This window comes from Sinohyriopsis cumingii, unplaced genomic scaffold (assembly GCF_028554795.1).
Source record: "Sinohyriopsis cumingii isolate HCF-2022 unplaced genomic scaffold, ASM2855479v2 utg000957l, whole genome shotgun sequence".
In the NCBI taxonomy this organism is placed as follows: Eukaryota; Metazoa; Mollusca; class Bivalvia; order Unionida; family Unionidae; genus Sinohyriopsis; species Sinohyriopsis cumingii.
Window position 1 is genome coordinate 1,832,691 of NW_028315947.1, and position 144,179 is coordinate 1,976,869.

The window sequence follows — 144,179 nt, forward strand, 5'->3', positions numbered from 1 at the left end:
ACTTGCAGGATTTATTGAACTAAGGTGGGTTAATGTGAAGCGAAAAGCAATAGAGGTCTGTCATGTGTGATAATAGTCGTGGAATGTTGATTGCCTATACATATATTAGAAGGAAAATCATTGTGGTCTGTAGCCTGTACGGATGTTTCAGTTGGGGACGTTCAATGGCTCTATCGTATCGTACTAAACGTACAAAATAGGGGGCTATCAAGAAATATGGGATAGCAATTTTGTACCAGGAGCTAATTTGCACTATTTAACACGAACAAAAGTCAAGTGGTTATGGTGTCATAAAGTGCAAGTCAGCATTATCTTCCAACTAGCGTACATTAAATGATCGCATACTCTGTTATATAGTTTTGAATCAGAAGATGGAGACAGAAAACCAGGGAATGAGTCATCTGTCTCACAAATGTCTTTGCATCACCGGTCGACTGAGTCACATGGAAAGAAATAATACTCTCCGTACCTACTTCATTCAAATGTAGACAAAAACACAGAGTTCATACTTAATCAATAACATTAAAAAATATCTCAAATCTTTACAAATCATATTTCCCTGCTGAGTAAGTTTCCTTTTCAGAATATCTGGTTTTCTTTGAGATTCAGCTTCCCCATTTAATTGATATACTGCATGCACCCTAATCAGTTGATGTGGGACATCAAAATTTAACAACATAATCCTACCATTTTGTAATAGCTGATGTTCCATGGTTGTTATTCAATTTGCGAATGGTCTCAAATATGTTTGGCAGCATTCCGTTTGGGTACCACGTTGGCATACGCGACAATTATGTTATTAAAGGATCATATATATAATTACCTTTGTAATATTTATCACTACTTTGTGTCAATTATAACCGTTTTGTAAAAACAAAGATTTTGAACTATTTGGTCACGAATAATGAAAACGCGTTGTTAATATCATTAAGTCGTAACAATATTTCTCGGAAATTTCCATACGTTCCTTACCGGCGGAAACTACCATGTATAGTGTAAAATAATGTGGTACATACCACCCGAAAAAAATACCGAGGTAAACCGTTATTCTGATAATACCTCTATGGTGAACAGTCTTCACCATATCATAGCAGAGTGGATTTAAGAACCTTTGGTAAGTGTTTACTAAGATGTTTCATTAGCTCTTTTAGAATCTTATTACATCTAAGTTTTATATCCTAGCTGATTCCCATATGTGCCGCCATTTTACTACAGGCATTGTTTCAGAGGACATGTCAGAGTTGCAATTTCCTATGTTAAAGAGTCAAAATCAAGCTTACCTCAAATGAACAGGGTGAGCTTGCCGTTTTACTCATCACACGTGATCAAGAGTTTGAAGGGGATAGTCGAATCCTTAAGTTGATCTAGGATCTTCGTCTGAGGTGACATATTTTATAAGTGCACATCGTAGAGCAAGCAGACAACTAACTTACTTTCTTATATATTATGACAGCGTAGCAAAGGCTGCTGTACCTGTGGTTGAAAACCTGGGCATTGCACATTCATGTATAGTCATTTCAATCAAGCTCCAGTCTGGATGGCTCTAAGCACCTACGATATACTGTTGGATAGTCATAGTTTCACATGAGTTGCCTTTAGCTAGTGAAACATTCTGGCCGAGCCTTTGCAACTTACTAAGTGTCATCGATTGCAATGTGTACTGTAATGAGTTCATTTCCACTTTTACATTAATGATTTCTATAATTCTCCCTTTTCAGCCACATGGTTCTTTAAACGCTGACCACATTGTTGACTACACTTTTAAATGTTCTCTTCATGCTGTTTCTGGCTATTAGTTGTATATTCATGTTAGATATAATAAGTTGTGCTTTTGTATTAACTATAGGCAGAACTGAACACTGACTGCAAGTCCAACAATGCGGTGTGGCATTCTTGTTTGTGTGCACGTGCTTACACAGCTTTTACAGGTGCTTCATTTACAAATTACACATTGAAGTATTATTTTCTAGCAGACTCCTATTTTTATCTCCAAAGCTATCTGCATTTAAGGGTATGCCTGTTGATGATGAGTTCGAGATGTGTTGAATGCATCTGCCATTTTTTCCATCATCTACACGTTTTAGTCCCATCTTAAATCCCGATTATCTGTTTTATTTTTTCAGGTATGATTTTGCACGGGGCACAGATCGCATCAGTAGAATTAGCTTTGACGCACGGTCACACTCTGATGTTGATACAGATGATCCATCAACAGTTCACTTGACTACTAGGTATAACTCAGCTTCACATACTCTGGCAACCGTCATGGTGTCCTGGACTGTGGCGAAATAGAGACAGCGGGTGAGGCTTTGCTGGGAGTACGGCACTTATTTTATATATATATATATATATATATATATATATATATATATATATATATATATATATATATATATATATATATATATATATATATATATATATATATATATATATATATATATATATATATATATTGATCACTCCCTGCATCCACAATTGAACTTCTTAAAGTTGACCGATAGCTCGACTCTGGTGGTTCATTTATATGTTTTGCATGTTGCTTAGGGTAATACCATCTCTGTGCTTTTTTATTTAAGGCAGAGATCACCTAACTTACAATGTTGATAGAAATGTTCAAGGGAGACGTTATGCAAATCCCAGTATAGAAATGGTGTGTTTGCCTCTGCATGTGTTTAAAATTACAAATAAAGCATATTTAAAACTTTTAAAAAAATGTATAATGATAAGCCTTCAAGATTTTTATACGCGCGAGTAAGTTACACCATTGTTCAAAAATAGTTCAAAAATAGTTTATGTGAATATAGACCATTTCTCCCCTCCATGGCTATTTCAGGCACACTTGGTAAGTTTATTATAGCTTTCAATCCTTAAAAAGTCGTTAGCAATACTATGTTTTACTTGTGTCTCTATGTTTTCAAATTTATCTGACCTGCTGGATTGTATTTAAATTATTATCCTGAAACCTTCGTCCGTTGTTATCAATGACCTAGATTACGTTTAATGTTCCGTTCTCATGCTGATCCCTTTGTCAAATGTTATCAACGGCCTAGAATACCACCGATGCATATAACATTTTATTCCTATACAGAAAGGTTGGAGTTCGAGCGAACTGTTTGATCATTGTGATGCCGAAAAGTGATACGTGTGTGAATTTCACATATATACATGGATTTCAAGTTTGAAACATTACAGGTGGTATCTTTGATTTATTTGGGGTCCACATCATTTCTTTGTGAAACTGGTATCGTATAGATCAATGAACGTTCTTCAGTACTTGTGAATAGTGGGTTCGCAAGTGTGTATGTACATGACCATATTGTAAAGGTACTACAAACAACGTTTGGTGCGGATCAATAGTTTCTTTCCCCGACCATGCAACTAAGAACTCAACAATCTACACTCCATTCCCTACGAATGCATCTTGGTCATAACATAACTTTCGTGAAGCGTTATGAAATACAAAAAATTAAAATAAATATATAGATGAATAAAAGAGTGAAATTTTTTGTTGTCTTTTATTTTAGACGACAAAGTCAACAAACGTGTCGGAAATATTCAATTATATATTCAGTCAAGATTCTATAGGTACGTTCAGGGAGATATGGGGTATTATTGATATATATCCGTCTGGCTAATTCCCATCTAGTTTGAACAGAAGTAAGAGTAAAAATCAAGCTCCTTCATGGATCGCATATCTGTTCCTACCTTTTCACAACAAGTATCCGTTATATAATTTTAAGTAGTCTTCTTCGTTCATACCATTATTTGGGAAGGAAAGGAAGGAATCACTAGATTAAATGTTCCATGCATTTGCATAGTCGAATGTGAAAGTATGGCTACGAAAAATCATTTATAGAACAGACGTTTATTTAAATAGTGCCCAAACGTAAGGTTAGTGTCACTAGAAATTAGTTCAGCATTGCAAATTATCTTGGAAAACCAATCTACAACCGTACAAGTCAAAGAGCTCTTTCTTTCGGCACAAAGGATGGTCTGACTAAATCAGTGCAGGACTTTTTAACTGATGTTAAAAATTGGCATGTGCAGAAGATGTCATTATATTATATTTGACTGTATGTTGTTATACTAGTTGGTAATAAAGTCACGCAGACTCTGCAGTCAAAGGACATCGATGCAAACATTAGTGTTCGGACACGTGTTGAGTACTGGTGAGTAATGTCCCTTGAGGAATGTCCCTCGCCTCAGCTCCATGTGTTTGAACTTTGTGGCACAAATAGGCGACACTAGTGTATATTACGTTTTGCCAGTGTAAAACCACCTGGTGCAGTTAGTGTGTGTGTGTGTGTGTTTGAATTTTTAAAGTACCATTACCAAATTTTTAGTCATATCAGTACGATGTCTGCAGTGTCAGGATGTAATGATGTCTAGCAATGGCACATCATGCCACAGTCATGTAGAATGATGTTGCAGACATGTATCATGATGTACCACCCAGTCACGTTATACGGACACCAGGCCGACCAGGTCTAACACTAGCTTCTTAATTCTGAGCGCCTAGGGAGGCAGCTGTTTTAAAAAAAATTTGTATGAATGGTATGACTTGGCCGGGGTTCGAACCTGCAACCTGTGTACTTCGTATATCATAATTATGTTACCCTTGTTTTACCTTGCCATTTCGTATATCACAATTGTTTTACCAATCGATACCTTTGTTGCACCTTGCTATCTTGTGTACCATATTTATGTTACCACTTGATACACTTGTTTCACCTTGCATTCTCGTATCTCATAATTATGTACAACTCGGTACCCTTGTTTCACGTTCCCACCTCGTATATCATATTTATGGTACCCTTGTTTTACCTTGCCAATTCGTATATCATACTTATGTTAACACTTGTCACCTTTGTTTCACCTTGCCTTCTCGCCTATCATAATTATGTTGCCACTTGTTACCCTTGTTTAACCGTGCGGTCTCGTATATTATAATTACGTTACCACTTTTTACCCTTGTTAAACCGTGCCGTCACGTATATCATAATTATGGTACCACTTGTTACCCTTGTTTCACCTTGAATTTCTCGTATATCATAATGATGTTAGCACTCAATATCCTTGTTTTACATGGCTGTCTCGCATGTCATAATTATCTTATTATTTGGTACGGTTGTTACAACTTGTCATCTCGTATATCATAATTATGTTAGCAATCCATACCCTTCCTTTATCTTGCCACAATACTTATGAAGATTATCTTGCTCTCGATACCGCCGCTATCTCCGACCCATTTTAATCAATGTGCCAACATGGTATCAACATGTTATCAACTGATCCCCCCGCATACCCCTGACAAGGTAATACTCGAGTACGTGGTTATCAGTGACTGTTAAAAACACACAATAAATACCGGCATTGGGTGGCAGATCTCGCTTTAAAGTTTGTAGCCTGAGAGATCTTCTGCTAAAGAATATATTCAGGATATTCTGAGTGTGCAAACGAATTAAAGGAAGACAGGTAAATCTAATAGTAACGTTTTGGTATACGTACAAGGAACAGTATATGTTAATATATTAATAATTATCTTAAATAATGATTATAAGTGGTAATCAGGAAGTTTAGTTTAAAATAATGTATAGTGCCCTAGGAAGAAATGTTGAGCTGTTTTTTGACAAATGATGCAATAAGTTTTTGACTTAACTGTTATCTAGCAAACGCAGTATCTGTTGAATATGAATGAGTCTAGATTCGTTTTCGTTTCATGATTGCGGTGAAAAGTGTTTCATCATGTACTGGAGTTATATGTTTCTAATCATATTTATTGTTTGTGTACTGTTTGTTTGATCCCATTTCTTGGAATTTCTATAATGCATGAATTTCTTCTCGTGTATTGCTATGATTCAACTTGCCATTTTTCACACCTGTTCTTCAGAACGTCCCACTCACACACGCACGCACACACACACACACACACACACACACACACACACACACACACACTCAAATATATACCAAGGGTATTACATGTAATTTTAGCCAGGTTCTATTTACAGGTTATATGCCATATTAAGCGACTCGATGCGCTCGTTGAATGGAAGGGTCGAAATATAACATGATTAGTTGGGAAACCTTTGCGTATTATGACAAGTGCAAGCGTATGTGTCAGTACACATTGCCAAAAGTAGGCATTCATGTCAACTCGTATGATAAGATGAAGCATGTATGTCAATATATATGCCAAAAGCCAGCGTTTATATCCGTTCTAATGCAAAGAGAAAGTGGCTATGTTAGAACACATGCCAAGAGCAGGAAGCTATGTCAGTACACTTGTCTAGAGCAGGCGTCTAGGTCAGAACACTTGTCTAGAGCAGGCGTCTAGGTCAGTACACTTGTCTAGACAACGCGTATAGGTCAGTAGACTTATCTAGAGCATGGGTAAAATGGAGGTTATATTTCGATCTAATAATAATAAAATGTATTTTGAAGTCCTATTTATTTAAACTAGAGATTCATCTTAGATGTGAAATAAAATATTTTTACAAAATTAATAAAATTGATAAAATACAGGATTATGTGAATATTTCTTTGTTCAGTTGTTACTATGAAATGGTGTACCTGTTGAAACATGTCAATCTGAGATTATTTATCTGTACAATGTTCATAATGTCTAATATCTATCTATCTATCTATCTATATATATATCTATCTATGTATGTATGTATTTATCTATCTATCTATGTATCTATCTATGTATGTATCTATCTATCTATCTATCTATCTCTATATATATAATACAGATGAATTTACTGGATGCGAAATAACTCTTTTGAAAGCAATAATTACGCCTCATGATTGTATTAAATGGGACAAACTCAGGATCTCACTACTGTAGAATGTGGAAAATTATCAGCGATATTTAGTGACACTAGGTAGGACTTTGCGAGAGAATTAAAGTTGTTTTACATTACTGGGAATGTATCATCTTCTCACACGGAAGAGGCAAAACTTGTATCTACGTGGGTGATAAGTTAATGCTACTTAAAAAAACTGAAGGTTCTTTCCGTTTTAAATACATATTGTAAGAGCTGTTGTATAATATTGCCAACATGTAAGAAAGGCTTTTCCTAATATTATAAGTACATGTCAGGATATCTTTATTAAGGAAGGGCATATTGCTGAAAATATTGTTAACGTATATATCTCCCTATTTTATAACAGATTTTAAAAAGCGCAATTTAATGTAATCCAAAACTGATTGGGGATGTTTATGCTCTAACTGAACCAGATGCATTCAGAAATTACAAGGATGGGGTAATTCACGAGTTCTTAAGAAAGCATGATTTATCGAGTGCTGGTTATTTAACAATATGCAGTGGTCCAACATTGATGTTTACAATATTTCTGAATGGCGTACTAGTCCAGTTTGAGGGTTGTGAATTTGGAACAAATATTGGATCCATATATATATATATATATATATATATATATATATATATATATATATATATATATATATATATATATATATATATATATATATATATATATATATATATATATATATATAACTTGAGTAACACGTGGCAACTTGAGCTTAGTGCCACAGAGTTATATCTTGTTCTTTGCAGTGTGACATGCAAGAATTTGATAATATCATATGATACCTGAGATAGTCCTATTTGCCTGATGCTAATATGGAGCACGGTTTAAAGTACAGCTTACTCTACCTGTCCCATAAAAGGGGCGTCAAAGAAAAAGTCGTTTGTAATGTTCGTTTTGGTATCGGCATAAATGCATCTAGTTTTAAATCTTCCGTTGCTGCAAATGATTCGAATTAGTAGTATGTCCTTCAATGTTTATGGTAGTGAAATGTGGTGTAGTATTTCGTAAAGACATCTCTTCATGGAATAGAGCATGTATGTATTTTGCCAAATATTGACAAGGGTTCCCAACACATATACGATCAGACATTGCACTTTGAGGGCTTGGATGGACATCAGCGCAGTTCGAAATTTATAGACGAAAAGTAAAGTGTTTTTCTTTATACATAATATAATTGATGATAATGATATATCTATAAAACGTGTGTTTAACAATGCGCCATTTCATATCATTTCTAACGGATGCAAGTCAAGCTATCGGTTAATATCAAATACTTATGATAGACTGAAGAAGTTTCATTTGCATCAGTATCTGGCTATTTACAAATGCTTTTAGCAGGTTTTTTCCATCAGTATCTAACTTGTTATTGTCATCATTATCTTACTCGTTATTGGCATCAGTATAGAACTAATTATTTGCATCAGTATCTAATTAGTTATTGGCATCAGTACCGAACTCATCAATGGCATCAGTATCTAACTCCTTATTTGCATCAATACCTAACTGATTATTTTCAACATTATATAACTCCTTATTTGCATCAGTATCTAACTGGTATTTTTGCATCAGTATCTAACTCGTTATTGGAATCACTATCTTACTCGTTATTGGCATAAGTATCTTACTCGTTATTGGCATCAGTATCTTACTCGTTTTTGCATCAGTATGTAATTCGTTATGTGTATCAGTATCTAACTAATTATTGGCATCAGTACCTAACTCACTATCTGCATCCGTATCTAAGTGGTTTTTTGCATCAGTATCTAACTGGTTATTTGTGTCAGTATCTAACTGGTTATTTTCATCAGTATCTACCTCGTTATTTGGATCAGTATTTAACTCGTTATTTTGAATCAGTATCGAACTCATTATTTGCACCATTATCTAACTCGTTATTTGCACCAGTATCTCAATCGTTATTTGCATAAGTATCTCAAGCGTTATTTGCATAAGTATCTCAAGCGTTATTTGCATCAGTATCTCAAGCGTTATTTGCAACGTTTACTTAACAATACGCGATTTTGCATTATTTAGAACGGATGCAAGTAAATATCGGTTAATTTCAAATACTTATGATAGACTGAAGAAGTCTCATTTGCATCAGTATCTGGTTATTTACATCTCTTTAAATAGGTTTTTTTCCATCAGTATCAAACTGGATATTCGCACCAGTATCTAAATGGTTTTTTCTCACTAGTTTCTAACTGGCTATTTGCATCAGTATCTGTTTGGTTATTTGCGCCCGTATCTAAATGGCTTTTGTTCCTATTATCGAAGTGATTGGTACTAGTATCTAACTGGATATTTGCACAAGTATCTAAATGTTCTTTTTTTCTTTTCACTATTATCTAACTGGTTATTTGCATCAGTATCTAACTGCTTATTTGCACCAGTATCCAAATGCTTTTTGTCAGTAGTATCTAACTGGTTATTTGCATCATTACCTAGCTGGTTATTTTCACCAGTATCTAACTCGTTATTAGCATCAACATCTAACGGATTATTTGTTTCAGTACCTGCTCTGTTTTGCATCAATATGTGGTTATTTGTACAAGTACCTAACTTGTTATTTGCATGATTATATATTTGATTATTTGCATCAGTACCTGGATATTTACATCAGTATCTGCTTTAAATGAATAAGATTTTGAAAGATTTCATTCGATACGTGTATCCTTGTGACATTCTTCAGTATGGCAGGCTAAAACATGACTAAGCGGTATGGTATTTACTTTAATAACTTGACTATTGACTGTTTTTCCTAAAACACAACTTTATCGTGTATTTATGTGCCAATGCTTTTGCAGACTTGATACGCCATATTTGTATTGCCAAGCCTTATATGATGTGTTTCAGAATTTGTGTTTGGATTTTGTGACTGATAACATTTCACAATTCCCACATGTTGAGTTATTTAAAGAAAACGATAAGCTGCAACTGAATCAATTTACCTGAAAATGGCTACCAGCGTGTGTAGTTGACAAAGAACATATTTTATTCTTATGTCATTATGCATGCATTGTAACACAATATTCACATTATGTTCCGTAAGTACAAGTACAAGTTTTTTTCCATCAGTATCAAACTGTATATTCGCATCAGTATCTAAATGGTTTTTTTCTCACTAGTTTCAAACTGTTTATTTGCATCAGTATCTAACTGGTTATTTGCGTCATTATCTAGCTGGTTATTTGCACCAGTATCTAACTCGTTATTAGCATCAACATCTAACGGATTATTTGCATCAGACCCTGTTTCTGTTTTGCATCAATATGTGGTTATTTGTACAAGTACCGAACTTGTTATTTGCATGATAATATATTTGATTATTTTCATCAGTAATTGGATATTTACATCAGTATCTGCTTTAAATGATACAGATTTTGAAAGGTTTCATTCGATACGTGTATCCTTGTGACATTATTTAGTACGGCAGGCTAAAACATGACTAAACGGTATGGTATTTACTTAAATAGCTTGAATATTGATTGTTGTCCCTAAACACAGCTTTATCGTGTATTTATGTGCCAACGCTTTTGTAGACTTGATACGCCATATTTGTGTTGCCAAGCCTGATATGACGTATTTCAGAATTTGTGTTTGGATTTTGTGACTGATAACATTTCACAATTTCCACATGTTTAGTTATTGAAAGAAAAAGATAAGCTGCAACTGAATTAATTTATCTGTAAATGGCTCCCAGCGTGTGTAGTTGACAAAGAACATGCTTTATTATTTTGTCATTCTGCATGCATTGTAATGCAATAGGCAGTTGTGTTCTGCGAACAACATATTCTGTATGTTTTAATTTCCGTTAAGTAAAACTTTCAAATTCATACTAAATTTAATGGCGGATATAATTTTAATATTTTGAAATTTAATATTATATTTCATAGTTCACACAACCTGTTTCATGATAATGCTACTGTATGTTTTGATTTACATTTTAATGTGCTAAAGATCATTTATATCACTTCTGCAATCTATTCTTAGTTTCCTCAACAGGATGTCAGGATGTATATAGTTCGGTTATTTCTTTCGTAAATGGCACTTGTTTGACTGTAATGAAGTCTTTCGTTTTGTTTAATAATTATGTCATGTAATTGTGTAGGGAAAGAGATAATGATGATGATGATGATGATGATGATGATGATACTTTATTTCCAACATGGATGCTTTAAACGATTACCGGTTCTAACACAGATGCAAACACGATTTGGACAATACTGTTTGGAAATATAGCAAATTTAAATATCCCATATTACTCAAAATACAATTTCGAAAGGGACTGTTCTGAATTCGTCGTTTTTCGTATTTAAAAAATAAATGTCTATGACGCTATCACGTTACACTATAAACATTAGGGATTAAAACAATAATAACCCTTATTAAGGCATCGTCTAACAATTCTATAAAAGTACCATACGAAGTATCTACATTTTGAAACAATTTCTAACGAGTCGAACTAATATTAATTTGTAAACAAATATAATGTTAAAAAATAAATTCAGCGAATGTGTGTTAATGGTGAACCTGCTTAAAATTGTCTTTGGTTAAAAGGACTTGTGACATTTGATTCAAAACATGGAAAAAATATTTAAGCTTCCAATATATTTATTAATACATTTATGTTGTGGGAGATGAATCTTCATAGAACAATATGTTAACAAACATTATGAATTTTTATAGACATTTCTACGATTATTAAATTATTTTGTTTGAGGTAGTTAAAAAGGACGCATTTTTCCAAAAGAATATATGTACAAATCTTGGTGTATGCATAACAATATTGGTTTCGTATATAACGTTATAATTGAAGATAAATATTAGGTGTATTTAAATGGTCTTTACAATTTTCAAGGTTCAGATTAGATGCTGGCATTTCATTATATATATATATATATATATATATATATATATATATATATATATATATATATATATATATATATATATATATATATATATATATATATATATATATATATATATATATATATATATATGTATAATATCAATCTTTTTTATTTTCTTAGATGTAAATGTAATCAACTTCATTCATTGCTAACTCTCACAACTTAATTACATTTTCAGGTTTGTTTTACTTTCATTCGATCGGACCCACAGAAAGTGAATAACAGATGAATTTGAAACGATTGTGGTGTTTTATAGTTGCCATGGTTGTGTCCATTTTTCTTGTGCAATATGGTGTATACATATATTTATTTTTACCTGCTTCTCATAGCCTTCTTAATCTGAAAGCGGTTGATGAAAGTCAGATCGAAAGAATCATTCCATTTAGCGGGGGTGGTTTTGAAAAGATGAAGCCAGTGAATCTTGTCAGCTGTAGAAAATTATTTGATGGCGATTCCACTGAGATGAACAAGACGTATACACTTATGGAAACCTTTAAGCCAAAACCTATAAGCGACACAGAGTATATCAATATGACCAAACATTGCGACTCTTTTCTAGAAAAAAGAGGATATATCATGAGCTCACTAACGTCAGTTGAAGAAACCTTTCCACTAGCCTTCAGCATCTTGATGTACAAAGACGTTTATCAGGCAGAGAGACTCCTTCGAGCGATATACAGACCTCAAAATATATATTGTATACACGTGGACAGAAAAGCTGCACAGGACGTGAAAGACGCAATGACAAGCATTGCATCCTGTTTTGAAAATGTGTTCATTGCTTCTCAGTTATATGATGTCCAGTGGGGTACACTTTCAGTTCTAGATGCTGACCTGTCCTGCATAAAGGATTTACTGCATAAGCACAAGTCGTGGAAATACTTCATCAACCTTACTGGACAGGAGTTTCCACTCAGGACAAACTACGAATTGGTCAAAATACTTCTTACGTACGATGGTGCCAATGATATAATGGGTGGTAAAGAAAGGTAATTTTTGAAAGAATTTTGACCTCAGTCATCTCTTAGGACTAAAGAAAAATATGAACACTTTCTAACATTTAGTTATTTCATTGGTACTTACATTTGATAATGTTTAATACTAAATAATTTAATCATCTTTTACGTCATTTCCATTATCAAATAAGGCCACAATAGTAATATGCTATCTTAGATTACACTAAGACGTTATGCATAACACGAAACTCTATCATATGGATACTATAGTGTGTGTCAGGTCCTCTAATAATTATTCTCCACCTCGTCTTCCAATGAATTTACTGAATTATAGTCTTGCTGAATATTATTTAACATTTCACATCCTTGAAAATTTCAAACAAAATTTTGTTCTGTCGCTGGAAACGTTTGTAATCTGGAAATATAAAGTCGACAACGGTGAGTGCAATGGTAAAAAATCTTCATCCCCCTATCTCCCAATAACACTTTGCATCCCCTTCTTTCCCAATACCACTTTGCAACCCCGTCTCTCCCAATAACAATTTGCACCCCCCCCCAATAAAACTTTGCAGCCCCCTCTCTCCCAATAACACTTTGCATCCGCCTCTCTACGAATAACACTTTATACCCCATTCTCTCCCATAACACTTCGCATCAACCTCTCCCAATAACACTTTGCATCCCCTTCTCTCCCAATTACACTTAGCATCCCCCTCTCTCCCAATAACACTTTGCATCCTGCACTCTCCCAAGAACACTTTATTTTACGTTGAAACGTTGAATGTTTGGTATTGTATCAGACTATATTTGACAGTGTTTGTTTTTGATTATGTTATTTTGTTGGCAAATTAGTTTAAATTATAGATAAATGAGCGTTGTAATTAATACATAGTCTGGAGGAAAATATATGCACGAGACACTAATCCGTGTAATCGACGTCGTATAATCGTCATGTTATTGAGGTGTAGGCTAAACAATGTTCATGTGTAAAGAAATTTGAGAATGTTGATAAATCCGAGTCTCTCATTTAAATGGTGACTTCGTTTCCTCGTTTGTTTTGAAACATTTAAAATTGCACTCTGTCATTTAAACAATGTTCTGTTTAATTTCATAGCATACATGATTTCCGACACCTGTTCATTCGATTCACACGAGGCATCAAATAAAAATCGCTCCGGTAATACTTCATCATCACGGGACTGAAAAACACCAGTCAAAGAGAACTTGCTGATAAAGCAGAGCTCTTCCAGTCTCGACTTGTTCAATATTTCTGTTTACCTAATTCGCTAATTTCGGACACGAAAGAAAAATTATAATGCACAGTTGACTTATAAGAGTAAATTTGCATTCAATATAAATTCCTGAACATTCCATCCTAATATTTTATATACGAAACTTGTAAGGATAAGCAAGCTAGTGTTGTTGTTGTTGTTCTTCTTCTTCTCACTACTACTATTACTGCTACTGCTGCTACTACTACTGCTACTAATATTACTACTACTACTACTACATCTACTATTGCTACTATTATCAATACTACTACAGCTACTACTACTACAGTTACAACTACTACCACCACTACTGATGCTACTACTACAGATACTACTGCTACTACTACACCTAATACTACTACAACTTCTACTTTTGTTGCTACTACTAGTATTACTACTGCTACCAACTACTAATATTACTACTACATCTTCTAATGATACTACTGCTACAGCTACTGCTGCTATTACTACTACAGCTGCCACTACTATTCCTGCTGCTACTACTGCTAATACTACAGCTACTAATGCATCTACTACAGCTACTAATGCTTCTACTACCATCACTACCACTACTACTGCTGCTACTACTACAGCTGGTACTGCTACTACTATTGCTACTATTACTATTGCAAATACTACCGCTACTACTGCTACAATTACTACTACTTCTACTACTGCCACTACTACTGCTGCTGCTACTACTACTACAGCTGCTGCTACTGCTACTACTACTGATACTATACAATTATCAATGTAAACGAGTGAGAAGCAGCAAGTATTGTACAATTCAACAAATAACTTATTCCCTAGAATAGAAAGAGAAAATTTGAAAAAAGAAATTTACTCTACTGCGAATTAAATCCCAAATAATCATGTAATTACAGAGTCCTAACAACTAATGTTTTGATCAAACGTTAGAAGAAATCCAATTAAATCCAACGCTGAAGGTGTTGATGTGCCCGTAGTGGCCTGTTTAATGTTAATGTACCCACAGTCCTTTGTTGGATCACAAAAGTACATTCCTGGAATACATTGTTATTTGCCATTGCAATATAAATTCAAGTGTCTATTTCCAGGAATGTTAGTTTTGAAGAGCACTTTGTATTTCCAGATACGAATCATTTGAATGAAATAAATTCCAGCCCATTATAATTTAGGACTTTATATAATACAAGTGATTCTGCCAAGATCTTAAAGCCAGATCGGATAATTGTTCCATTAACAAGATTATATTGTCTTCTACATGACCCCAGGTTGCAATTATCATTTTCTAAAACTAACATTACCTAATGGAATAGAACCTTCTTAGTTATAATTAGAAATCTGTTGCTAACATTATAATATACAATGTATAGTAAACAACCCGGCAATTCAAAGTTCATGATTCAGATTGTGATAAACATGTTTACTATAAAGCCAAAATCAATAATTCAGTTCAGATAGAAAATTAAATTGATTTTGGACAAGGTCAAGTGCAACTTACAAAATCACATTATCAATAGCATATAATGAAATTGAAAGAACAAATAAGAAACTAACAAACAGGCAATGGAAATTAAATATGCATAATCCTTTTGAAAACTATTCAGCTGTCTCTGGTTCACACAGTGCATGTTTCAGACTGACACATTCACTTTAGTTGTAAGATGGCGCTAAGTTTTTCAAAAAGTTTTCTCTATATAACACACACACACACACACGGGCACACTCTCATACACACCTCAGTGTGGTGATTTTCAACAATTGGAAACTATAATGAACATCAACACATTATAATATGCCCGAAGGCACTGAGTGTAAATGAAACAAACAAAACAAACACATTCTAACTGTCATAGGTTTACTGACCTGGGAGGTAAAGTGCGTATTCATCAGACTAGGATAGCTAGTCAAGACACCAGATAAGTATCAAACTGATGAATGAAACTTTCAACAAATAACGCGCAGCCAGAAATGTAGCATATTTAAGATCTGAAAACACCAAATATTTCTGCCTGACATGGTTTTCAGAGCCTAAACTGAGTGAAATTGCCTGCATCGATATGTTTTCAAAAATGTCTACCTACTATTATTGTTCCCTTATGCCCAGTATATGTTGACTGTATTTAACACAAGACTCGGGTTTGGGTCTAAACTACTCATACATTTAGAATAGAATCTTGCATGACAAATCAACCGTTGTTGCTTCTGTCGTTTTAATCCAATCCTATCTCCTATGATTGTTTTCTGTAGTGAATGGCATCATCGATGGGAACACGCAGGAACACCGCCACATAATATCCGTCCTTTCAAGGGGGGTGTCCACATTGTGGCGAACAGAGACTTCGTTGATTCCCTCATAAATAATCACGTAGCACAGGATGTCTACAACTGGACCAAAAATACCACAATACCTGATGAGATTTTCTTTAATACCATGAACCATAATCCCCAGCTTGGAATCAGAGGGCAATATAATGGTAAGTTATATAGTTATAATTATTCTATGGAACGGGAGTTTCTTAGTTTGGAGACACAGAATCGCAAAAGGTGACCGTTTTAGTACCATGTGAATTGTTTCCCTTTGTAGGCCACAGAACACGTGTTAATAATACTCGATAAAACGTCATTGAATATAAATAAACAACCTTGCTTGTTCTCTTGTATGTATGCTCGTACATGTATTCCTTTTCTATGAGCGTGTCTTAATCTATAATGTTAACTTTCATCAAGTGTGCAGAAATATATAAATATTTTCTAAATATCACGTGACCTTTGCAACATACGTTCAAAGACGATGTAACATTGTCACGAGTGCTTGTATGGAAAGTTTCATACATATTTTCGATACATGGATTTCACATGGGTAAATACAAGTTAGTTAATATGTATAATCAAATGCATACAATAATATTTAGTGTCATGATAACTACAGATAATTAGGAAGTGATCCTCGTTCGTCACGTTTCGAATGTTGCATGAATATTTAACATAATCGTTGGAAAATTTTAACAATCTACCCAATAGAATGTTTCAAACTTTCAATTCTTTCTAACCTATGATGGCATGAATTGTTTCTTTCTATATTATATCGAATAAACGCAATATTTTGGTCTTGATTTCTTCTTTTGTGCTGCAATTCTTTAATAACAATAAGCATTATTTTCGGCCTTCATTTGTTCCATGATGAGCAACGTTATTTATTATCTCAGATGAATATGGATTTTGTTACTTTTTAATATGTTGAACAGAAGGAAATGTCACTTTAAGTATTCAGTTTGAGTCTAGACTCAAATAGAATTCAAACATAAGGACCCACTTTCCTGAATGAAATTTTGTATTTACCTTTCTGGCTAAACAGAAATACTTTTTAATTAAACATGTATCAGTTCAAATTCAGATACTCACATAAACTTCTTCCCCAGTTGGATCAGAGGAGGGGCGAACGAGCGGAACGACCATTTACTTCAGCAGTGACACAGATCATAAGAAATATTGTGAACAATAAGTTTTAGGAGTTACAATCGTTTCCCAAAATCTTCGACAATAGGCAAACACACAGAATAAACCATGTTCACAGAAAGGTCTATACTATAATACATGCTACAAGGGAGTAGATGTCTCTTCCAGGTATAAGTAAACATGTACCAATGATGTGTACATGCCATTGTAAGCATTGTAAATAAAATGAATAGTATGTGTAATGCGTTTTTGCCCATAGCACTTTACATTCTTTTTTGAAGCATATGATATTATAGTATGTTCATTCATTATATTATTTTAAAGAATATTGGTTTTCAATGTATATATGATGTCATAAATAACTAATAAGAAGTTATCACTGTAATCTAAAAGTATTTTTATATAAACAAACAATAACGACATAGTACAAATGAATACAATTAACAATTTTCTTTGGTTTTCATTAAATCCATAGACTACATAACTTTAGATGTAAAGTGCCTAAATACATTACATTATGAATTATTCATAATGTATTACTTAAATGATTTTTCTTGAGTCTCAAAGGTTGAATAGCTTAAACATTATATTATAGAGGAAAATCTTCAGGTGTATTTATAGTTTTGAGGTATTGGTATGTCGTTTGTATACTCGGCCACAGAGAGAATGTATTCGAAACACCTCATGGCTGTTAGATATATTGACTGCACACACTTTCGCACTATAGTTGACTCATTGCTATAGGGCAAGATAATGCTGCAATCTGTTGAAATTGATTCAAATCGAAAATAATGTGGATATTGGGGAACCGTAATAGCTAAGGGAAAAATCAGTATCTTGCCAATTTAGAAAAATGTTGCTTACGATAGCAAGGAGCACTGTTTCTGAAGACGAGCAGGTTCAGCAAAAACATTAGAGTTTAAGGAGACTAGATATAAGCAAATGTTAATAATCAGAATTTGCTTTTAGTTTTTCTGGAAATCGCTGGGTAGGAGAAATATTTTTGGGTAGAGTGAAAGTCTAGCTACGTTTAACAATTATACTCGTAGGAAAAAAAGGGATATATATTCCGTTCGATATCTTGATATCACAGATCGTCACATCTGAACACAATGCACAACACGGTAACGGAATGTAATGTTTTGATGATGTTTAATATATACTAGAGGCAACAGTTAAGGGGGACGTAAGACATAATATGCATAGGTGTTTAATCAAAAGATATCATCGAACGTTACATATCGACATATATCTACCGAAAAGAGGTCAATGTTACCAGAACTGGCAAATTATAAATAAAGCCGCCTCAGTGTTCTATATAGACCAAATCAATTTGTATGTCATATAATCTGTTATTTTAAGACAGAATTGGTTAGTCGTAGGTCGCTCTCCTAGATCCAGTCATATTGAATTTGCTTTTGTTATCGTCAGTCAGTTTAGTTATTACAGTAAAATCAGTCGATGTTTGCAAATACGATTACGTATCACTATTTAATAAACGTCATTTCCTGTTGTATTACATCACAATTAAAGTTGTAAATTCTCAATCCTGTTGTATGATAAACTGATTCAACTGTTAAAGTGTAACTGCGGGATTCTCGACAAAAAGCTCTTTCAGTTCAATTTTGACTTTCCACTTATACATTGTATTCCTGTTTGCTATCATTTTATGTCACTGCATCTATTATACTCGGTGATTAAATTACTCGAGATTTATTTTAGTATTGCTTTACACACAATAGCATCAACCTACCTATACTAGAGTTTAGAATCTTATTGCGGTTTCTCGGCTTCAAATCTTGATTTTATACTACCTTTTGTTTTACAACACATTATAATAATATTGCAGCAAAACAATAAAACCTAGAAAGGTTATAATTCCTATTGTTATTCTTATAACTACGGACCTAGGAATTGCTTTGTCTATACCACCTGAATAAATGGCCATATTATCTTCTATCGGGTTCAAATGTTTGTACGTTATTTTGAACATTGTCTTACCCATCTCTAACGTCCGATATAATGAGCTGATTCACTTCAATTTCCGTTGCCTCTCAAGAACCTAATTTTATTTTTTTAGTGTTTCTTTGTCCATAAAGAATATTAAATATGATACATCTTTCATTTTGCCTGAAACATATATGTGATAAATATACAGTTTTCTACTATACCTATCTCCTCTATAGAAATAGATATCGTTCTTATCTTTTACATTTATGAGACATTTTTATTTTTGTGTTTTTGCATATATATTAGCTTTCTTTACTAGTGAGTTTAAGATCGAAACATATTTATCCTCATTATGTCGACTGACACTGCATTATATAGATATTGTCATGTAGCATCCCTTGGGACTGGATTTGTGAAGACACCAAAGCAACTGCGTTTATAAGATGTTTATTTATAAACTCAAATTAAATATTAACAAACCTGACACCATTATAAACAAATAAGATATGGAAAATTATGAAGTGCCTAACATGGAACTATCAAGAACAATTGACTCAACGAAAACAAACTCAAACATGAATTTAACAAATGGAATTGCAAACAAACGTGAATTAAGTCCTATCACCGATGGACAATATAAAATTATATGATCTACACCCCAATATAAACAGTCTTGAATGTATCGTTCATATAACGATATTGAAATGCATGTAAATTTGAATGTATCGTTCATATAACGATATTGAAATGCATGTAAATTTGCGCAGATAGCAATAGTGAAAACAACAACATGGAACACATAATATATATATAACTATCGTGGCGCCCATTTGGCGGTTCCAGTCGCTCTAGTCAATGGTCATAGAAGCGCACACGCATGGTCCGCCCCTCTCAGTCTGTTCAAGGTTCCGTCGAGAGCCCTCACATTTAACACAGACCCTATGGTCGCGAAGCCCTGGTCCCTCGCAGTGAGAACACCAGTACACTCTTCCGAACCAACGTCACCAGACACAGAGTACACGTCACAAGAAACCACACAGAGTTATGTGACTCCACATCAAACCATGTATAAGGCAGCTAACATTATAACAACTAAACCGTGTATTACATATGACACGGTTAAGTACTTCTGCATTCATATATGTTGCGCATGCGCGCACATGAATTCGTTACCCATTACATTAATCGTTCAATGCGTGCAGCGTATAATTAAATTCAATTTGTCTGTTCAGTTAAAAAATAGCCAACTAGAACCAGACTATAGCATTTCTAATATGGAGTTGTATAACCTAGGTATTGACTCTCAGTAGAATTTAGAATAAATTCTTAAACATCTAAAGTATGAAAGAATTCTGTCATATAAAGCGAAAAGTAATAAAGAATACTTAAATTGCATTACCTCTACTGCTGGAGATTTGCTCCCGTAAAGTGGTAAGCTTCCTGACAAGACTCGTCGTAATGTAATTCATTATAGAGAATTTGCTCTATATGTATACTAACTGTGACAGATATGCGCAGCTAGGTACTTAGGATTTTCCGCTGCTGGCAATTCGCACATGCAGCAAGGTTTGAGTTTCGCTCAGTATTTCGAAATAACTAGAGCCGAAAAAATATACCACCCTTGGCTGACGCTGTTCGCGGCAACAAAGCCCGAGTACATTTTTGACAACATATACAAATTGATATAACTCATTCAAAATTCCGTGAAAGCTTTCACGTAATCAATCGTAAAATGGCTTTATGTGTTTCAATTCAAACTTCTCATGCCATCTTTCCCTATTATATCAATGCTTGGGTTCTTGCTCTTTCAAAAGGTTTCCGCCTTAGCATTTTACAAAATCTTCAGAATGTTTCCTGGCCCCTCTCTCTCTCTCTCTCTCTCTCTCTCTCTCTCTCTCTCAGTGTGAGGTTACAATGTCTGTAGATTTGTCTACCTTCCAAAATTTCTTCTAGGTCCCATTTCACGAACATGTCGGCTTCTCTCTCCATTTCACGTTTATTTGCAACAAAGTTATCAATTAAGGCTAGTATGCTTCTAAAGCTAGTAGCAAATCATTATTCACCGTCTCTTAACTAATACAGTTGGAGAACAGCCTATTTATTTATCTTTATCTTTAGTGGAGCAATTTGCAAGGTTCTGTTCAGGGTTTTATTGCTTTGTATTTGAACGTTATTTGGGTTATTAGTATTATAATGCTGCAGGAAGGATCTACCCTACACTACTGAGTCGCACTTGTGCAGATATTTTTATTTTCTGTGAATACATATTAATGTGAATGTGTGAAAATATTGTAAAATGTACACTTAATATAGAAATATTCATTGCAAACATAAATAAAGAAAATCCTGGAAATATAGAAATCCATTTCATCTCTTCTCTCAAATGCTTTTACTAAAATTCAAGGAAATTATCAATTTGAGGAAAATTAATTAATATATATGGTAATCCTATTATTGCAATATCTGCAAATGAATTTGGTATTTCGTTGATCTCGGATTTTAAAAAATCTCTTACTTGCTTTAAACGATTTTTGTTCATAAATGTTTCAGACCTTATTGTAGTGAATTTGTTTTCAGTTGTTTTTTTCTGAGCACTTTATATTTCCAGAGAAGAATATAGAAATAAATAAATTGAATAAATAAATGCTAGCCCAAATGAATTATCGGACAGCACACCAATAACACAGCTGATTATATTCATATATTAACGCACGAATACATAATTCTCCAGTAAAAGATTATATAGTCCTCGGTCTGATCTCAGAGATTATCATTTTCTAAACAAAACGGTTACCTAATCGACCATTTCTGGAAGGTCCAAAATGTTTACCTGATAAACTCTTATTTATAATTAGCACGTATGTCACCAAAAAAAAAATATTAATGAAAATGGGAAACACAATATCCTTGACTAGCCCAAGTTAAATGTTTCATTCTATTGATAAGAATTATAATATTATAACCATGCTGACTGAGAACATATTAGCAATGCATTAATTATTCAAACAATAAATGGATATACATCATATGCATCATTCAGGTCAGGAAGAAAATAAACTTCATTTTGGACAAAGACTAGTCCAAAATAAAAATATAGCTATCCGTTGCACATAATGAAACAACAAAACAAAAGAACCGAACTAAAAACAATGGAAATTAAATATACATAACAGTACAGACAATTAACATATATCAAGAAACCAAAAGCTACAAAAGGCAAGAGATAATGGAAAGGACACACGTAGTTGATTAATTAACAGGCATCTCTATATGTATCTAACAAAGTTACCATTTTTCATAAGTATAACATTACAAAAATTACATCACCAACAATAACATAGCTTATTCTAACTTTCAAAACTGAATATTTTGCGAAAATCTTGTCATAATGTTTTCATATCCTTGTTTACTTAAAATAAAGTATTCAAACACGTTTTGCAGTGTGCACATGTGCGAAAATAGACTTTGTAATGGATGTTCTATTAAGCACTATATATGTATATTTCATTCTAACTCCGCCATACTCGGATCAGTTACACGCCAAAGAGGTATTCACTCAAATGTGCCAGTTTAATTGATTTTGCAAATATCTCAAATATAATTTTCTCATTCTATTGTATAATCTTAGTTACATTTTCAAGTGTAATACTTGTTCAAGATGTTGGGATGTTTATGACTGACAAAACTGAATTTAATTTTTTGTTCTTGATTTCAGTTGCTATTTTGCTTCACATAGGCAAGTTAACCAATTTAATGTGTTAATAAGAAATTCAAGAAAACAATAGTGTAATGTTCTATCTACCGATATAATAATAATAATAATAATAATAATAATAATAATAATAATAATAATAATAATAATAATAATATCAGACCGATCATATATTTCTCACAAATTTTGTAGGTCTCGGCAAACGATATTTAAATGACAGTGCATTTGAATGGGAAAATGTGAACGATTTGTACGGATGGAAATACTGCACGACCTTGGGGTGAAGTAGATCCATTCAACAAAACGAGTTCCTATTTTCTCATACAAATGCAGTAATCTTTTTATTATATGATCATTTTCTTAATCTACCGAAGGCTTAATTATGTAAACAAAGATACACTACACGAAACAAAGTATTTGAATGTATACCGTATTGCAAACTAATACACAAGTGCAGATTCATCATTACACAACAACAACATTATTAATGCGCATATAACTTCACCGAGATAAACATTAAACTTTGTTGCGCGCTAGACATAACTTTCGAAAGTTTACTTAAATTGAAATTTCGAGTCATATCTTTAATTAATGCGTCTTGCAACAACTTTTTCATGTGATCTAGAATGAATAGATTTTTGTATTTTAGTGGACACTACAAATGTTCGTGACTATGGACTGGATTTATCTACGAATTCTACTTGAAATACATCAGATTGAAGCAGAAAGGGAAAAGCGTGTTGACATTTGCAAGTGTGTTTCTTTTCTCTCCTTGCATTTGTCAAAAAATAATGTGAGAAAATATAAAACGTTTCAATTGGAATTAGCAAAAGGACGCTATGAAATGGAATAGTTATTGTATTTTGAATGTAATAAGGAGGATGTAATTGCATTTGGAATATAATCGAAATTAGAGTACAATTTCGAAATGTGTAATCAATTTTGAGACCCATGACAAGGCTCGTTTAATTCGGATTTGCAGAAATAAGAAAGTGCTTTTTGAGTAAATTCAGGATGTAAAACTGTAAGTATATTTTTGTCATTATTATTATCAGCAAAATACAGTTTATGCCTTGTCTCTTGCATTTTACCAGCAAAATACAGTTATGCCTTGTGACTTGCATGTTATCTGTAAGGACCCATTCAGGCGTCCATAACTAGCCTAAACCCAAAACACTGAATCACAAAGTTCACTCGGAATTCGGCAAAGCAGCTCGTATGTCGCAGTCTACGAAATATCTGCTTTAGTTCATTCAGTTGGTTTACTTCATCAACAGACAAATAAAGTAAATGAAAAGTCCTGACGGCTGTGTCCATTGTTTGCTTACAATCGAAAGTAGTTTCTGTATTCACGTGACATTAATATGAATTGAAAACGAATTCAGTATCGTAAAATGCTGCACAATCCTGACAATGTAAAGTTAACGCAAAAAACAATGAGGATATAATTATAACTTTAACATTTACTGCTGATCGTATTTCTTACGGTTGCAGTAGTGCCGTCGCTCAAATGTTTGCAGTATTTAGTCATTGTTAAATATCTTTATGAAAAGGAGTTGTATAATTTATATATTATATTTTATTGTTTCATTTTTGTTTTCTAAATTTATTTTTAATTCATTTTTTAAAGTTTATGCAGACAAATTAAATCGAAATAACATTTTTCAGAAGAATAGAAGTGACGCTAGAAAACATAAAAAATATATCAAATCTAGAATTAATGTACTGACTCGAAAGAAAATAAAGCAGCCTTTAATAATATAGATCATTGTGCCTTGAATTTTTTCAAAACGATTTATTATGTTAATAGTTGTACAGTAACACAGGACTCATCATTTATACACTAATCTACCAAATGTATATATACGTGATTATATCCGTTTTTCATTGAGGGCTGTTGTCGTTTTCAATCTTTTCGTACGGCGCTAACCTCCGCATTATACCGAGTGTGATGCCCTTCACATAAAATATATACAAAACTTCATTTTAAACGAGGTCTCTATGTTTGTTTGATATTGTTAGGATTCCACTTTTAAAATCGTATAGAAGGAATGATCATTTTTATTAATTGTTATGTTTTCTTTTGCATTTTACAGGATCAATAGCACCTTATGAAATCAGGTACTTCAGCCGTATCAAAATTTGGACAGCTAGTGTCGGCGCTGATTGTCATGGAAAGGTTGTTCGTGATATATGCATATTTGGCATCGGAGATCTTCCGCTTCTAATGACAAAAGAGGAATTCATCTTCAACAAATTCCATTGGGACTTCCAGAGTTTTACCCTAGACTGTATTGAAGAGCTCTATTTTAACACAACTAGAGACGAATACTTAGGTATTAAGGACTTTAACACGTCTGTGTATGAAACAGCAGATATTGTGAAATGTAAAGTCAAATAAAGGTTTGGACATTTGGGGATTCGTTGTCTTGGAATCTGGCTTCAAAGCCAGATCATTACGAGTGACTGTATCAACTTATTTTCAAATAATGTTTTATCTAGAAACTAAACAGCTATGAGATATACAAATGAAATTAACATACTTACATATTTTGACTTTACAATCTTCACCATAACATATGTTGTTACATGATCCGTTTTTATTTTGTCGTCTATTGATCTTTCTGATAAAGCGTACCAAATACGATGTGTATTAAAAATGTTCCGAATATTTCGTTTTACATATTTTGTCTTTTCCCATGCCATAAATTTCAACCCTAACGCATATTGCCAGTTGACTAAATAACGCTGCATAAACTGTAAAATGATACGTCATGTGAATGTGACGAAAGAAAACTTATCAAGGATGAGAATGGGTCCCCTGAATATTTTCTCGTTACTTCTAAGACGCAACGTATCGTGTTTTGCGAGGTAGTGGTTTACACCTAAGGTATTATGATTAGATAATACATCTGATCAAGAAAGACGATACATGTCAAACTAACTTTGAGTATCAATGATATATTGTGTGTTTTCAAAATTTGAGACAAATCAGTAAAATAAGTAAGGACAGTGCATGTCAGGTTAATCCTCATAAAATAGTTGTCATTCTTGCAATGTGATTTAGAAAATAGAAAATCGGTCTTATGCATTGAGTAGTATCAGAAAGTAATGCAATAATATAAATTTTGTATTTTGTATGTTTATATTAAGACATACTTATCAATAATATGTATCTATATATGGAGTAATTGTGCATATTATGTGACTTTGTTAACACAAATCATAATATATATATATGGACAGGAAATTGCACAACCACACAAATAAAGACACATGGTAAATTAAATCTATGATAAATGAAAGGGTATGGAACAAAAGTGAGAGGTAAGATAAAACCAGTGAAACAAAACAAACGAATCAGCAAAACTAGAAGAGAGGAGTTACGACATAGAATAGATTAGGAGGAATTGAATGGAAGTAATAATGGTTACTGTTAGTGCAGAATGACAGGGAAGAAAATAAGAAAATGCTTTTAAATCTACACAACAGAAACTTCGTTAGTAAAATGATGGACGCCCTTGACAAATAATCGAGGTAATTGAAAAAGAAGATGAACTTTGATGTATCGATCTACACCAAAAGGAATACATAAAGAAAACAAACGAATATCCTCCGAAATCAAGCCTGTTGGTGTCGAGACGGTTCGTAATTAAATTACATTCACATAGATTTAATGAATGGTCCCATATCCTATCTAGACGACATTAATAGACTCTGCAAATGACAAATGAGAAAAGCCCAGGCTTTGATGGTGTCACAGTATTACTCATGATGGATGTGAAAGGTACTTGAATATTTATATCGTATTTATGTCCATATTCTAAAACTTTAATATGGATTTGAAACAAACAAACAAACAGCAAAACTGAAATTATGTCCTGAATACATACTTAATAGAGAATATAACTAATTACTTTCATTGGACCTTAACTCCTGAATTATTTTATGGCATAATTCAATTCCTACTTGTTCCTTCGAAAGTAGTGTAATCACAAATTTATTTAACCATTAGGCAAGCGTGCTCTATGGCAAATCTAGAAATATGGCAGTAATAACATGTCAGATGATCTCAGCAGCCAAATCCTTCAGAATTCTGATGGTTGAACAGAATGGAGAGAAAACCAAAATACAACAACAAATTGAAATAAAATGTAACTATTGCGGAAGTTGAAAGATGGTAAATGTTTCTTCATTAATCGATGGTTTAAAACGTGTAATTATATTTGGGAAATATAAATGAGAAAGTCTATGACAAATTACGTTAAATACTTTTTTTCAGTTATTCTTTTCTAGAAAAAGTTTTGCTCATTCCATAATAGTTAATCTCAATCATTATGGGATAGCTATTTTGTTTTGACAATTATATTAATCAATTCATGTTAATTCACAGGAATGTTTTTCAATATTTTATGTTGTCTAACCGCAGCGTAAAGTAGATGATGCAAGCGCATCTAACAAAATGGGATTTGAGAAGGGTGTCATTTATACTATTGATATGATTGCTAAAAATAGTTATGATATTGTTAGGTGTTTTGGCTCTTTCAAACAGTACCAAGAAAAGGTGAAGACAACAAACTTTGTATAGTTTAACAAATACTTTATTGTCCTAGAACATCAAGGTCAAAATGAGAAAAGAACTTCCTATTTCACAAATCAAATCCAAAATTAATCCAAGCATTAAAATATAGCAAAAATAGTAATAAAAATTCCTAATGAAACTGAGTTCGAATCCCGATGAAATAAAGAATGGAAGGTGATGCCGTATGTTGTGGTTAGCGTTGCACTGACGTGTCAACAGTTCTAGAAAATAATATTCCAGTGTTTGAATTCTGTCCAAGAATTAAGTTCATTTCAACTCTTGCTGGTTCAGAATCAAAGTCAGAAACTAGGTCAGGATTGCATACAAAGTTTCGATTATTAATTGTGAAAAAGTTACATGTGAAACGGAACCGAACTGAATTTTTAGACAATGTCAAATCCAGTAAATAAAGTTACATTACTATAGAATAATAGAAGAAATTAAAACTAACAAACAAACAATTAAATTAAATAAAATATAAATTCAATAGATATACAAAACAATAGGTTTTGTTTTACATAAAAGTCACACAATACATTCTCCCATAGCTGTAGCATCGTAGCTTTTTAAGGCATGCTAGCATATATCACATTTTACAAATGACTTTTAAATTAAATTGGAGTTATTGTTTATAGCAATAGGTTATAGATATTTTGGCACACCCTACAGACAAACATCAGAGAGGTATTTAACATCATTGTGCAAACGTAATTGCAAATGGTGAAAGCCCAAGCTTCACATCTGAATGTAATGTTCCTTTTAGTAACAGAGCAGTAAGGATAGGTATAACTATTCTAGGGTTGCATAAAAAATGATGAAGTCCCCAATTCTTCCATAGATGCTATATAATATTTCACATAAATACTTGCACATTACTTAAAACAGTCCCGACAAATAATATTTGTTCTCTCTGTATCTGCTGACAATATGCCTCATTATTATTAACATATGACAAGCATTGTTTACTGACATGTTACTATGGATAAAGAGAACGTGCGGTAATACCAAGAACTTAGCGTTCCTAAACAAACGTTTAATGCTCAGAAACAACGATAAAACTAAGTATCATGATGTAATAAATTTACTACAGTTGTATTTAAAGTAAGTATTACTTAATAAACAAAGATGCTAGGAAGGAAGACAGACCTTACTACTATACTTTAGAACAATATTACTTATATTTCGTTATAATGTTGAACCTCACTAAGCATATATAAAATGGCGGAAGGGAATCAAACCATAGCAATAGCTATGAAACAGTCATCTGATCGAATAATTTTATGTTATAATAATGTTTGTGTGGAAGGAAAAAATTGTCAGTTTGCTTTATCTTTATCTTTACTTCATATAACGTATAATATTTTACATGTTTTCTGTCAGCGTGTGACCTTCATCAGGTTCAAACAAAATCTTATTAAATTTGAATAAACATAATGAAGACGTTCGTGTGGTCCCCTTGTACGTATATACATGTACTCATTGGGTTCCCTCTTCTACTTCTGGTTCTTTTTATTTTGTTTCTTTTAATATAATTCGTTCTGTTGTTATTAACATTAGAGCTCATTTATATTTTAAATGGTTTATTTTAAGTAACCTGTATTTAGAATCACAAACAAATCTTTAGATCGACACAATACACTAGGAAATAGTGCAATGTCTTAAAGATGTTATTTTTAACTTGTCTTCATGAAAGTTGATATTTCTAACTGATCATTATGACATATTAAACACCGAACCATATTAAATGTATATGCATTATTTATTTCATATTAGTATATGTACAACCTGATCCCAGGGATACCAATTTTGGTGTTGTTATCTTTATGGGGGTAACACAAAGTTTGACCCAAAGACCCAAACCTTGGATCGTTATATCAATTGGGTAACAAATCTGAACTTTAAAACATGAATTCAAGATATTACAACTGGCAAGAAGTTTCTAAGCACTGATAAATAACGGCAAATACTAAAGCATATATGAGAAATGCTTTGCAAACTGTCTATTCAATGTATATCGAATCTTGATTGCTAATGTTCAGCACCATAATTGTCTTCAAACTTGCTAATGTCAATCCACTTTGGAATGGTTATCATGTACTAAAATGCGCGAATGAAAGAGGACGCCGGGTCTATCATCACAAATAACAGGATATCATACGTTCATTGAAAATGCACTGATTTTATTATGACCCTACAGCCAAGATTTGTAATCAGTTGTTTACAGTATGATACCTTCAGCTTGACCTCATGCAAAACTATCCATATACTTTAAAATTGGTTGCTGCCGAATGTGTTTCTCCGGGCGTGTATGTAATGATCTTCGAAACGAATATAGGTGCATGAAGATTCAATCAAGTGAATACTTGGCATTTAACGATATGTGTAATCTAATTCTAATATTGCTGAAATTGTAGCTATTGAAAGCCCATGTGACCTGTAAACTTGTACTATATCACGCTAATTTTAGCAGTCAAGACAAGTGGGACATGTACAAGCATTTATGTAAATAAATGGGTTAAGAAAAGATAATTAAAAGAGCGATAGCAATGACTATATTATCGATTTATCTGACTCAAACAATGACATTATTATCGATTGATCTAACGACAGCAATTAACATATAATCGATTGATCTGACAACAGCAATTGCTATATTATTGATTGGTCTGACGACATAAATGATTATAGTATCGTTTGATTTGACTAAAGCAATGACTTTATTATCGATTTGAATAAAGCAAATTTGGTATAAAGTACATTTTCCTCTCCACTATTCCGATTAATTCGGGAGCCAGCAGAATAATTTGTGTGGACGAGTGTGGAACACATTAAGATTTGAGTCATCATGCTTTGCATACAGTGTGCGACGTCTACATGCAGTGGCATTGTAACGAAGCGACTAAGGAGCTATATTATATATTTAAATTTGTGTTCTTCTAGAGTGTCATAAAACACAATTGTTCTTGTTATTGTAATGTATATAAGTAATACAAAGATAACGTAGCTCAAGGAGTGTTTTCTTCAGCAATGCAGTAGTGGGCCTCACCCTTTTGAATCATTACGTAGACTGAGCTCTTCCAGATTAAATGATAATATTGTCACTTGCAAGCAACAACAAAAACAAAAAAGAATAGTACGCATCATAGTAGTAGCAATTTGAATAAAGTTCAAATATTTTATTGGTGTGTCAACATATTTATTTCATTTATTAATAAAGAACCTAATTACGGTAACCAATATAATCAGAAAATAGCAGCAGTTGTATTTGTAATATGTTATTAGTAGTAGATAAAAAATATAAGAAATAATAACAGTAGCAGTACTATTTATGAATAATTGTAACTATATTATTGTCATAAATTGTAAATTAAAGAAAGAAACTTACTAAATTTAATTGAGTGATTCGACAAACTTTTATTAGACAGCCATTAAAGACCTTTTTCCTTATTATTGTCATCGTCATAGCTATCACAGACTTCAAAGGTGCCGCTATTTATAAATTCAAATGAGTTACACTATTTCGTAACAATTGTGTATATTGATTGTTATAAGTCGCGTAAGGAGGTAAATAGAACAAAGATAAACAAACAAACTATTAAATGTTTGCAGGGAGACACACATGAATGAACAATATGTGCTTGCGAAGTTGCTATTTGTGGGATAGTTTTTGGTGAGGGCGGTAATAGGAGGGTTGTAGTTTGGCATAAAGTATTGCTCGATGTTGATGTTTGCAAAGTTAGCAAGGATGTACTTGAAGAAATGAACATTTGGTTTGTACAGTATCCTTTGTCGAGATACGAATTTGCGATGCATGAATAGTATGCAAGTATTGACAAATCTTGTTTAATCCTTGTGACATGGTGTTCTTATCAAGTATTTGTTAAATTACTATAATTATGTTGGAAATGTGTATATTGTCATCAAACATTTTGGTGTAACAATAATATCGTTCACTGTCCTAGGTGGTAACATCCAGTTCTAGTTTTTGATATCACAGAAGCCCTTATTCACAGCATCTTGCCCCTTTCTTATCAGGTTTCATGGCAAGCTTTACAGTCTCTAAAATAAGTTTCCAAACCCATATATATCTAACTAAGCAAACCAGATATGCCCACATTAAATGCTAATGCACACAAATGTCAAAGTATAGCGCAAAATAGAATGATGGGGATGTCCGAAAGAGGCCATGATAAATATGATTCAGTGACTTCAAATAATTAGGGCATGATTATTGTTGTTCCTAGAGGGTATAGTTTTATAGGCAATTCACAACTTGTGACAGCAGTTACACTCATCGCTTAGTTGGCTGTGTATTTTAGCATGTCTGTTTTTTCATAAATATAAGTGGTAATGTTTTCAATTTGTTGACAAAGAATTCATCTGTTTTTCGAAGGAACGGAATATCACCAATCCTTAATATGCATATACCGCAGAAAATCTTTCCATGACAACTAGTTCCAATCCAAAAATAGAAACAAAATGGAACAAAACCGAAAAGAATTTTAACGACGTGTAATGTATTATTCTCATATATGTGTTAAGTGAAATTGTTGCATATTTTCTGTGTAAATTGAGCTCGATTAAAAGGAAACATAAATATATGAATTTACACCATTAATAATCTTTTTCTTACAATGTAGCAGGAAGATATTTTTTGAAGGTTGAAATATTTTAACTTTGCAATCTCCTTTAAATTTTGTGCTTAAAACGTTTGGGAAAATGGGTCCTTCTCAACATAACAGGAACGAGAGGTTGGTCTTTCGTTGATCTGTGTAATTGATCAAATATGTGTTCAATAGTATGCATGCGTTCTTCCAGTCACACATATTATGCATTTAATGACCTAGCCATTTAAGAAACTGTCCAAAATTAAATTAGATTGAAAAGGACACCGTTTGTAACTGGTAAATTGTTTCTCCAATAAGACCATACTGGTTGACAAAGATATGTATGAAAATGTATCCGAATTACCATTATATTGTCCTCTAACACCAAGCTGGGAGTTATGGTTCAAGGTGGGGAAAAACGTTTCATCTGGAACTCGGGTCTTTTTTGTCCAGTTGTAGAACTCTTGTGCTGTGCGATTAGTAACGAGGAAATTGACGAAGTCTCTATTTGCTACAATGTGGACACTTGCTTTGAAAGGACGAGTATTTTATGGTGGTATGCCTGCGTCTTTCCATCGTGTATGCCATCTTCTACAGAACCGAACATGTCGAAGCAAGATATAGTTCAAAACAGGATGATTCCAAACGAGGAACGTATATCGAAGATTCAAAATATCATTTCATGCACTATTTTCTATATATATGATTTGTATAGCACCCTAAATTGTTATATTAAACAACCGATTCGGACTTTTAGTAAATAATGGTGTATATTCATGAGTAACAGTATTTCCCATGTCTGAAATAATAAATGCATAAGAAATAAATATAATAATTCCACCTGAATAATTTCAGATTTCAAAGGAAATAATCATACATCTATAAGAAACTCTAGGGAAGTTTTGCATTAAGGTGTTGTGACTGGTCATGAAAGACAGAACATGCATTTAAAGGTTGTATCTGAAAATAAACCATTGATGAAACGGTCCTTACCTGGCCAACGTTGCTTTGGTTATTCAACAAACGTTTAACCGTAAAATGACGAGAGAATGAATAATCTTTAATAAGGAAACTGTATTGCTTAATATGTTAAGGAGTAGGAGAAGAATCATACACAGTATCGAAAATACCATAACAACGCTTTCTCTATCAATTAAACATCGTTTTATTTTTTCATTTCAAAGGTGTCACTTACATCACCACGAAACTGTCATAAAATGTTGGTTTTATAATAAGATCGTATATTTTAAAATCACGGAATGTAATTTCACATTGTAGTAAAAGAAATCCCCGAAAGAAAAATCAATAAGAATTCACGACACACCAATGTAGTCTTCTATTCAGAAGTTGTGTTGAAGGAACTGCTCATGGCTGCATGGATAGGTCGTGAGTGCCTGTCCAGTTTTAAATATTGTCACTGTTATGGCTTTAGTGATCTTCTTCGAACTTTGTTGGAAAAAGATCAACGATCACTTACGACTTGCAGTGGGCATGGAGAAATTTCTGTAGTATCTGAAAAATGAGTTGTCTTAAAATTAGGAAATCAGCGTTTTTGTGTATCCACGCATATATATGCAACGCTCTTTAGTTGAAACTTTAACTAATAGGATGCTTAAGAGCAACGTATTAGGAGGTGGACAATACTTTCCAATATTGTCTTTTGGTAGAGTTTCTGTAAAGAAACTGTAAATCGTGTCAAATGTTTGTCTTGTTGATCCGGTTATCTTGGTAATTGCTAAATTGTGTTCAAATATCTCAATTTTACTTTTCTCTCATGCTCAGTTCGTCGGAATCATGTCAACTCTATTTTACTATATCGTCGTCATAAACTGAATATTGATTAGCGAGACAAAATTTGTGTTTAGTGAAGTTCATACATGAACATAATACGACAAGTTTATGAATGTAATCAGAATTGTTTTCCTGTACTTACACCGAGTTAAGAACAGAAGAACAACAACACTCGAAGTATTTACCTATATGTACTGACCGATATATCGTAGGATCATTCGTACGTAGTAAGTATTTGGACTAATTCGTAGTTTTTCCTGAGTGAAACTTCATGTCCAGTCAGGTTGATGAAGTATTTCCATGATTTGTGCTTTTGTAGCGATTTTGTCATGCAAGACAATTCTGCATCTGCATCAAAAACGGAAACTGTACTCCAACGGACAGAACGAAATTGCGATGCGATGAATAAATTTTCAAAACATGATCCAATACTTTTCATTGCCTCTTTCACGTCACGTGCAGCTTTTATTTCTAAGTGTATGCATATATATTCCGAGGTCCGTATATCGCTCGAAAGAATCTCTCTGCTTGGTAAACATCCCTCATTCATGACTATGCTGAAGTCCAACAGGAACAATGCTTCAATAGAATGTAGTGGACTCCTCATGTATCCCCTTATATTTCGAAAAGAACTACAGTTTTTGGTCACATTGATATAATCCTTGTCATTTATAGCTTTATGACTGAAGTTTTCAAAAGTGTATACGTCTTGTTCATCTCGAGCGGATCTCCATCGAAAAAATTTCTACAGGTGACAAGTCTCACGGTATCTTGTCTAGTAAAACTTCGGCATTTGGATAATTTGATAATAACAAAAATGGAAACCTTCCTCGGATCTGAGTGCAGTAATTCTCTTCATGATATCAAAATTGAGAGAACATGTTGAGAATAAGTAGATATAAACCACCGTATACAAGGAAAGACGTCAAAACTGTAGCAATAAGAATAAAACAAAATCTGTTCAAATTCATATTGAATTAACATGCTTTGTGTCTGGAGAATCATGACAACCTGAAAAGAAATCAAAGGAATAGTGATTAGACATTAATTCATTTTTCTCACATTTACAGTATACAAGGTGCAAAGATTTGATATACTGTATCTGAATGAATTGTGGGATTGCACTTAAAATGAATGTAGATCAGGTTTCAGTTTGCAATGCTTGCATACTGTTTGAGAATATTAACGACTGGCACTCTAAACTATATATATATATATATATATATATATATATATATATATATATATATATATATATATATATATATATATATATATATATATATATATATATATATATATATATATATATATATATATATATATATATATATATATATATATATATATATATATATATATATATATATATATATATATATATATATATATATATATATATATATATATATATATATATATATATATATATGAGTGTATGTGTGTGTGTCTGTGCGTTTGTCAATGGACAGATGCCGATTGTTGTTTGACCATTTATTTCTCTGAATATTTACAAATGATTTAGCTTTTATTCCTTTTGAACAGGGTGTTCAAATTGCATCGGATACAGCGATATGACATTTATAAACATCAAAACATCTAAAGCTAAGGAACAAGATCATGTCAACATGAACGGTTTCCATTCTATAAATAGTATTAGTCAGATACTATTTCAAGAAGGTGTGTCGAGTGATAAACTGGATTGTGTAACGTGACAATATTATTGTCATGTGCTGGAAGACCTCTATCACAACACGTAGTTTATATTGATGAAATCAATACTATGTAGCTGGATTGAAACATTTCCATGCAAAATCCCTTTGTTTACCATAAAATATAAACAAATTTGTTATATGGTTTCCTTTAAATATTTATTGACTTGCTGATTGTTTGCATACTACCAGCAGATGCACGTAGCCCGAGCTCTAACGTAGTATGTACGTGAGAATTCAAGGTACTACCTACAGGTTCTCACAGGGCGTCACCTGACGTAAATGTACATAACAATTCCAGTTACTAACTACAGCTTCTCACAGCCCAACACCTGACGTAGAATGTACATGACAATTCCAGTTCCTACCTACAGGTTATCACAGCCCGACATATGATGTAGAATATTTATGACAATTCCAGTTACTACCTACAGGTTCCAGCAGCCTGACACCTGAGGCAGAATGTACATATCAATTCCAATTACTACATACAGGATCCTGCAGCGCAGCACAACATCTGACGTAGAATGTATAGATCAATTCCAGTTGAAATCAGGTCACAATTAGTACTTACAGTTCAGTACCCAAGAATGTAGTTCTAGTCATGTGTAAGAACATTCTTTCCGCTCTCGTATTTGGTGGTGATAGAATAGTTATATGTATGCATTTATTGATTTAAAGGTATTTGTTTATTATTGAGAATATGATCTCAGAGTGTGGTATTCCGTGTTATTTCGGTGACAGTGAACAGTGAGGAAAAAAGCATTGGTGATGATCCGGAAGTAAAATATGTGTTCTGTTTACATGCAGCTCTTTTGACAGTCCAGAGTCTCGACAAAATGCAAGTTAACCTTTGACAAGAACTTCACCCTGAAGTTATCTTTGAAGGTATTAACATATGATTTGTATTGATTGTCACCCAGTGGAAAGATCAGTATTGAGAAGCAAATGTAGTGTGGGATGGGGTGCTTCCAATATTTATTTAAATTATTATAGAAGTCCCATGCAGGCTCGAATTTGGTTTTAAGTTCTATTAGTGAAAGGTAAATGTAAAGCTCCGAGGCCTCATCAGCAATGCCGACGGTTAAATGATTGAATATACAAAAAAGTGAAATTCAACTAATAACAATTTAATGACGATTCATATTTCCCAAGTGCTCTCCTTCCGCTCGACCCCGTGAAAGCCTATTGCATCGTTTGATTTGTGGTGTGATATAGCTTTCCACCTGTTCTTGTGTTATAATAATCTGTGTATTCGCTCCTATTCCTTCAATCCCTTCTCCTCTTCCTTCCGACCTTTCCAAATTCTTTGTCCTCCTTGACTTCTCTATAGTTCTCCACCGTTTTCTCCTTCTCTTCCTCGACTCTATACCGACTAGACTTATTGACTCCGACTGCTCTCTATCCTTACTTCCGTCTACCCTCTTAAGGACTCGGAACTTACCTGAACGGGAAGTTCAGTTCCCCCCAAAAATGCTTCATGTGAAAACACAAGGGTGGTGCAATATTTTCCTAAGCCCTCTAATCTCACACTTCACCTAGCCTATCATCAGATAACGGCTATTAAAGTTCTTCGGTCACGCATTCAGTCACATCGAAATGCTCATACCTTCTGATATGGTACAACAAAGTCGTATTAAAAGCAAGGTATCAAATAGTTCTCATCCATACATACATCAATAAATTTTGTCACGTCAGTACATATTCCTAATTCCATTATACCAAACAATATCACAACAATCAGTCGCATTTCTGTACACTACAACTCATACAAAGTATACATATATTCAAATATCCATGCTCTGATATATCCATACATCCATATTAACTAATCTTACACGCTTCAACCGTTTTCCAAATTCACAATCAAAGCATGTGTAAAGTCTAATACATGACATGAATAAAGGCATTAGTTTACTACGAAGTAACCTAACAGCGAATTACAAAATTAAATCTGAGTAAAAGCTAACAATCTACATAATGATCTACATAATACTCAAATACGTATGTAAATTAAACACTACAAAACTAATTCTACGTACTTAACGATACCAGTAATTAAGTATACATACTACACATAATTACAATTACAATGTCGTAATATTCTGAAACATTAGAGCCAGTAACATACTGAACTTTAAGCTTTGTCTTTCCTTAGAATCTCCTGTCTAAGTTCAACCGCGAAATTACGAGTGGCTTCCTCGGAATACCTATATTGCTCAGCAATCTTCCTAGGCGAGGGTGATTTTCGCTTGTTTGTTAGAAGTTATTGTTCGTATCGAAATTGTTATTACTCCCTCCGTCTCATTTTCGATTGGATGTCGCCTTGACCCAATTCATTCAAACTTACCAGACAATGTCCTTCTAGCTGTCCGTCCACGTGGGAACGGATTTAGAACAATCGGGTTACTCTTATCTTAGGAGAAAGCTGTAACACATAAGTAGGAATTCTCGCCATCTAACGCTTGTGCCGATTCAAGATGACGGATCTTCTCTCTGCTCACGGTAACCTTGCTTAAGAGATTAACTCTAGCCTGCGGCAATGTTCAGACATGAAACCATGGCTTGTAGTAATACTTTAGTTTATACACGATCTACGAACTGGGACTTAGAAAACGTGAGATCCAGCCAGTCGCATTATCCTGACACCAGGCCGACGTGTCCTAACACTAACCCTTTAGTGCTGAGAGCCTAGCGAGGCAGCTGTTAGTACCATTTTTATAAATATTTGGCATGACTCTGCCAGGGTTCCAACCCACGACCTCCCGCATCCAGGGCCGACGTTCTAACCACCAGACCACTGGAGCTGTCCAAGGAGTGAAGTATTAATGAGATTTCAATCCATAGCTTACTTTTGGTGAATTCAGTTTAGCGCTGCACGAGTGTCCCTGTCGATCAAGAGTCCCTATTCATATTTAATTTTGTAAATTAATTACGTAATCCTAGGTGCGGTATTTATAAATATAGACTGGTAAATTATACAGTGGAATAAACTACAAGAGAATGTCCCGTCGTCGGCAGATGCCGTTGATGTATTAGTGTAAATTATTTATGAATTGGACACGTTGTATCTTGCGTCTAGTGAAACGTATAACTTGCAGAGGGATTCGTGCCAGGGTTTGTGATGACTTGAACAGGAATCGTTTGTAGTAGTTACAACACACACATGTGTACCATGCTTATTCCTGAATATATACCATGGGTTTTGTACCATACCAATGCCTGAATGTATACCATCGTTTTTGTTTCATACATATGCCTGAATATATTCCTTGGATTTCGTACCATGCCTATACTTGAATATATCCTTGAATTCTTTAGCAAACAGACGAAGCAAGCATATACAATATAGTAACCCCACTATAGGTGAGGTGAGTGATGTCATTTTGATTTTTAACGTAGCTTTAACAATGTTTCAGTCATATCGCTATGATGTCTGCAATGTGGCAGTTTATAGCGATGTCTAGCACTGGGGCATCATGCCGCAGACATGTAGCATGATGTCCCACCCAGTCACATTATCCTGACACCAGGCCGACCAGTCCTAAAACTAACCTCTTAATGCTGAACGTCAAGCGAGGCAGCTGTTAGTACCATTTTTTAAGTCTCTGGTATGACTCGGCCGGGGATCGAACCCACAACCTCCCGCATCCGAGGCGGACGCTCTAACCACTAGGCCACCGGAGCGGTATCCACTATAGGTAAGACCTTCTGAACAATATTATCATACATTAATTATGATGATAAAAAAATGCTATTTTGAAATCGCTAATTTCCCTTGCAGAATGTTTCATATAGTATTTATAAAGGCTTGCATATACGCTGTGAATTGTTTTAATTTGATATATATAGTGTATCATGTGTAGATTCTTGAATGAATTTCAGCGATACGAATAGTGATGTTCATCCATTTTATAGTTTGTTTTCCCTTTTGACATGCCAGCAGGTACTGACTACTGTCAGCAAGTAATTGCTATTGTAAACACTTACTGGCTACTGTCAAAGACTATTACCTACTGTTAGCATGTAATTGCTATTCTCAAGACGTATTGACTACTGTCAGGAATTATTCACTATTGTCAACACATATTGACTATTATAAATATTAACTTTTGTCAAGACGTATTGACTTTTGTCAGCAAGTATTTACTATTGTCAACAAGAACTGACTTCCTTCAGCAAGGATTGACTATTGTCAACAAGTCTTGACTATTGTAAATGCTGACGCGGACATAAAAGCATACAGAGACATACTAAAGTTTCTGGAAACCTATTGGTAATTATTTGTGTACACAACTTATGTGAAATCTGTTATTTGCGGCTGAATAATTGATCAGGAAGTAGCAACGTTGTGCAGATTGAATATTTGTACCAATCAAAAGTGATGTAAGAGGTAAATATTAGCATTTACCTCTTATATTGTAGAACTTGTAATAGTACCATATATATATTACTACCAAAATCATCAATGCGAAATAGAAAAGGGTAAACAAGGCGTAAAGGTTAATATGTACATGCCTCGGGCATATTTCTAACTGTAACGTACTTTCTAGCAATAAAGATTATACTCATCATATGAGGCACGAAACATTTGACCCCTTGCCCAATCATCATGTTTCAACAGGTTTATCTTGGTTTGGTGACCTACATTGCTACGAATACGATCAATGATCTATACCTACAATAAAGAATACAGTACTGCGGTACTGAATAAATACGACACCATCTTTGCTCTGCCTATAATGTTATCTGAAAGCAAAGTGATATAAGGTTTCGTGCTTAATGTTGGAAAATTAAATTTGATATTATTCTTGATGGCCGTTGGATTGTATCTCAACACAATATTACCGAGAGAGAAAGAACAAAAGTAAAGAAACTGGTCCTCAAACATTTAAGAACAAATGCTTTAATACTCGCTCCGACACAGAACCCGTTTGGGATACTCATATACTCAAACTTCAACCAGCCGTTGTAGTGCCAGTGATATATATATATATATATATATATATATATATATATATATATATATATATATATATATATATATATATATATATATATATATATATATATATATATATATATATATATATATATATATAGATATATAGATAGATAGATATATGTGTGTGTGTGTGTGTGTAATGCATCTATAAAAGGAAATGCAAATAAAATATATTCGGCATGATTGAGTATGATTGGATATATACTGGTCTTTAAAATTTGCAACCCTAATGGTACAAAGTTGTGTAAACTGTTCTCCACGCGTTGTTGTTAACCACTCTAAAGTAAGACCCATTACTCCACACTTTAAAAAAACTCATCTTAACTTACCTCTGTCCTTATCTCCATCTTGTTTTCACGAAGAGCATTTTTGCCTTTTTCTTTAAACCAATTATATATGTCTTATATAAAGGGGTGAGAACGCCGTCCGATCAATATTTTCATTGATTATTTTCTTTCTTTCCGACGGGGGTGGGGTGGGGGTGTTTATGAGATTAGGATTATGTTGTGTCATTTTATTGTGCACACAAATTTGATTCTCTTTTATGCTTTTTAAATTTTGATTCTCACAATATAAAAATAATCCTTTTCGATCCAATGTATAAGTAGCAACATCGACATTATTAAAATACATAATCAACAGAATACTGCAAATGAAGCGTTTTCTACATTGTAAGCAAATCTTTGATGAACTCAGACAGTAATCAAACATATGCTTGCTATGACTCCAAAGTCTTAAACTAAGGAACAAAAAAAGAGCGAAAACCAACAAGTTTTAAAACATTTAAAATATATTTTATTTACCTAATATGCAAAGCGGAATATAAGCAGTAACTTGGTGAATGGAATCCTAAACAGGCTTAAATGTCCTATCAGAAACCACCCATATATATATATATATATATATATATATATATATATATATATATATATATATATATATATATATATATATATATATATATATATATAATTAAGCATCTAGTTTTAAACTCTTTGGTTGCAGCAAATGTTATAGAATGATTACTATTTCATTCAGTTATTATGGTAGTGAAATGTGGTGTTTTTTGCATCAGTATCTAACTCGTTATTTGCATCAGTGCTTAACTGATTATTTGCAACCGTATATAACCCGCTATTTATATCAGTATCTAACTCGTTTCTTGCATTAGTATGTAACTGGTTATTTGCATCAGTTTCTAACTGGTTATTTGCATCAGTATCTAATTGTTGATCTGCACAATTATCTAAGTGGTTATTTTCAAAAGTTTCTAACTGATTATTTTCACCAATTTCTAACTGGTTATTTTCAACAGTATCTAACTGGTTATATGCATTAATATCTAACTGGTTATTTGCATCAGCATCTAACTGGTTATTTGTATCAGTATCTAACTGGTTATTGTCAACAGTATGTAACTGGTTATTGGCATCGGAACCTAACTCGTTATTTGCACCAGTATCTATCTCGCTATTTGACCAGTATCTAACTTGTTATTTGCATCAGTATGTAACTGGTTATTTAAACCAGTTTCTAACTGGTTATTCACATCATTTTCTAACTGGTTTTTTGGATCAGCATTTAACTCGCTATTTGCATCAGTATGTTACTCGTTATTCGCACAATATCTAACTTGGTCTTTGAATTACAATGTAACTGATTATTTTTACCAGTATATAACTGGTTGTTTGCATCAGTACCTAACTGGCTATTTGCATCAGTATCTAACTGGCTATTTGTATCAGTATGTAACTAGTTATTTTCCCCAGTATCTAACTGGTTATTCGCATCAATATCAAACTGGTTATTTGCATTTGGATCGAGATCGGTATTTGCATCATTATCTAACTGTTTATTTGTTTTAAATTATCTTTCTCAGAGTAAGAATCAGTAAGTTGAGTCAAGATTATACATGGACTACGTGATATAAAGCATGTGTCAATTGATAAACAAACTTCTATTTTCAAAAGGGATGAACTCTTGGCCCCATACAGGAATCGCTTTGCGTTTTAATTAGTCTTATGATAAGAATTATATCAGTCGTGCCTGAACCCTTGAGACGTCAAGTTGTTTTATGCTGTGCCCAGTTTGGGACTGAATATTTATTGTCTTCAAATTATTGAATTTCAAGTGATCGTTTTCCCTGGAAATACTAATGTGCTCTGATAATTCATGGACAAATACATTTGCCGGAATTTTTACGGGATTCAAAAACTGGAATAATATTCTCTGTTGTTGTTGTTGTTGTTGTTGTTGTTGTTGGGTTTATCTCCATTTCTCAGCTCAAGTTAAGCTATACATGGCTTAGTATAAATGGTAGAGGAATACACGGAAAACCGCCAGAATTAACCACTGGAAAGCTTTTCACAAAACCACATTAGCCGAATCCGAGACTCGAACTCACGCAGACAGAGGTGCGATGGCAGTGATCTGTAACGGTGAGCACTTTAGATCACTCGGCACCTCGGGGCCCCAATATTTTATGTGATTCAACAAAAGACTGTTGACACATCAGTATAAGACTGAATATTACATACGTTATTGCATTTTGGATTTACATCGGGATTTGAATTGTGATTCACTTAGAACTTTTCATTCATATGAAATGTGTTTTAGTTCTTGGATTACAATTTGGATTTAATTCGCAATACCGTACGTTTTTTTTTTCTTCTTAATTTTTTACTTTGTAGTCTGGGGGAAATAAATTATTCGTCAATTTTTATAACGTTTGTTGTCTTCACTCTTTTCTGCTACTTATTTTAAGAGTGTACACTCGTAACAATGATGACGAGACTCTATATTCAAGCTTTTCAGTTTTAGTTCTGGATTAGTTAAAGTGAAAACCATTCCAAAAAATGTCCACTCTCATCCTATACTTTTATTTCGTGTGCAGAAACTTTTGTAAAAATCATTTTGTTATCACAGTATGATTGGCTATTGACACTCACTAACTCTTGGTGGCTGTTGAAACTTTACTTACACTTGTTGGCTATTACTCTAGACCTGTCAGACACATCACCAAGATCTGCATTAGATTTTGTTATATTTGGCTTTAATGTTTCCAACATGGATGCTTTTAACATTTTCTGGTCCTAACATGCATACCTTTAACGTTTTCCGATGATAACACGGATGCTAACAAGAATAGAACATTAAGGTTAGGAAATATAACAAGTTTAAATATCCCATATAATCAGAATACGATTTCGACAGCGACTGTTCTGGATTCATCGTTTGTGGTATTAAAAGATAAATTTGGATGACACGATGAAGTTAAGTTATTAACATTTGGGATTAAAACAACAATAACTCATTTTAAGGCATTATCTAATACTTCTATAAAACTACTACACGAAGTAACAACATGTAGTAATAATTTCGTACGAGTCGATGTAATAATACGTTTTTAAACAAAGATACTAATGAAAAATCAATTCATCTTAGGTGCATTAATGGTGAACCTTTATAAAATTGTCTTTGGTTAAAATGACTTGTAACATTTGATTCAAAACTATGTGGACAAACATGTTAGCTTCCTATACATATATTAAAACAATTTCTATTTCGGGAGATGGATTTTCATAAAAAAAATATGTTAAACAATTTCCATGAATTTTGGATAGACGTTTCGACGTCTTTTAAATTATTTTGTTTGAGGTATGGAAAAAGAACGCATTTTAAAAAGAAAAGAGAAGGTATTTAAATAAAATATTAAGGAAGATAAATTTAAGTATGATCTGTAAAAGCCATGGTATATGAATATAAATATTGTTTTCCTGCATAATTGTATATCTGAAGATGAATCGTAAATGTATTTGAATATTCTATCACAATTGTCAAGGTTTATATTAAATGTTGCAATTCTGATGTATACATATTATATCTAACATTTTTATTTTCTAGGATCTAAATGTGATCAACTTCATTCTTTGCTAACTCTCACTACTTAATTATATTTTTAAGTTTGTGTTACTTTCAATCGGACCCACATTTAGTAGAAAAACATATGAATCGGAAACGTTTTGGTGTTTTATAGCTGCCAAGGCTATGTCCCTCTTTCTTGTGCATCTTGGTGTATACATCTATTTGTTTTCAACTGCTTCTCTCAGACTTCATAACCTGAAAGGAGTTGATGAAAGTCAGATGAAGAAAATCTGTCCATTTGCTTGGTTTTCACGTCACACAAGTGCTGGCAATGACATTGGAAAATGTTTAGTACTAAAATATTTAATTACCTTTCCAACAACGGTCAGTTGTCAAAGACCACAATGGTATAATGATATGTATGTTTACTTTGACATTGTATTCTTGAAAAGAAAGACGATCACATGGCTATTATTGACTGTGTCTGGAGCATTATTAGTCATACTCCACCTCTTGAGTTCGAAAGAATAAACTTAATTACAGTCTCGCTGAATATTATTCAATGCCTTCATACTTTACAAAGTTCAAATCAGATCTTGGTCTGACGTTGGAATCTGTTGTAATCTGGAAATAAAAAGTCGCCAACTGCCAATGCAATGATAAAAAAACATTATTTTGAGTAGACGGAGCAATCTAATGTACATACATGCGTACATGGTTGGAACGGACTCACACAGGTAAAATAATCAGTCCTGTATATAACGTGCAAGATACCGTCCGCTATATTCAGTACATACTTAAAAGAAACGGGTCTAAAATAAAGGGACATAACTCTGTGAATCATGAAAATGCAATGTAACAAAAATACAGAATTTATTAATAATATAATTATATGCTACAGATTACAAAATAATTCAGTTTGAATAAAACAAACTTTGTAATATGTTTGTAACATTCATTATTATAAAGCATATAGCATGTCTGTGCATTGATTAAATTTCAATGACCAAAATAAATTAGACATTTTTCTTCTTCTTCTTCTTTTTCTTATTTTTATTATTATTATTATTATTATTATTATTATTATTATTATTATTATTATTATTGAAACAACCATATGAACATGTATACACAAAGAAATTAATATCTAAAATAGTCAGATGAAAATAGATTTTTTTACCAAATCAGTGAATGCAAATAAAGATAGAAACACATTTGAAAACTATGGCTGATAATTTAAAAAAATATTTACAAATCTGGAAATTTAATCAGATTTTGGTATGAAGAAATAAAATTATATCAGATGTTTACACTTATATTTATGGATTATTTGTATTGTATGTGCATTAATATAAAAAATAACAATAATAATAGTAATAATAATAATAATAATAATAATAATAATTTTTATAATAATTATTATTATTATTATTATTATTATTATTATTATTATTATTATTATTATTATGTGTAAATAGCAGATTCTTTTTAGAGGTCAATTAAATTTCTGGTTTTCTAAAAGTCATCCAAAGCATAAATTAAACATATTTCTCGGATTAAGTCACTTCGTTTCAGGAACCATTATTGTGGGCTTTTTAACATATAATCTAAAAATGATAAAATAATATATTATCTCCTTATATCACATACTTATGACTTGACGAATGACCTGTTTACGATTAAAGAATTTTGTTTCTATAGTTTTGTACCCCTTCAGTGTTTCTGTAGTTTTGTACCCTTTCATTGCCTCTTTACCTACCCCTCTCTCCCAATAACACTTATCAGATTATATTCGGCAGTGGTTGTTTCTGATTTATGATAGTTTCTTCTATGTTGGCAAATTAGTTTAACTTATAGGTACATGAACATTGTGATTACTAAAATGCCTGGATAACATTGTAGGCAAGAGTGAATAATTCGGATAATCGACGTCGTATAATTGTCATTTAATTGTAGTAGAGATTAAATAATTGTCATGTAGAAGGAAATCTTCGCCATATCTTTTCATAAAATAAAATATTAGCAACTACTACTTACTGGGTCCTTTTAAACATCATACTCGAAAAACAGGGCTCTTTCTTCCTGTACTTCCAGATTACCAGTTTTGTCCAGTCACCAAAATAATACTCTCTTGGACATTTAGGTCATTTAGTAATCTCACCTGATGACGTCACAAGCATGCGCCATACTTCGTTTATGTGGCAGTGATCTTTTACCATCCAATCACAACACGTGGTTGTGACTGTCAAGAAAGAGTCTCTCATTTAAATGTCGACTTCGCTTCCTCGTTTGTCTCCAATTTTCAGGAGGAGCTTTTGTTAATACATTTTTTGATACTTAGTTCAGTAGCTTTTGCGACCAATAGCGGCACCTTCCTGATGCATGAATGTGCAACAGATTTGTTACCAATAGTACAACAATCATTTTGTAGAAAATATTTTACTGGACGTCTGACCTAAAATGCTAATATATTATGATCTTTAATCTTTAAATAATACTCCTTTGGACATTTAAGTCATTGAAAACAAGATGGCCGCTATCGCTTAACCTGCTTGAAGCAGCTGTTCCGTTTCTTAGTGCCGTTTTCATGGTATTTGTGCTTGTTGCCTGTTTTCATCTTCGTTATTGTGTTCATTATGTACTGGCTGCTAAATTCGTATGTGTTTCTTCATCTTCTTGTTTTGGAAACGAGAACAATTAGACTTTTTATCAGTTGTCTTGCTCCACTGTTTTTGAACATACCGCCATCATGTGATACTCGCCAATCCACCCGTTTATGCTTCAATGGAAACTCATTAATTGCTTTAAATGATCACTCCTTGGATCTCCACTCTACATTGTGCTCTAGACTAAACGAACTGGGACTACATTCATCATTACCTAAATGTAAACAGAAGCGAACAAAGAAATGTTGTTTCAAAGCTGGCCGGCGTAGAACAGAAAGAAGAATCCCAGTTACCTCCCTTATTTCGGCTCAACAATTTCAAAATATTTCGACCGTTAATTTAGATAATCTAATTTAAATCCCTATTAATTCGTCAACCTTTGTGTCAACTATCCAAGAAATACCTCTACGCATTGCATTGTTCAATGACCAGTGAGTAGGACCATCGGAAAAGCGCACAGAAATCGTTAATTTTATCAACGACCAAAATCTTGATATATTTTTCGTGACAGAAACATGGTTAAAACATCAGGCGATGAACCCAAGAGTGCGGATCTAACACCCACTAGTTACTCTATCAAGTCGTTCCCCCGTAATTCTCGCGGAGGTGGAATTGCTGTCATCTCAAAGAACTCCATGATAGAACGTCTTAACTACACCACAACATTTAATTTCGACCACACATCGTTTGAACTAGTCCAAACCACACTCACACTGGAGCAAAGGTCAGTCCATTTTCTCTACCTATACCGCCCTCCTGCTAGTACAAAAATAAGCTTGCTGACTCTCCTTTTGGAGCAGCTTCCGAATCTCCTGGTCTATGGAAACTCGATAGGTGGCAACCTGATTATTCTTGGAGATTTCAACTTTCACTTTGATTGTCCCGGAAACTCAAATCCATCATAAATCATAGATTCCATTAATGTTCTCAATCTCAAACAGTCAGTCAACCAACCTACCCATAAACATGGTCACATTTTAGACTGGATTATTCATAGACCTGATGATAACATTCTACGGTTCTCCCTGGAATCCCATTCTTTGGTCCTCCCTGGTATCTCGATAACTGTCTGCGTTCATTGCTTGACAAACATGCCCCAGCTACCAAGTGCAGTGTATCAATTCAAAAGTGTTCTCCATGGTATAGCAGTGTTAGGGACCAGCTTCGCACTGCTAAAAGAGACCGCCGTAAAGCTGAGAGGCTCTGGCTTTCCACCAGACTCACTATTCATAAGCAAATCTATGAAGTCGCTAAGAAGAATATCACAAATATAGCCCATGCAGCGAAATCAGCCCACTACACTACTAAGAACATGGAAAGTACCAGCTGCAAAGAACTCTTCGAGATTACTAACAAGCTAATGTCAAGGAACAAATCAACACCACTTCCAACTACCTTCTCTCCAGTCGACCTTTCGGACATGTTTGCAAATTTCTTCCGTGACAAAGTAAAGACCATTAGAGATAAGCTTGACACCACAACTTCAATTGACTCGTCCTCACCATACAGTCGGGATACAGAATTTGAGCGGCAACCATTAGCAGCATTTGAACCTGTCTCTATGGAGTTTGAACGTACAATCGTGATGAAGAGTGCACCAAAGTCATGTGAACAATTCCAACATCACTGCTGCTTCAATGCTTGGATCCAGTATTGCCTTCACTAACTGATCCTATTAATACCTCTCTCTCATCCCAGGAATTCCCATCATTTTTCAAAACTGCATTATAAAGCCTCTGCTGAAGAAACCAACACCAGACCATAACGATTTAAAGAACTACCGCCCAGTTTCTAATCTCCCATTCATATAAAAAGTCTTAGAAAAGGTTGTTCTATCCCAGCTTGTATCTCATCTAAATTCAAACATTCTTGTTAGCAATGTACAATCTGCATATCGCCCTTGCCACATTACTGAAACTACTCTTCTAAAAGTAATTAATGACATTCTCTCCCGTTGGAGAGCGGAAAGATTACAGTCCTCACCCTCCTGGATTTCTCTGCAGCATTTGATACAATAGACCATGATATATTACTTCAACGTCTCCAACATGTATTTGGCATTCATGATGCAGCCTTACTGTTGTTCATGTCCTACTTGGTCAACATGACACAAATTGTATCTGCAAATGGAATACACTCCAGCCCAGTTGATCTATGTTGTGGAGTTCCACAGAGGTCTGTTCTTGGACCTGTTCCCTTCATTCTGTACACTCAGCCGCTCGCAGGTGTCATAGATCATCATGCAGTGTCTCACCAATTGTACGCTGATGACACCCAAATATACAAATCTAGCAACCCAACTGAAGTTGAAGCTACCATCCAAGGTGTAGAGAGGTGCATCTCTGATGTGAAATCATGGATAACATGGAACAAGCTGCTGATGAATGATGATAAAACTGAGGCCGTTCTAATCACAACACAAAGGCTTTCTCATTCACATCCTTTACATCAAACTATACATATTAGCAACACCAACATTAAATTCACACACTCAATACGAAACCTAGGTGTTAATATGGACAGTACTCTCACATTGAACCAACATTCATGAACATATGCAAAGCTGCATATCTTGAGCTGAGACGCATCAGCTCAATTCCTAAATATCTTTCAGTTGATGCCACTAAAACACTTGTGTATTCATTAGTACTTTCAAGACTGGACTATTGGAGCTCAATTTTGTCTGGTTCATCTCAATATCTACTCCAGAAACTTCAAACAGTTCAAAACACAGCTGCTCGGATCATACTTAGAGTACCACGATCAGAGTACACCTCCCCGCTGCTTTGTACCCTACACTGGCTATCCATTCGATCCAGAATCAAACACAACATGTGTTCTCTGTGCTACGTTTCACTGTCGGACTCTAGTCCAAGATATCTATCCGATCTCACCCATGTGTATATACCATCAAGATACTTACGCTCCTCTTCTGACAATCGTATACTCATTATTCCAAGTATGAAAACAAAGTCATATGGACAGCGTTCGTTTGCATACCAGGGTCCAGCAACGTGGAATGAATTACCCACTGAACTTAGACACAACGAAACTGTGATCACATTCAAGAGGGCTCTCAATACTCACTTATTCCGACTGCAAGAACAAACTTAAAGACCTAATAATCTTTCCTACCTGAAATATTCTCAGCTTTTTTTAATTGTTTTAAATGTTTTTCTAATTTCAAGGTGTTTGTTTTTGTAATAATATTATTATATGATTTTTTATCTTATAGGTGTTGTCTAATCTTGTAATTCGTTTAGAGCTTCTAAAGATTAGGCGCTATACAAGGGCCTCATTATTATTATTATTATTATTATTATTATTATCATTATTATTATTATTATTATTATTATTATTATTTAGTAATCTCACCATAAGACGTCACAAGCATGCGCAATACTTCAGTGTTGGGGCAGTGGTCTTTTACCATCCAATCACAACACGTGGCTGAGAATGTGAAGAACGATTCTCTCATTTAAATGTCGGCTTCACTTCCTCGTTTGTCTCCAAACATTTAAAAGTGCACGCTGTCATTTAAAATATGTTCCAAATCCAATTGCATGTCTGATTTCGTCCATAACTTCGCTATAATCGACCCGTTCGTCTTGACATTTCGAGCTTTTGTTTTAGTCGGATCAGATTTACAACTAATGTAGAAAATCTCGAAATGTTACAAATGCATGTTACGTAGATTGTGCGATAATTTTTAGAAAGAGCTTTTGTTAATGCACTATATTTGTTACCATTAATACAACAATCATTTTGTACAAAAATATTTTACTGGATGTTTTACCTAAATTACTAATATATTATGATCTTTACTTTTAGGAATATTTTATTTCTAAATTATTACTGATCTTGAAGTTGCTAGCGAACTCGTCTGGACAATAATCAGTTCTATGATTACCAATACATATACAATTTAGCTAAAGTTGAAACAAAGAATTACATACCATATTTAAAAATTCATATGAAATAATAAAATAGAAATAATGTTTAAAGTTTGGAAAGGGACTCGACTCCAATAGTGTCAAACCATTAAAATCTTCTCATTGTTATCCTAAAGGAAATGTTTAAACTATAATAGGTAGTTCTGTACTTACATGTACAGACAAAGTGAACTATTATTATTCATCATGAAGTTCAACGGAAAACTATTTTACGCACTGCTTTACGTGCCTAGTATAATTCTGGAAAGCGTAGAATCACAACTCGCTTCCAAAAAATGTCATGACATCGAGCGATTAATTTAATATACGCTTCATCATTAAAAAAAAAACAAAAAACAAACATTACAAGGTCCGTTTTATCGAGCTTAATGATAATATACGAGCACTAATATAATATCTTTGTTTTGTAAATATACCCGCCTGCCCGTTAACTTTCAGCTACTGTTTAATTTAATAGCTCCTAAGATTTCCAATGTCTGTTCTTTCGATTATCACGAGTCATCACAGAAAAATCGTTCCAGTAGCATTTCATCATGACGTGACTGATGAACTCCAGCCAAGGAGAATTTACTGATAAAGCAGAATTCTTCCTGTCTCGTCTTGTACTATATGTCTGATTACAGAGTTCGCTAACTTAGGACACTGGAAGATACATTGTAATACACATTTGAATTATAAGAGTAACAATTCCATTCAGTACAAAGTCCTAAAAATTATATCGTCACATTGCCTTTGCGAAACTTGTCAGGGTAACCAAGCTGAATAGATTCTGTCATCTTGATTTCGTCCAATGTCATTTCTTTCTTTCCAATGTTGATAACGAAGGCAGCGACTATAATTGAATCTGTCTTTTTAAAAAAGTTTTGTTTTGGCATAGTCTGCAAAAGCTCTGGAAATATAGTTTTTTCTTCTCTGCAAACAATTTATTATAAGTGTGATGGAAAATGCCTTTCGAAATTGTGCAAAATATACGAAACACGTTTATGTCGTTGTAATATTACGCAAATAGCTTTTGATTTATTGCGCTGATTGACGAAGGACATTTACATGATTTACATTAATCATTTCTTAATTTTGCATCGAAGTCAGAAAACAAGTAATGAAGAAAGACGACGAGGAATAAAAACAAACATCAAGATAAATAAACATGATGATTATTATTATTATTATTATTATTATTACTATTATTGTTATTTTTGATAGTATAATTGCTAGTGTATTATTATGAAGGTTCAAAAAGAGCGTTCAATATTAAAATTAAGAAAAATAAAATAATGATAATAACAATACTACTACTACTACTACTACTACTACTAATAATAATAATAATAATAATAATAATAATATTAATAATGATGATGATTTTGATGAAGATAATTTGCATGCTCTTGTTGTTGTTCCTATTCTTTTTCTTCTTACTACTACTGCTGCTATAACTACGACTACAACTAAGACTGACTGTCTGTCTCATAAATCATGAACCCACTTCGGGTTTTAATATTTTATTGATTAAGGGAGCGGAGCTTAGTAAAATATGTTGATTTTGAAATTTATTGACTTTCATTGCGACTCCATGGTCCTAAACTGAGTAATGTCAACGAGCGAGAAGCAGCATGCATGGTAAAATTCAACAAATAATTTATTCCATAGAACAAACAGAGACAATTTAAAAAAGGAATTTACGGTATTGCAAATTAAATAGCAAAAAATATTGGAATTACAGAGTCATAAAATTGATGTATTGAATAAACTTTAGAGGAAATCGAAATTAAGTCTAACGCAGAAGGTGTTGGTTTGCCCGGGGTGGCCCGTGTAATGTTGAACAGTCCTTTGTTTGGCCACAATGATACAATCCAAGAATGTATTCTTATCTGAAATTCCAATCTAAATTCAAGTTTCTGTTTCCAAGAATGTTAATTTTGTGAAGAGCATATTGTATCCCTAGAAAAGAGTTACTTAGATGAAATAATTTGCAGAAACAAATTCCAGTCTATAGGGATTATTGGACACAACGTAATACAAGTGATTCAGTAACAAGATTATATAGTCTTCTAACTGACCCCAGGCTACAATTATCTTATTCTAAAATGAACATTACGTAATAGAATATAACATTGGCTATAATTAGAAATATGTTACTAACATTATAATATAAATTTCGTAGAAAACAACCCGGCAATTCAAAGTTCATGATTCAGATTGTGATAAACATGTTTACTACAAAGCCAAAATAAATAATTCAGTTCAGGTCGAAAATTAACTTGATTTTGGACAAGGTCAGGTACAACATACCAAATCACATGATATATAGCATATACTGAAATTAGCAAAATAAGAAACTAACAAACAGTGTAAATTTAATTATCATAATCCTTTTTAAAATTATTCAGCTGTCTCTGTTTCACTGACGGAAAGGTTCAGAGAGACACATACACTTTAGTGTAAATTGACGCTAACTCTTTGCATATATTCTCTCTTTAATACACATACACACTGTTACGTTTGCATGCCCGCGATTACGTAAGTCAGGAACAAAGGAATGGGTTAGCGCCATGAGTATGTCCACACTGCACTGCCGTGGCGATTCGTGTTTGTACAAGAGTTCGCTTTGTTACGTGTCAAAACTAACATCTATACGTTAGAAACTTTGTGCTAGAACAAAGGACCCTTGTTGCTGTTGTAAATCTCCCCGCGTTGACAGATAGCCTGAGGCTCGTCTGTTAAGCTCAACCGACTGAGGTAGAATTTATATCCAATCAGAACTGAGATAGGGTAGGGCCATCAATTCGAACCAGAATTTAACAGTCATTTGGCCTGGGAACGAATTAGTCATTGTGAAGTATCGTGCTGACAAGTTGTAGCAATAACTCCGGGAGCAACTCGTGATTTGGCGGGAGAAACCTCGGTAAATTCAAGGACAGAAAGCTTCGTAAAGGAAGCCTTTGGGGACAGAACTACCGGGTAGTCAAGTAGTTAAATCCCAAGTCACAGAGAGACAGGATAGAACAAGGCAGTAGGCCGAGAACAAGCCTAGTCGCTGGAGAAAAAAGAAAGAGAAGGAGGAGAAAAGGAGACAAAAGGGGAAGAGGATAGGAAGGATCGGAGTACGGAGAACGCCGGAAGGAGGAAAGGAAATGGCAGAGTAAACACAGATGAGTAGAAACCAAGTACAGGGGAAAGCCATCTCACACTATAATCACGTGATGAAATAGGTTGTTACATTGTTGAGAGGAAGAAGATTGGTTGAGAAATTAATATCGTTTAATTTGTATTAAATTGTTATTTTTTTAAATTTCCCCTTTGTGTTCTTAATAATTTAATTGCCGGTATTGCTGACTGGGGGCTGGAGCTTTACCTCTCTCTATAACTAATTTCACTTCCTACAAAACGAGCCAGGGTTGGAATTCCACAGTAACTCAAATAAATATTGGGAGCATCCCACCCCAACGCAAAACAGTGAGTCACATAGAACTTCACACACACACACACACACACACACACACACACACATGAATTTTTTAATTTTCAACAACTGGATACCAAAATTAGCTTCAGCACATTGTAATTTGCCCCAATGCACTGCGCCTAAATGAAAAAGTAAAACTTTCTAAATGTAACTTTGTAGTGACAATGGTGGAATAATGTATGTATCGGTCGGCGATAGCTAGTGAAAAGACCAGATTAGTATCAAAGACACCAGATTAGTATCAAAGTAATGAATGACACTATGGCCAATAATATGCAACAAGACATTTAGCATATTTAAGATTTGCAAACACTGGATAATTCTGCCTGACATTGTTTTCAGAGCCCAATCCGAGTGAATTTGTCGATTATAGGTTATAAGTCATAATATGTGTTCAAAAGTGTCTGCCTAATGTTACTTCCTTCTTATGCCCAGTAAATGTTAACCGTATTTAACACAAGACTCACATTTGGGTCTCAACTATACTACTCATACAGTTATATCGTTCATAAAGATGCAAATGGAACCTTGCATTACATCAACCGGTGTTTCTTCTATCGTTTTAATCTAATTTTATTTGCTATGTCTTGTTTTCCGTAGTAAATGGCATCATCATTGGGAATACGCAGGAACACCGCCACATAATATCCGTCCTTTCAAACGGGGTGTCCACATTGTGGCTAACAGAGACTTCGTTGATTTCATCATAAATAATCGCGTAGCACAGGTTGTGTACAAATGGACCAACAATACCATAATTCCAGATGAGATTTTCTTTAATACCATGAACCATAATTCCCAGCTTGGAATCAGAGGGCAATATAATATTATGATATTTTGTTAAAATTCTTCTATGTATTATTTATAATTCTTCTATATAACGGAATTGCCTTAGTTTGGAGATAACGAATCGCATAAGTTGACCGTTTTAGTCTTATGTGAATTGTTTTCCTTTCTCGTCCAGGGAACACACATTAATACTGGATAAAACATCATTGAATATAAATATGCTTCATTGCTTGTGCTCTTGTATGTATGCATGTACATGTATATTTTTCGATGAATGTGTCTTAATCGATGATGTTAACTTTCGTTAAGTGTGCAGTAATATAATGTTATTACCTAAATATCATGTGACCAATGCAATATACGTTCAAAGTACGGTGTAACATTATCACGTGTGCTTGTATGGAACTTTTCATATATAATTTCGATGCATGAATTTAATATGGGTAAATACGAGTTAGTTAATATGGATAATCAAATGCAATGATACATTTCAGTGTTCTGATAACTACAGTTTATTAGGAAGTGGTCACTTTTCGAATGTTGTGTTGAACATGTTATCCAAGAATGAGCATGAATTTGAAATATAATCTGAGCGTTGGAATTTTTTCACTATCTACACTACAGAATTTTTCATACTTTAATTCCTTTCTAACGTTGATGGCATGAATAGTTTCAATCTAAAGATTATCGTATAAACGTATGCTATTTTGTCTTCATTTATTTTGTGTGTGCTGCAATTATTTAATAATAATATGTCTTATTTACAGCCTTATTTTGTTCCTTGAATAGCAACATTATGTTAGGAAAGAAATGGAAATCTTAATATGTTGATTTAAATTTTAAGAGCTTGTATGTCTTTTCCTTGCCCTACATTTATTTCCTTAGACAAATATGCATTTTTGTTACTTTTAAATATAGTGAATAGAAGTAAATTTGACTTTAAGCCATTAATTTGAATCAAGCCTTGAATCGAATTTAGAAAAGACCCATTTTCTTCAATGAAAAGTTTTTTTTACTTTTCTGGCCACACTTGCATAATTTTGACTTAAACATATAACAGTTAAAATTCAAACATATTAGAGTTAAAATTTAGATACTCATACATATGAAGACAAATTAAAAACTAAATAATAAAAACTTTCAAACTGAACCCAAAGTTCTTCGAAAGTTGGATCAGAGGAGGGGCGCACCATCGGAACGACCAGATATTTCAGCAGAGTCGGACATGATAAGAAATAATCTGAACATTAAGTTTTAAGGTGTTCATTCATTATATTATTTTAAAGGATATTTTTGTTCAATACATATACAATGTCGTCAATAACTAACAAGAATGTACCACTGTAAACTAAACGTATTTTTACATCAACGAACAACATCCACATAGTACAGATATGTACGAAAATAATTCTTCTATTTGTTTTTGCTAAATCAATAGAAAATTCAAATGCTATAAATGATCATATTATGTATTATTCAGAACGTATTACTTGAATGATTTTCCTTTGGTCCAAAGGGTTAAATAACGTAAACATCATGTTGCAAAGGACAATATTCAAGTGTGTTTATTGTTTTGATTTACCTGGTATATTTTATGTTTACAAGGTCACTGAGGGAATATATTCAAGACATTTTGTATACATTAAAATATAGTTCTCTATTAACTGCACACACTTGTACACTATTAACTGCATACACTTGCACACTATAGTCGACTCGTTCGTAGTTGTTGTTGGGTTTAACGCCATTTTTCAGTACACGAAAGCACACTATACTACATGGCGGCAAGTATTAATGGTGGAAGAAGAACCCGGGAAAACCTCTGAAAGACCCACCGACACAAGAGATGATACTAGTAAGCTTTATCACATACCCACATTGACCGAATCCGAGACTCGAACCCACACAGACAGAGGTGAGATAGCAATGATCTGTAACGGAGAGCGCTTTTGACCACTCTGGGCCTCCGACTCCTTGCTAGTAGGAGAAGGTAATAATGATATGGGATGAAATTGATTCAAATGATATGGATATTTTGGGGCACCGTAAGGAAATATTTTTCGCCATTTGTAAAATATACATAATTTTCACACCGTCATGTACGCGTCACAAAGTTGAAGAACAGCCTACTTATTTAACTTTGTTTTTAATGGAGCAATTTGCAAGGTTTTATTATTACTTTTGTTGCATTGTATTAGGGCATTATTATTTGATATTTCGTTGACTTCCGATTTACTAAAGTAAATGAACCATTCAATTAAACAGTTATCAACAGAATGTCAATATGAACCTATGCTGATAGAGAATTAGAAGAGGCAAGAGAAATGTCAGAATGATTTTAGCCAAGGACAAATTGAAAAAATTGAAATCCAAAGAAAGCTAGACAAAGATATTATCTTCAGCAATGACATTTTAACAAATTATTTTCTTTCAAAGAAAAATTATGTGCACTGCTAACATAGCATCCATTAAATGAGACTCTGAAATTGTACCATATGTGTCCAGATAGTACTCTATTGTTCTATAATAAGTAAAGAAAAGAGTGGGAAGCATCAATCTTTATGAAAGTCAACTAATAATGTATTGCGCTAGAATACAAAGCAAAACCATAAAAAGGACTTACGGTATCACGCAATTAATCACAAAAAGATCATAGAATTATGAACATATGTCCCATATGATTATGGTTCTGAATAAACGTTAGTGATATTCCAAAACAATAATCTCACTCTAGAAGAGTTGATGTGCCGTTCGTGGCCTATGCTATAGACATATGCCGACAGCCTTTTGTTGAATCACAATTTCAGAATGTAAGAATATATCCTTATTTGAAAATTCACTATAAATCTAAGGCTCTATGTTCAGGAATACTAGTTTTGAGGAATATGTATTTCCAGAGAAGAATATATAATCAAATGAATTATCGGACATAGCAACAACACACCTGATTCTGCTTAGATAGCAAATCACGAATACATAATTTTCCAGTAACAAGATTATATAGTTCTCGGCCTGACCACAGGTCAAATTTAGCACTTTCAAAACAAAACTATTACCTAATGGACAATATCTGGAGGGTCCAATTGTTTCTCAGAAAAAAAACTCTAATATATAATTAGAACGTATGTTACTAACATTATAGTAAGAAAATCAGAGACAATATCCTTGACGATCCCAAGATAGATTTTTACTTCTATTAATAAACCTCCTAATATTAAACCCATGATCATGGAGAAAATATGCCTTAGTTGTTTACTGAATAAAAAGAATATCAATGACTCAGTTCAGGTAGAAAATGAACATCATTTTAGACAAAGTCCAAAATAAAAATCTATCGATCAATATCATATAATGAAATAAAAAAGTAAAACAATATAGCTAACAAACAATGTAAATTAATTATACATTACATTACAATTAACATCTATCAAGAAACCAAAAGCTACAAAATGAAAAAGATAATGGAAAGCATACATCCAGTTGGTTATTTAACAAGAATACAAAACAACTATTGATAAAATATTATTAATGTTGGGTTAGATGGTTTAAAAAAACAGTTATCATTAGAACAAAATATATAGACCAAATGTGAGAGGAAAAAGCAACAAACACTGCTACGATATATATATGTTTGTGTGTGTTATCAGCACATCCTAGCTAAAGCATAGAAAAGTTTATACAAGTTGTAAGAGGATGAATCGTATGCACAAACGCCAGTTTCTCGAATTGAACGAAGAATTCGTCAATCGATTCTTACCTTTCTTTAAAAATCTCGGCATGTTTATCTGGGCTATACGGTGGTCAGCAATCGGTCGTCTATTCCCTCCAGGATTGGAATTTGTGTCATCTTACTCAGCTGTTCTAGCCGCTACTCGTTCCATTTAGAGAGCGTGAGCGATTTCTCTTTCCTTTTTGGCCATTCGTCGTTCGTTCAGTTTCGTTTTCAACCGCTCGTCATTCTGCTTCTCATTCTTTCGTAGCAGTTTCTATCATGGCCAGCTCTCTCTGATTTTCTCTTTCTGCTTCACTTGCGTTCTCCTTCCTAGCCGTTTCTATCTTGGCCAGCTCGTTTTGGGTTTCTCTTTCTGCTCCTTTTTCCGCCTGTCATTGTTTAGCCCGCTCTTAACGAACGCTGCGAGTCGGTCCCTCTCGTAACCGAGGTCTTCCATTCTGGTGCGATACACTTCTATCATCTGTCTTTCTATCGCCATTGTAAAGTAAACTATCAAGAAGTGAAACCTTGCTTCAACTTACTACTCAGTTAGAAGATATTTGTCTCACTACTACTGTAAGTACATGAAACGTGCAAAATGTGAACATATAAAATACACAGAATGGAAACTCTCTCTTAAAAACAATAATACATCATAGTAATAATTCTTTGCTCTTAAAGATGATATTTATTTCTATTTTAAATATCGGATTATGCACCCACTTTGTCACATTGTCCCCTAGGGTATTAAGAGGACGTACAATTTCAAATTTTAAATAGATGGACATATAGCTCCTAGAGTCCAGTCGGCAATACCGACGGTCTTGAAGCGGTGGTTGGGTGGATAATATACAAAGAATACAATGTGGCGAATAACAATTTAATAACAGGTCTAAATATTCAAACAAATTTCCACAATTTCTCAAGTCGTTCGAAATATTTAATCTGTCAGTTTCATTATCTGATGTGCAACGTGAGAGTGTTTCAACCTGTCCCTACTACTTGACACATCTGTACTATTTCCTTTTCCTTGACTTGTACTCCAGTACCCCTTCCAGCCATCGATCACGCCCTTCATCCTTTCGTTCTCCAGTCCGCCTTCAAACTTCTGCCTATGTTAATCTGACCGGTCTCGTGACCTCTATAACAACTTCTCCCTACTTCGTCATCTTTGGGTGGCACTCGGTCTAACCCGAACAACTCCAAAACAGCACCGAAAGGTTTCCTGTAAAAAATTAAGGAACGTATGGTCTAGTATCCCTTTCGACTTAGACAATCTCATAATTTCATTCAAACTTTCATCATCATAATGGTGATTAAATATTAGGTCGCGCATACACTCACATCAATATATTATATACGTTCTTCACCGATAAAATAAGGGTAATAATGAAACACATACACACACACACACATTCGTGCATACACAAATCTATCAATATATTCTTTCTAACGTCGTCATGATCGGATCAGTTGCCCGCCAATAAGATATTCACGTCAGTATATTCTAGCTCAAATGGCTCAATTTAATTGATTTTGCAAATATTTCAAATACAATTTTCACTTCTTATTGTATGACCATAGCTAAATTTTCAAGTGTAATAATTGTTCACGATGCTGAGATGTTTCTGTCTGACAAAACCGAATTTAAGTTTTTGTTGTTAATTAAATTGCTAGTTTAGCTTCACAGAGGCTGGTTAACCATTTTAATGTGATAAAATGAATTTCAAGGCAATGACAGTGTGATTTACTAGTTACCTATATAATAATAATAATAATAATAATAATAATAATAATAATAATAATAATAATAATAATAATAATAATAATATAATAATATTTATTGCACATTTTGTATGTTGTTTATCGAACAGGCGTCAACAAACGACATTACTGTTTACACTTACTGCTGATAGTATTAATTATGGTTGCAGTGGCTCCTCTGCTCCGAAGTAACATTTTTTAGACCAGTAGATTTGACGTTAGAAAAATATTGAAAAATATAAAATATAGAATTGACGTACTGCCTCAGAACTTTGTATTATCTATATCACTGTGCCTTGAATTGTTTAAAACGATGTATTGTGTAAATGGTTGTATAGTGACCCAAGACACATCATTTCTACACTACTGAACCAAATGTGTGTGTGTGTGTGTGTGATTATGTCTCTGTTTCATTAAGCACTGTTCTAGCTTTCAACCTCTTGATACAATGGTAGCTTCCCCATCATACAGCTACTAATGCCCTTCGCTGCACCCATAACATATATACAAATCTGCACTTCAAACGAGGTCTCTTCATATCTGTTTGATATTGTTATCAATTGAATTTTAAACTGTAAAAGAACGAATGACCATTTTTTATTGTAATGTTTTCTTTTACTTTTTTCAGTATCAATAGCACTTCATGATATCAGGTACTTCAACCGTATCAAAATTTGGACAGATAGTCTCGGCGCTGATTGTCATGGAAAACTTGTTCGTGGTATATGCATATTTGGCATCTGGGATTTTCTGCTTCTAATGACAAAAGAGGAATTCATCTTCAACAAATTACATTGGGACATCCAGAGTTTTACTTTAGACTGTATTGAAGAGCTATATTTTAATACAACTAGAGACGAATACTTAGGTATTAAGGACTTTAACACGTTTGTGTATGAGACAGCAGATATGGTGAAATACAAAATCAAATACAATTTTGGACATGTGGGGATTCATTGTATTGCAGCTGGTAGACGATGAAATCTATCTTCGAATTAATGTAGAAGCCTACTAGCTATGAGATATACAAATATAAATTACGCATGGAATTCATCGCGAATCCTTACATGTTTTGACTTTATAATCTTAGCCACCATAATACGTTATTGCATGATCCAGGTTTTTTCATCTATTCATCTTCCTGAAACAGCATACTTATCACGATAGGCATTAGAAACGAGTGTGATGAAAGGAAAACTATGCAATGGTGAATTTGAGCCTCCTGAATGTTTTCTCGTTACTTCATAGACGCAACGTATCGCGTTTTGCTAGGTAGTGGTTGTACACCCACGGTTTTATTATCGGGCAATGTGTTCGACCAAGAAAGGCGTGTAGAAATCAAGCGGATACTGCACGATAAATGTCAAACTATCTTCGAGTATCAATAATATATTTTGTGTTTGCAAAGTTTCAGACAAATCATTAAAACAGGGACAGTGGAGTTCAATTCCATCCTCACAAAATAATAGACATTGGTTCAATGTGATTTAAAATATTAGAAAATCGGTCTTATGTCTTAAGTTGTATCAGGAAACAATGCAATAATATACATGTTGCATTTTATATATTTATGTTAGGACCTGCTTATCTACAATATGTCTCTCTCTCTGTCTGTCTGTCTGTCTCTGTCTGTCTGTCTGTCTTCTCTCTCTCTCTCTCTATATATATATACATATGTATGTATATACATATACATATATATATATATATATATATATATATATATATATATATATATATATATATATATATATATATATATATATATATATATATAGTAAGGATAGGCATGAATATTCTTGGGTGCCATTAAAAATCATCAAGTGCTCAGTTTTTCCATGGATGATATGGAAGATTTCACGAATTTTGCTGCTCCCTCTGTACCTGCTGAAACAATGCCTCATTATTTCTGGGATTGTCACATTTGACAGGCGTTGGTAACTGTCATGTTACTATGGATAAGGAGAACTCGCAGTAACACCACAGACGTATAGTTATGAAAGGAAAATTTAATGCATAGAAACGACGATAAAACTTAGTATGATGATATAATACATTTACCACAGTTTTTTAAAAAATTATCGATTAATAAATGCAGATGGTAAACAGGAAGGCAAACGTGATAGGTATATTTTATAAGAAAATTTCTTATATTTCATTGCAATGTTTAACAACCCAAAGCATATAAAAATGGCGGAAGGGAATCGATCCATAGTAATCGATTAATGTTGGAATAATGTTATGTTCATAATCCTATTGGTGTGTCAAGAAAACTATTTTAATTTGCTTTTGATTTACTGCCTGTCACGTATAATATTTCAAAAGTATTCTGTGTGCATGTGACCTTGATCAGATTTAAAAAATCTTAATAAATTTGAAAATACATACTAATGAAGTATGTGCACATATATAAATGTACGCATATGGGTTTCCTCTTATTATTCTGTTTTTTTTTATAAAAATTTTGTTTATTTTAATTTAATTCATTCTAATTTTATTAAACATTATAGTATATTTATACTTCAAATGGTTTATTAAAAGTAACATGTATTTATAGCCACAAACAAAACTATTTAGATCTACACAAGTCATTTGTAAAAGGTGCAGCATTTGAAAGGTGCTATTTTTACTTGATCCACATGAAAGTTGACATTTCTAACTGATCCTAATGACACATCAAACACCAAACCATTTAAACTATAAACAAATTCTTTATTTCGTTTTAGTATATACTTCCTGATCCCAAAGATACCAACATTGGTGTCGCTATCTTCTTTGGAGTAACAAAAATGAGGTCCCAAAGACACAAACATTGGATCGTTATCTTCACTGCGTAACAAACTTGAAACTAAAATAATAACTTCACTATATTACAGCTGGCTTGAAGTTTATAAACATTTAGTCGTGACAAATGAGACACGACATCAAAGGTACTTGATGTGCCGTCTATTACCTTCTAAAGACAGTTGTTAAGCTGTATATAATTCCATGGTGTGAGTGATAGTTCTCTTCATATGCTTATGTGTGTAAGGTTTGGCCATTCCAGTCTTAATCAACAAAGACACCGTTTCTATTGGACCAATGCCATATGCATGATAGCCAGCAAAACCATGACCAAGCATGAGAAACTGCCTTTGATCAACAAAGAAACCTATTCTATTGGACCAATGTCAGATGCATGATAGCCAGCAAAACCATAACCAAGCATGAGAAACTGCTTTTGATGATTAGCGCAAGTTTGTTTAAATATCAATTAAAGTCAACATTTTGTCACATTACCCGATTATCTTGGTAATTGTTAAATTTTGTTTTAATATCAATTAGTATCTCTTTTAATCAATACATCGGAATCATATCAACACTCTTTATCGTTATAAACTAGATATTGATTAGTGAGACAAAATTGGTTTTTCGAGAAGATCATACAATACCATTTTACGACAAGTTTAAGAATGGAGCAAAGATTATTTTTCTGTATCTATCACAGCCGAGTTAAGTATAGAAGAAGAACAACAATGCTCGAAGTATTTACTAATTGTTACTGCCTGATGCAATCTTGGCTCCATCGTACACAGTAAATATTATGACTAACTCGTAGTTTGTCCTGAGTGGAAATTCCTTTGCAGTGAGGTTGATGAAGTATTTCCATGATTTGTGCTTTTATAGCAATTCTGTCATGCAGGACGATTCTGCATCTAACACAGAAATTGTACCCCATCGGACAGAATGTAATTGCGATGCGATGAATACATTTTCAAATCAAGATGCAATGCATTGCTTCTTTCACGTCGCGTGTATCGTTTCTGTCTAAGTGTATGCAGTATATATTATGAGGTGAGTATATAGCTCGAAGGAGTCTTTATACATGACTGATGCTGAAGCCCAACTGGAACAATTCTTCAACAGAATTTAGTGGACTCTTGATGTATCCCCTTATATTTCGAGAAGAGTTGTAGTTTTTGGTTACATTGCTATATTCCTTGTCATTTATATCTTTATGATTGACGTGTTTCCAAACTCTTATACGACTTGTTCATCTCGAGCGGATCTTCATCGAATAATTTTCTACAGTTGACAAGACTCACTGCCGTTATCTTGTCTAGTAAAACTTCGGCATTTGTATAAAGTGACAAAAGCGAAAATGAAAAACCTCTTCGGATATGAATACCAGTCATACTCTTCATGATATCAAAATTGAGAGAACCTGCTGAGACTAAGCAGATGTATAAACCAACGTACACAAGGAAAGACGTAAAAACTGTAGCAATAAGAACAAAACAAAATTTGTTCAAATTCATCTTTAATTAACATGCTCTCTGTCTGCAGAATCATGACCACCAGAAAAGGAATCAAATGAATGGTAATTAGAAATTAAGTCATTTTCTCACATTTACAACATTACAAGTTCAATGATTTTATGTACTGTATCTGAATGAATTGTGGTATTAAAGTTAAAATGAATGTAGATCAGATTGCAGTTTGTACTGCTAGCAGAATATTTCAGAATATTAAAAATCGGCAAGCTAAACTATATTTACTTTAATATTGTAACATTCAATTTAACATTTTCCTCGCTATACCTATCAAACTGTAGCATGATCAGGTAAACAATCAGATCCAATATTCTTAATTGACTCTTAACTTTCAATGTCTCTATCGTATCGTAATAACCGTAAAAAATCGGGGGCTTTTTCAAGAAATATTGGGAAGCAGTTTTCTACCAGGAGCTAATTTGCACTATTTGACATGAACTAAAGTCAAGTGGCTATGGTGTCATAAGTGTAAGTCAGCATTATCTTCCTATATTAAATGAACAACATACTCAGTTGCATCATTTTAAATCAGAAGATGGAGCGAAAGCCTGTAAATGAGTCATCTCTCTCACTAATCTCTTTGCATCACCTGTCGACTGAGTCACATGTAAAGAACTAATACTCTCCGTACCTACTTCATTAGAATGCATACAAAAAAAAAAAAACACAGACATCATACTTAATCAATAACATTTATAAATAATGATATTACATTTCACCCATCAGTACATAATTCATAAATCACTCACTTATCATCACACTGAATCACATAAATTAATCAATTCGAACTTACTTAGAAATCATCCTAAATTAATAAAAAAAATATTCATTTATTTTTAAACGCTGGATGAAAATAGTCCATAAGTAAATGTTCGTCCACAAAATGGTTCATCCTCACACTGAATAAATATTATCTAAATTCTGCATTCCTTGGGGACTTGTTGAGGATTGGGCTTCATCTGTCCCATACCGTAATCTGATTGGCTCCTATTTAACTGCGTATGTCTCAAATCTTTAGAAATCATATTTTCCTGCTGAGTAAGTTTCCTTTTCAGAATATCTGGTTTCCTGTGATAATTTTTTGGACATTCAGCTTCCCTATTGAATTGATATACTACATGCACACTAATGAGATGATGTAGGACATCAAAATTTAACAACAGAATCCTACCATTTTGTAACAACTGATGTTCCTTGGTTGTTATGCAATTCGCGAATGCTCGCGAATATGTATCGAACATTCCGTTTGGGTACCACGTTGCCATACGCGACAATTATGTTATTAAAGGATCATAGATATAATTACCTTTGTAATATTTATTATTACTTTGTGTCAATTATAACCGTTTTGTAAAATCAAAGATTTTGAACTATTTGGTCACGAATAATGAAAACGGGCTGTTAAAATCATTAAAGTCGTAACACTATTCCTCGGGAATTTCTATACGTTCCTTAGCGGCGGAAACTACCGACGCACCAGTATAGTGCAAACAAATGTGGTATATACCACCTGAAAAAAAATACCAAGGTAAACCGTTATTCTGGTAATAGCTATACCGTGAAAGGTCTTCACCATAGCATAGCAGAGTGGATTCAGTCGGTAAGTGTTTACTGAGATGTTTCATTAGCTCCTTTAGAATCCTATTACATCTAGGTTTTATATTCTAGCCGATTGTCATATGTGCTGCCATTTTTCTACACGCATTGTTCTACAGGACATGTCAGAGTTACAATTTCCTATGTTAAAGCTTGTCTCAAATTAACAGGATTAGCTTGCCGTTTTATTCATCACAAGAGTTTGAAGGGCATAGTCGAATCTGATCTAGGATCTTCGTCTGTGGTGACAAATTTTATAAGTGCACATCGTAGAGCAAGCTGATAACTAACTTCCTTTTTTATATATTATGACAGCGTGGCAAAGGCTAATAAGCTTCATGTAACTGTGGTTGAAAACCTGGGTATTGCACGTTCATGTATAGTCATTTCAATCAAGCTCCAGTCCGGATGGCTCTAAGCACTTACGATATACTATTGGACAGTCATTGTTTCACATGCGTTGACCATAGCTAGTGAAACATTCTGGCCGAGCTTTTGCAACTTACTATGATTATCCCATTGTATGTGTCATCGACTGCAATGTGTACTGTACTGAGTTCATGTCCACGCTTTACATTAATGGTATATATAATTGTCCTTTTTCAGCAACACAGTTCTTTAAACGCTGACCACATGCTGTTTCTGGCTATTGCTGGTATATCCATGTTAGACATAATAAGTTGCACTTTTGTATTAACTATAGGCAGAACTGAACACTGAATACAAGTCTAAAAGTCAGGTGTGGCAACCTTACTTGCCTTCACCTACCTACTTTATCAGGTGACTCAGTTACACATTACATACTAAAGTATTATTTTCTAACAGACTCACCATCTATCTTCTAAGAAATTTGCATTTAGGGTCCATTGCAATGAGAGCATGCCTGATGATGATGTCTTTAAGATGTATTCCATGCATCTGCCATTTTTTCCATTATCTACAAGTTGTATTCCCACCTTTGGTCATGATATTCTGTTGTATTTGTTCAGGTATGATTTTATACGGGGAACATATTTCATCAGTATATTTAGCTTGGACGCACGGTCACACTCTGTTGTTCATACAGATGATCCATCAACATTTCACTTGATTGCTAGATCAAACTCAGCTTCACGGACTCTGGCAACTGTCCTGGCGTCCTGGACTGTGTTGCAATAGATAAATTGATCACTCCATGCATCCTTAATTGTATTTATAAAAGTAGAGCAATAGCTCGACTCTATGGTGGTTCATTTATATGTTTTGCATATTGATTAGGGTAATAACATCTCTGGGAGCTTTACATGTAACCCTGAGATCACCCAGTACAGAAATGGTGTGTGTGCCTGTGTGTGTGTGTTTGAAATTACAAATAAAGCATATTGAAAACTTTTGCAGAAATGTATACTGATAAGCCTTCAAGATTTTTTATACGCACGAGTACGTTACACCATTGTTTAAAAATAGTGTATGTGAAATACAGACCATTTCTCCCCTCCATGGCTATTTCAGGCACACTTGGTAAGTTTATTATAGCTTTCATCCCTTAAAACGTCGTTAGCAATATTATGGTTTACTTTTGTCTCTAAGTTTTCAAAATTATCTGACCCCCTTGCTTGTATTTTAAATTTTTATCCCGAAACCTAGGTCCACTGATATCAATGACCTAGATTACGTTCGCTGTTAAGTTCTCATACCGATCCCTTTTAAAGTTTTATCAATGGCCTGGAGTATCATCGATGTATATAACATTTTATTCCTATACGGAAAGGTCGGAATTCAAACGAACTGTTTGAGCAGTGTGACGTCGAAAAGTTATACTTGTGTGAATTTCACATCTGTACACGGATTTTAAGTTTGAAACATTACAGGCGGTATCTTTATTATGCTTATTTGGTGTCCAGATAATTCCTTTGTGAAACTAGTATCGTATATATCAATAAACGTTCCTCAGTACTTGTGAATAGTGGGTTCGGAAGTGTGTATACACATGACCATATTGTAAAGGTACTACAAAACACGTTTGGTGCGGATAAATAGTTTCTTCCCCGACCATGCAACTAAGAACGCTTTCAAAAATCTCCACTCCATTCCCCCCGAGTACAGTTTGGTAATAAAATAAATTTCGTGAAACGTTATGAAATGATATAAAAAAATATATAGATGAATAGAAGAGTGAACATATTTGTTGTCTTTTATTTTGACAACACAGTTAACAAACGTGTCAGAAATATTAAATAATATATTTAGTTAAGATTCTAAAGTTACGTTCATAAGGGGTATTATTGATGTATATCCGTCTGGATAATTCCGATCTGGTTTGAACATAAGTTAGAGTCAAAATTAAGCTCCTTCATGGATCGCGTATCTATTCCTACCTTTTCACAACAAGTATGCGTTATTTAATAGTCGAATTTGAAAGAATGGCGACGAAAAATCATTTATCGAACAGAAAGTTATTTAAAGTGTCAAAAACGTAAAGTTAGTATCGCTAGAAATTATTTCAGCATTGCAAATTATCTTGGAAAATTTTATAAGAAAGCTAAAGACCTATCATTTATAAAACTGCTTAAAAGGATGATGAAGAAACCAATCTACAACCGTACAGGTCAAAGAGCTCCTTTTTTCAGCACCAAGGAGGGTCTGACTAAATCAGTGCAGGGCTTTTTAACTGATGTTAAAAATTGGCATTTGCATAATATGTCAATTCATTGGACTGTATGTTGTTATACTAGTTGGTCATAGTTGGTCATAAAGTTTAGCAAACTATGCCGTCAAAGGACCTCGATTCAAGCATTAGTGTTCGGATACGTCTTGAGTACCGGTGAGTAATGTCCCTTGAGTAATGTCCCTCTCCTCAGCTCCATGTGTTTGAACTGTGTGTCACAAATACGCGACACAAGTGTACATTACGTTTTGCCAGTGTAAAACTACCTTGTGCAGTTGATTTGTGTGTGTGTGTGTGTGTTTGTGTGTGTATGTGTGTGATTTGATTTTTTTAAAGTAGCCTTAACAACATTTAAGTCATAACAGTACGATGTCTGCAGTTTCAGGTTTTAATGTTCATAGCAATGGGACATCATGCCACAGACACATATTATGATGCTGCAGACATGTAGCATGATGTTCCACCCAGTCAGGTTATACTGACACCAGGATGTGAGGTCCTAACACCAAACTCTTAATGCTGAGCGCTTAGTGAAGCAGCTGTTTGCACATTTTTTATATGTTTGGTATGACTTGGCTGGGGTTCGAACCCGCGACCTCTCGCATTCGAGTCAGACAGTCCATCTACTAGGCCACCAGTGCGGTCCAGTCGGTCTCTTTATGGTTTTGTCTTTATTCGATTGGTGTATATGTGGATAAGTCTTTGTTCAGTTGGTGCATATGTGGATTAATATGTTCAGTTGGTATTCATATGGATATGTCAGTGTACAATTGCTGATGATGTCCCCAAGAAGGTATTATCAGTTACATTGTACCAGCAAAATCATTAAGATGAAAATCAGTCAAAGGAATTAAAATTGACCATAATCGTTTTGCCGCACTCACTCTATTTTACCATTCCTGTCTTGTTCGTTTGGGAAAATAGAGCCATCTTGTAATTAGTCGAACACATTGTCCTCATAAAAATGTAAAATAGGCAGATAATTAAACACTGTATCAATTAATTATACAAACCAGTCTTATTTTAAGGCATTCACAATTTTCAATATATATATATAACCTGCTTCGACACTCAACTATTCAATTTATATGTTTGTGTGAATTTCTTCCTTTAACTGCATTCTTAAATTTTCAGTGTTCTTTTTAAGAATACCAGCAACTTTGCGTTGCTATCGCGTATGTCATAATTATGTTATTACTTGACATCCTTTATTACCTTGTCTTTTTGGATATCATAATTTTGCTATAGTTTGATACCCTTGTTTAACCTTGCCATCTCGTATATCATAATTATGTTAGCGCTCGATAACCTTGTTTTACCTTTTTATCTCGTATATCATAGTTATGTTAATAATTTTGTACATTGCTACCACGTATATCATAATTATGTCACCATTTGATACCCTTGTTTTACCTTCACACCTTGTATATCTGAATTATGTTGCCATTCTTTTACCTTTCCATCTCGTATATCATAATGATGTTACCACTCATTACCATGGGTTTACCTTCCCACCATGTATATCATAATTATGTTACGTTGTTCTACCTTGCCATCTCGTATATCATAAGAATAATACCAATTTATATCCTTGTTTTACCTAGCCATCTCGAATATTGTAATTATCTTACGACTTTATATCCTTTTTTCACCTTTCTGTCATTTGTATCATACTAACTTTAGTGCTTGATATCCTTGTTTTGTATTGCCATCTCGTGTATCATAATTATGTTACCCTTGTTGTACATTGCCATATAGTGTATCATAATTATTTTACCACTCGATACCTTGGTTGCAAATTGTTATCTAGTGTACCATAATTGTGCTTCCACTATATACCATTGTTTCACCTTGCCTTCTCGTATCTCATAATTATGTTACGACTCGGTACCCTTGTTTTACGTTCCCACATCATATATCATAATTATGGTACCCTTGTTTTACCTTGCCATCTCGTATACGATAATTATGTTAAAACTCAATATCCTTGTTTCACCTTGCTATCTCGTATGTCATAATTATCATATGATTTGGTACGGTTGTTACACCTTGCCACCTCGTATACCATAATTATGTTACTACTTGATACCCTTGATTCACCTTGCAATCTCGTATACCATAATTATGTTAACACTCAATATCCTTGTTTCACCTTGCTATCTCGTATGTCATAATTATCATATGATTTGGTACGGTTGTTACACCTTGCCACCTCGTATACCATAATTATGTTACTACTTGATACCTTTGATTCACCTTGCCATCTCGTGTATCATAATCATGTTACCACTTGCTACACTTGATTCATCTTGTCATCTCGTGTATCATAATCATATTATCACCCGATACCCTCGATTTACGTTACTACTTCGCATATCATATATATGTTACCCTTGTTTTACCTTGCCATCTCGTATAGCATAATTATTTTACCACTCGATATCTTCGTTGCACCTTGCCATCTTGTGTACCATAATTATGTTAACACTTGATATCCTTGTTTCACCTTGCCTTCCAATATCTCTTAATTATGTTACTACTCGGTACCCTTGTTTTACGTACCCACCTCGTATATCATAATTATAATAGCATTGTTTTACCTTGTCGTCTCGTATATCATAATTTTGCTACCACTTGTTACCCTTGCTTTACCTTGCCTTTTCGTCTACCATAATGTTGTTACTACTTGTTACCTTTGTCTAACCTTGCCTTCTCGTATATCATAATTATGCTATCTCGTATGTCATAATTATATTATCATTCGGTACGGTTTTTACACCTTGCCATCTCGTATATCATAATTATGTTAGCGCTTGATATCCTTTTTATAATGCCATCTCGTGTAATATAATAATGTTATCACTCGATACCCTTGTTTTTCGTTGCCACTTCGTATATCATAATTATGTTATCCTTGTTTTACCTTGCCATCTCGTGTGTTATATTTATGTTAGAACTAAATACCCTTGCTTTATCTTGCCATTGCTTATCAAGATTAAACAATCTTGCTCTCAATACCGCCATCTCCCATTCTATTTGCGACCCATTTTAATCATTGTGCCAACATTTTATCAACTCTCCCCCCCCCCCCCCGCTTACTCCTGACAAGGTAATACTTGAGGATTTGATTTTCAGTGACTTTCTAAAACACACAATAAATACCTGCATTGGGCGGCAGATTAAAGTTTTTAGCCGGAGAGACCTTTTCCAAAAAAGTATGTTCAGGATATTCTGAGTGTGCAAACGGATGACAATAAGACAGGTAAATCTAATAGTAACGTTTTGGTATACGTACAAGGAACGGTATATGCTAATGTATTCATAATTATCTTAAATAATGATTATAAGTGGTAATCAGTAAGTTTTTTAAGTAATGTATAGTGCTCTCGGAAGAAATGTTGAGCTGTTATTTGACAAATGCTGCAATAAATGCTTGATGTAACTGTTACGTAGCAACCGCAGTGTCTATTGTAAATGCATGAGTGTAGATTCGTTTTCGTTTCTTGATTGCTGTAAAGAGGATTTCATCATGTACTGAAGTTATATGTTTCTAATTACATTTATAGTTTGCGTATTGTTAGTTCGATCCCATTTTGGAATTGCAATAATGGATTAATTTCTTATCGTGTATTGATATGATTCAAATTTCCAGTTTTCACACCTGTTGTACAGAACGTCCCACTCACATTCACACAAGCACACACACACACACACACACACACACACTCACATATATCACATGAGTTTTACATGTAATTTTAGATAGGTTTTATTTACAGGTTATATGCCGTATTAAGCGATTCGATGCGTTCGTTGCATGGAAGGGTCAAACTATAACATGATTATTTGGTAAACCTTTGCGTACTTAGTATATTTTCAGTAACGCTATATATGTATTACATGCGTCGATATCAGTACATATGACAAGTGCAAGCGTCTGTGTCAGTACACATTGCCAAGAGTAGGCGTCCATGTCAATTCATATGATCAGATCAAGCGTGTATGTCAATATATATGCCAAAAGCCAGCGTTTATATCCGGTCCAATGCAAAGAGCAAGTGGCAATGTCGGAACACATGCTAAGAGCAGGAAGCTATGTCAGTACACTTGCCTAGAGGAAGCGTCTAGGTCAGAACACTTGTCTAGACAAGGCGTATAGTTTAGTACACTTATCCAGAGCATGAGTAAAATGGAGATTACATTTCGGTCTAATGATAATCAAATGTATTTTGAAGTCCTATTTATTTAAACTAGAGCTTCATCTTATCTGTGAAATAAATTACTTTTACAAAATTAATCAAATTGATAAAATACAGGATGATGTGAATATTTCTTTGTTCAGTTGTTACTCTGAAACGGTGTACCAGTTGAAACATTTCAATCTGCAGTTATTTTTCTTTACTATATTCATAATGTCTGATGAAATTGCTGCATGCGAAATAACTGATGTCAAAGCAACAATTGGGTCTCGTGATTATAGTAAATAAGACAAACTCAGGATATGACTAGTCTATAGTGTTGAAAATTATAAGCGATATTTAGAGACACTAGGTAGCAGTTTGCCAGAGAATTAAATTTATTTAATATTACTGGGAATGTACCTTCTCAAACGGAAGAGGCAAAACTTGTATCTACGTGAGTGATAAGTTAAAACTACTTAAAGAACTGAAGGTTTTTTCCGTTTTTAATACATATTGTAAGACCGGTTCATGTTAGAATGGCATTTACCTAATATTATTTGTAAATTTCAGAATATCTTTATTAAGGAAGGGTATACTGCTGAAAATGTTGGTAACGTATGTGTCTCACACTATTTTAAAACAGATTTTAAAGAGCACAAGTTTAATGTAATCCAAAACTGTTTGGAGATGTTTATGCTCTAACTAAACCAGATGCATTCAGACATTACATGGATGGGGTAATTTGCGAGTTCTTCAGAAAAAATGATCTACCGAGTGCTGGTCATTTAAAAATACGCAGTGGTCCCGATATACATTCATACCAGCAAAAACGAGGATTAATCATTTTGTGATTCTAAGGAAATCCGAAGCATCTGACAAGGCTCGATTTTGTAATGAACTTTTGATATTTGTTAGTGACTACCTCGTTGTTGGCATCAGTATCTAACTCCTTATTTGCATCAATACCTAACTAATTATTAGCAGGGTTATATAACTCGTTATTTGCATCAGTATCAAACTGGTTATTTTCATCAGTATCTAACTCGTTATTTGAATCAGTATCGAGTTCATTATTTGCATCAGTATCTAAATCGTTATTTGCATCAGTATCTCGTTATTTGCAACGTCTGTTTTACAATGCGCGATTTTGCTTCATTTCGAACGGTGGCAAGTCAAAATATCGTTAATTTCAAATACTTATGATAGACTGAAGAAGCCTCATTTGCATTAGTGTCTGGTTATTTACATCTCTTTAAATAGGTTTTTTTCATCAGTATCGAACTGGATATTCGCAACAGTATCTAAATTGTTTTATCTCACTAGTTTCTAACTGGTTATTTGCATCGGTATCTGACTTGTTATTTGCGCCATTATCTAAATGGGTTTCGTTCACTATTATCTAAGTGATTTGTACCAGTATCTAACTGGTTATTTGCACAAGTATCTAGATAGGTTTTTTCTTCTCACTATTATCTATCTGGTTATTTGCATCAGCATCTAACTGCTTATTTGCGCCAGTATCCAAATGATTTTTGTCAGTAGTATCTAACTGGTTATTTGCATCAGCATCTAGCTATTTATTTGCACCGGTATCTAAATGGTTATTTTAAATCAGTATCTAACTGGTTACTTGCATCAGTATCTAACTGGTTATTTGCACCCGTATCTAACTGGTTATTTGCATCATTACCTAGCTGGTTATTTGCACCAGTATCTAACTCGTTATTAGCATCAACATCTACCGGATCAGTACCTGTATCAGTTTTTGCATCAGTACCTGTTTCTGTTTTGCATCAATATGTGGTTATTTGTACAAGTATCTAACTTGTTATTTGCATGATTATATATTTGATTATTTGCATCAGTACCTGGATATTTACACCAGTACCTGCTTTAAATGATACAGATTTTGAAAGGTTTCATTCGATACGTCTATCCTTGTGACATTCTTCAGTATGGCAGGCTAAAACATGACTAAACGGTATGGTATTTACTTATATAGCTTGAACAGCGAATGTTGTTCCTAAAACACAACTTTATCATGTATTTATGTGACAATGCTTTTGCAGACTTGATACGCCATATTTGTGTTGCCAAGCCTTATATGACGTATTTCAGAATTTGTGTTTGGATTTTGTGACTGATAACATTTCACAATGTCCACATGTTGAGTTATTGAAAGAAAAAGATAAGCTGCAACTGAATTAATTTATCTGTAAATGGCTACCAGCGTGTGCAGTTGACAAAGAACATGCTTTATTATTTTGTCATTCTGCATGCATTGTAATGCAATAGGTAGTTGTGCTCTGCAAACAACATATTCTGTATGTTTTAATTTCCGTAAGTACAACTTTCAAATTCATACTAAATTTAATGGCGGATATAATTTTAATATTTTGAAATTTAATATTATATTTTATAGTTTACACAACCTGTATCATGATAATGCTACTGTATGTTTTGATTTACATTTTAATGTGTTAAAGATCATTTATATCACTTCTGCAACCTATTCTTTGGTTCCTCTACAGGATGTCAGGAAGTTCGGTCATTTATATCGTGAATGGCATTTGTTTGTAACTTTATACAACTTTTCTGACTCCAATGAAGTGTTTTATTCTACTAAATAAGTATGTCAAGTAATTGTGCATGAAAGGAGATGATGATGATGATGATGATGATGATGATGATGATGATGCTCTTTATTGATATAGTATTTAAGTTTTTCAGTTTTAAAGGAGACCAGAAACCAATGGAAATATAGAATAATAATAAAAGTACTATAGCAGAAAACCTTATTTTGAAGTATCATCTGCGACCGTAATGCCAATATTAAAATATTGGCCTATCTTCTAGAAGCTGAATTTCCGTGACCTCGTATGCAAAATTTCCGTGCCTATTCGGTTACTTTCGGGATGTGACGTCATAGTAGCGACTCCAGCAGCCCAAGTGGGAGTTGCCAGAGTAAAAGACAATACCGTTTTGCGTTGCTTACGGGTGTAATAGAACATTAAGAAAAGCCTGTGAACAACATTTTTTTTCTTTTCCGAAAGATAAAGGCATAATGAAAGAATGGATACATTATTACAAACGAGTCGATTTCAAAGCAACACCATACAGCACTCTGTGCTCGTTACATTTCTCAAAAGACTGTTATGAGAGGGATTCTGAAAAAATGGCAGCTCAAAGATACGCAAATGCTAGGCCTAGACTAAAAGTTGGCGCTGTTCCAGACATAACGTTGAATAATAAAAGTGTTAAACGTGCGAGTTACTAAAATAGGCAGAAGGCCGAGTAAGTGACCATAAAATGCAACAATCAATTCACAGATCTTTTATCTACACCAGCAGTGCTAAAAATAAATCTGATAGCCCGACACCCTGGGCCCCTCTGGTTTTAGTTTCGGCCCATCCTGTATTCAAAGTGAGGTGCCCGTCAGGCTTGTCGAAACAAAAATTGTTTGCCTGAGGAAACTTTGATCGCGCTGGTGAAATTAGTAAATGTATTTTCAAAATGTTGACATACATGCCTTAACAAGGCACAATCTAAATCAAATCACTACTGTCCAAGGTGAAATTTAGATTTGATTTTAATCAAATGGAGGCTTTGCCAAAAATAATATTCTAAACCTGTCGTGTTTCGAGAAAACACAATTTTCAGTAATCTTATAAAAATTACAAATTTAAAAAAAAAAGTCATTGTATACATGTAGTATGTATAAACGGTAATCTGAAATGATTGGAACTGATATAAAACTATTCCTTGGGCAGTTTAAATAGCAGCGATTAAAAGAAAAGAGGTCAAAGTTTCACATGAAATGGCTGACAATAGAAACTGGAGGGGGGGACTATTGACCCAACCCCCAACCCAATGTGCGAGCGCCCATGGGACGTACCTTTTCTCCATGTGATACGCCTCATTATTCCCCCAGGACAAGCCCATTTTGCATATTCTGGTCAGCTCTGGCTAAATTGCAAAATAGCAAAAGTTTTGATTTAAGTACGCAAACAATAAAGCCGGTGTGACTAATGAACGTAACTCCTTATCCTTGCATTGATCTTGTGAAAAGGACTGCCCTTCGGACATACTTCAAAGAAACCATGTTCGACAGTGTGTGTATGTTTAAGCACCAGCAACTGATTGCCAAAATAAACGATGCCTATTTTGTTGTTACTTACGATGCCATGGACTTCACGTTTAAGTCTTAATGCATGTAACACTGTTTGCTGAACAATATACTGCATGGTATATTTTGTTTTATTCCTTGTAATTTAATCATGGTAATTAAACTTTACGTATACGGTAGAGGAATGTCAGGTGTTAACTGGCCGAGTTTCTTTGGCGGAAATGGAGATGCGATTTTGTTGCAGAGAAAATTTCACAGTGATCATTCATTTAAGCTAATTGGTGACAATTTTATTCTTTTATTTTTTTTATACTATAGTACTGTTGTAGTTGTTTGAAAACATCTGAAATTTATTTGAATAATGTTTAATTTTCACGTTCTATTTACTAAAGAAGAAAAAAAGAAAAAAAAACTGTTGTGTGATCTTAATTATTTTGTCCAGTACCGGATTTAGACGTGTCTGCGTGTGATTCGAATTTTTAACGTAGCTTTAACAATTTTTCAGGCATATCACTATGATGTCTGCAGTGTGGCAGTTTAGACTGTGGATTGCATACGTTATATCTATTTATAAATGGTTTGGGGTTGGCTTTTTTTTTCTGACAAATGAAAACTGACAGACATAATGTAATAATCGGGACTTCGCTGCGAAAAATTTAGAGATATTACGAGATCGGGATGTAGATGAGGAAATACACCCAAAATCGGTGGGTTTTTCACCCGGCTTGAGAGTTGACAGGTATGAACTGTCCGGGCTTGTGGAATTTCAGTCAGGGCTTGAGTTTATTTAAGTCATCAGCCCGGGGCCTGTGCCTAAAAAATTTTTTTAGCACTGACAAGTACATTACATAAACTATTATATCAGACTGCAGATTCAAGTTTTGAATGTGCAACCCAAATGTGGTCTCCTTCCGTCTGCCTTGCTCGCCAATGTTTATGTTTGTATTCGAGGACTGGCTAGTATTGCGTCACGGTACCACGTGATCTATCGTCTCATTAAAACTCGGAAAAACTCGGCAATTTACGGAATCGTGGTATCTTCCATGCAATAAAATCACTACCAACTTACGATATTTAATTTATAAACATGGCAGTCGAATTAAAACCTGTAGAGAATTACATACGTAGAAGGAAAATTTTGATTTCTAGTCTCCTTTAAGCCTGAATTAGATTAGAGATAAGACCATTCCAAAAACGTGTCACTCTCAACCTATACTTTTATTTTGTTTGCGGATAGTTTGGACAAACTCATTTCAAATCACATTATGATTGACTATTGACACTCACTACGTTTGGTAGCTATTGACACTTCACTGCGCCTTACTGTTGATGGCTCTTACTCTAGAAGTCTCAGACACAACACTCACATTGAATTCGATATTTTTATATTTGGCTTTAACGTTTTTAACATGGATGCTTTTACATTTTCCGTTAATAACACATTTGTTAACAAGATTGAGACAATATCCCATACTACTCAAAATACAATTGCGAAAATGACTGTTCTGAATTCTTCCTTTTTAGTATTTAAAAAAATAAATGTCTATGACGCTATCAAGTTACACTATAAACATTAGGGATTAAAACAATAATAACCGATTTTAAGGCATCATCTACTACTTCTATAAAAGTACTACACGAAGTATCTACATTTTTTAATAATTTCTAACGAGTCGACGTAATATGAATTTTTTAAACAAATATAATGTTAAAAAATCAATTCAGCGAATGTGCGTTAATGGTGAACCTGTTTAAAATTTTCTTTGGTTAAAAAGACTGTGACATTTGATTCTAAACATGGGAACAAATTATTTAAGCTTCCTATACATATATTAATAAATTTCTGTTGTGGGAGATGAATTTTCATAGAACAATTTGTTAATTTCTATTTTGGCAGATGGATGTTTATGGAGCATTATGCCAACAAATATTGTGATTTGTTTTATACGTTTCTGCGACTTTTAAATTATTTTGTTTGAGGCAGTTACAAAAGGACGAATTTTTCGAAACAGAATCTATTTTAATAGAATCTTAAGGCAGAGAAATGTTCGTATTATCTGTACAAATCTTGGTGTTTGCATAACAATATTAGTTTAGTACATAATATTACAAATGAAGATACTTCATAGGTGTAATTAAATGGTCTTTATCAATTTTCAATGTTCAATTTAGATGTCATTCCATTGTATGTACACACACACACACACAGATATATATATATATATATATATATATATATATATATATATATATATATATATATATATATATATATATATATATATACATATATAATATCTAACTTTTTATTTTTCTAGGATCTAAATGTGACCAATTTCATTCTTTGCTAACTCTCACTACTTAATTAATTAATTAATTACATTTTCAGGTTTGTTTTACTTTCAATCGGACCCACATAAAGTGAATAACAGATGAATTTGAAACGATTGTGGTGCTTTGTAGTTGCCATTGTTGTGTCCCTCTTTTTTGTGCAGCAAGGTGTATACATCTGTTTCTTTTCACATGCTTCTCATAGCATTCACAATCTGAAAGCAGTTGGTGAAATTCAGATCGAAAGAATCATTCCATTTGGCAGGGGTGGTTTTGAAAAGATGAAGCCAGTGAATCTTGTCAGCTGTAGAAAATTATTTGATGGCGATTCCACTGAGATGAAGAAGACGTATACACTTATGGAATTCTTTAAGCCAAAACCTATAAGCGACACAGAGTATATCAATATGACCAAACATTGCGATTCTTTTCTAGAAAAAAGAGGATATATCATGAGCTCACTAACGTCAGTTGAAGAAACCTTTCCATTGGCCTTCAGCATACTGATGTATAAAGACGTTTATCAGGCAGAGAGACTCCTTCGAGCGGTATACAGACCACAGAATATATATTGCATACATGTGGACAGAAAAGCTGCACAGGACGTGAAAGATGCAATGTCAAGCATTGCATCCTGTTTTGAAAATGTGTTCATTGCTTCTCAATTATATGATGTCCAGTGGGGTACACTTTCAGTTCTAGATGCTGACCTGTCCTGCATAAAGGATTTACTGCATAAGCACAAGTCGTGGAAATACTTCATCAACCTTACTGGACAGGAGTTTCCACTCAGGACAAACTACGAATTGGTCAAAATACTTCTTACATACGAAGGTGCCAATGATATAATGGGTGGTAAAGAAAGGTAATTTTTCAAAGAATTTTGACCTCAGTCATCTCTTAGGACTAAACAATAACATACATACTTTCTAACACTTAGTTATTTCATTGGTAATTACATTTGATAATGTTTAATACTAAATAATTTAATCATCTTAACCATCAACTTCCAGTTATAAAAAAGCCACAGTGGTAAAATGCTATCTGAGATTACATTACAATGTTATGCTTAACACGAAAGACGACGATATGGCTATTATAGTTTGTGTCAGGTCCTCTAATAATCATTCTTCACATCGACTTCCAATGAATTTGCTTAATTACAGTCTAGCGGAATATTATTCATTTTCTTGAAAATTTCAAACCAAATTTTGGAGTGTCGCTGGAAACGTTTGTAATCTGGAAATATAAAGTCGATATCGGTGAGTGCAATGATAAAAATGTTATTTTTAGTAGATGGAAAAGGCTAATGCACATTCACAGGTGTGGGGTTTGAACGGCTCACACAGGTAAATTTAAACTCGGTACATCAATCCTGTATAAAACGTGCAAGATACCAACAGCTATATTTAGCAAAATTAACATAAACGGGACGAAACTACAATGGCAAAATTATGTGAATCATTATAATGTAATGGTAAAAAATTATAGATTTTTTCAATAATTTTAATTACATGCCATACATTATAAAATAATGCAGTCTGAAGAAAGCGGTCTTTATAATGTTTTTGTAAAATTCATAATTAGAAATCATATAACATGTCAATGTGTTTGCTAAATTTCAATGACTAAAATAATTTAAAAAAGGTATATTTTTCTCACCTGTTTAAAGTTAGATTATGAATTATTTGTGTTGTTTGTGCGCTAATAATAATAATAATAATAAGAATAAGAATACTAATAATAATAATTTGTAAATAGCATATTCTTTTTAAAGGTTAATTTAAGTTCTGATTTGCTAAATATCCTCCAAAAATATAAATTTAACATATTTCTAGGGTTAAGGCACTTTGGTTTCTGAGCCATTATTGTGCATTTGTATATATAATCTACAAATGATAAACCAATACAAAATCTACTTATACCACGTATCATTGGCTTGAAAAATGACCTGTTTATGATTTAGAAAATATGTTTCAGAAGTTTAGTACTCCATCATTACTAGAATAAAGCAAGCCTCTTTTCAACCCCTCTCTCCCAATAACACTTTTCATTCCCCTCTCTCCCAATACAACTTTGCTTCCCCCTCTCTCCCAATAATACTTTGCACCCCCCTCTGTCCCCGGAACACTTTGCATCTTCCTATCTCCCAATAATATGTTGCAGCCCCCTCTCTCCCAATAACACTTTGCCTTCCCCTCTCCCCTTATAACACTTTGCATACCCCTCTCTCCCAATAACACTTTGCATCTCCCTCTTTCCCAACAAAACTTTGCATCCCCGGCTCTCTCTAAATAACACTTTGCACCCCATTCTCTCCCAATAACATTTTGCAGCCTCCTCTCTCCCAATAACACTTTGCACCCCATTCTCTCCCAAAAACACTTTACATCCCCTTTCTCCCAATAACACTTTGCATCCCCCTCTCTCACAATAACACTTTGCAGCCCCTATCTCGCAAAAACACTTTGCAGCTCCGTCTCTCACAATAACAATTTGTATCCACCTCTCTCTCAATAACACTTTATACCCCATTGTCTCCCAATAACACTTTGCATCGGACTCTCCCATTAATACTTTGCATCCACTTCTCTCCCAACAACACTTTGTATCCCCCACTCTCCCAAGAACACTTCATTTTACGTTATACCGTTGAATGTTCGGAATTGTATCAGACTATATATTACAGTGTTTGTTTTTGTTTATGTGATTTGTTGGCACATTAGTTTAAATTATAGATAAATGAGCATTGTAAATGGTACAAGGACTGGAGGAAACTGTATGCACGAGACTAATATCCGTGTAATCGACGTCGTATAATCGTCATTTTATTGTAGTGTAGGCTAAACAATGCTCATGTGTAAAGAAATTTTAAAAAGTTGATAAATCCTCTCTAATTTAAATGCGACTTCGTTTCCTCGTTTGTCTTGAAGCATTTCAAATTGCACGCTGTCATTTAAAATATGTCCGACGTCCAATTGCATGTCAGGTTTTGCACAAGACTTCGCGTATCGAATTGTTTGAATCTGCTGAGATTTACAACTGATGTAGAAAATTGCAAAATGGTACAAATGCATGTTATGTAGATTGTGAGATATTTTTATGAGGAGATTTTGTTGATACATTTTTCAGGTACTTTGTTCGGTAGCATTGTATGCGACCAATAGCGACGCCTTCCTGATGCATGAATGTGCAATAGATTTTCCACATTGGTGTCACTCGTTACGATGTTGGTGTTATTCAGATCGCTGGGGACAATATAGAATACTTGGTATAAAAAATCACATTCCGGATAGAGAAATGCGTATATATATATAAGTTTTACATTCTAAATCTATAAATACTTATAACAATACAATATTCCTTCAAACTTACCAACCTCATACAATTCTGAAGTGTCTGTCTTTTCGAAGAAAATGTAAACAACAATATATAGAAACATTTAACGATAACTAAAGTGCTTAAAAATTATATGACTTAGAATAATATCACAATCATTTGTCAAGAAATTATTTTAATGGGCGTTTGACCTGAAATATAAATATATTATACTCTGTAACTTTAAGAATATTTTATTTCTAAATTATTAATGAGCATGAAGTTGCTAGCGAACTCGTCTTTACAATAATCATTTCTATGATTACCAATACACATAAACTTTTGGTAAAGTTGAAACAAAGACGTACATGCTATATTTACAAAATTCACATCCAATAATTAAGAAAAATATTTTTAAAAAATATTTCAAAGCTTCAAAAGAGACTTGAATCTAATTGTGTCAAAATATTTACATCTTTTCATTACTATCATACATAAAGGAACTGTTTAAAATATAGTACGTAGTTCTGTTCTTACATGTCAAGAAAACGTGAACTATTATTCACGGCTTTATGAGCTTAATATAATTCTGGAGAATCATAACTCGATTCCAAGAAATGTCATTTACAAATGTGATTAATTTAACCTATGTTTTATCGTTAAAATTGTATAATGCCCATTTTCCAAAGTTTTGATATACGAGCCGTACTATAACACCGTCTTCTAAATATGGTTGCATGTCTGTTAACTTTCAGCTTCCGTTTAACTTCACAGCTTAAAAAATTTCCAATACCTGTTCTTTGGATTCACTCGAGGCATCACATAAAAATCGCTCCAGTAGCACTTCATCATGACAGGAATGATAAACGCTAGCCAAGGAGAACTTGCTGATAAAACAGAACTCTTCCTGTCTCGACTTGCTCAACATTTCTGATTACAGAATTCGCTACTTAGGACACGAATATATTTTAATAATGCACATTTGAATTAAAGAGTAAATTGACATCCAATATAAATTCAAAAACATTAAATCCTAAGATTTTCTACACGAAACATGTAATGATAACCAAGCTGGTCTTCTTCTTCTTTTCCTTCTCACTATTACTACTAATGCTAATGCAGCTACTACTTCAACTGCTACAACAACAAATAATACTACTAATGTTACTACTACTACTGCTACTGCTACTATTATTACCAATACTAATACATATACTACTCTACTAATACAGCTAATACTACTACAGCTACGACTACTACCGCTACTGATGCTATTACTACAGCTACTAACGCTACGAATGCATCTACTACTACTGCTACTAATAATGTTATTACTACTACTGCCTACTATTACTACTGCAGCTATTAATGCTACTACTACTTCAACTACTAATGCTACAGCTACTACTACTACTACAGCTACTGCTGATATTACTGCTACACTTACTTCTACTACTACGGCTACTACTAATATTATTGCTGCTATTAAAGCTTTACTACAGCTACTACTGCTACTACTACTGTTACTAATGCTTATACTACCATATATAAAACTACTGCTACAACTACTGCTACAGCTACTACTGCCACTACTACTACTACTACTTTAAAATTATTAATGTAAACGAGCGAGAACCAACAAGCATTGTAAAATTCAGCAAATAACTTATTCCCTAGAATAGAAAGAGATAATTTATATTTAAAATAAATTACTGTATTGCGAATTAAATTCCAAATAATCATAGAGTTACAGAGTCCTAACATTTAATGTTTTGATTAAACGTTAGAGGAAATCCGAATTATATACAACGCTGAAGGTGTTAATGTGCCCCTAGTGGACTGCATAATGCTAATGTACTAACAGTACTTTGTTGCATCACAAAAGTACAATCCAGAAATACATTCTTGTTTGCAATTGAAATATAAATTCAAGTGTCTATTTCCAGGAATGTTAGTTTTGAAGAGCACTTTGTATGTCCAGAGACGAATCACTTGAATGAAATAATTTAAAGAAATAAATTCCAGCCCATTAGAATTATGGACTTTATATAATACAAATGATTATGCCAAGATCTTAAAGCCAGATCGGATAATTTTTCTCGTAACAAGATTATAGTTTTCTACCTGACCTCAGGCTGCAATAAAAATTTTGTACAACTAACATTACCTAATGGAATATAACTTTCTAGAAGGTTAAAAATGTTTATAAAATAACATCTTAGTTATAATTAGAAATATGTTACTAAAATTATAACATAAATTTCGTAGAAAACAACCCGGCAATTCAAAGTTCAAAGTTCAAAGCTCATGATTCAGATTATGATAAACATGTTTATTAGAAAGCCAAAATCAATAATTCAATTCAGGTAGAAAATTGACTTGATTTTGGACAAGGTCAGGTACATTAAAAGAACTTTGAACAAATACCCGCAACCAGAAATGTAGCATATTTAAGATCTGAAAATGCCAAATAATTTTGCCTGACATGGTTTTCAGAGCCTGAATTTGACTGAATCGATACTACGGTTTAGGTCATAGATATGTCTACTATTATTTGACCCTTATACCCAGTATATGTTGACTGTATTTAACACAAGACTCACGCTTGGGTCTCAACTATACTGCTCATATATTTATATCGTACATAAAGATGCAAATAGAACCTTGCATGGCATAAATCAACCGTTATGGCTTCTATCGTTTTAATCCAATTCTATCTGCTATGATTGTTTTCTGCAGTGAATGGCATCAACGATGGGAACACGCAGGAACACCGCCGCATAATATCCGTCCTTTCAAGGGGGGTGTCCACATTGTGGCAAACAGAGACTTCGTTGATTTCCTCATAAACAATCACGTAGCACAGGATGTGTACAACTGGACCAAAAATACCACAATACCTGATGAGATTTTCTTTAACACCATGAACCATAATCCCCAGCTTGGAATCAGAGGGCAATATAATGGTATGATATTTAGTTATAATTCTTCTATGTAACGGGATGTTATCTATTTGGAGATAACGAATCGCAAAGGGTGACCGTTTTAGTACCATGTGAATTGTTTCCCTTAGTAGGTCACCGAACACGTATTAATAATACTCGATCAAACGTAATTGAATATTAATATACATATTTGCTTGTTCCCTTGTAGGTATGCATTACATGCATTTGTTTTGATGAATGTGTCTAAACCGATGATGTTAATTTTAGTCCAGTGTGCAGAAATATAATGATATTACCTAAATATCACGTGACCTTTGCAATCTACGCTAAAAGACGATGTAACATTGTCACGAGTACTTGTATGGAAAGCTTCATACATATTTTCGATACATGGATTTCACATGGGTAAATACAAGTTAGTTAATATGTAGAATCAAATGCATGCAATAACATTTAGTGTCATTATAACTACAGATAATTAGGAAGTGATTCACGTTAGTCACCTTTCGAATGTTCCATGAATTTTTAATACAATCGTTGGAAAATTTTGACCATGTACCCAAAAGAATGTTTCATACCTTCAGTTGTTTCTACTCTTTGATGGCATGAATTGTTTCTTTCTGTATTATATCGTATAAACGTAAACGTTTGGTCTTGATTTCTTCTTTTATGCTGCAATTCTTTAATAATAATAGGTCTCATTTACAGCCTTCATTTGTTCCATGGTGATCAATGTTATTTATTACCTCAGATGAATATGGATTTTGTTACTTTTCAATATATTGAACAGAAGGAAATGTCACTTTAAGTAGTCAGCTTTAGTCTAGACTCAAATAGAATTCAAACATAAAGACCCATTTTCCTGACAAAATTTGTATTTACTTTTCTGGCTAAACATACTTAATTTTTATTTCAACATATATCAGTTAAAATTCAGATACTCACATAAAGTTTTTCCACAGTTGGATCAGAGAAGGGGCGAACCAGTTGAATGACTATTTACTTCAGCAGTGACAATAGGCAAACACAGAATAAAATATGTTCACAGAAAGGTCGATATTATGATACATACTACAAAGGAGTAGATGTCTCTTCTAGGTATAAATAAACATGTACCAATGATGTGTACATACCCTTGTAAGCATAGCAAATAAAATGAATAGTATGTATAATGCGTTTAAGCCCATATTACTTTACGTTCTTTTTTGAAGCATATGATATTATAGTATGTTCATTCATTATATTATTTTAAAGAATATTGGTTTTCCATACATATATGATGTCATAAATAACTACTGAGAAGTTACCACTGTAATCTAAATGTATTTTGATATAAATAAACAATAACGAATAATAATGAATGCAATAACAATTCTCTTTGTTTTTCATTAAATCAATAGACTACATAAATTTAGATGTAAAGCGCCTAAATATAATTATATTATGTATTATTCATAACGTATTACTTAAATGATTTTTCTTGAGTCTCAAAAGTTAAATAGCTTAAACATTATATTATGGAGGAAAACCTTCAAGTGTGTTTATGTTTTTGAGGTAGGGGTATGTCGTTTGTTTACCCGGTCACTGAGAGAATGTATTCGAGACAACTCATAGATGTTAGATATATTGACTGCACACACTTTCTCAGCATAGTTAACTCGTTCCTATTTGGCAAGGTAATATTGCAGTCGGTTGAAATTGATTCAAATTGAAAATGATGTGGGTATTAGGGAACCGTAATAGCTAAAGGAATGGTCTGCATCATTTGTATGTTTAATGAATTGATGCGTCAGATTGACCAATACAAATAAATATCATCTAGCTGAAGGATTTAAAACATGCACTGTATCTTGCTTATTCACGAACATTTGGCTTAAGATAACAAGTAGCCCTGTTCCTGAAGACGAACAGTTTAACCAGAAACATTAGAGTTTAACGAGATTATACATGAGCAAAAATTACTAATCAGAATTAGCTTTCAGTTTGTATGGAAACCGCTGGGTAGGACAAATTTAGTTTGGTGGAGTGAACGTCCAACTATATTCATCAATTATCCTGGCAGGAAAAATAGATAAAAAAGTACGTTCGATAGATCGACATCACATATCATCACATGTGAGCACAACGTACAACCGGATAACGGAATGTAATTTTTTGATGATGTTTAATATATAATAGAGGCAATAGTTAGGCGGGAAGTAAGACATACTACGCAATGGTGTTTAATCAAAAGATATCGTCGAACGTTACATACCAATATATATCTACCGAAAGAAGGTCAATGCTACCAGAACGGGCAAAATAGAAATAAAACCGCCTCAATGTTCTATATAGAACAAATCAACTTGCATGTCATATAATCTGTTATTTAAGATATAATTGGTTAGTCGTAGGTCGCTCTCATAGATGCAATCATATTGAATTTGCCTTTGTTTTAGTGAGTCATTTTAGTTTATACTGTTAAATCAGTCGCTGTTTGCAAATACAATAATGTATCACTATTTAATAATCGTCATTTCCTGTTTTATTACAGCACACTTAAAATTGTAAATTCTCAATCTTGTTTTATGATAAACTGATAATCTGTTAAAATATAACAGCTGAATTCTCGACAAAAAGCCCTTTCAGTTCTCTCTTTCGAAAATATTTCATTTCAGTTTTCGATATTTTGACTTTCTGCTTATACATTGTATTCCTGTTCGCTATCTTTATCTCCCTGCATCTGTTATACTTGGTGAATAAGTTCCTCCTGATTTATTTATCAACCTACTTATCCTAAGGTTTAGAATCTTATTGCGGTTTCTTGGTTCCAAATCTTGATTGTATATTACGTTTTGTTTTACAACCTTTTGTAACAAATTTTAATAACATTCCAGCAAAACGATAAAACCTAAAAAGGTTATAATTCATATTGTTTTTTTATAACACATAACTAGGAACTGCTCTGTCTATGCTACCTTAATAAATGACCATGTTATCTTCTATCTAGTTCTAAAGTTATTACGTTATTTTGAATATTTCTTACACATCTCTAATGTTCGATCTATTGAGCTGATTCACTTCAACTTCCGTTGCCTTTCAAGAACCTAATTTTATTTTTTAGTGTTTCTTTGTCCATAAAGAATACTAAATATGAAGCACCTTTCATTTTGCCTGTGTAATAATTAGAAAGTTTTCTACTATGTCTATCTCCTCTATAGGAATAGGTATCGTTCTTATCTTTTAGATTTATCAGACATTTTTATTTTTTGGTGTGTTTTCGCAGATATGTTTGCTTTCATTGTTAATGGTTTTGAGATCGAAACATGTTTATCCTCATTATGTCCACTGACACTGCTTTATGTATTTTGTCTGGAAACATCCCTTGACCTGTCAAGTTATCAAATCATAAAATGGCTGTATAAATTCGGCCGGCCCCGGGTGGTCTAAAGAACTCGCCTTTACAGATCACTGCCATCACACACCGTCCGCATGAGTCTCGGTTTCGACCATGTGGATATGCGAGAATGCTCTAGATGTTTTCCGTGGGTCGGCAGTTGCTAGTACCTGGGTTTTACACGGATTATACCTGCACCAGTTATACTGGCGGCCATACACAGCCTATATTAGGCTGAAAAATGGCGCAAACCAAACTCAACAACAACATTAGGAAATTGGAATAAAGAACTTCTATGATTTCTTCAGTATAGATCTTTGCTGGTAAATAACATACCTCTTAAATACTTATTCATCAATTTGATATACCCGATTGGATGGGTTGAATTTAATTTGTGTTTCTGTGAAAGTTAGCTTATATTACATCGCTTTCGCTCTTCTCTTACATCTATTGTATCTTCCTCTTAGATCTCGTGTTCTAATTTCTTATATCGTTTCCATGAATCTCTTACGCCGCATTTGTTCTTTTCTCTCATGTCGCGTAGGCTGTATCTTACAAACAGTCAGGAAATGGATTTCCAATTCTTCAACAAATATATACTGGCTTTGGCTAATATGGCAATCTCTCTCTCTCTCTCTCTCTCTCTCTCTCTCTCCGTGTCTTAACTAATAAAGTTGGAAAACAACCTATTTATTTATCTTTATCTTTAGTGAAGTAATTTACAAGGTTCTGTTCAAGGTTTTTTTGCATTGTATTTGAACGTTATTTGGGTAATTAGTATTATGGCCCTGCAGGAAGGATCTACCCTACACTACCGAGTCGCACTTGTGTAAATATGTTTATTTTCTGTGAATACTTATTAACATTAATGTGTGTAAATATTGCAAATTGTACACTTAATATATAAATATTCATTGCAAACATAAAGATAATATTGGAAATATAGAATTTCATTTCATCTCTTCTCTCAAATTCTTTTACTAAAATTAAAGGAAATTATCAATTTGAGGAAAATTACTTAAAATATATGGTAATCCTATTATTGCAAAATCTGCAAATGAATTTGATATTTCATTGATCTCGGATTTAAAAAAACTCTCTTACTTGCTTTAAACGATTTTTGTTCATAAATGTTTCCGACCTTATTGTAGTGAATGTGTTTTCAGTTTTTTTTCTGAGCACTTTATATTTCCAGAGAAGAATATGGAAGTAAATAATTTGAATAAATAAATGCTAGCCCAAATGAATTACCGGACAGCACAACAATAACGCAGCTGATTCTATTCATATATTAAGGCACGAATACATGATTATCCAGTGAAAGATTATACAGTCCTCGGTCTGATCTCAGAGATTAGCATTTTCTAAACAAAACTTTTACCTAATCGACCATTTCTGGAAGGTCCAAAATGTTTACCTGATAAACTCTTATTTATAATTAGCACGTATGTTACAAAAAAAAAAATATTAATGAAAATGGGAAACACAATATCCTTGACTACCCAAGTTAAATGTTTCATTCTATTGATAAGAATTATAATATTAAAACCATGCTCACTGAGAACATATTAGCAATGTATTAATTATTCAAATAATAAATGGATATACATCATATACATCATTCAGGTCAGGAAGAAAATAAACTTCATTTTGGACAAAGACTAGTCCAAAATAAAAATATAGCTATCCGTTGCACATAATGAAAAAACAAAACAAAAGAACCGAACTAAAAACAATGGAAATTAAATAAAATAACAGTACAAGCAATTAACATATATCAAGTAACCAAAAGCTTCAAAAGGTAAGAGATAATGGAAAGGACACACATAGTTGATTAATTAACAGGCGTCTCTTCGTGTATCTGATAATGATACCCGTTTTCATAAGTATAACATTATACAAATTCAATCACCGATAATAACATAGTTTATTCTAACTTTCAAAACTGAATATTTTGCGAAATCCTTGTCATAATGTTTTCTTATCCTTGTTTACTTAAAATTAAGTATTCAAACAACATTTTGCAGTGTGCACATGTGCGAAAATAGACTTTGTAATGGATGTTCTATTAAGCACTATATATGTATATTTCATTCGCACTCCGCCATGCTCGGATCAGATACACGCCAAAAAGGTATTCACTCAAATGTGCCAGTGTAATTGATTTTGCAAATATCTGAAATATAATTTTCTCATTCTATTGTATAATCATAGTTAAATTTTCAAGTGTAATAATTGTTCAAGATGTTGAGATGTTTATGTCTGACAAAACTGAATTAAATTTGTTGTTCTTGATTTCAATTGCTATTTCTGCTTCACATAGGCAAGTTAACCAATTTAATGTGTTAATCTGAAATTCTAGATAATCATAGTGTGATATTCTTTTTACCTATAATAATAATGATAATAATAATAATAATAATAATAATAATAATAATATAAGATCGATTATTTTTTTATGACAAATTATGTATGTTCCGTATGGTGGAGTTGTCGGCAAACGATATTTATAGGACAGTGCATTTGAATTTGAAAATGCAAACGATTTTTACGGATGGAAATACTGCACGACCTTGGGAGTGAAGAATATCCATTCAACAAGACGAGTTCCAATTTTCCCATACAAATGCAGTAACCTTTTTTATTATATGCTCATTTTCTTTATCGACCTAATGCTTAATTATGTAAACAAAAATACACTACACGAAACAAAATAATTGAATGTATACCGTATTGCAAACTAATACAGAAGTGCAGATTCATCATTACACAACAACAACATTATTAATGCGCATATAACTTTACCGAAATAAACATTAAACTTTGTTGCGCGCTAGACATAACTTTCGAAAGAAAATGGCGTTTTAGTTTACTTAAAATTGAAATTTTGAGTCATATCTTTGATTAATGCGCACTACAACAACTTTTCCATGTGATCTAGAATGAATAGAGTTTTGTATTTTAGTCGATACTACGAATGTTCGTGACTATGGACTGGATTTATCTACCAATTGTACTTGAAATACATCGGATTGAAGCAGCGAGGGAAAAGCGTGTTGACATTTGCAAGTGTGTTTCTGTTCTGTCATTGGATTTATCAAATAATAATGTGGGAAAATATAAAACGTTTCAATTGGAATTAGCAAAAGGACGCCTTGGAATGGAATAGTTATTGCATTTTGAATGTAATAAAGAGGATGTAATTACATTTGGAATATAGTCGAAATTAGAGTACAATTTCGAAATGTGTAATCAATCTTGAGACCCATGACAAGACTCGTTTAATTCGGATTTGCACAACTAAGAAAGAGCATTTTGAGTAAATTCAGGATGTAAAACTGTAAGTATATTTTTGTTATTATTATTACCAGCAAAATAGAGTTTATGCCTTGTCTCTTGAATGTTGCCAGAAAATTACAGTTTATGCCTTGTCACTTGCATGTTATATGTAAGGACCCAGTCTGGCGTCCATAGCTAAACCCAAAACACTGAATCAAAAGATTCACTCGGAATGCGGTAAAGCAGCTCGTATATCACAGTCTACGAAACGTCTGCTTTAGTTCATTCAGTTGGTTTTCTTCATCAACAGACAAATAAAGTAAATCAAAAGTCCTGACGTCTGTGTCCATTGTTTGCTTACAATCGAAAGGAGTTTCTGTATTCACGTGACTTTAATATAAATTGAAAACGAGTTCAGTATCGCAAAATGCTGCACGATCCTGCACGATCCTGACAATGTAAAGTTAACGAAAAAAAACAATGACGATATAATTATAACTTTAACACTAACTGCTGATCGCATTTCTTATGGCTGCAGTAGCGCCGTCACTCAAATGTTTGCAGTATTTAGTCATTGTTAAATACCTTTACGAAAGGAAGTTATATAATTTATATATCTAGAATTTATTGTTTCATTTTTGTTTTCTAAATTTATTTTTAATTCATTTTTTAAAGTTTATCCAGACAAATTAAAACGAAATAACATTTTTCAAACCAATAGAACTGACCCTAGAAAATATAAAAATATATCAAATATAGAACTGATGTACTGACTCAAAAGAAAATAAATCAACCTTTTATTATATAGATCATTGTGCCCTGCATTTTCGCAAAACGATTTATTGTGTTAATAGTTGTACAGTAACACAGGGCACATCATTTATATACTAATGCACCAAATGTATATATACGTGGTTATATCCGTTTTTCATTGGGCACTGTTGTCGTTTTCAATCTTTTCGTACGGCGCCAACCTCCCCATTATACAGATTATGATGCCCTTCACATAACATATATACACAAGTGCATTTTAAACGAGGTTAATATATTTGTTTGATATTGTTAGGATTCGAATTGTAAAATTATATAGAAAGAATGATCATTTTTATTTCCTTGTTATGTTTTCTTTTGCATTTTACAGGATCAATAGCACCTCATGAAATCAGGTACTTCAGCCGTATCAAAATTTGGACAGCTAGTGTCGGCGCTGATTGTCATGGAAAGGTTGTTCGTGATATATGCATATTTGGCATCGGAGATCTTCCGCTTCTAATGACAAAAGTGGAATTCATCTTCAACAAATTCCATTGGGACTTCCAGAGTTTTACCCTAGACTGTATTGAAGAGCTCTATTTTAACACAACTAGAGACGAATACTTAGGTATTAAGGACTTTAACACGTCTGTGTATGAAACAGCAGATATTGTGAAATGTAAAGTCAAATAAAGGTTTGGACATTTGGGGATTCGTTGTCTTGGAATCTGGCTTCAAAGCCAGATCATTAGGAGTGACTGTATCAACTTATTTTCAAATGATGTATTATCTAGAAACCAATCAGCTATGAGATATACAAATGAAATTAACATACTTACATGTTTTGACTTTACAATCTTCACCATAACACATGTTTTTACATGATCCGTTTGTTTGTTTTTTTTTTGTCGTCCATTGATCTTTCTGAAAAAGCGTACCAAATACGATGTGTATTAAAAACGTTCCGAATATTTTTTTTTATATATTTTGTCTTTTCCCATGCCATAAAGTTCAACCCTAACCCATATTCCCAGTTGACAAAATAACGCTGCATAAACTGGATAATGACACCTCATACAAATGTGATGAAAGAAACCTTATCAAGGGTGAGAATGGGTCTCCTGAATATTTTCTCGTTACTTCTAAGACGCAACGTATCGTGTTTTGCGAGGTAGTGGTTTACACCTAAGGTATTATGATCAGATAATACATCTGATCAAGAAAGACGATACATGTCAAACTAACTTCGAGTATCAATAATATATTGTGTGTTTCCAAAGTTTGAGACAAGTCAATAAAATAAGGACAGTGCATGTCAGGTTAATCCTCACAAAATGGTTGTCATGCTTGCAATGTGATTTAGAAAATAGAAAATCGGTATTATGCATTGAGTAGAATCAGAAAGTAATGCAATAATATAAATTTTGTATTTTATATGTTTATATTAAGACATGCTTGTCAATAATATGTATCTATATATGAAGTAATTGTGCATATTATGTGACTTAGTCATGACAACCTCAAAAGAAATCAAAGGAATAGTGATTAGACATTAATTCATTTTTCTCACATTTACAGTATGCAAGGTGCAAAGATTTGATGGACTGTATCTGAATGTATTGTGGGATTACACTTGAAATGAATGTAGATCAGGTTTCAGTTTGCAATGCTTGCTGAATATTTCAGAATATTAAAGATAACATCTAAAGCTAAGGAGCAAGATCATGTCAACATGAACTATTCTATAAATAGTATTGGTCAGATACTACTTCAACAAGCTGTGTCGAGTTATAAACTGGACAATATTATTGTCATGTGCTGGAAGACCTCTATCACAATACGTAGTTTATATTGATAAAACCAATACTATGTAGCTGGATTGAAACATTTCCATGCAAAATCCCTTCCTCTATCATTAAATATAAACAAATTTGTTATATGGTTTCCTTTAAATATTTATTGACTTGCTGATTGTTTGCATACTACCAGCAGATGCACGTAGCCCGAGCTCTAACGTAGTATGCACGTGACAATTCAAGTTACTACCTACAGGTTCTCACAGCGCGTTACCTGACGTAGAATGTACATAACAATTCCAATTACTAACCACAGCTTCCCACAGCCCAACACCTGACGTAGAATGTACTTGACAATTCAAGTTCCTACCTACAGGTTATCACAGCCCGACATATGATGTAGAATGTTTATGACAATTCCAGTTACTACCTATAGGTTCCAGCAGTCTGACATCTGAAGCAGAATGTACATATCAATTCCAATTACTACATACAGGTTCCTGAAGCACAACATCTGACGTAGAATGTATAGATCAATTCCAGATGGAATCAGGTCACAATTAGTACTTCCAGTTCAGTACCCAAAAATGTAGTTCTTGTAATGTGTAAGAACATTATTTCCTCTCTCGTTTTTGGTGGTAATACAATAGCTATATGTATGCATTTATTGATTTAAAGGTATTTGTTTATTACTGAGAATATGATCTCAGAGTGTAGTTTTCCGTGTTATTTCGGTGACAGTACACAGTGAGTAAAAAGGCATTGGTGATGATCCGGAAGCAAAATATGTGTTCTGTTTACATGCAGCTCTTTTGACAGTCCAGCATCTCGACAAAATGCAGGTTAACCTTTGACAAGAACTTCACCCTGAAGTCATCTTTGAAGGTATTAACATATGATTTGTATTGATTGTCACCCAGTGGAAAGATCAGTATTGAGAAGCAAATGTAGTGTTTGATGGGGTGCTTCCAATATTTATTTAAATTATTATAGAAGTCCCATCCAGGCTCGAATTTGGTTTTAAGTTCTATTAGTGAAAGGAAAATGTAAAGCTCCGAGGCCTCATCAGCAATGCCGACGGTTAAATGATTGAATATACAAAAAAGTGAGATTCAACTAATAACAATTTAATGACAATTCAATAATCAAATGATTCATATTTCCCAAGTGCTCTCCTTCCGCTCGACCCTGTGAAAGCCTATTGCATCGTTTGATTTGTAGTGTGATATAGCTTTCCATCTGTTCTTGTATTATAATCATCTGTGTATTCTCTCCTATTCCTTCAATCCCTTCTCCTCTTCCTTCCGACCTTTCCAAATTCTTTGTCCTCCTTGACTTCTCTATACTTCTCCACCGTTTTGTCCTTCTCTTCCTCGACTCTATACAGACTAGACTTACTGACTCCGACTGCTCTCTAGCCTTACTTCCGTCTATCCTCTTAAGGACTCGGAACTTATCTGAACCGAAAGTTCAGTTCCCCCAAAAAGGACGGTGCAATATTTGCCTAAGCCCTCTAATCTCACACTTCACCTAGCCTATCATCAGATAACGGCTATAAAAGTTCTTCGGTCACGCATTCATTCACATCGAAATGCTCAAACCTTCTGGTATGGTACAACAACGTCCTATTAAAAGCAACGTATCAAATAGTTCTCATACATATATACATCAATAAATTGTGTCACGTCAGTACATATTCCTAATTCCATTATACCAAACAATATCATAACAATCAGCCGCATTTCTGTACACTAAAACTCATACAAAGTATACATATATTCAAATATCCATGCTCTGATATATCCATACATCCATATTAACTAATCTTACACGCTTCAACCGTTTTCCAAATTCACAATCAAAGCATGTGTAAAGTCTAATACATGACATGAATAAAGGCATTAGTTTACTACGAAGTAAACTAATAGCGAATTACAAAATTAAATCTGAGTAAAAGCTGACAATCTACATAATTATCTACATAATACTCAAATACGTGTGTAAATTAAACACTGCAAAAATAATTATACGTACTAAATGATCCCAGCAAATAAGTATACATACTACACATAATTACAATTACAATGTCGTAATATTCTGAAACATTCGAGACAATAACATACTGAACTTTACTAAGCTTTGTCTTTCCTTAGAATCTCCTCTCTAAAATTAACCGCGAAATTACGAGTGGCTTCCTCGGAATACCTATATTGCTCAGCAATCTTCCTTGCATTTTCGCTTGCTTGTTAGAAGTTATTATTCGGATCGAAGTTGTTATTACGCCCTCCGTCTCATTTACAATTGGATGTCGCCTTGACCCAATCCAATCAAACTTACCAGACAATGTCCTTCTAGCTGTCTGTCCACGTGGGAACGGATTTAGAACAATCGGGTTACTCTTATCTTAGGAGAAAGCTGTAACACATAGGTAGGAATTCACGCTATCTAACGCCTGTGCCGATTCAAGATGACGGATCATCTCTGCTCACGCTAACCTTGCTTAAGAGATTAACTCTAGCCTGCTGCAATGTTCCGACATGAAACCATGGCTTGTAGTAATACCTTACTTTATACACGATCTACGAACTGGGGCTGAGCAAACGTGACATCCAGCCAGTCGCATTATCCTGACACCAGGCCGATGTGTCCTAACACTAACCCTTTAATGCTGAGCACCTAACGAGGCAGATGTTAGTACCATTTTTATAAATATTTGGTATGACTCGGGCGGGGTTCCAACTCACGACCTCCCGCATCCAGGGCGGACATTCTAACCACCAGACCACTGGAGCTGTCCACGGAGTGAAGTGTTAGTGAGTTTTCAATCCATAGTTTACTTTTGGTGAATTCAGTTTAGCGCTCAAGAGTCCCTATTCATATCTAATTGTGTAAATTAATTATTTTATCCTAGGTGTGGTATTTATGAATAAAGACTGGTAAAGTATACAATGGAATAAACTATCAAGAGAATGTCCCGTCGTCGGCAGATGCCGTTTATGTATTAGTGTAAAATTATTTATGAACTGGACACGTTGTATCTGGCGTCTAGTGAAACTTATAACTTGCAGAGGGATTCGCCCCAGGGTTTGTGACCGCTTGAACAGGAATCGTTTTTAGTAGTTACAACACACAGACAGACAAACACACACACACATACACACACACACACACACACACACATATATATATATATATATATATATATATATATATATATATATATATATATATATATATATATATATATATATATATATATATATATATATATATATATATATATATGAACTGGACACTTTGTATAGAGGCCTCTAGAATCGAGCAAAACTTAGAAGTTCAAGCGGGATTCGCGCCAATGTATGTGATAGCTTCACCAAGAATCCCCTTTAGTAGTTAAAACACACACATACACAGACACAAACAAACAAAGATACACAGACACAAACACACACACACACACACATACATACATATATATATATATATATATATATATATATATATATATATATATATATATATATATATATATAGTACATACACGATATCACTGATATACCACGATGTGTCAAAGATGCAGAATACATACTATACATATATTTTATTTATATCACATATAAATGCACATATTATTTGCCCTTTGAACGAGTGTTAAGATCGAATACAGGCAACTGTGCATTGACGGAGTGAATTAACTCACATTCCTTCCCTCAGTCCGCTCGAAAATGTATTTCTGTGCCATTTGTGGCTATTCATAATCCCTTTTGCAAATTGATAAGTTGGTTGTTTTCTTTCTTTTAGCTGCTTTTATTATTCATATTGATTTAAGAAACAAAAAGACACATTTAACATTTAAACATGAAAGATCGTTTTAATAAAGATATCAGAGCACTACAAGCACATGATTAGCTTCTTCAACACAGAAGGCTGAGCCTTTGACGTACCTGCGAATGTATGGAAACCAGTGTGGACTAGAAACTAAGAAAAATGGCGAGCGAACCAGAGGCATTTAAAATATTGTAATTTTTTTTCTACAATGGATCTAAGTAATTTTTCTGCTTTAGTTAAAATTACTACCGATCATAAACTTGATATTCTCTCTCTCTCTCTCTCTCTCTCTTTCTCTCTCTCTCTCTCTCGTCCCTTTTCATTTAGTCTTTTGAATTAACTTTTATCATCATTCGTAGGTCAAAAGATGTCGTCCCATGACACAGGGAAACTCCTCTGCACTCGTCTTTTCATTGACTTTAGCCGTATCTTGCTACGATGATCAATCTACGATGGTGGAGGTCGAATCCAATCAATCGATCGATCGAGTGACTTGTGGTTTGGGGGTTACAGGTCAATTACAAAAAGGGTTATTGTTGATCCTACAGTTTGTCTAATGGTCGATCAGCCTGACTAACCAACGCAGTGATATAACTTCGGACATTTTCATAATTATTAATAATAATATTTCTATTTTTAGAACAATATTACAGGTTTAATAAAAAGAAGATTCAAGTACATTACAGCATTTGTGCCTCGTAACCAAGAAATGTACCGAAAGGTGTCGCCAGGCTATTGCGACTCTCTATCATTGGTTGCATAAATAGTGTAGATAAATAATTCCAAGGAAAGCGTACACATATCTTTACAACGAACCATATTGTTGTAGGTTACTTGATGTAAGTTCAGCCAAAATTATTGTTCTCTCTTACTTCCGATTAGTTCCTTGAGCATGAGATAGGGGAGGGAGAAAAAAAAAGCATATATATTCTTGTAAGACGCCAGGGATCTAAAAACTTAAAACTTTTCATTTCAGAACTGAGCAAGGAAACGCAATGTTAAATATTGTGCGTGAGGTTGGCTTGAATTTGCAAGTACTATTCGTATTTGTAGAAAACGAATTATATATATATATATAGATCAAAACATTCACAAGACTAAACTTTCAAACGTCTATGTTTTCCTGTGTCACATTAGTAGTATTTATCGATACGCAATTTTCAGACTTTGGGCGCTTTCTCGTGCCAGATACTACAACAAGACTCAAATGCCTAGTGCACGGAATAATTCCTATCTCGAATAACTTAACACGTACACGTGAGAATTCTATAAATACATTTGACATGGAAGAAGCTAATTCATTGTGATATAATTCATGTAGATACCGCTCAGTACCTAGCAAATAGCTTATCATTCGCTATGAACATTATTTTCCCAACATCGTTTCTAACTAATGAAACTGATGAGCACCAACTTCCAACATATCCACATACGGAGGCACTTACACAATTTGCACCTTCTCTAGGTTTTTTTGCACTTCATTGTAAGAAGTTTTTAAAAAAATGTTGCATGGACCTTCACGATCTTCAACGCAAAAAATAATAATACGATCAAACATTTTTGGACAATCATCCCAATGTTATCTCTCTTGTTCATGGCCTGTCTAAGTACATTGGATTGGTTCATTGTGATACAAAATATACTGACAACCAGAGATTCTTTCGCAATTGCCTTTAGGCTAGTGATTTGTATCCCGTACAAAGAACAAGTCATCACTGATAAACAACACAGAGTACACAGAGTGATCTTCTTCTAGGGTTCTTAAGACGATATTTTAAGTGCATGCAAACATGCACACACACACACACACACACACACACACACATATATATAAATATCCAGAAATGTAGTTTGATAAATTTGCTGGTTGTATCGGATTGTTCCAAGGTTATTATTTTTGAATCCTGAGAGGTTTCTTCATTCATGCTTTAGTTTAGCGCGGCTTTGCGTAGAAGATAATTCTTTATAGCCTATTTATTGATATTTAAATGCTTTTGAATTTGTAAAATATGATAAATTTAGAAGCGGACCATGCGAACGCGGAACAAGAGAACATAGTCTTTACCTTGAATATTAAATAGTATCCGTAATCAGAAATTATCAACTGACGTCAATTTATTGTTATAAATCCGTGTGGAGTGGATTGTGCTTCTGAAATGGAATTTTTGAACGTAATCATATCCATATCCCCACTGCACCAAGTCTGATGAATATTTCGCACAGTATGTGTGTCAACTCCATTAAACACAACTAAAATATTATAGTTATCTCTGAGAACTTTAGGGATTTGTGTATATCTCTGAGTAACAAAAATCAAATCGGTATTTTAATGCCAACCTCGTGAAAATATCTGAGATGAATTTGTTTGTTTGTCCAGCATTACGTCGACGTATACTATGAGGTTGTTAATAAATCCACCAAGGTCGTCTACGGATGGTGTTTCATCGATATCAGGCATAAAATTAATAATGTAATCGCCGTCTTCATTTAACAAATTTGCATTTTCATTAAAGTCTTTAAAGTCATTAAGTACATCATAACACCGCTGATCATCAACTGACGGTGCTACTAAATATAGTTTACCTCACCTGAGCCATCACATTATCAAATTAAGTAATAACTGCGGTTTACCGGACACAGATGGACCTCTCATTATCATTCTGAAATATGTTTTACTGGCTCTTGCTTTCGTGTCGCCGTGAAATCAATGACATCCATGTTGTAGAAATATAATAAATAATATGGATCTATATTGTGTTTGATGTAGAGCGTCCACCCCAGAAGTCGATTGACAACAATAAAAACAAAACGTAAAACACTTGCACTTACAGATAAATGTATTAAATGCGGTACAAAAAATATATATTTATTTCTGATAATAAAATCGGTGCTGATATCGCTCTTCATTATGAAAATTACCAGGAGCTCCATGGGCTAAATATCCAAGATTAAAACATCTTCCTGGATATTATGTTTGTGGTCCTGAAACCAGATTTGATATCCGACGAGCGAGATCAACCAGTACTGGTGAATATCCAATAAACGCGTTTGATCGAGCATGTCATATTCTTGATGTAGCTTATAAAAGTAAAGATCTGCAACAATGACATATTGCAGATGTGAAATTAATTTATGCATTAAGTTCCATAAAAATAAATCCTTCAGAGAATCATTAGCTAATTGGTTGGTAAGATTTGCGATCAAAGGTAAATCATTATTCGGAGTCGATAATTAATTAACCGATTATTAAAATAATGCAATCGATTTATTATAGACCAAGACAATATTGGATGGGCAGATAAGGAATTATTAAATTTGTTGATGCAGCAAATGTTACACGCTCTGCTGCTGAAAAATATTTAGCCCGACAGGCAATATGGCAAATGAATCTGCCACCACCTAAACATATTTCGGAATGCATATTTTGATGTCAGCATTCCTAATGAAGTTCATCAAGCAAATATTTTACTTACACCACCTTATACTATTCAAATTGGAAGACGTCAATCATGTACGTATAAATACGCATTAACTGTCGTCGACTTTGCAAGTTGATATAAAGAGGCAGAGCTGGTATAAACTAAAACAGCAACTGAAGTTTCTTCTGCTTTTGAAAACAACATCAGCAAGGACACTTACGATGGCCACAACTATTACAGGTTGATCCTGGTAAATAATTTCTTGGTGCAGTATCATCTCTGATGAAAAATCATAACGTCACAATCTCGCGAGGACATACTGCAATTCATCGTGATCAGGCAATAGGTGAACGATTTAATCGAACACTTGCTGAGCGGTTATTAGGATATCAATATGCAAAGGAATTAATTCAGAAAGATACCATATCCCGTTAATGGGTTGTAAGAATACCAATTGTGATGAATGCATTAAGCAATAAAATTGCACGAACAACTATGAAACCCGTAAATGCGATTACAAAAAAGAACATATACCGAAAAACATATACCAATACAAATACATTATTTTTCAAAACAACCAGTATTAGATACTGTTACTGTCAGGTATTTATATGAACCTGCTAAACTTGAAGGCGGTAAACAAAAGCTACTGATCCTATCTGGAGTATTACTACACTTAACATTTATATCGTTGTAAGATCTACGGGTAGACCTGCAATCTACAGATTAGATTCAACTTGTCCTCGACGTGGAATTGTACACGAGCAATTGCAAGTAATTCCTGAAGACACACAATTACCACCTCTTCATTTTTGTAAACTAGCACGTTAACGTCAATTATATTCAAAACAGGTCAGCATCACATTTTTGCTTGCATGACCAAAATTACTATTAATTCTGTCTACAGTGAATTGTCTTGGATTATTATTTGAATACTGCCACAACATTACAGTGTTGCAGCTCGCACAATGATTATTTTGCTGTTGATTCAATGTCATGTTAAATTCTGCATCCAGATCAAAGTCGCGCTTTTTTGTCACAGTGTTTATGTCTAATTTTTGTCTTACTATATCATTGTCAATAACTTCGCGATTACTAGTATTTTCTGTGAAGTCTATGACAATTCTCTGCAGCGCAGATATTGTTCTGACTCGAGACACTGCGAGATAAACTAAATTTGACCATTCGATAGATCATTGACGATCTAAATATTTGTATCAGAGATGGTTAATCCTATTGATGAATGAAATGTCATTGCGTATCATAGCGTCCATGGAGTTTTATCCATAGTTAACTTGCTCTTAAAAACACTGACAGGAAATAAGACAATATCATTTAATACAAGATTTTGTTCCTCTAACGGTCCTGGTTTATCAACGTCGATATTCTGCCGTCGCGTACCAACCGGTCGATAACACAGTGGTACGGGTAGATTTGAAACAGTTTCTTTATCTAAGATAAATAGTTATTGTTGAAGTGTATCACTAACAATATTTCTACTTGCAACTATCAAATCATTTGGTCTCCATAAATTCCGAAAATTATTAATAAGAGTTTCTGAAATTATTTCACGCATTATTTCACATTTAATTTTATTCGGTTGTAGACTGATTAATTTCATAGCTTCTCTTAATTCTTGATCAAGCGCTCTATGATCATCAGTTCTTTCTTCATAAATCTCTACAAAATTCCTCAGCCATTTATGTGGAGAGAATCCAACAAAAAGTGGTGGTTGACCACACTTTATTACAGCAGTATTTTTTGCCAATCACCAATCAAGAAATATTTTGAACGTTTCTAATGAAACAGTACATATTTCATCCCAAACGATAATCCATGGAATATATTTCTCTCCCATTCTCTCAGGAGTCCATTTGTCTCTCTTCCATCGAAAAAATTGATGATAAGTGCATAATTTTATAGTTATACTAGTCATTTCTCTTGCCAGTTTGTTTGGGTTTGTTTGGAGGTGTCATTAAAACTATATCGGAACAACTGGTCAAGAATAATTCGATCACATGAGTTGCTTTACAACAGCCCTCATGCCAATTGAGATAAATTGTTGTATGTCTAGCTACAGGATCAAATACAGATGATGCTGATGACAATCTTAATATTTAATATACATCCTTAATTTCAATATCGGCGGATTTAGAACAATTAAGTATATTTTGTTGTTTTATTCTCCATTCACGCCATGATGCATAAGTGCCGATAAGTAGCTGTTCTAGAAATCCTGTATTCTTTATACATATATAACGAATCCGTAGCGACTCTGACAGCACAGTCAGAAACTCTATTTATCATAGATAATAGCTTTATCGAAATGGACGCAAGCAGTGAAGACCTTAAATGAATACACTGCGGTGACTTACCATCAATAACTCACACTTGTACCTAATTTAGTTCCGTCTGATAAATTAATATTACTTCGACTTATAATCGCATTTCTGTTTGTTGTATCAACACTTATAAAATCGAGTTTGATTTGCAGCTTGATTTATTATTGTACTGATATTTGCAGGCATAACTTCAGTAGTGGGTAATTTTACTGGTTGTGATTTTCTTCGAACTAATCCAGCTAATCTCTCTTTGATAGATGAAAATGCTTTACCGGCAACATTACCAATAGCACTACTAACTTTATCACGAACAACCTTAATAGCCTTCATCCCTAATTGTTTTGCAATTGGTATTACTTTTGGAGCCAACCTTCTGAATAAACCCATAACAACATCACCGAATTAGAAAGCTAGAAACAGAATAATGACAGAATCACTGTCTACGCATTACGTCTTTAAAACATCTCTCTTTGATTTGCATTATTCACAAATTGTCGTTGTTTATCTAAACAAATAGTATCAGTGAAATTAAGTTTTAGCGTTTGTTTATCAAATTAATTTAATTGATTCGTTTCATTTTAATGTATGTCATACCAATTATGCATTCCGCCTTTCCATCAAAGAACGACGTGATAATATTTTAGGAGGGTATTTTACCTTCTCGTGCACTAAACAATATCGAATGCATAATCACACACGCGCGCGTGCGAGAAAAACATTCAACCTGTATAGTTATGATTTATTTAATTCATATATGAGTAGGTAATAAAAAGTGATATGATTATTTCGTTAGAGATAAAATATAAACTGTGTTAAATTATGAGCAAAATACGAAGAAAAAAAAACAAATCTATAATTCAATCATATCCATTATATATCTTTTTTATAAAGACCACGCTGTAAAATGTAAAATTTATAAAGGACACATTCACCTATTGGAGTAAAAAAATTTTTTAGTTTTCGTATCATGATTTTATGTTCACTTGAAGTAAAAATGTTCAAATTAATAATATTCTGTTCCTTTATGTCGTCTCAGGGCAATCTGCCATGACAGTTCAGATATAATTGTTCAGAAATATTTTGTTCATGTAGAAAGTAGGTTCACGATTTAATCTAATCCGTTTATACGTGCACCCGTATCCGTAAGCGAACTAGTTTATTAGCGTGATTACGTAAAACAAAATAACCCGATCCCCACCACTGGAACTTGTATATAATATGTTGTTATCAAAATTAATATCGTATGACTCGATTTGGGGACGGAATTTTGTTTTAATTTCTTCTGAATTAGAATCCTTTGAAACTGGACACGTATATCCAGAGACAGATATTTCTTACAGCGTCAATGAAGCTTTTAACATTTCCATGAACATATCGCATTGGTTTTGTTTATTCCAATACTTTCTTATTTATAGTTACTATTGACATAAACGGTCTGGTTTACAATTGCTGTTTTATCTCTTCTTCCAAACAAAGTGTCGTCAATGCATTTCAATCCACTGCAATGTGGAAGGAATTGGATAAACAACACTTGGCTAGCGAAGATTCGGTAGAACATGCAATAATTCCATGTTTATACAGCATATAAAATGTGGGTCGTTTAAAGATTGGCCATTTATTTCTTTTATTTCATTAAATATGAACCGTATAAAAGATATGTACGAATTGATTATACAAAAGCAGGTAACACATTGAGTTTCGGTTAATATTTCCTTAAACTTCAAAGAGCGATTTGGGAAATCCCTGTTATATACTTTTATATCTGAACACAAAACTAAAAGACATTTTGCATGAACGCATTATAAATGCGTATCTTGCATGTAGCCGATCGAGAAACGAGGTCATGCTAGCTTAATGTGACATAATTTCCTTCTTTGAATGGTTTTTCAATTGCAGTTATGCTTTCATAGCTGTGTAGCGTGTTACCTTGTCGACCGGCCGGGGAATGAGAAGCCATACAATTAAGAATATCTCACGCACTTTCACAGCTCATATTGACACAGTTGCACTGACTCACAGATCTATTGTTATTTCCCCAATTATTTATATAGTTCTAGATAAGTTGTAGTATATGATGACCCTCACAAAATGGACACCAGCAAACGTTACCAAAATTTTGTATATATGTTAATGATATTAATTCACATTTCACTAAGACTGTGTTTTGAGGAAGTAATACTTAACTTACTGGCGAATACATGGACTCAAAATGATGAATCAGACACTTTTATGCGGCTTTATGGTCCAGTGAATATTATGAACTGACCATTTAATTAGAAAGTGTGTCTGATTTGAGCTTTTCGTTCAAGCTGGGACATTTTTACTTTCTGACCTCAAGATCATTTATTTTATTCAGTAGGATAAGTGATTTAATAGGGTTTTACTTTTTTATCAATCAGGGCTAAAATGTTTTGTCAAACTAGATGGGATCAGGACATCTTTTCTAAAAATAAATCCCATGCTCCTCCCCTTAATTCAAAGGTATGTTCCTAAAAAAATATGCATCAGTTCTGTCTTAAATGATGTAAATACAAACTTCAAATTTTTTTAGTCTTTTTAAATAGAGGAACTCAATTGGGTAATGATTTAATATTGAACTTATGAAACGAGTGAAATAATGCCCAGCTTTTGCAAGCCTTGGTTTCATAAATTTATTATTAAATCATTACCCATTTGAGATTATGTTTATGACATAGTTCTTATTTTAATGTAATAGGAGTGAGAGAAGAAGAAATAAATTTGACCATTTTGATTCAGCCGGGGCACTTTTCACGTCTTGTGCGTAAAACATAGTCCCTCAAAGATTTTGCACCGTAGTAACATTATTTTTACTTTTATTGTTACCAACTACTATTCAAAGAACAACTGTCCTTTCTAATAAAATGAAAGGTTGACTCAAACAACGTAAGGTTTAAAAGAAGAATGTCCATGCAAGTTCAGTATAATGTCACATAGTTTTAGTGCGTGTAGAGAAATGGTTAAAAGCGAAATTGTGTCACTCTCAGCTGCACTTCTAAATATTCAGATTGTTGCATATTCATGCGAAGGGATGATTGTAGATGAAACTATTCCAGATTTGCTGTATTTGTTACAGGATATTTGCATTAGCCGACTTGAAACGTTAGACGTTAGCAGATATATAGAAAAATTTTGTTCTAAGTCGGAAATGAATCACATGATAAGATTTATTATATGGCGTAAGCATGCTGTTGTTTGATAAGGTAATTCCAATTTAGAGACGTATTAATTCCCACATTCTTCTATGAAATTATTTACTTCTGTAAGTGAACATTTAATCCACACTTGTAAAGAATAGTGGATTCCATGTTTCGGTATATCGCCCATCCCTTTCCACACGCACACTATCAATTGACCAATTTCCTTGGTTTTCCTTTATTATTGTTGTTTTTCTTGTTCTTGGTTGGAGTATAACGCCATTTTTTGTCGTATGATAATGTTTACATAGCAGAACGAGCCCATATGGGGTAAAAAGGCCATCTTTAGACAGACATGATCTTTTTCTTCTCACAATTCCATTGAGCAGTCGATTCGAAAAAAATGGTAAGAGTAATAGCATAAACAAAATGTTCCAGTAGTAATGAAACAACCCCCATTCTCAGCCAATCAATAAAGTTAAGAATTTCATGGGCTTACTTGGACCAGTCAGGCTCGCTTGAAGTGATAACATGATGTCATACCAAAATATGAGACTGCACATACTATATGTAAAGTTTAGTGACTATGCGATAAATAGAGGATTTCAAATCGGTAATGATTTAATGCTCAATTTATAAAATTCGTTGAATAATGTCCAGCTTTTACTCGCCGAGAGTAGTGAAGCTGGACATTATTCAATGTGTTTCGTAAATTTAATATTAAATCATTTTCAATGTAAGATTATCTTTATCACAGAGTTTTTATTTTACTGAAAATTGTTTAGATAGAAAGAAGAATGAATAATTTCGTTCATTCTGACAGACGTTGCACCTATCATTTGTTGTGTGTCAAAATAGTCCGAAACAAAGTTGAACTAGTATTAACGTTTAAAAGTATATTATACTTTTCTTAGAAACTGTCATTGAAAATACACGCGTCCTTCTGAATAAACAAGACAAATTACACAGACAAAATCATTTTTCAAACAGGACGTAAATTGCGTATAATGTATTGCTTCATGAGGTAACCGTTACAGTACAGTAGTTGATCCATGTTTACGTAGTCTAATAGGTCAATTTCACAACTAATTATTACACTGTTGCAGTAATTGTGTGAAAGAGGGTTTACTAGACGAAGAAGTTCACACATTTACTGTAATGTATTCCTGACCGGATATCTTCAGTACTTTACTTGGAGCAGTACATTACAGAATATGTAAACAAATTTCATTTTAGTCGGAATTGTATCACATCTTTACCGCGTAAATAACCAGTAGTTGGAATAACTTATGTCAGTCTGGAGACCGCTTTATATCCACATATTTCTGTGAACAGAGGTGAGTTTATTTTATTTCTGTAAATTAACATTTAAACTACGCTTGTAGATAGGGTGTATTGAATGATAAAGGTTTACCGCCTCTCCTCCCCCCCCCCCCACACACCCTCTATCAACCATACAATACCCTTTGTTTAACTTGTTGTTGTTGTTGTCTTAGGGTTTTAGCCATTTTTCATGTTATTTGGCCATATGCAGACACACAAGCACATTTTTCTCAAAATTCCTTTCTTGACTAGAATCGAAAAATGGCCGCCAAAATATGTATTGAAAACAAAATATTCCAGAAGGCGGGCTTAAGAATGTTTTTCGAAGAGAGGAGCTCGTCAGTAAAGAAAATACTGCACAAGAATGTCATGCGCTTATTTGGACCAATCAGAATCACATAGAGTGATATTTTCACATGTTATAATATGGAGAAAAAAATGAAACTGTACACACTATAGGCAAAATGTACCTACTATATACTAAATAAAAAATATAACATTTCGTGGAAAATATTGCACAACGTAGCAATCAAAACGATGCAAACTGTAATTTCTTTACAACAAACAAGTATAGCTTGTTCTCTCTGACATCACAGCTAGAGGAGATTTTTTGATATATAGACAACCGTGAACCAGAATCCCTGGACATCGATTAGATAACAGGAACCCTTGCACATGGCGACACGACATCATGGCGTTAATCTGGGAACTATGCTGGTGTAAATCAAGTCAGGTTTGCATTATTCCGGTCCCGGATGGAAAGTCTCTTTCTCTCTCTTAGTCTGTCGCTGTGTGTCTTTATGTCTCTCTTGGTACTGATCCTAGCTGTTGAAATTTGCAGCTAACCGCAGTATTTGCGATTGCGATGAAATGTATTAATGATATGTTATGATATAAAGTCTATTATCTTTTGATAATTATTTATTCGTGAAGACACAAACTCACTTTCGTTCGGATATGCATCTTGACATAACAGGAAATTTATGAATGAGTGTAAATGTCTTACACTAAATGGGAGGATATGTAGCCTCGGTGTATTTATATAGTATGGATACGGCTTACATATCGTCCTGCCCTCGAATTTCCGTACTTTGTCAGATTTATGACACTGATTCAATGGCTGATTGCAACATTCAAACCGGAAACGTTATACGTAGAGTATGAGCCATTTCTGAACATAGCATGCTGGTCATCTAAATTATTTAAAACCATTTTACGTAAGAACTCGACAGGTAATTTGATAGGATTTAAACTATACAAGGTTAAAGCTTAAATGTTTTGATCTAAGTTAGATACGGGTATAATGAAGAATAAAATTGTTGTATGTATCGTAATCACGTGTGATTATATTCCAAAGTGTCATGCCTGTTTACAGTGGTAGAGGTTGAGTACGCTTTATTTGCTGTTAATATAGCCAGCATTTGATCTTGTCCACCATTGTTACTACTTACGTGTGAGGTTCGCACATGTCACGTGCCCTTGTGTAATGCTGCTGCTTGAAAGGGTGTTGAAGTTGTTCCAGCATGCTTTCGTGTTTTGTACCACACATATGCTTGAATAAATAAGTTTAAATCAATACCATGCATTGGAAGCCATGCATATGTTCGATTCATTACCATGGATTGTGAACCATGCATATGTTTGAATCAATACCATTGATTATGAAACATGTATGTTTGAATCAATATCATGCATATGTTTGCTAAAATACATTGGATTGTGAACCATGCATATGTTTGAATCGAATACCATGGATTGTGGACCATGCATGTGTTTGAATCAATACCATGGATTGATTATAAACCATGGATTTTGTTCCCTGTATATGCCTGAATATATACCATGAATATTGAACCATACATATGCCTAAATATAAACCATAGATTTTGTAATATACATATGCCTATACCATGGATGTTGTACCATACATACACCTGAATATGCATCATCGATTTTGTACCACGTATCATGGATTTTGTACAACGTACCATGGATTTTGTACCACGTATCTGACTGAATCTATACCATGGATTTTGTACGATGCATGTGCCTGAATATATACCATGGATTTTGTATCATACATACACCTTAATATATACGATGGATTTTGTACCACGTATCTGCCTGAATCTACACCATGGATTTTGTGCCATACATTTGCCTGAATATATACCATGGATTTTGGAACATAGATACACCTGAATATATACCATGGATTTTGGACAATACATACACCTAAATATGTACCATGGATTTGAACCACGTATCTGCCTGAATATATACCTTGGATTTTGTGCCATACATGTACCTGAAATTATACCTTGGATTTTGTACCATAGATATACCTGAAATTATACATTGGATTGTATACCATACATTTACTAGAAACTATACCGTGGTTGTTGTACCATACATGTGCCTGAATATATACCATGGATTTTGTACCATGCTTATGCCTGAATATATACCGTGGATTTTGTACCATACATGTGCCTGAATATATATCACGTATTTTGTACCATACATACACCTGAAAATATACCATGGATGTTGTACCATAACAATGCCTGAAAATATTCCATGGATTTTTTACCATACCAATGCCTGAATATATACTTTGGATTTTGTACCATACATATGCCTGAATATATACTTTGGATTTTGTACCATACCAGTACCTGAATATATACCATGGATTTTGTACGATACATATGCCTGAAAATATACCATAGATTTTGTACGATACCAATGCCTGAATATATACCATGGATTTTGTACCATACGAATGCCTGAATATATACCATGGATTTTGTACCATTCATATGCCTGAAAATATACCATGGATTTTGTACTATGCTTATGACTGAATATATACCATGGGTTTTGTACCATACCAATGCCTGAATATACTTTGGATTTTATACCATACCAATTCCTGAATGTATACCATGGTTTTTGTTTCATACATATGCCTGAATATATACTTTGTATTTCGTTCCATGCCTGTACTTAAATATATTCTTGATTTCTTTAGCAAAACAGACGAAACAAGCATATACAATATAGTAACTCCACTATAGGTAAGACCTTCTGAACAATATTATCATACATTAATTATGAAGATAAAAAACACTATCTTGAAATCGCTAATTTCCCTTGCAGAATGTTTCATATAGTATTTAAAAAGGCTTGCATATACGCTGTGAATTGTTTTAATTCGATATCCATAGTGCGTCATATGTAGATTATTGAATGAATTTCCAACGTTATGAATAGTGATGTTCATCCATTTTATAGTTGTTTTTTTTTTCCTTTTGACATGGCAGCAAGTACTGACTACTGTCAGCATGTAATTGCTATTGTCAACAAGTATTGACTAGTGTCAGCAATTATACACTATTGTCAACACGTATTGACTATTGTAAATATTGACTATTGTCAACACGTATTGACTTTTGTCAGTAAGTATTGACTATTGTCAACAAGAATTGACTTCTTTCAGGAAGGATTGACTATTGTCAACAAGTCTTGACTATTGTAAATGCTGACGCGGACATAAAAACATACAGAAACATACTAAAGTTTCTGGAAACCTATTGGTAATTATTTGTGTACACAACTTATGTGAAATCTGTGATTTGCGGCTGAAAAATTGATCAAAAAGTAGCAACGTTGTGCAGATTGAATATTTGTACCACTTAAACGTGATCTAAGAGGTAAATATTAGGCATTACCTCTTCTATCGTATAACTTATACAAGTATATATAACGCTACCAAAATCATAAATGTGAAATAGAAAAGGGTAAACAAGGCGTAAAGGTTAATATGTACATGCCTCGGGCATATTTCTAACTGTAACGTACTTTCTAACAATAAAGATTATACTCATCATATGAGGCACGAAACCTTTGACCCCTTGCCCAATCAGCATGTTTCAACAGGTTTATCTTGGTTTGGTGACCTACATTGCTACGAATACGATCAATGCAAAATGATCAATACCTACAATAAAGAATACATTACTGCGGTACTGAATAAATACGACACCATCTTTGTTCTGCCCATACTGTTATCTGAAAGCAAAGTGATATAAGGTTTTGTGCTTAATGCTGGAAAATTAAATTTGATATTATTCTTCATGGCCGTGGGATTGTATCTCAACACAATATTACCGAGAGAGAAAGAAAAAAAGTAAAGAAATTGGTCCTCAAACATTTTAGAACAAATGCTTTAATACTCGCTCCGACACAGTACCCGTTTGGGATAGTCATATACTCATACTTCAACCAGCCGTTGTAGTGTCAGTGATATATATATATATATTTGCAGCGCTAATGGTACAAAGTTGTGTCAGTTTTATATATATATATATATATATATATATATATATATATATATATATATATATATATATATATATATGTGTGTGTGTGTGTGTGTGTGTGTGTGTGTGTGTGTGTAAAGCATAAGTCCGCATCGAAATATTTATTTCACAAGCATCTATAAAAAGAAATGCAAATAAAATATCTTCGGCATGATTGAGTATGATTGGATATATACTGGTCTTTAAAATATGCATCGCTAATGGTACAAACTTGTGTAAACTGTTCTCCACGCGTTTATGTTAACCACTCTAAAGTAAGACCCATTACTCCACACTTTAAAAAAACTCATCTTACTTTACCTCTGTCCTTATCTCCATGTTGTTTTCACGAGGAGCATTTTCGCCTTTCTTTTTTAAACAATTATATATGTCTTATATAAAGGGGTCAGACCGCCGTCCGATCAATATTTTGATTGATTACTTTCTTTCTTTTCGACGTTGGTGGGGTGTGGGTGTTTGTGTGATTAGGATTGTGATGTGTCATTTTATTTATTTTTGTTTCTGCTCTGCATGCACACAAATTTGATTCGTTTTTCATGCTTTTTAAATTTTGATTCTCAAAATATAAAAAGAATCCTTTTCGATTCACTGTATAAGTAGCAACATCGACATTATTAAAATACAGAATCAATAGAATACTGCAAATGAAGCATTTTCTACATTGCAAGCAAACCTTTGATGAACTCACACAGTAATCAAACATATGCTTGCTATGACTCCAAAGTCTTAAACTAAGGAACAAAAAAAGAGCAAAAACCAACAAATTTAATAAAATTTAAAATATATTTTATTTCCCTAATATGCAAAGCGGAATATAAACAGTAACTTGGTGAATGGAATCCTAAATAGGCTTACATGTCCTATCAGAAATATACATATAATTATATTGTTATAAGGGATATACAATATATCAATTTTTAAAATAATATAAAAGTGTATATAGTGCATTGGCGTTAAGGCCATTTGGATACAAAGTATCTAATTTATGAATCCAACAATTTTCTTTTATGAGTCTATTCATGTCACCATGCACAAGATTTATTGGCATGAAAGAAACATCCAGTAGAGAGTGATTATTGGTGTTAAAGTGTGTTAAATTATTAGAGGAAAATTGAGGATCTCTTTAAATTATTATATAAAAGCGATAATTACTCATTCTCTTAGAAACTTGTTGAAGTGTTTGTCCAACATCTCGCATGCTACATTTTGTTTCACAGGTTATCAACAAAAAAAATCACATTAGTTGACATGCAGTTAGTGTTATCACGTAGAGAATGGTTGTGTGTATATATATATATATATATATATATATATATATATATATATATATATATGGGGGTTCATTCTTTGTTCATGTGTTTATGTTGATAAATGTGTTCAGTTGTTGTTTATGTGGGTATGTCTGTGTACAATTGGTGCTGTGTTCCCTAAGAAGCTATTATCATTTACATTGCAACGGTGATATTTGAACTGGCGGTATTGAGATCAAGCGAGATTAATCTTCATAACGAAGTGCGACGAAAGGTAAATCCACCTACACCCCATTTTAATTGTTCTGAGTATGCAAACGGATAAAATTAAGACAGACAAATCTAATGGTAACGTTTTAGTATACCTGCACTTAAATAATAATTATAAGTGGTAATGAGGAATTTTTTTTAAAGTAATGAATAAGGGAATAAGTCCTTGATTTAACTGTTACTTAGCAACCGCAGTGTCTAATGAATATGAATGAGTCTAGATTCGCTTTCGTTTCATGATTGCGGTAAAGAAGGTTTCATCATGTACTGGAGTTATATGTTTCTACTGATATTTATTGTTCGTTTACTGTTTGTTCGATCACATTTTTGGAATTGCTACATTCACAAAGATACAAACATACATACACACACACACACACACAAACACACACACACACACACACACACACACACACACATATATATATATATATATATATATATATATATATATATATATATATATATATATATATATATATATAAGCATCTAGTTTTAAACTCTTTGGTTGCTGCAAATGTTATAGACTGGCTACCTTTTCCTTCATTTTTTATTGTAGTGAAATATGGTGCTTTTTGCATCAGTATCTAACTCGTTATTGGCATCAGTATCTAACTCGTTATTTGCATCAGTACTTAACTGATTATTTGCAACCGTATATAACTAGCTATTTATATCAGTATCTAACTCGTTTTTTGCATCAGTATGCAACTGGTTATTTGCATCAGTATCTAACTGGTTATTTGCATCGGTATCTAACTGGTTATCTGCACAATTGTCTAAGTGGTTATTTTCACAAATATCTAACTGATTATTTTCAACAGTTTCTAACTGGTTATTTTCACCAGTATCGAAAAGATTATATGCATCAGTATCTAACTGGTTATTTGCATCAGCATCTAACTGGTTATTTGCATCAGTATGTAGCTAATTATTTTGAACAGTATGTAACTGGTTATTTGCATCGAAACCTAACTCGTTATTTGCACCAGTATCTAGCTCGCTATTTGACCGGTATCTAACTCGTTATTTGCATCAGTATGTAACTGGTTATTTAAACCAGTATCTAACTGGTTATTCGCATCAATTTCTAACTGGTCATTTGCGTCAGTATCTAACTCGTTATTTGCACAATATCTAACTAGTTATTTGCATCACTATGTAACTGATTATTTTTACCAGTATCTAACTGGTTATTTGCATCAGTATCTAACTGGTTGTTTGCATCAGTATGTAACTAGTTATTTTAACCAGCATTTAACTGGTTATTCTCATCAATATCTAACTGGTTGTTTGCATCAGCATCTAAATCGCTATTTGTACCAGTATCTAACTGGTTATTTTCATCCGTATGCATCTAGTTATTTTCACCAGTATCTGACTGGTCATTCGCATCAATATCTAACTGGTTATTTGCATCAGGATCGAGATCGCTATTTGCATCATTATGTAACTGGTTATTTGCGTCAGTATCTAACTCGTTATTTGCACAATATCTAACTAGTTATTTGCATCACTATGTAACTGATTATTTTTACCAGTATCTAACTGGTTATTTGCATCAGTACCTAACTCGCTACTTGCACCAGTATCTAACTGTTTGTTTGCATCAGTATGTAACTAGCTATTGTAACCAGTATTTAACTGGTTCTTCGCATCAATATCTAACTGGTTGTTTGCATCAGCATCTAAATCGCTATTTGCACCAGTATCTAACTGGTTATTTGCATCAGTATGTAACTAGTTATTTTCACCAGTATCTAACTAGTTATTCGCATCAATATCTAACTGGTTATTTGCATCAGGATCGAGATCCCTATTTGCATCATTATCTAACCGGTTATTTGTTTTAAATTATCTTTCTCAGAGTAAGAATCAGTAAGTTGAGTCAAGATTTTACATGGACTACGTGATATAAAGCAAGTGTCAATTGATAAACAAACTTCTATTTTTCAAAAAGATGAACTCTTGGCCCCTATCCAGGAATCTCTTTGCGTTTTAGTTAGTCTTGTAACTGATGTTATGATAAGAATTACATCAGTCGTGCCTTAACACTTGAGACGTCAAGTTGTTTTATGTTGTGTCCAGTTTGGGGCTGAATATTTATTGTCTTCAAATTATTGAATTTTAAGTGATTGTTTTCCCTGGTTATACTAACGTGCTCTGATAATTCATGGACAAAGATATTTTTACGGAATTCAAAAACTGGAATAATATTTTCCGTTGTTGTTGTTGTAGGGTTTAACGCCATTTCTTAGCTCAAGTTAAGCTATACATGGCTTAGTATAAATAGTAGAGGAATAACACGGGAAAACCCCAGAAATAATCACTGGCAAGCTTTCTCACATAACCACATTAGCCGAATCCGAGACTCGAACTCACGCAGGCAGAGGTGCGATGGCAGTGATCTGTAACGGTGAGCGCTTTAGACCACTCGGCCACTCGGGGCCCCAATATTTTATGTGATTCAACAAAAGACTGTTGACACATCAGTACAACACTGAATATTACATACGTTATCGCCTTGCATTTTGGATTTGCATCGGGATTTGAATTGTGATTCACTTAGAACTTTTCATTCATAGGAATTGTGTTTGAGTTCTTGGATTACAATTTGGATTTAATTCGCAATACCGTAAGTTTTTTTTCTTAATTTTTTACTTTGTAGTCTGGGGAAGTAAATTATTAGTCAATTTTTATCACGTTTGTTGTCTTCACTCTTTTCTGTTACTTATTTTAAGAGCATACACTCGTAACAATGATGACGAGACTCTATATTCAAGCTTTTCAGTTGTAGTTCTGTATTAATTAAAGAGAAAACCATTCAAAAAAATGTCCACTCTCATCCTATAATTTTATTTCGTGTGCAGAAATTTTTGCAAAACTCATTTTGTTATCACAGTATGATTGGCTATTGACACTCACTAACTCTTGGTGGCTGTTGAAACTTTACTTACTATTGATGGCTATTAATCTAGACGTCTCAGACACATCACCAAGATCTGCATTAGATTTTGTTATATTTGGCTTTTATGTTTCCAACATGGATGCTTTTAACATTTTCTGGTCCTAACATGCATACCTTTAACGTTTTCCGATTATAACACTGATGCTAACAAGAGTAGAACATTAAGGTTAGGAAAGATAACAAGTTTAAATATCCCATATTAATCATAATACGATTTCGACAGCGACTGTTCTGTATTCATCGTTTTGGTATTAAAAGATAAATTTGGATGACACGTTAAAGTTAAGATATTAACATTTGGGATCAAAACAACAATAACTCATTTTTAGGCATTATCTAATACTTCTATAAAACTACTACACGAAGTAACAACATGTAGTAATAATTTCGTACGTTCAGCGAAGGTGCGTTAATGGTGAACCTGTATAAAATTGTCTTTGGTAAAAATGACTTGTAACATTTGATTCAAAACTATGTGGACAAACATGTTAGCTTCCTATACATATATTAATAAATTTCTATTTCGGGAGATGGATTTTCATAAAACAATATGTTAAACAATTTCCATGAATTTTGGATAGACGTTTCAACGTCTTTAAAATTATTTTGTTTGAGGTCTGCAAAAAAGAACGCATTTTTTTTTAAAAAGAGAAGGTATTTAAATAAAATATTAAGGAAGATAAATTTAAGTATGATCTGTAAAAACCATGGTATATGAATATAAATATTGTTTTCCTGCATAATTGTATATATGAAGATGAATCGTAGGTGTATTTGAATATTCTATCACAATTGTCAAGGTTTAAATTAATGTTGCAATTCTGTTGTATATATATATTATATCAAATATTTTTATTTTCTAGGATCTAAATGTGATCAACTTCATTCTTTGCTAGCTCTCACTACTTAATTACATTTTCAGGTTTGTGTTACTTTCGATCGGACCCACAGTTATTGAAAAACAGATGAATCGGAAACGATTTTGGTGTTTTATAGCTGCCAAGGTTATATCCCTCTTCCTTGTGCATTGTGGTGTATACATCTATTTGTTTTCAACTGCTTCTCTCAGCCTTCATAACCTGGAAGGAGTTGATGAAAGTCAGATCAAGAAAATCTTTCCATTTGCTTGGTTTTCACGTCACACAAATGCTGGCAATGACATTGGATACTGTTTATTACTAAAATATTTAATTACCTTTCCAACAACGGTCAGTTGTCAAAGACCACAATGGTATAATGATAGGTAGGTTTACTTTGACATTGTATACTTGAAAAGAAAGACGATCACATGGCTATTATTGACTGTGTCTGGACCACTATTAGTCATACTCCACCACTTGACTTCGAAAGAATAAACTTAATTACAGTCTCGCTGAATATTATTTAATGCCTTCATACTTTACAAAGTTCAAATCAAATCGTGGTTTGACGTTGAAATCTGTTGTAATCTGGAAATATAAAGTCGCCAACTGCCAATGCAATGATAACAAATGTTATTTTGAGCAGACGGAGCAATCTAATGTACATGCGTACATGGTTGGAACGGACTCACACAGGTAAAATAATCAGTCCTGTATATAACGTGCAAGATACCGTCCGCTATATTCAGTACATATTTAAAAGAAACGGGTCTAAAATAAAGGGACATAACTCTGTGAACCATAAAAATGCAATGTAACAAAAATACAGAATTTATTAATAATATAATTATATGCCACACATTACAAAATAATTCAATCTGAATAAAACCAACTTTGTAATATGTTTGTAACATTCATAATTATAAAGTATATAACATGACCAAAATAATTTAGACATTATTATTATTATTATTATTATTATTATTATTATCATCATTATTATTATTATAGAAACAACCATATAAACATGTATACACAAAGAAATTAATATCTAAAATAGTCAGATGAAAATAGATTTTTTGACCAAATCAGTGATGAATACAAATAAAGATAGAAACACTATTGGAAACTATGGCTGATAATTTAATAAAATATTTAAAAATCTAGAAATTTAATCAGATTTTGGTATGAAGAAATAAAATCATATCACATGTTTACACTTATATTTATGGATTATTTGTATTGTATTTGCGTTAATATTAAAATAACAATAATAATAATAATTGTTATTATTAGTATTATCATTATTATTATTATTATTATTTGTAAATAGCAGATTCTTTTTAAAGGTCAATTAAATTCCTGGTTTGCTAAAAGTCATCCAAAGCATAAATTAAACATATTTCTCGGATTAAGTCACTTCGGTTCCGGAGCCATTACTGTAGACTTTTTAACATATAATCTAAACATGATAAAATAATATATTATCTCCTTATATCACATATATATGACTGGAAGAATGACCTATTTACGATTAAAGAATTTTGTTTCTATAGTTTTGTACCCCTTCAGTGTTTCTGTAGTTTTGTACCCTTTCATTGCCTCTTTACCTACCCCTCTCTCCCAATAACACTTATCAGATTATATTGGGCAGTGTTTGTTTCTGATTTATGATAGTTTCTTCTATGTTGGCAAATTAGTTTAACTTATAGGTACATGAGCATTGTAATTACTAAAATGCCAGGATGACATTGTAGGCAAGAGTGAATAATTCGGATAATCGACGTCGTATAATTGTCATTTAATTGTAGTAGAGATTAAATAATTGTCATGTAGAAAGAAATCTTCGCCATATCTTTTCATAAACTAAGAATATTAGCAACTAATACTTAGTGGGTCCTTTTATACATCATACTCGATAAACAGGGCTCTTTCTTTCCGTACTTCCAGATTACCACTTATGTCCAGTCACCAAAATAATACTCTCTTGGACATTTAGATCATTTAGTAATCTCACCAGATGACGTCACAAGCATGCGCAATACTTCGTTTATGGGGCAGTGATCTTTTACTATCCAATCACAACACGTGGTTGAGAATGTGAAGAAAGAGTATCTCATTTAAATGTCGACATCGCTTCCTCTTTTGTCTCCAAACACTTAAATGTGCACGCTGTAATTTAAAATATGTTTCAAGTCCGATTGCATGTCTGATTTCGCCCATAACTTCGCTATAATCAACGCGTTCGTCGTGAAATTTCGAGCATTTGTTTTAGTCGGATGAGATTTACAACTAATGTAGAAAATCTCGAAATGTTACAAATGCCTGTTACGTAGATTGTTGGATATTTTTAAATACTTTATTCAGTTGCTAATGCGACCAATATGGCACCTTCCTGATGTATGAATGTACAATAGATTTCTTACCAATAATACAACAATCATTTTGTGGAAAAAATATTTTACTGGAGGTTTGGCCTAAAATGCTAATATATTATGATCTTAAATTTTAGGAATATTTTATTTCTAAATTATTACTGATCTTGAAGTTGCTAGCAAATTCATCTTTACACTAATCAGTTCTACGATTACCGATACATATACATTTTAGCTAAAGTTGAAACAAAGAATTGCATGCTATATTTAAAAATTCATATGAAATAATAAAAATATAAATAATGTATAAAGTTTCGAAAGGGACTGTACTCCAATTGTGTCAAAGCATACATCTTCTCATTGTTATCGTAAAGGAAATGTTTAAACTATAATAGTTAGTTCTGTACTTACATGTAAAGACAAAGTGAACTATTATTATTCATCATGAAGTTCAACGGAAAACTGTTTCACGCACGGCTTTACGTGCTTAGAATAATTATGGAAAGCGTAGAATCATAAATGTCATGACAAAGATTGATTAATTTAAACTACGCTTCGTCATTAAAAAAAACAAAAAAAAAAATTACAAGGTCCGTTTTTCCGAGTTTAATGATAATATACGAACACTAATATAATACCTTTGTTTCTAAATATGGCCTGCTGCCTGTTAACTTTCAGCTTCCGTTTTACTTCATAGATCATAAAATTTCCAATACCTGTTCCTTCGATTAACTCGAGGCATCACAGGTAAATCGCTCCAGTAGCACTTCATCAAGACGGGAGTAATAAACGCCAGCCAAGGAGAACTTGCTGATGAAGCAGAACTCTTCCTGTCTCGACTTGTACAATATTTCTGATTACAGAGTTCGCTAACTTAGGACACGAGAAGATAAAATGTAGTTCACATTTGAATTATAAGAGCAACAATTGCATTCAATACGAAGTCCTAAAAAGGATATCCTCACATTGTCTATGAGAAACTTGTCAGGATAACCAAGGTGAATATATTCTTTCATCTTGATTTCGTCCAATTCATTTCTTTCTTTACAATGTTGATAACGAAGGTAGCGACTATCATCGAATCTGTCTTTTTTTAAATAAAAAAAAAGACATTTTGTTTGGCATAGTCTGCAAAAGCTCTGGAAATATAGTTTTCGTCTCTGCAAACATTTTTTTTTATAAGTATGATGGAAAACGCGTTTCGAAAATGTGCAAAATATACGAAACACTGTTCAGCCGTTGTGACTGCAATAAAAATAGCTTTTGACTTATTGCGATGATTGACGAAGGACATTTACATGGTTTGTAATAATCATTTCTTAATTTCTCATCGAAGTCAGAAAACAGGTAATGAAGAAAGACGACGAGGAATAAAAACATACATCAAGATAAATAAACATTATTATTATTATTATTATTATTATTATTGATAGTATACTTGCTAGTTTATTATTATGAAGGTAAAAAAGAGTGTTCAATATTAAAATTAAGAAAAATAAAATAATAAAAATAATAATAATATTAATGATGATGATGATTTTGATGAATATGATTTGTATGGTCTTCTTGTTGCTGATCTTCTTCTTCTTCTTACTACTAATGCTGATAAAACTACTACTACAACTACGACTGACTGTCTGTCTCATAAATCATGAACCCACTTCGTCTTCTACCTGACCCCAGGTTACAATTATCATTTTCTAAAACTAACATTGTCTAATGGAGTATAACTTGAGTAGTATATGGGGCCACCCTAGCGACAATGGGAATTAGCATTACAAAACCCCTTGGGCCACTCTAGCGACAAGGGAAATTTAACATGGAGAAAAACCCTGGGTCACTCTAGCGAATTGAACATGGAAATTGAACATGGGAATATCACCTGGGGATCAGTGGGAATTAAACATTGGTAACGTCATAGGTTTATAGGGTCAAAACCTTTTATAGGGTGAAATGTATTTGTAGGGACAAAGGGTTGATAGGGACAAACATAGACATACAGAAACAAACAAATACACATTGAAACACACAGAAAAGAGGACAGAAATATTCTAAAGAAAGACTCACAGATAGAATAGAGACTCGATAAAGAAAAGTCTGTTGTATGGGTTCAAAACATTTATTCAAGTACATATATACATGGGCTCTCTGGCCTGTGCTTTGGTCTAAGCACTATCCATTAAATACATAAACATTTGAACATAAAAGAAACATATTTACGAGTTGTTTAGTTATTGACTCTAGTAAACTAATGTTTAAAATTAACGTTCACTCCTTTCTAAAATCACTTCATATGCAACGAATTTACATTAAATGTTCGTTTATAAGAAAAAGTCAAAACAAAACAAGTAACAAACAATCAAATAAGAGAAAGTTCGTGTTTGTCTCTCTATCCGTTACACACGTTGTTTAATATCTGATCAGCTACCACTTGTGTCCCAGCATAGATGTTTCCGATCTCGTATTCCCTGTCAGTCGTAAATCTGCTGCTACGTCCATCGTGCTAGGTACACTTATCGGTAAGCAGATCAAGAGCAGTGATCGTCTTCTTCCCATGGAGGTGCAACATATGCCATATGAATAGTCACTTTTCCATCGGTGATGTCAAATTTTTCTCTCACCGACCGCACGTCTTCAATAGCCCTCAAAAGTCTGGAAGAAGTTATTTCTGCAGGTGTGCTAAATTCGAGACATACAGGCGAGTTCAAACTGTCGTGATACATAGATAGGCTCAAACGACCTTCATCTTTGACTTGGCAATGACATTTGAATTCCTCTAACAGTGAGTCAAGTAGATCCGTAATGAAACCTGATACTTCCTCGGCTGGAACGTCAGACGCGAAGTCTTTAAATTTCATCGTGTAGGTGTAAGTTGTCGTTCTAAATTTTCTCGAGGTCGCTGTCTGGGTCATTTGGATGCTAAAATACTCCTTTAGGTCTATTGAATCCTTTCCCTTCTTGAACGCACTTTGCTGTGACGGTATGGTGGTAAACGAGGTCAATGATGTTTGTTCCTTCTCTTTTTTCTTCTGCGTAGAGTTATTCATCTTTCTCGTCGCTTGTCCTCGCAATGAAGTGTCGTTCTTGGAAGTCGTCCCTTTTTATACTGGGTGATATCAGCATGTCCATAAGGTAAAGTTTTGTGGTCTGGAAGTTTCACTGGTTGCACGTAGTTTGTCATGGCATTAGTACATAACAACTAAGATGTGGTATTGCATTGGTGATGTGATCGTGAGGCATAGAATCACACCCGAGTTTCTCGTTGGACTTGAGTCTTACGCTCTATACTTGCTGTTTGAAAGGATTCATTTTTGTCGATTGGTCTTGGTAGTGACAATGAACTATTGGTCTTGGACGTTGTCCCTTTTTATATGCTGACCAATATCGATGTGACCGTACGGCAACGTAAAGTGATTGGGAAGTCTCACTCGATTCTGGTACACGATTTGATAGATTTTTTCCAGGGGTCGACTGACGATGTGGTGAGTGGGTAAACGTACAATCTTGTTCGGTTGGTGAGTGGTCACTTTAAAGTTTCCATCCTCTCCCGATTGCAAGGCTTCTTTCAATACCCCAAAGTTGACCACTCGACTGGTACGATAATTCAGAGTCAGTCCTTTCACTTTGCACTCCGTGTGCACTTCTCCTTGTTTGTCCCGGTATTGGTAGCCGTAATTTTTAGGACCTCCACTCGCGAAACTTAGAATCTTGTCGTCGGGATGTTCGTCTGTCCAGGCTCCTAAACGGTTTTCTTCGATGTTAGGGTGTTGCTGACCCGGTCGATCGATGTAGATGCAACTGTTCGTGTCAAAGTACAGGACGCGTTCCCCTAACAGTTCTAAAGCTTCGTACAATTTTAAGCGAGCATGAGCTGTCACGTAAGCCGCAATGATGACATTTCCAAAAGGGTCGTCTTGTACAAAGTCCAGATCTTCTTCGTAATTGACCAAGATCAAATTCTCTCGAACGACGTCCACGTGTTTCATGTATTTGGTTTTGTCGTGAATCATCTGGAAGTAGCGGGAAGGTTCTGTCAAATATTCCGTCTTGGGTAAACACGGTCGTTGTGCCATTTTACCCCACAAGCAATTTAACATCACTTTGGCAAACGATCGCCTGCCTTCGTTTTACTCGATGTGGTCTAAAGAGATGCCTTCTTGTTCATAGTATTTCTCTTTGAATTGTATTTGGTCTTCGGGAGTGTGACACCAGGAAGGATAGCCGCTGGCTTCTTGTTTCAGTTTCAAAAAGGCATCCACGTAGTCAGCGAAAATGCCTTTCTGACTGGGATTACCCTTGTGGTATTGTTGTGTCTTGGGAAAGTGGCAAATTTCGTACACTTCTAACAGTTGGTATCCCATGTCCAGAGCTTTGAACAATTCTACGCTGACCCAGGTTCCCGTCAAGGCACGTTCTTCCTGGGTGTGCTGACAAGGTTGGTCTTGGTTGCACGTTTCGGCACAAGTACGGCACAATGGAAACATCAGTTTGCCTTGACAATGGTGAGGTAAGACGGGATGGTATAGGTTCGTGGGAGGCAAAACTTTACACTTGATCAAGCCTTCGTATTGTCGAATGTTTTTCAGGTCGATGTGTTCCGTTAACAATTGCGGGTGCCCTACAGGAAAGCGACAATATTTGCACACGTAGGGATACAGCGAACACACGTCCAAGTATTTGATTTCTTCTCCTTTCTCTTCGTCGGCTTGGTACAGCAAACAGGTGGCATTGGTCCTTCCTCCGTACAAACTATCCCTCGGGTTCAGCGGGTCCATGAACTGGTAACTTTCCACGAGGCGTTTAAACTCGGGATCGGTTTTCAAGCGGTGATCGTATTCGTGTTCCCACATTTCCACCACTTGGTATCCTTCCTGTTCCAACTTTAGGCGTCGCTGACAAGTGCCCTGGTACAAGTCTTCCATGGTTCGTTGTAAAAACTGATTTTTAGTGCTACGATCAGGGTAACAGACGGGACATCCGTGAAATAAGCAACCGTTAAACTCGTACACGATCTTGGGGTTTTCTAAGTCCCAGCCATCTACCGAATATGTTCCGATGGTCTTTTCACCCCCTCCGTTGCGGGCATGCTGAATCCATTTGTTTTCCTTGTCGCACAAGTAATGTAACCAACGTAGGGCTTTGACCGAGTATTGACGTTTGACAAAGTTGGTCGTTTGAGGGCTGATGACAGCCACGGTGTTTTCAGGCATGAATCGTTGTCGATACACTAAGGAACACGCTTTGGCAATGGTGCAAGCTTCTTTCAAAGGATCGACCCCTCCGTGTTCCATGAACAGTTCTCGAAATTTTCCACAGCAACGCCGTAAAATGTCCACGTCGGAACGACAATACTTTAGCATTTCTTCCTGAAAGTCGAAAGGGTCCGAGGCGTGAGCCTGGTACCAAGCGTAGAAAGCTTCTCGTTGTTCGGTACGCATGTTGTCGGGGTCATAATAGTGAGCCTCAGGTAAATGGGGTAGAACGGCGTGTTGATTGGCTTCCGTATTGAAAAAGTGTGGAAAGTACCCTTTAGCCATTTCTGTCATTCCAAACGTTTTAGGCATTCGACTCAAAGGCATGGCCAAATAGCTCATCGAATCTTTAAACTGTACTTGTCCCACTTGCATGAAAATGATTTTGGCTCCGTTCAAAGTCACTTTAGGACGTTCGGTGCCATGTTCCGTATAGTATCTGAGAAGAAACTGTCCATCGTATCCGGAGAAATTGTGAGCCATCACCGTGGCATGACGATGACAATCTCCGTAACGTTCGATGTCCTCTTGGCTCCACGTCTTGTCGATGGGGTCTAAGACCCATCGAGCGAAATCGGCTAGCGTGTTCGGTCCCCGAAAGATTTTTTCACGTCCTCCAGGAATCTTGCTGCAGTGAGGGCAATGACTGAAGATAGGTTCTTGAATGCACTTCTCGCACGCTCGATGAGCCACGCAGAAATTAGGAATGTGAATGCCAGTCTCTTGCATGCATTTGAAATCGAAAAAGATGAAATTGCTTTTCTTCTTGTGACCATCCTCTTTCTCTGGTTGGGGTTGGTATTTTTGCACGTAGCATTGGTGTTTCAAGTCCACGATGTGATGACAAATGTGACATTTCTTTTTTCCTGAACATACGTGTGCCTTGGTACTATTGGTACGTATGCCTTGTCCACACGTAGGGCACAATCTCAGGAGTTGACAAGCACATTTCTGCTGTGAACCTTGCGTCTTCAGATGTTGTTGGTAACAGGCAGGGCTGAAAAACGTGCGCAGACAAGCAGGACAATGCAATGGTTTTTGCCCTTCGCTCAGACAGGGTGGAGAGGCCAAACATCCTCGGCATTTCGATCCACAATGTTTGTGTTGCTCTCGATTATTATAACCACGGTCACATTTCTCACAGTAATATCTGTATCCCAGGAATCCGGGGATGGCGGTAATGGTATCGAAATGTTCATCGTGATAATAGACATGAATGTATTTTCCGTCCTTAAAGTCTTGGCCTCGAAACAACAGAGGTCCGCGCACTTCTTGAGGGTGCACTTTCAAGGTGTATCGTGGAGCTAGGGCATCTTGCAAGTTTTGCATCTCAGGAATGCCACAGGGTGTGTCTTTGGACAGTTCGGCTTGTTGTAACAGGAGTTCTGCTTCATTTCGTTGTTTGGCTCGATCGGATCGTTGAATAGTTTTCCATGTTCTTTTCCATTCTACCGTGTCGTTCTTGTTGGCATAGGTTCGTCCCACCACGATGGCACGGGCTAAACACATCTGGTCTTGAGGGTTGTTAATTCGGACGAGACTTGTTTTGGTGTTGCGAAGGTCGTCCACCAATAAGACCTTTTTGCGTCCAGTCCCTTGAGGAGGAGAGACGTGGGCCATTTTCAGTGTGGCTTTACCATCGGTGATGTCAAACTGATCATTAGATTGTTGTACGTGTTGAATCTTGTCCATGACTTTGGAAGGGGTTAGTTCTGCGGGTCTGCTAAACTCGATCCAAACAGGGGATTTCAAGCTGTCGTGATCTATGGATAGTGTCAAGAAATCGTCTTCTTTGGGTTGACATTGTTGCTTTAGTGTGGTGAGCAAAGAATCCCACATCTCGGTGATAAACCCTTCTGCTTTCTCCAATGGTACGTCGGACTTGAAATCTTTAAACTTCACCGTGTAGGTGTAAGTCGTGGGTTCTAAATTTTCTAGAGGGTCGCTTTTCCGTCTCTCGAATGTAATAGTACTTTTCAGGGTTAACTGGTGGACTTTGGTTTGGAGTGGGCTCTCTATGTCTGGTCGCAGACGTGGAAGGTGTTGGTTCAGGTTTGCTCATGTCTTCGTTTTGAGCGAACACTTCTTTTCGTGTGTGAGGCGATACGTCACTTCGCTGCCTCTTACGTTCTTCTTCTCTCTCACTGAAATCGTGCGATCGTTTCATCTCGATTGCTGATTCAGAAATGATTTAACCAAGTTCATTCTCTCCATATATACCCTCTCTACCTCTTGTTGTCACAATGACTTGGTATATTTCACAAGGGCAAGTGAAAGCCAAGCATATAGGTGCCCAACGACAGCGGTGCGTCTTAAACACCTCATGCATCTTGATGACCCTTCGATTCAAACCCTACCACGAAAGAAAAAAGTTGCAAGAAAAAAACCCAGACAGTTGGTGTCTTCAAGAGAGCTAGAGACGCCGGCACTGTGTCGCTGGGACACGTACGTACTCCAGAAAACTACGCCACTCGACAACGTTGTCTCCTTCTCTCAGTCACTTCTACTTTGTCGCTGAATACATTCTACCAACCCTGTTTTAACACACGTTTCTTCATCTGATATTTTTAAAAAATATACTAAACGCATTTTTAAAAGAACTACCCTTTTTCGACAGCAGTGACGGCGTCTCCTGCTGCTGTTACCACTGTTGCTGCACAAAGATGATCTTTCCTTAAGATCAAAATATGAGACAGAGCAAGTAAGTTGTGAAGTTGAGCGGAGGTGTCTAAACAACAACTGTCAAGCCCCTATGTTCCATTTCTGTTTGTGATAATAACTTGTGATACTTCACATTTTCTAGAGTGGAAACCTTTACAAACCGTACAAAAGTTATATGACTTTGGCTTCTGACAGTTGTACAGACTCTTCACTTTATAAGTGTCACGAGAAAATAGTGTATCCAAGTTTTACCATTTTCCAAAACACCCACACACTTGCAACGTGACCAGAATCTGTACTTCTTTATTTGTGGATATCCAACAGACCCGTCCCAGCATATATAGCTGGTTAAGAACTGTAGGAATATCACCTCATTTTTTTTTCAGAAATATCAAAGCTTTTATGTGTATCTTCCCTGTTCCACCCTTTATTAGTGCTTAGGTATATTCCCTAAACAACACAAACAATTTGGAACAAAATTAAATTTGAATTAAGGTTTCTCTCTGTTTATACATTTTTTTTTCAAGTTGTTGGTACATGGCATATGACATCCAAATAGTTTCTCAACTGAGAGGCATTTCTACACATGTCATTGCCTTTGTTAAATTCGGTTTTGTTGGTTAGTCATCGTTAATCTTTAATTCTATTTTTATGATGTATTTCTTTTTTGCTAGAAGATTTAATTTATTTATGTTGTTTAGTCTGCTGCTGCAAAAAAGAAAATGCATGTATCTATAGCAAAGTGTTTCAGTTTGTTCAGTTTTTATTTCAAGCTCTACAAAAGGTACCAAGTTTGTCTTGCAAGGGGATTGAAACTTTAAGTTACGCGGACGTGAAGGAAAACATACCTTTGTTACTACAATTTGCTGTCTTTGTGTTCGTTCTAATCATGCTTGCCTTATATCTTTTTGTTTTAGGATCATATTTCTTCTGATGTAAATACATACATCAATGGATAGACAGCTTGGGTTATCATCCTTGAGGTTCACTGTACTTTTAGTTTCTTTACTTCATACAAACCCCAAAATCACTAGCTTGAAGGGAAAAAAATAACAAAAAACTGACACCTGGTACTGTAACACATCTGTCTCTGTTGATGTGAGTGTGCTTGACAAAATGTTTGAGTAAGATTAAAAATGTTTGTCAGTTTCAAAACTCGAACCAGTACTGTGGCCGTTTAATATTTTGATGTGGCAAGAAGAAATGGTACAATACGCAACAAAGGGATTGTACATTTACACTCCAATCTGTCTGCACTGCAACGGTAACAACGCTCTTGCGTTGACATTATTTTGCCACACTACCTAAGAAAAAACAATTCATCACTCATCATAAACGATTTCATTGGCTATACATATTTTCTTACCGCTTTCGCTTCGAATTGACTTCAGTACCTTTTCGCACAGTGACAAGATCGGACGTGTTTTTTTGCTTTTTTTTTATTCTGCGGCTGGTCGCTACACTACTTGCTCTGAATTTACAACCAAACATTGTGTTACGCATTGTAAGTGACTTCATTGGGCCAACCGATATTTTACACTTCTGTCTCTATTCATATGAGTGTGCTTGTCAAAATGTTTGAGTAAGATTAAAAATGTTTGTCAGTTTCAAAAACGCGAACCAGTACTGTGGCCGTTTAGTATTTGATCTGGCAAGAAGAAATGGTACAATACGCAACAAAGGGTTTGTACGTTTACACTCTCCAATCTGTCTGCACTGCAATGGTAACAACGCTCTTGCGCTGGCATTATTTTGCCACACTACCTAAGAAAAAAAACAATGCATCACTCATCATAAACGATTTCATTGGCTATACTTATTTTCTTACCGCTTTCGCTTCGAACTAACTTCAGTACCGTTTCGCACAGTGACAAGATCGGACGTGTTTTTTTTTTTTTTTTTATTCTGCGGCTGGTCGCTACTCTACTTGCCCTGAATTTACAACCAAACAATGTGTTGCACATTGTAAGTGACTTCATTGGTCAGTCGATATTTTCCACCGCCTTAGCTTCAAATTGGTTTCACTTGTTATTCGCACCGCGAGAAAATCAGACGCGTTTTTCTGTACCTGACCATTAGTCACTTCGCAAACAATAAAACTAACACACAAATGATCACGCCATGGGCGACTCATGGAAATTATGTTAGTCATGTTACGAAATATATCACGACTTGTTTGGATGTACTTTTCTGTGGTCACTCTTTAATCACATGCGTCTTCAGTTCACTCTTGTCATGTTTTTTAAAGGGTGTATTTTTTCTATGGATGTGATTGTTATGTTCTATATGTTCTTTTATGTTTTCAGTGATTTTACTTTATGTCTGTATTTTAATTTAGATGTATAGACTATGTAGTCTGAAATAAAGAATTCTTATCTTATCTTATGTAAGTGGAATGAGTGTTTCTTTGAAACTTTCATAAGGCAAATATACCGTAAAAAAACAAACGTACGTGTCGTGATATTTTTAAAGTAGGAATACATGCTTTCTCTCTCTCTCTCTGTGGTTTTGATTTAGGAGGATAGGACGAACATTGTTACATTTTTTCCTGAACCCATGTTTTGACTTTAGAATTCAGAGTTAACCATAGGCAGGGTTATACAGTGCAATGTCGCTTGCTTCATTCTTGAAAAAGCCGTGTGGTTGTCTTTTTTTCAGAAAAACTGTAAATCTAATGTTAGAAGAAAAAAAATTCCGTGACATGTTTCAGTTCCAAAATAGGATAAAGTTAAGATACCAGAATTGTGCAAACTCAAACTTTTATTTTATCCAAAGATTTACTGATGGAAGAAAAAAAAATCGTTCTACAATTTTTTAGAGTGTAAACTTTTGAAAAAAATAAGATGACAAACGGAACAGTTTACGTAATTATGGTGACCACTGATCACAATTTTGGAGAGGTATCTTCAAACGGGAACATATTTCATTAGGGTATAAATCAAAACCACAGAGAGAGAGAGAGAAAGCATGTATTCCTACTTTAAAAATATCACGACACGTACGTTTGTTTTTTTACGGTATATTTGCCTTATGAAAGTTTCAAAGAAACACTCATTCCACTTACATAAGATAAGATAAGAATTCTTTATTTCAGACTACATAGTCTATACATCTAAATTAAAATACAGACATAAAGTAAAATCACTGAAAACATAAAAGAACATATAGAACATAACAATCACATCCATAGAAAAAATACACCCTTTAAAAAACATGACAAGAGTGAACTGAAGACGCATGTGATTAAAGAGTGACCACAGAAAAGTACATCCAAACAAGTCGTGATATATTTCGTAACATGACTAACATAATTTCCATGAGTCGCCCATGGCGTGATCATTTGTGTGTTAGTTTTATTGTTTGCGAAGTGACTAATGGTCAGGTACAGAAAAACGCGTCTGATTATCTCGCGGTGCGAATAACAAGTGAAACCAATTTGAAGCTAAGGCGGTGGAAAATATCGACTGACCAATGAAGTCACTTACAATGTGCAACACATTGTTTGGTTGTAAATTCAGGGCAAGTAGAGTAGCGACCAGCCGCAGAATAAAAAAAAAAAAAAAAACACGTCCGATCTTGTCACTGTGCGAAACGGTACTGAAGTTAGTTCGAAGCGAAAGCGGTAAGAAAATAAGTATAGCCAATGAAATCGTTTATGATGAGTGATGCATTGTTTTTTTTTCTTAGGTAGTGTGGCAAAATAATGCCAGCGCAAGAGCGTTGTTACCATTGCAGTGCAGACAGATTGGAGAGTGTAAACGTACAAACCCTTTGTTGCGTATTGTACCATTTCTTCTTGCCAGATCAAATACTAAACGGCCACAGTACTGGTTCGCGTTTTGAAACTGACAAACATTTTTAATCTTACTCAAACATTTTGACAAGCACACTCATATGAATAGAGACAGAAGTGTAAAATATCGGTTGGCCCAATGAAGTCACTTACAATGCGTAACACAATGTTTGGTTGTAAATTCAGAGCAAGTAGTGTAGCGACCAGCCGCAGAATAAAAAAAAAGCAAAAAAACACGTCCGATCTTGTCACTGTGCGAAAAGGTACTGAAGTCAATTCGAAGCGAAAGCGGTAAGAAAATATGTATAGCCAATGAAATCGTTTATGATGAGTGATGAATTGTTTTTTCTTAGGTAGTGTGGCAAAATAATGTCAACGCAAGAGCGTTGTTACCGTTGCAGTGCAGACAGATTGGAGTGTAAATGTACAATCCCTTTGTTGCGTATTGTACCATTTCTTCTTGCCACATCAAAATATTAAACGGCCACAGTACTGGTTCGAGTTTTGAAACTGACAAACATTTTTAATCTTACTCAAACATTTTGTCAAGCACACTCACATCAACAGAGACAGATGTGTTACAGTACCAGGTGTCAGTTTTTTGTTATTTTTTTCCCTTCAAGCTAGTGATTTTGGGGTTTGTATGAAGTAAAGAAACTAAAAGTACAGTGAACCTCAAGGATGATAACCCAAGCTGTCTATCCATTGATGTATGTATTTACATCAGAAGAAATATGATCCTAAAACAAAAAGATATAAGGCAAGCATGATTAGAACGAACACAAAGACAGCAAATTGTAGTAACAAAGGTATGTTTTCCTTCACGTCCGCGTAACTTAAAGTTTCAATCCCCTTGCAAGACAAACTTGGTACCTTTTGTAGAGCTTGAAATAAAAACTGAACAAACTGAAACACTTTGCTATAGATACATGCATTTTCTTTTTTGCAGCAGCAGACTAAACAACATAAATAAATTAAATCTTCTAGCAAAAAAGAAATACATCATAAAAATAGAATTAAAGATTAACGATGACTAACCAACAAAACCGAATTTAACAAAGGCAATGACATGTGTAGAAATGCCTCTCAGTTTGAGAAACTATTTGGATGTCATATGCCATGTACCAACAACTTGAAAAAAAAATGTATAAACAGAGAGAAACCTTAATTCAAAATTTAATTTTGTTCCAAATTGTTTGTGTTGTTTAGGGAATATACCTAAGCACTAATAAAGGGTGGAACAGGGAAGATACACATAAAAGCTTTGATATTTCTGAAAAAAAAATGAGGTGATATTCCTACAGTTCTTAACCAGCTATATATGCTGGGACGGGTCTGTTGGATATCCACAAATAAAGAAGTACAGATTCTGGTCACGTTGCAAGTGTGTGGGTGTTTTGGAAAATGGTAAAACTTGGATACACTATTTTCTCGTGACACTTATAAAGTGAAGAGTCTGTACAACTGTCAGAAGCCAAAGTCATATAACTTTTGTACGGTTTGTAAAGGTTTCCACTCTAGAAAATGTGAAGTATCACAAGTTATTATCACAAACAGAAATGGAACATAGGGGCTTGACAGTTGTTGTTTAGACACCTCCGCTCAACTTCACAACTTACTTGCTCTGTCTCATATTTTGATCTTAAGGAAAGATCATCTTTGTGCAGCAACAGTGGTAACAGCAGCAGGAGACGCCGTCACTGCTGTCGAAAAAGGGTAGTTCTTTTAAAAATGCGTTTAGTATATTTTTTAAAAATATCAGATGAAGAAACGTGTGTTAAAACAGGGTTGGTAGAATGTATTCAGCGACAAAGTAGAAGTGACTGAGAGAAGGAGACAACGTTGTCGAGTGGCGTAGTTTTCTGGAGTACGTACGTGTCCCAGCGACACAGTGCCGGCGTCTCTAGCTCTCTTGAAGACACCAACTGTCTGGGTTTTTTTCTTGCAACTTTTTTCTTTCGTGGTAGGGTTTGAATCGAAGGGTCATCAAGATGCATGAGGTGTTTAAGACGCACCGCTGTCGTTGGGCACCTATATGCTTGGCTTTCACTTGCCCTTGTGAAATATACCAAGTCATTGTGACAACAAGAGGTAGAGAGGGTATATATGGAGAGAATGAACTTGGTTAAATCATTTCTGAATCAGCAATCGAGATGAAACGATCGCACGATTTCAGTGAGAGAGAAGAAGAACGTAAGAGGCAGCGAAGTGACGTATCGCCTCACACACGAAAAGAAGTGTTCGCTCAAAACGAAGACATGAGCAAACCTGAACCAACACCTTCCACGTCTGCGACCAGACATAGAGAGCCCACTCCAAACCAAAGTCCACCAGTTAACCCTGAAAAGTACTATTACATTCGAGAGACGGAAAAGCGACCCTCTAGAAAATTTAGAACCACGACTTACACCTACACGGTGAAGTTTAAAGATTTCAAGTCCGACGTACCATTGGAGAAAGCAGAAGGGTTTATCACCGAGATGTGGGATTCTTTGCTCACCACACTAAAGCAACAATGTCAACCCAAAGAAGACGATTTCTTGACACTATCCATAGATCACGACAGCTTGAAATCCCCTGTTTGGATCGAGTTTAGCAGACCCGCAGAACTAACCCCTTCCAAAGTCATGGACAAGATTCAACACGTACAACAATCTAATGATCAGTTTGACATCACCGATGGTAAAGCCACACTGAAAATGGCCCACGTCTCTCCTCCTCAAGGGACTGGACGCAAAAAGGTCTTATTGGTGGACGACCTTCGCAACACCAAAACAAGTCTCGTCCGAATTAACAACCCTCAAGACCAGATGTGTTTAGCCCGTGCCATCGTGGTGGGACGAACCTATGCCAACAAGAACGACACGGTAGAATGGAAAAGAACATGGAAAACTATTCAACGATCCGATCGAGCCAAACAACGAAATGAAGCAGAACTCCTGTTACAACAAGCCGGACTGTCCAAAGACACACCCTGTGGCATTCCTGAGATGCAAAACTTGCAAGATGCCCTAGCTCCACGATACACCTTGAAAGTGCACCCTCAAGAAGTGCGCGGACCTCTGTTGTTTCGAGGCCAAGACTTTAAGGACGGAAAATACATTCATGTCTATTATCACGATGAACATTTCGATACCATTACCGCCATCCCCGGATTCCTGGGATACAGATATTACTGTGAGAAATGTGACCGTGGTTATAATAATCGAGAGCAACACAAACATTGTGGATCGAAATGCCGAGGATGTTTGGCCTCTCCACCCTGTCTGAGCGAAGGGCAAAAACCATTGCATTGTCCTGCTTGTCTGCGCACGTTTTTCAGCCCTGCCTGTTACCAACAACATCTGAAGACGCAAGGTTCACAGCAGAAATGTGCTTGTCAACTCCTGAGATTGTGCCCTACGTGTGGACAAGGCATACGTACCAATAGTACCAAGGCACACGTATGTTCAGGAAAAAAGAAATGTCACATTTGTCATCACATCGTGGACTTGAAACACCAATGCTACGTGCAAAAATACCAACCCCAACCAGAGAAAGAGGATGGTCACAAGAAGAAAAGCAATTTCATCTTTTTCGATTTCGAATGCATGCAAGAGACTGGCATTCACATTCCTAATTTCTGCGTGGCTCATCGAGCGTGCGAGAAGTGCATTCAAGAACCTATCTTCAGTCATTGCCCTCACTGCAGCAAGATTCCTGGAGGACGTGAAAAAATCTTTCGGGGACCGAACACGCTAGCCGATTTCGCTCGATGGGTCTTAGACCCCATCGACAAGACGTGGAGCCAAGAGGACATCGAACGTTACGGAGATTGTCGTCGTCATGCCACGGTGATGGCTCACAATTTCTCCGGATACGATGGACAGTTTCTTCTCAGATACTATACGGAACATGGCACCGAACGTCCTAAAGTGACTTTGAACGGAGCCAAAATCATTTTCATGCAAGTGGGACAAGTACAGTTTAAAGATTCGATGAGCTATTTGGCCATGCCTTTGAGTCGAATGCCTAAAACGTTTGGAATGACAGAAGTGGCTAAAGGGTACTTTCCACACTTTTTCAATACGGAAGCCAATCAACACGCCGTTCTACCCCATTTACCTGAGGCTCACTATTATGACCCCGACAACATGCGTACCGAACAACGAGAAGCTTTCTACGCTTGGTACCAGGCTCACGCCTCGGACCCTTTCGACTTTCAGGAAGAAATGCTAAAGTATTGTCGTTCCGACGTGGACATTTTACGGCGTTGCTGTGGAAAATTTCGAGAACTGTTCATGGAACACGGAGGGGTCGATCCTTTGAAAGAAGCTTGCACCATTGCCAAAGCGTGTTCCTTAGTGTATCGACAACGATTCATGCCTGAAAACACCGTGGCTGTCATCAGCCCTCAAACGACCAACTTTGTCAAACGTCAATACTCGGTCAAAGCCCTACGTTGGTTACATTACTTGTGCGACAAGGAAAACAAATGGATTCAGCATGCCCGCAACGGAGGGGGTGAAAAGACCATCGGAACATATTCGGTAGATGGCTGGGACTTAGAAAACCCCAAGATCGTGTACGAGTTTAACGGTTGCTTATTTCACGGATGTCCCGTCTGTTACCCTGATCGTAGCACTAAAAATCAGTTTTTACAACGAACCATGGAAGACTTGTACCAGGGCACTTGTCAGCGACGCCTAAAGTTGGAACAGGAAGGATACCAAGTGGTGGAAATGTGGGAACACGAATACGATCACCGCTTGAAAACCGATCCCGAGTTTAAACGCCTCGTGGAAAGTTACCAGTTCATGGACCCGCTGAACCCGAGGGATAGTTTGTACGGAGGAAGGACCAATGCCACCTGTTTGCTGTACCAAGCCGACGAAGAGAAAGGAGAAGAAATCAAATACTTGGACGTGTGTTCGCTGTATCCCTACGTGTGCAAATATTGTCGCTTTCCTGTAGGGCACCCGCAATTGTTAACGGAACACATCGACCTGAAAAACATTCGACAATACGAAGGCTTGATCAAGTGTAAAGTTTTGCCTCCCACGAACCTATACCATCCCGTCTTACCTCACCATTGTCAAGGCAAACTGATGTTTCCATTGTGCCGTACTTGTGCCGAAACGTGCAACCAAGACCAACCTTGTCAGCACACCCAGGAAGAACGTGCCTTGACGGGAACCTGGGTCAGCGTAGAATTGTTCAAAGCTCTGGACATGGGATACCAACTGTTAGAAGTGTACGAAATTTGCCACTTTCCCAAGACACAACAATACCACAAGGGTGATCCCAGTCAGAAAGGCATTTTCGCTGACTACGTGGATGCCTTTTTGAAACTGAAACAAGAAGCCAGCGGCTATCCTTCCTGGTGTCACACTCCCGAAGACCAAATACAATTCAAAGAGAAATACTATGAACAAGAAGGCATCTCTTTAGACCACATCGAGAAAAACGAAGGCAGGCGATCGTTTGCCAAAGTGATGTTAAATTGCTTGTGGGGTAAAATGGCACAACGACCGTGTTTACCCGAGACGGAATATTTGACAGAACCTTCCCGCTACTTCCAGATGATTCACGACAAAACCAAATACATGAAACACGTGGACGTCGTTCGAGAGAATTTGATCTTGGTCAATTACGAAGAAGATCTGGACTTTGTACAAGACGACCCTTTTGGAAATGTCATCATTGCGGCTTACGTGACAGCTCATGCTCGCTTAAAATTGTACGAAGCTTTAGAACTGTTAGGGGAACGCGTCCTGTACTTTGACACGAACAGTTGCATCTACATCGATCGACCGGGTCAGCAACACCCTAACATCGAAGAAAACCGTTTAGGAGCCTGGACAGACGAACATCCCGACGACAAGATTCTAAGTTTCGCGAGTGGAGGTCCTAAAAATTACGGCTACCAATACCGGGACAAACAAGGAGAAGTGCACACGGAGTGCAAAGTGAAAGGACTGACTCTGAATTATCGTACCAGTCGAGTGGTCAACTTTGGGGTATTGAAAGAAGCCTTGCAATCGGGAGAGGATGGAAACTTTAAAGTGACCACTCACCAACCGAACAAGATTGTACGTTTACCCACTCACCACATCGTCAGTCGACCCCTGGAAAAAATCTATCAAATCGTGTACCAGAATCGAGTGAGACTTCCCAATCACTTTACGTTGCCGTACGGTCACATCGATATTGGTCAGCATATAAAAAGGGACAACGTCCAAGACCAATAGTTCATTGTCACTACCAAGACCAATCGACAAAAATGAATCCTTTCAAACAGCAAGTATAGAGCGTAAGACTCAAGTCCAACGAGAAACTCGGGTGTGATTCTATGCCTCACGATCACATCACCAATGCAATACCACATCTTAGTTGTTATGTACTAATGCCATGACAAACTACGTGCAACCAGTGAAACTTCCAGACCACAAAACTTTACCTTATGGACATGCTGATATCACCCAGTATAAAAAGGGACGACTTCCAAGAACGACACTTCATTGCGAGGACAAGCGACGAGAAAGATGAATAACTCTACGCAGAAGAAAAAAGAGAAGGAACAAACATCATTGACCTCGTTTACCACCATACCGTCACAGCAAAGTGCGTTCAAGAAGGGAAAGGATTCAATAGACCTAAAGGAGTATTTTAGCATCCAAATGACCCAGACAGCGACCTCGAGAAAATTTAGAACGACAACTTACACCTACACGATGAAATTTAAAGACTTCGCGTCTGACGTTCCAGCCGAGGAAGTATCAGGTTTCATTACGGATCTACTTGACTCACTGTTAGAGGAATTCAAATGTCATTGCCAAGTCAAAGATGAAGGTCGTTTGAGCCTATCTATGTATCACGACAGTTTGAACTCGCCTGTATGTCTCGAATTTAGCACACCTGCAGAAATAACTTCTTCCAGACTTTTGAGGGCTATTGAAGACGTGCGGTCGGTGAGAGAAAAATTTGACATCACCGATGGAAAAGTGACTATTCATATGGCATATGTTGCACCTCCATGGGAAGAAGACGATCACTGCTCTTGATCTGCTTACCGATAAGTGTACCTAGCACGATGGACGTAGCAGCAGATTTACGACTGACAGGGAATACGAGATCGGAAACATCTATGCTGGGACACAAGTGGTAGCTGATCAGATATTAAACAACGTGTGTAACGGATAGAGAGACAAACACGAACTTTCTCTTATTTGATTGTTTGTTACTTGTTTTGTTTTGACTTTTTCTTATAAACGAACATTTAATGTAAATTCGTTGCATATGAAGTGATTTTAGAAAGGAGTGAACGTTAATTTTAAACATTAGTTTACTAGAGTCAATAACTAAACAACTCGTAAATATGTTTCTTTTATGTTCAAATGTTTATGTATTTAATGGATAGTGCTTAGACCAAAGCACAGGCCAGAGAGCCCATGTATATATGTACTTGAATAAATGTTTTGAACCCATACAACAGACTTTTCTTTATCGAGTCTCTATTCTATCTGTGAGTCTTTCTTTAGAATATTTCTGTCCTCTTTTCTGTGTGTTTCAATGTGTATTTGTTTGTTTCTGTATGTCTATGTTTGTCCCTATCAACCCTTTGTCCCTACAAATACATTTCACCCTATAAAAGGTTTTGACCCTATAAACCTATGACGTTACCAATGTTTAATTCCCACTGATCCCCAGGTGATATTCCCATGTTCAATTTCCATGTTCAATTCGCTAGAGTGACCCAGGGTTTTTCTCCATGTTAAATTTCCCTTGTCGCTAGAGTGGCCCAAGGGGTTTTGTAATGCTAATTCCCATTGTCGCTAGGGTGGCCCCATATACTACTAACTTGGTTATAATTAGAAATATGTTACTAACATTATAATATAAATTGTGTAGAAAACAACCCCGCAATTCAAAGTTCATCAATCAGATTGTGATAAACATGTTTATTAGAAGCCAAAATCAATAATTCAGTTCAGGTAGAAAATTAACTCGATTTTGGACAAGGTCAAGTACACCATACAAGATCACATTATCTATAGTATATAATGAAATTAACAAAATAAGAAACTAACAAACAGTCAATGTAAATTGAAACAGCATAATCCTTTTTAAAATTATTCAGCTGTCTCTGTTTCACTGACGCAAAAGTTCCGACAGACACATACACTTTAGTGTAAAATGGCGCTAACTCTTTCAATATGTTCTCTATATAACACACACATACACACGCACAAACACACGAATGTGGTAATTTTCAACAACTGGATACCAAAAAATTAACTTCAGTACATTGTAATTTGCCCCAATGCACTGCGCCTAAATGAAAAAGTAAAACACACACATTCTAAATGCAGCGGTGAAGTGACATTGGCTGCAAAAATGTATGTATCAGTCGGCGATAGCTAGTGAAGACACCAGATTAGTATCAAAGCAATGAATGACACTATCGCCAAATAATACGCAACCAGACATTTAGCATATTTAAGATCTGTAAACACTAGACAATTCTGCCTGACATGGTTTTCAGAGCCCAATCTGAGTGAATTTGTCTGAATCGATACTCCGGTCATAGGTCATAAAATGTGTCTAAACGTGTCTGCCTAATGCTACTTCCTCCTGCCCAGTAAATGTTAACCGTATTTAATACAAGACTCACGTTTGGATCTAAACTATATTGCTCATACAGTTATATCGTTCATAATGATGCAAATGGAACCTTGCATTACATATATCAACTGGTGTTTCTTCTATCTGCTATGACTTACTTTCCATATTAAATGGCATCATTAATGGGAACACGCAGGAACACCGCCACATAATGTCTGTCCTTTCAAGGGGGTTGTCCACATTGTGGTAAACAGAGACTTCGTTGCTTTCATCGTAAATAATCACGTATTACAGTATATCGACAAATGGATAAAAAATACCACAATACCTGATGAGATTTTCCTTATACCATGAACCATAATTCCCAGCTTGGAATCAGAAGGCAATATAATGGTATGTTATTTAGTTATAATTCTTCTATGTAACAGGATTGCCTTGGTTTGGAAACCCAAAAGTTGACCGTTTTAGTCTTATGTGAATTGTTTTCCTTTCTAGTACAGAGAACACACATTAAAACTTGATAAAACATCATTAAATAGAAATATGCATCATTTCTTGTGCTCTTGTATGTATGCACTTACATGTATTTTTTGATGAATGTGTCTTAATCGATAATGTTAACTTTCGTTAAGTGTGCAGAAATATAATGATATTACTTTAAAAACATGTGACCAATGCAATATACGTTCAAAGTACGGTGTAACATCATCACGTGTGCTTGTATGGAACTTTTCATATATAATTTTGATACATGGATTTCATATGGGTAAATACGAGCAGCAGAGAGAGCGGACAAGCTCTAATTGGTTCACTCGTATTTCGCCAAAAATAAGCCTTCCAGGAAAATCGCAGAAAAAGCAACAAAAAAACGCGATATCCAACGTAAGACAGCCTTGTCAACGACGAATTGGCTTACCCGGTCTATCGCTGATAAGTTTTTCTAATCGCGATACGTCGAAGGAAAATATGCGATTGTGTCGGTGCCAATTTGGAGGCAGCACCCTCTCTGCTGCTGTAAATTAAATCATCATTATATAAATAATGGCAAATATTGGAGAAGCATATACCGCTATAAGCATTCAAAAAATTTCTTCCTGTTCGTGATTCTGTAAGACAAAAACTTCAAGAACGTCAAGAAGCACAAGTTGAATTTGCTACGGGTACAGAACAGTTATTTAAACCCATTACAGCGGTTACTGAAAGAGCTATATGGGGAGATATTAAAGATGAGGAGGAGAGGAAGAAGGGTATTCTTCCAGTATTAAAACAAACCGCTTAGCAGACTAAAAAATAGCAGCGACAACTAAAAAAACAAAAAAGATTTTACGAGAACTTCGAACTGCTATAGCTGCAGCTCAACCTCCACCCGTCGGCGGAGAAATATTTGAAGGCATTGGCAAAATTCGCACTGAAGTCGCCGACGTGAAAAAAGAACTTGCATCTAAACCAATAAAGGAAAATATTGGACTGACTGCAAAATTTAGGGAGGGTTTTGTCGAAGATATTAGAAATACTAAGAGAAAAATTACCTGAAAAAAATATTAATTAGTATATTTAACAAATCTAGTATCTTAAACTCCGGTTCTGAAAAAGTAAATGACGATAATCTTATTAAATGGATATATCGTATATATAAAAACAAAATCAAGCCAGAGATGATGATTTAGAATACAGAGGTCTTTTTGAAGAAATACAGATACTTTATAAAGAGAGAGTGAAACAAATAAAACAACAGCAGCAACAGATAGAACAACAACAATCTTCTTCACCGCAGCAAAAGTTGATGTCGGAACTTAAAAGGTCTGAAGAGCTACTTAAAGAAGCAAGGGGGTAGAAAGATCACCCTTAAGACTATTTAAGAAAAGCACGGAAACAACAGAAGAAGGAGCAACCGGAAGTGGTCTGGGAAGTGGTCTTATTGCTTGTCCTAACAATATCCTCGATGACGTGCAATGGTTAGAAGTTCTTACAGGAGGTAAACGAACTGGAAATAACTCACCAGAACTAATTAATGAAGCAGCTGATATCTGTC

The 144,179-nt window shown here is 34.5% G+C and overlaps 2 protein-coding genes and 1 pseudogene across 3 annotated transcripts; 2 read left to right on the forward strand and 1 right to left on the reverse strand.

Annotated features, from left to right (window-relative positions):
- The first annotated feature begins 5,383 nt into the window (after positions 1-5,383).
- Positions 5,384-25,737, forward strand: LOC149772964 (beta-1,3-galactosyl-O-glycosyl-glycoprotein beta-1,6-N-acetylglucosaminyltransferase-like). Of its 2 annotated transcripts, none has more exons than XM_089947051.1 (4): positions 5,384-5,478; positions 11,938-12,748; positions 16,219-16,445; positions 25,186-25,737. In XM_089947051.1, exons 2-4 carry the CDS (start codon positions 11,985-11,987, stop codon positions 25,488-25,490), a joined length of 1,296 nt encoding a protein of 431 aa, XP_089803177.1. In that variant the 5' UTR covers positions 5,384-5,478; positions 11,938-11,984; the 3' UTR covers positions 25,491-25,737. The 2 variants fall into 2 exon arrangements, with proteins under 2 accessions (XP_089803177.1, XP_089803178.1); XM_089947052.1 differs by lacking the exon at positions 25,186-25,737 and adding an exon at positions 17,391-17,717.
- Positions 25,738-31,674: 5,937 nt separating this feature from the next.
- LOC149772965 (beta-1,3-galactosyl-O-glycosyl-glycoprotein beta-1,6-N-acetylglucosaminyltransferase 4-like) lies at positions 31,675-64,723 on the reverse strand (annotated as a pseudogene).
- Positions 64,724-75,965: 11,242 nt separating this feature from the next.
- On the forward strand, positions 75,966-94,721 carry LOC149772966 (beta-1,3-galactosyl-O-glycosyl-glycoprotein beta-1,6-N-acetylglucosaminyltransferase-like). Its single transcript, XM_089947082.1, has 4 exons — positions 75,966-76,077; positions 80,253-81,059; positions 86,252-86,478; positions 94,254-94,721. The coding sequence occupies exons 2-4, from the start codon at positions 80,296-80,298 to the stop codon at positions 94,556-94,558; spliced, it is 1,296 nt and encodes a 431-aa protein (XP_089803208.1). The 5' UTR covers positions 75,966-76,077; positions 80,253-80,295; the 3' UTR covers positions 94,559-94,721.
- Positions 94,722-144,179: the final 49,458 nt, after the last annotated feature.

Coding starts and splice junctions, on each gene's coding strand:
- LOC149772964 (XM_089947051.1), top strand. CDS start 11,985: ATGAATTTGAAACGATTGTGGTGTTTTATAGTTGCCATGGTTGTGTCC. Junction 12,749..16,218: donor ATAATGGGTGGTAAAGAAAG/GTAATTTTTGAA, acceptor TGTTTTCTGTAG/TGAATGGCATCATCGATGGG. Junction 16,446..25,185: donor AATCAGAGGGCAATATAATG/GTAAGTTATATA, acceptor TGCATTTTACAG/GATCAATAGCACCTTATGAA.
- LOC149772966 (XM_089947082.1), top strand. CDS start 80,296: ATGAATTTGAAACGATTGTGGTGCTTTGTAGTTGCCATTGTTGTGTCC. Junction 81,060..86,251: donor ATAATGGGTGGTAAAGAAAG/GTAATTTTTCAA, acceptor TGTTTTCTGCAG/TGAATGGCATCAACGATGGG. Junction 86,479..94,253: donor AATCAGAGGGCAATATAATG/GTATGATATTTA, acceptor TGCATTTTACAG/GATCAATAGCACCTCATGAA.